The sequence below is a fragment of the Salvia hispanica genome, chromosome 1, assembly GCF_029641045.1.
Source record: "Salvia hispanica isolate PSC_SH4W2 chromosome 1, Shi_PSC_v1, whole genome shotgun sequence".
NCBI classification, from domain to species: Eukaryota; Viridiplantae; Streptophyta; class Magnoliopsida; order Lamiales; family Lamiaceae; genus Salvia; species Salvia hispanica.
This window is the reverse complement of record NC_142692.1, coordinates 7,532,229-7,637,929: the sequence shown is the minus strand read 5'-3', so window position 1 is coordinate 7,637,929 and position 105,701 is coordinate 7,532,229. Positions and strand designations below refer to the sequence as shown.

The window sequence follows — 105,701 nt, the reverse complement described above, 5'->3', positions numbered from 1 at the left end:
TTTTTGCAATTTTTTAAACATTATTTGAATATGTTTGAGTTTTATTAAATTTCATTTTTTCTAAGTATTTTGAAATACTATTATTTTCATTGTTTTTGTATTTAGAATTGTTTACAAAATAATGAGATTTTGGTATGTCGTACCGTAGTCCGATATACTGTAAAACTCTAGTATACCGCAAAATTACAGTATACCGAATTTAGGTATGACATACTGAAAGTAAGGTATGGTATCGATATTGAAATTTGTCATACCGAAAATAAGGTATACCGAAGTTCGGTATACCGAAAATTTTGGTAAGATAAAGGTATGATTTTTTCTCATACCGAATTTTAGGTAAGGTATATGATATGATAATTTCAGTAAGGTATACCGTACCTACCCACCCCTAATTGGGACATTCCAAAAGGGAATATGACTCAACTTAATTGGGACAAAAGAGTAATATTTTGCTCGTGGGATACACGAGGGAATAATTCTAATTTGTACCACAATGTGCGAGGGAATAATTTTAATTTGTACCACAATGTGCGAGGGAATAATTTTAATGTCGTACCACAATGTGCGATGGAATAATTTTAATATTTACCACAATGTGCGAGAGAACAATTTTAATTTGTACCACAATGTGTGGAGAGAGGATTAACTATAATATACAATTACTAAATGATTAAAATGCGTACACAATTTGTATACGATCATATCTACACTATTCATCATGACTTGCTTATATGAATTAATAGAGATCATAATAATATTAATGAGTAAAAATATAATAATATAATAACAATAAGATACAGCTGCATAAAATATAATCCATAATTCTGAAATATATGCAATATATTGGGCATGAAAAGAAACTGTGAAAGCTGATTGTGTTATATAGAGTATATAAATCGCACTAAAAGGAATCATTCTAAATTTCTAATAAATAAATTAAATTTCGATGATCGGTTTCAATTATTGGGAAAATTTTCAAGTAGCATTTTTCAAAAACCCATAAAAGATATAAAAATCATGTTTATTATAAATAATAAATATAATATCTAATTAATTAAGCATTACATAAGTTTGTTACTATTAATTATTTTATTATGTTACGTCGCATCACATATTTGCCCGATTGCGTCGGCAATGAGCAATTGGTCCAATAATGAGTAACTAAATGTCAAACCAATTTTTGGCTAAAATAAGAATAAGTTGCATGCCCTTAAAAAAGGACAACATATAATTTTCAAGATATTAATAAAAGACGACGAATAAATTGGACTTTGATTATCTCCAATCAGTGTCTGAACTTAGAAAATAATTTCGCTTCAAAATGAAAAACCAAATAAAACAAATTAAAGGCAACGTTACTTATTGAAAACGTCTTAATAACTTCGAAAGAGGAAAAGGAAGCGTCGTAGTAAGACGACACAAACAATAAATAATGCCAAATTATTATTTGTAAATATTGAGAATAATTTTCTTGTTTATACTCCATATATTTCCATTGCACAGATGTATTAAATAATCAATCGTAAAATCGTTTGTAGATAATTAATAGTATAATTTTAAATTTATACACACCTTTTTCTCTAACATGTGTATGAGATTGGGGAATTTGGGGTAGATCCTCGAATTAATTATTTTATGCCCAAACTTTAAACGAGAAATGTTAAAATTATGTAAAAGCATAAAATAATGCTCGTGCCAATCTTGGAATTTGAGAAAGGGAAAGAAAGAGACAAAGGAATGAGTTTTGGTAAGAAAGAATTGTTATGATATGTAATAAAATAATAAAGTATTTCATAGGAGTAATTAAATTATCTAATGTAAGGTTCATTTATTAGGTGTGAGGTTGGCTGATCCCCCTTACCCATAAAGTCTTTTATCCTTTTCCTAACTAATAACAAAAGCCCTCTTTATAAAAAAGAAATAGACATAACTTTTTATGTGATAATTTTAACTAAAGTATGGGGTAGTGGTGGGCGGATGCTTTCACATTCACTGGTGTTCATGACACATGAACAACTAACTGCAAGCGATCATTTAATGCACAATTTAAATAAAATTGAGTGGGTTGTACTTTATATTCTAATTCACATATTGTATTTGTACAGATTGTATAGTTGAAGAATATATCAAGTGCAAAAGAAACAAAAAAATGGAGAAGCAGAAAGCGTACATTGCAGTGATAGTATTGCAGTGTAGCTATGCAGGAATGATGGTGTTATCTAAGGCAGCCATGTCTTCTGGGATGAAGCCTTCCGTCTTCGTCGCCTATCGACAAGCCTTCGCCTTCTTCGCCCTGCTCCCCTTCGCCTTCTTCTTCGCCAGGTCAATTTCTCGTAAATTATAGTCCGGACACTTTTTTTTTTCTCTCATACTTTATTCACTCTCCTCTCAACTTAAATATAAAAAACACTACATAAAATCTCGTGACGAAAATAAAACGCTTCATTTTAACCAATACGTATTTGTGTTACCTCAATTTCTTGTTTTGTTGTTCCAATGATAATTTATTCGATCTGCAGCAAGGGGTCTCCTCCTCTTACATGGACAGGGTTATGCAAGATTTTCTTTGTCTCTTCGTATGGGTATGTATATCTATTAGGATGATTGTAATTTTAGTACGCGTTTTTATTGGGATAAAATATTTCTAAAAGAGATGTATAATTGCAGGTTGGCCTTGAGTTTCAATCTGAATTTAGCAGGATTGAAGTATATTTCAGCAACATTTGGTACGGCAATTCTCAGCATTGTTCCTGCATTGGTCTTTACCATGGCCGTTTGTTTAAGGTAAATTATTAAACAATTTCCAAAAATAAAAAAGTAAATCATTAAACCAAAATTAATTGATTTTAATTAGAATAAATAAGTATTATCTCAATTCTAAAGCTCACCCAACTAGCTAAGTAGTAGTACTAGTACTATTAAGAAATAGTGGATAGAATCAAAAGATAACCCTTCAACGGTTTCACCACAACTAGTTTTTATTTGTCTCTTTATCTGTCATGATCTTTTATAATCATTGAATTTTTAGTTTTAACCAAGAAATGACACTACAAGACTCTTGGACCTACCCTTTAATATATTGAGATCTCTTGTTTTATTGTGTTTCATGATTAACTTAGTGTCGATTTTAATAATGTGAAAAATATGATAAAAAATAAGTAAAATAGAAGTTCTATCTTTATATATTATTAGAGTATAATGGAATGTTTTGTTCACAATTTTAAAATGGACTATGTAAATAAGGCTTTGAACCGAAATGAAAACTGCGATTTTATATTGTAGATAGAAGATAGATATAAGGAGTACTAGACTATTAGTATATAACATCACTATATAAAATTCCGTGACGAATTAGAAATGTTCCACTTAGAGTGAGACATAGTACATATTAAAATTCTCCGTTATGGTCTACTATGGTTCAAAGTTTGAAAATATAACATGATCTAATAAAGTGTAGTCTTATACTCTAATATACTACCTCATTCACAAAAAAATAGACTATTTTTTATTTCTAATAAAATACTATAAGTGTAATTATTTATTTACCTAAAAAATAATAAATTAGATTTTTAATTATGGATAGATCCAAATGGCAGAGACATTTACGACGAAGATAACCAATGATATACTCTCTTTGTCCACGAAAAGTAGTTCTATTTTGCTTTTTCCGATGTCCACTAATTACAAATGGTCCAATTTCAAAAATAGAAACTTTCTTTCATATTTTATCCATTTTTTTTTCCAATTTCTCATTAAAATCCATGTTGTTTACAAATAAGACTATTTTTGGTCGACGGAAGAGAGTTATAAATTTGTTTTAAAATTAAAGTATTTACTACTACCAAGTCCAATTATGTTTCATTATTTCCCTAAAAAAAATGTAGGATTGAAAGCCTAGACATAAGAAAATGGCATGGAGTAGCGAAGGTAATCGGAACCATAATTGGGCTGTCCGGAGCCATGGCATTCACCTTCTATAAAGGCCCCTCCGTCTACCACGCTTCCTCAACCGCCCACCACTCATTCGACGAAAAGCCGCACTCAAAACACGAATGGATCAAGGGCGCTCTCCTCGCCATCGCCGGCCAACTCTTCTACGCCATGTGGATCACTATGCAGGCCCCACTCCTCACACAATATCCTGGCAAATTAAGGCTCACCATTCTCCAGTGCGGCCTCAGCTGCCTCTCGGCAACGGTGTACGCTGCCGCCGTAGAGAGGCGCGGATCGTCGTGGAAGCTTCGCTGGGATATCAATCTTTTATCCGTCGCCTATTGTGTACGTTGTTCTTCATCTCTTGTGATATCATCGATCTTCGATTGATTGATTGAATGTGAACTTTTGTAGGGTGTGATAGTGACGGGGATGAGTTATTGGTTGCAAGCTTGGGTCATAGAGAAGAAAGGGCCGGTTTTTACCGCCATTTTCGGGCCGTTGGCGCTCGTCATTGCGGCCGTCTTCTCTGCTTTTTTCCTTAACGAAACTCTTCACTGGGGAAGGTTAGTGCACTTTTCATAACGAAACTCTTCTACTATTAGTAGTCTTATTTTATCACGACAAAATTATCCATTTTGCTTATATTTTGAAGTGTCTAAAATAAAATATTTCATTCTATTTTTGAAAGTGGAATTCGTATAGGTCATTTCATTATAAAATTAATTAATTGTCTGGCGAAAATTATCACGAATAAGAATACATATTTTCATTTTGATTTAGATTTTTATTTTAAAATATTTTTATATGCATTGCAGTGTACTGGGCTGTGGATTACTGGTGATAGGGCTTTACTGTTTTTTGTGGGGTAGAAATAGAGAGGCCCATCTTAAATCCCAACAGGTTTTGGAGGAAGCCCATTTAGAGACTGCCACGCCAATATCACACGATGAAAAGAATCCATGAACCTTTTTCTTTTTATTTCATGATAGTTAATTTGTAATTTATAAAAATAACTGCTTCTGTTGTTCAATATTTAGCCAATTTTGTTTCGAACGAAGAAATAAACTCAATGTAAAACAAACAAGCAAGAATAAAAAACATGACGGCAAACCGATGTATATTCCTCAAGTTCTTTTTGAGGAGCTAGCTAGCTATTCCTCAATTTTAAAAATACTTACTAATAAAAGTTTCATTTTGCCATTTTAATTTTTCTAATTTAAAAATGATGAATGTCTCATTTTTGCCATTTTAATCTCATCCGTCAAAATAAACCTTATTTAACTTTTTTTTTTTCAACTTATATATTGTTAGACGAATGAAATATAAGAATTAAAATTTCTTGCCAGAGGTGAAACTCATAATATCTACTCACTCGTTCCTCATTATGTGCTTGTCTTTTCATTCTGAGATGTCCCTTGTTAAAATGTCACATACTATCATTCTGGGAGTATAAAAGTATAAAACTATATAAGGATATAATTCATGTATATTAACTTTTTTTTTTATCGTTCATTTTGTTAATACATTTTGTAGAATGTATGAGTCAAAATTGAGCACTTAATATGGGACAGAGAGTCGCAATCATTGGCAATTTGTGAACGGCAATAAAGGGAATTTTCTTATAAATTTCAACTAAGATGCAATGAATACATATAGGCCACTCATCCATTCAAGATATCTCAATTACTTTGACATTAAAATAGAATGCAAGAATGGGCCTATCATGGACGCTTTCAAACTAAGTGGACACTAGAGTGGGAAAATGAAATTTGAGCACGTAACTAGAGCCACCTAAACTCAGCTCCCTCCCATCACTATATATATTTAGCTCCATTATTACACTAACATAAACAAAATAAACTAAAAAAAAAATCTGGTCTAAAAATGGCATCTCCAAACACAGATGCAGAAAAGTATCGATCCTTCATGAACGAAGAAGATGTGAAGAACATAAACTGGAGGTATGGCTCCACTCCCAACTACGATGTGGTCGACAAGCTTTTCGAAGAAGGCAGAACTAAGGTCATTTTATTTTAAATCAACTCAATATATACGTATCTACAAACAGTCTATAAAAGATGGTCTGAATTAGTTGATGAATGTTGTTCGGATATATAGATATGGTCTCGTGGTTCGCTGGAAGAGAAGGTGCAGAGGCTCGTCAAGACATGGGAGATGGAGATGTTCCACAAAGTCGACAACCATGACTACAAAACTGTCGATGTTCAAAACTACAAATTCAGTCTCAATGGTACTAGTAATTAGCTAGGGTTAATTTTTCAATTATAATTTTTGTGAATTAATGTTAAAATACCCACTGGATATATAGTACTATATGTTAATGTAAGAAACACAATTTCAAGATCATTAATTTTGATATGTTTTTATTGGTGAATGATCAAAGGAAGAAAATTAATGTCTCTAGAAGAGAAGAGGAAGGATGGAGGAGGGTACATCTCATTGCTGAAAACATCCTTACCGGAGAAGTTTCGTTGCTTCAATCCAGAAACGGAGACGTTGGACTCGGCCCACCGAGCTTTCACGACCACTTTTCCACGTGGGTTTGCCCTCGAGATTTTGGAGGTCTTCTCCGGCCCACCAGTGATCGTCTACAAGTTCCGCCACTGGGGGTTCATGGAGGGCCCTTTCATAGGACACCCCCCAACCGGTGACATGGTTGAGTTCTTCGGTATGGCCATTTTCGAGGTACCTACGTCCACGTTCAATCCTTCGGGTTTTTATTCATTTATTCGTATTAAAACGAAATGATGGATAAAAAGTAAGATAAATAGAATCATGTACGATTTTGTCTCATAATTAATTGGATGTTAGAATTGAGAATTTGGGATGATTGGTTGTGGTTGTGTAGGTGAATGAGGATTCAAAGGTTGTGAGGGTTGAATTCTTTTATGATCGAGGAGAGTTGCTTGGAGGTCTTGTCAAAGGCTCAAATTCTGATGATGTTGAAGCTCATGTTTCTTCAAGCTGCCCGGTTTTGAGGAACACTGGTTAATTAGCTTAGAATTTTGTACTTGAATTATTTCCCTTCCAACATAAATACTTGTATCTAATTTGCATGAATTTTCTTCAATAATAATGTATACAGTGGTAGTTTTGATTTGGCAGTCCATTCCCTGTTTTTCTTCAATACTCATAAGTCATAACTCGAATCTCATATCAACAGATAAATCTTCCAATCAAGTCGTAGCTCACTGAAAGTAGGTAAAAACATGAATAATCAAAATAAAATAGGATCTGAACATTATTTATATAAATCAGATAAACATTGTATTCGACTACTTAATTTATAGCCCTCAAAGTTTGGGGATAGACAGATAAACTAGGATAACAAATATATATGAAAACAAGTTCAATCTGAACAAAAACTAAGATAAAATCTAGAAGGATGAATCTTGTCTTATTATATGAATCTCCATTGAATCCTCTAATCATGAACAAGTGGATGATGATAATGATTCACTCCATGAGCATATATAGTGTGTGTGCAGGAAATTAAGTGGGCTAGAGTTCGAAAACCCTAAATCGGAATTGGGCCGCAAAATCTGGCACTGGCACACGGTCCAGGCCTCTTAGCTTGTACAAACAAATTAAGGTTGACTGTTGAAGCCTGCATGCTCAAAAAGTTGAGGCGCATGCACTTGTCATGCGTGAATCGTTAAAGATCTTCTCCTCTTCTTTGTTTGGCTACATACGGTCCATGTAGCCTCTTCGGTGCATTTTTGGCTCTAAATTCTCATCTTTTCATCATATTGTCTGTATTAGACCATTTTATCCTTCGAAACTCAACAAACTCGTTATACTATCAAATTATTGACACAGATAAAAATAGACCGAATTTATCAACCTTAATTAGCCATTGCAAAAGGACATAAAATGGTAACACAAGTCAATTTATTTCTCTATCTCATGTCGTATTAGATGTACGAACAAGAACAACCATGAGACGAATAAAAAGAAGGCTCGTGACAGAGTTTTTGTGTAAAACAAACAGAAAGTTGTTAGCGAACCTCAAAAATAACCAAAAAAAAAGAGAAGAGATTAACTATTTTACATATTTCAACTGTACATTGGCCTAAAACAAGATGCATCATACTCATACACCAATCACCAAAATTTGAACATTCTTCTTCTTCACGTCGATTTCAGCTTATCCAATCCATACTCTCTCTGCAAAAGAATTTTAGTTAGTTTTTACCCAAAAAGGGTTACATATTTTCACACAATTAACTCATTGAGGCTTACCAAAATATCCTTGTTCTGCTCTAGCACTGGCATCAGCAGAGAGATCAGCTTTTGTATGTCTTTCTTGAGAACATCGTCGTCATCTTCTTCTTCTTCGCCTTTGACCTTAAGAACATCCACGAAAGTCCGGCTATCGGGCACCAGCTTCAGGGCGATCTAGACAATGGAACATGAAAACTTGAATATTCATGAAATATGTCATGCAATGCCGATGGTAAGTAATGTTATACTTCTTCGTCTACGAAAAACAGTCAAGTAGTAACATTATACTAGCAGACTATTTTTCGTGGACAGATGGAGTATAATTTGGGAATGCTATGTTATTTTACTTTATAGGCTGCTGCAGAGATCCATCCATGCCATGGTTTTAAGGTGGTGGTGTAAGATTCTTCAACCATTTCCTCCATATTTCTCCCAAAATCCTTCACTAGCAACTCTAACAATACCATAGCAAAATCTAGGGACCTGAACAGTGGAAATTATGATAACAAATTTATCTTAAAGGAATCATGTGTTTTGTCACATAATGTAACAAATGTTGAAACCTGTTGAGCCAAACAAAGGCTTTGCTGCATGTGGGCCCCTTTTTTGCGTTGCCTTCATTTACCTCTTTCTTCAAAATCTCAACCACGTCGCAATATATTGATGGATCAGAATCATGGAATTTCTCTAATCTCTGTGCAATGAAATATAAACTAATTTAAGATTGTAAGCATGGACTAAATAAAGGTTGTTCATTAATCCTGTTTTATACTCCTATTATCTCCGTCCATGAAAAACATTAACATAGTATTAGTAGTGGTCAATACCAGTTCAAATGCAAAACTGGTAACGTAAACGATATTGAGACAAAAAGTAGTTGAAGTATTGTTAGTGGAAATGAAACTTTTAGGACAAATAGTAGAGACAAATTTTGATGGACAATCCAAAATAGAAAAGAAGACTGTTATTCAATTGGGACAAGAACAACAGGACAAACTTCTCGGAAAAGAGAATGAGGAAAATGCCGGGACGGGCAAATGTAGTGTAGTGTGGCATGCATACATGGTTTTACAATGTTCTTGAAGGACATATAAGTCTTTAGACATGTGCGTGTGTTTTGCACACACTGAATGTGACATTATTTGGTTATTACCTCAATGTTGTGACGAATGTCTTGTCTCAACACAGCCATTGTTGGCCCTATCTTATCTGCAAAACAATTCTGTTCACGCAAATAAATCCACAGAACTCAAATAATCTAAATGTGTGTTTGTGAGAGAGAGAGAGAGAGAGAGAGAGAGAGTGACCTAGAACTTGAACGAGCAAATCGCAGAGAGAGAGAAACGGCTTGATCGGAATTTGGACACTCGTGTGAACCGGAGCAACAGAATCAGAAACCGGAAGCGGAACAGCATGATCAGATGCGGCAGTTTTGAGGTTGGCTACTAACAGCGAGACCTCATCAATTGCAGACCTAATCTCCGATGCTACCATCTCCACCTCTCTCCTTCGCTTCATTTGTGCTACTGCTACCATATATATATACTTACAAGAGAAAGAGATATGAGTATGTATGTATGTAAATGCTATAAAGAAGGCGAAGCTGTGGAGTGTGGAGATATATATTACTACGTCAACTCAGAAGCTCTTGTTTTCAGCTGTTAGAGGGAAAATTAAATGCGTTGAATTCCAGATTTTTGTAATGGAATTCTTTATTTCGAACTCGTCTATCCTTTGACAAATTCGTGCTTTGTTTATCCATAATTGAGTTTAATACTCTACCTCATTGCGTAAATTTGATTGCGACCTTTAATTTTGACCCCCACATTATCTCTTCTCTATCCAAAAATCATCAAGTTTAGTCAAATTCTGAGACTCACCTAAGTTGTGAAATCGGAGTTTGAGTAACCAACTTTCGACTTTTTATCAATTATATATCATACTATCTATCTGTATACAAAATGAATTAAAATTTCTAATTTAATATTTCGTTTTCAAATTTTATGGGACTGAATTGTAGGGAGCCAGCAGTCCATGCCTTGGATGTGTTGTGTTGTGCATTTTTAAATGCTACCTTAAGCTAGGAATTTATATTTGTTTCCTATGGGGAAAAAATTGGATACCAGATGCGTCGCAGTCGGTAATGCTGCAATTTTGATACGAATCTACAAATGTTCACACAAGTAAACTAATCTTAATTTTGACCGTACATGATTTTTATGTTCAAGCTTTCATTGTTGCCTCAATGTTTTCACTTTTCATACCAGATGTATACGAGTTTGAATAAATTTTTGTAAAGTGTTCGACAAAATAAACTTTCTAAATTTTTTAAATAATCATGCTATGAATCGCAATGAGTTAATATGACACTTCTTCACGTAAATGAAGAATCACTATTAATTTAAACATATAGGGGGAACTCGTCCTTTAACCAACTTGAAAGAGTTTGATTTTTTCACATAATAATATATTTTCTGTATCCCACTCAAAATGTCCACATTTCCTTCTCAATTTGTCACACTCAAAAAGCCCACTCTCTATTTTTAGAAATAAATCATTTTCTCTTCTCTCCTCATTACAATATTTAACTACTAGTACCTTTTTTATTTCACTTACTTCACCTAACAACTTATCCTAAAATTCCATGCCAAGAAAAAGCAATTTTATGTTATGGTTTCATATTATTGTCATATTTCTTTTTATTTTCTTTACATAAACAAGACTAATGTAAAAACTTGAAATATCATGATTCAATTCTGATTTCAAACTTTGAGTGCCTGGCCATAGTTTGACGAAACTTTATGATTTAAATTGCTATTAATACTTATAAATATATTTTTTTTGTATCGTTGAGTACTTTTAATCAATACTTAAGTACTAGTACGATGTAAGTTAAATGGGGTTGTAATTTTATTAAAATTGTACTTTATTTTTTAGCTACCAGGTAAAATAATCTGCTAACTTCCAGGAGAGGAACATGACCCCAAAATGCTGGCCAAATAAGTTACAAATTTAATTTATTTTAATATCTTAGGAAAGTAGAAGGGAAGTAAACCCAAACCTCATCCACAAATGATTCCTTGACAGCTCTTACTATAGAATCTTAAACATTTAACACTACTATTACATCACCTCCCCTTGAAAATAACCTCCCCTGAATATTTTCAGATTAACAGTAAATTACTACTACTAAATACTGCAGTCATGGGCACATGTCATGCCGGCTGCTTATCCATATTAATCATCTCCAAAATATTCCACTTGTTGGGAATTTTCACACCATTAGAAAATTTCTCCCGTTTTAATAGTATTTCATTTCCTCACCAATTTGATTCCACAGAATCGGGCCATCTTATTTAGATCAATATTGTAATAGCATTAATTAGGACGAGCTGTAGCAATGTAGAAAATTGTTCATATAATTTATTGATGCAATTTCAGTTAGACAACTGCAAAAATATCGAAAAAATGGCAATTGTATCGATCAGAATGACTTGAAAATCCTATTGATCAGCTTGTGAAACAGACTGATGAATCAAACCCATCGCTTTTAACATGATGTAAGATTAGATTTGGCCATTTGATATCGATTAAAGAGCGAAATCATCATTTCATTATTTTTAGGACTTTATTTTAAATTTCATAATTTCATTTTATTTTCTTTTGGGTTTCTAAGTTTTCTAAACTATACGAGTTTCATTACATTATATTCAGTTTTGATTATTATATTAATCAACGTCGATTTAAAAATACTGGAGTTTCTTTGGGAGTATCATATCATCAGTCATCCTTAATCTAGTTAAATGCACATAATTAATTGCAGTCATTTAATTGAAATGCGAAATTGTGGTCTTATATACTTTGACTTGGTGGTGAACGTACGGCGGTATATATCTTGTGATGACTTAATGATATCTTATAAATCACATTATATTTTCAATCTTGTCAAATTAAAAAAATTGAACATTAATTAGGTGATGCTCGATTAAGGATAAGATAATTAATCGAACCTAGATATGTGTATCTAGAACAACTCGTTAAATTTCATTTGACTTGTAAATTAAAATCCTATTTATGCCAATTATTAGCATTTTAAATTCTTCAAACGAATCGAAGGTTAGATCATATAGCTATGTCAACGGCATTTCAAAAAGAAATATATATAAATAAAGAAAATGAAATTGACATTTTGCAATAATAGCAATCAAATTCATCCATTTAATGTAGACATGTCCAAATCAATCAAGACCAGATGAAGATGTGTACAGTGTGAGCATATATGGAGATTCTAGTGAAGATTTGATTCAAATTAAATACTACTTAGGCGGGAATCTTATGAAATTAATAATGAACTTAAGAGAAACAAAACAAAACAAAAACTAAGGAGACTAATTAAATAAACTTATGATCGAAAGGTAGTGGCTTATAACAGCATCTTGACAAATGACGTCATGTCATGTCCTATTAATTAACTTTTTGAAATTATAAAAAAAAATTAAACTTTTTCTAAATATTCCGTTGATTGGAAATCAATCATTTCTAAAATTTAATTGATGAATGATCTACAATTAATTTACACTTAAAGAAGGGCTTGTGTTATTTTACGCATAAATTAAATTTTCAGTTATTAAAATATGTAATAAATTCTAATTATTGATTAATGAATCCTGAATTAAAATTTAATTAGGATGGATGTGACGACATTGAAAATAATCCACAACAATATTCATGGGTCTTAGTAATAGGGGGGAAGGTTTACCTTGTGTAATATATTACATTGTTTGAAGAACCCTAAATGTTAATAGAGTAAAGAATAGTCAACAAGGGAGTATATTATTCGTGGTTCCATGTAAATGGCTAGAAGCATGGAGACATTGAGTATATGAAATGTAGTGAAAACACCCTAAAATCATTAGGGTTTGGAAAATACCTAAATATAGACGAGCATAAACAACAAATTTTAGACGAATGATTTGAAGAGACATACAAATACTAACTACATGTATAGATCAACACTATGGATTCGATCTCATAATAGTACTCCATCCGTCCAAAAAATAGGGTTATTCCATTTTTATCTCTCATTCTGGAAAAATGATACTAGTAATAAATAGTTAAAGTGGAGTGAAATAAAAGTAAGAGAGTGAATAATATAGACAAGAGATTTCTCTATATTATTCTCTCTCTTACTTTTCTCTCTATCCACTTTAACTATTTATTACTTTGTCTATATTATTATATCTCTTACTTTTCCCTCTATCCACTTTAACTATTTATTACTATCATTGTTTCAAAACGAGAGATAAAAATAGAATAGTCCTATTTTTCGTGGACGGAGGGGTATCAAATTAGAAATAATAGTTTCGTTGGGAAATACTACTATAGTACTGTTATGGTCAAATCTCATATGCACGGATAACAATATAGAGACACAATTATTAACAAAAACTAGTACATCTCCAGTGCGACCCACACGGGGTCTCACGCGATGCGAATTACTACAAATTTATAATTTTATATAAGTACAAATTTATAATTATATAAGTACAATGATAAGTACAATGAGTTTTGAGCAATTACATTGGTAAAGTAATAGTCAACTGTGAAAAAATTGTAAAAGAAAACAAAAAGGGAATAACAAACAGAAATATGTTGTGTAAGTGATATCTAAAGTTAAAGGAGTACTACATCAATGATCCATATGGTCTATATATATTGTGTTATTGGAGTACTATATTTAGTAGTACTACTACTACTATTCAAGAATCAAGAGTGAAGGTATTAAACATATTTAATTAAAACTTCATATATTAGCAAAAATTAGAAAGTGCATATTTTTATGGGATATATTATAAAAAGAAAAGAGTAATATTCTTGTGGGAGGAGGAGGAAGTACTATACTAATTATTAATAATTTATGTTTTGATGTTTATAACATAACTTTTTCTTTTCTAGATCAAATAAGCGGCATAGAATAAACAATTAAATTTGACTATTAAGTAAACAGAATCTCCGACAATAATATATGATTGAAATATACAGTTGAAATAGTTTCTTCTAGAAATAGAGGTAGCAGTAGCCAGTAGCACACTTGACACTTATATGTGCTTTTGTATTGATTTTCTATACAAATAAATAATAAATAAATCTGTAACCAAGAATTTATAAAATTGAGTTTAATACATGACATAAGAGCACACATCATATACTGGAGTGGGAATATTTGTTTTGATAATTTGGAATTTTCATTTTATTTAAACATAGTAGGATTATTTGTTTTGAGCAAGTAAAAGAAGAAACAAAGAAAAACTGTGTACAAACAGTTGGTTGAGATACACTAGCAATGGCATCTAATCGAACATTTTCCGTCTCTTTGTATTTAAATGTGAGTACTTGAATTAATATACATAATAAATCTACATTACTGACAACGCCTACCAAGTGATTATTTTTTTTTGGATAATTTTATCGATTTTTTAAAATATTTTGTCGAAATTATTTTGTATTTCTGTCACAAAATTAATTCTAAACTTAATTTTCCTGTGCCAAAACAAATTTTGACCGTAAATGCAAACATGACCTATGATCTTACTTACTATATTAAATTACTCTACGTTGTCGATATGATCATCTCTCACAACTTCCGATGTTCCACAATTCTTTAATTGAATTTCAGTTTCTTATGTTACTATTATTTAGCTGTAAACATTTAAAATAATTTAAGGTAGATGAAGCCTTTTACATAACGTGTGTCAGAATCGAAATTAAAATGATAATGTTAAAATAAATAACTAATTACAGTAAGTCGGAGACCACGTTTGTTATTCATTGTACAGTAGCACACAACTTGTTTATATATGTATATACACACTTTGCTAATGCAACTTGTTCTCACATTCATGAACTATCCCTTATTCTATCAAGTTGATAAGTTCATTCGACACAATAACCTTCTAGAAGACTACAATTAAGATATGTATTTCAAATATATAGTGTGTGCGGTACACATAGATGGAGTACAATTTTTCTAAAAAAAAAATGCTAGCTAGTGGAAGAGTAATACTTATAGAACACAAGATTATGGAGTTTTTAAGTTTTGACTTAAGTAAATAATGAAAATTACTCCTTTTACATCCAAAGTTGTATCAATATTCATAAGAATAATCTTTTGACTTTTTATATACTGGGTGTCCAACGAATATACTCCTCCGGTTTTATAAGAACATACACATAAATTTTGGGCACAAATTTTAAGATATCTAATATTGTGTGTATGATTAGATGGAGAAATTATATTTTAAATTTGAGTGGAGATATGATTAGATATTAGATGTATTGTTTTGAAAATTATTGTAAATATATTGTGATAGTAAAAGTATTATTATAATATGTGGCGAGGTAATGTGAAGAAAAAAATAGCATGCATTTATGGTATAGGAAAAAACTATATGCATATTTTCATGAGACATACAAAATAGAATTTCTAAATTTAAATAATAAGATCCCAACAAATATCACAATCAATTAGTGAAATCAGAGAACAACAGTCAGTCGATACCCGGCCCAATATTCACTCAATAAGTGAGCCCATTTTAAAATATTAAGAGATCAACAGTCCAAATATCCGGCCCAACATTCATTCAATAAGTGAGCCATTTTATAATATGAAACGACAAATATACCCTTGTTTCTCTGATACTCCATCCGTTTCACTGTAGTTGAGTCATTTTATCATTTCGGAAAGTTTCTTCACAGTTGAGTCATTTCCTTATATGATAACTTTTTTCTTTTTCTTACTTACTCACTCTTACTTTATTCTCTCTACTTTATTCACTTTATACTTTATTTTCTCTACCTTTTCCTCTCTCTTACTTTTTTATCTATTTATTTAGCACACCCAATATTCATTTCTAAAACTCTGTGCTGAAAAGTTTAGCCTCAACTATGGCGAAATGGAGGGAGTTTTACAATTTCTGAATAGGGGCAAAAAATTTCAACGACTATGGCAAGTTGCTGATTGACATATTTCATGATGGATGCTTTATGTAAGGCATTTTTCTTCTCAAATTTAGCTGCCAGTTTCTTCTAAAGAACATCGACATTTTTCTCTAGAAAAATGATCGAAAAATACTGCACTCGATGAAGCACCAAATGTAACCAATTCTTTTTAATGTTCCATTATTTATCACTCAGACACTCACTATCTTCTAATTTTACATCATATTCATATAAGGGCAACTAGACATGTTGACAATCGATAGAATAAAAAGCCAAACATTCTTGGCTTCCAAATTGAATTGTTTGATCCATTCAATTTATAATATGCCACCAAGCTACAACAATCTTTTCATTTTTAATCTACTTGATAAACTAGTTAGAAGTGTGAGACCAAATCAAGAAAATAAATATAGTGCAATATACGTATAATTTATGTGAAAAATCAAACTAGTTTACGATGAAATCTAGAAATCGATCAGTCATCCAATAAAAAATCTAGTGCGAATGAAGAGGCGATACAATAAGCGGCTCAGACGACCTAGAAAAACTGGAACATTGAGCTGCTGCTTTCTCAGACTCCTCATTTTGGTGCCTGATCCCTTCCAGCAGCGTCACCACATCCCTCATCGTAGGCCTTTCATCGGGACAAGCGTTCACACACAGCAAAGCTATCCCTACCACTTGCACCATCTCTTCTGTTTGTGTGCTCGAATTCAGCAGCAGCTGCTCATCACCAATGGATGCAAAATCTCCGACTCTACTTCGGAGCTCTTCATAAACCCATGTCACAATGTGCCTCCCCTCCGGTATTCGGGCATCCATCGGCTCCATCCCCGTCACCACCTCTAGCAGCACAATGCCGTAGCTGTACACATCGCTCTTTTCTGTTATCTTCAAGCTGTATCCATATTCTGCACAAAAGTAAATAAACTAATGGATTCGTATTCACATGTTTTAATACAAAACTAATAAAACACGAGAGAAAAGGAAAAAAAGTACTTAATAGTTAAAGTTTGTTCGTGGATAGTGGGACCCACGAGAGTTAAATATTTCAAGTGGACTAATTTTAGGGACAACCAAAATGACTAGTATTATTTGAGGATGGAGGGAGTACTTACCGGGAGCTATGTAACCATAGGATCCTGCCACAACACCTGAATCTGTTGAAGAATCATCCACTAGCTTTGCTAGACCAAAATCTGCAAGAAAAGCCTCAAACATAGGACCTACCAAGATGTTGTTGGTCTTGATATCTCTGTGAACAATTGGAGGGCTACAATCATGGTGTAGATAAGCCAGCCCTTGTGCAGCTCCAATGATGATATTATACCTTGCATTCCAATTAAGAAATGTTTTATTCTCATGAAGCAATCCTGCCAAACTCCCATTACTAATGTAATCAAACAAGAGCAGTCTTGTTTTCCCATTGTCACAGCACCCTAGAAGCCTTACTATGTTCTTATGCCTTATTGATCCTAGCGCTGTGACTTCTGCAGAAAATGAGTCCCTTTGATGAATCTCATCTGCTGTCTTTGGCCACAGTCTCTTCACTGCAATCAGCTCCCTCGTGTGAGTCTCAACGCGGTAGACAATCCCCGAGCAGCCTTTTCCCACAATGTTTGCATCTCTGAGTTGTGTCACAACCTCTTCAACTGAGAAGCTGACCTTTTGGAAAGGGGTGAATTCCCATTGAAGTCCCTTTTCTTCGTCGTCATTAGAAGCTCGGGTTCTGTTGTAGTAATACATTGTTGCCATCATCAGAACTATGATGAAAATGGAGACACTGAGGATGGTCAGATTCCTAACATATCTCTTTGCGTGGCGGCTGTCTTTACTAGGAAAGCAGTTGGTCTTGACAAAACATAGGTTGTTGTTACCAGCAAATGAATCATAAGGAAGGTTCTGGAAGAATTTAGAATTTGGAACTTGACCTGAAAAGTTGTTGTATGAAACATTCAAGGAAACAAGATTGTCCATGTTGCTGAGGACTTGCAGGCTTCCTTCCAGCATGTTATGAGATATATCCATGTTGGCAAGCTTTGAAAAGTTCGAAAAGCTTTCCGGGATGGCTCCTCTTAGGGAGTTCATACTCAAATTCAAGAGTATGTCCATTTCCTGGAGATGACCAATCTCATCAGGGATGAAGCTACTAAGTCGGTTCCTGCTAAGATCAAGTAACTGCAAGCCCATACATAGGCCTAGCGAACGAGGAATAGAGCCCGAGATTTGGTTTCCACTCAGCACAAGTTTGTTCAACGATGAGAGGTTGCCTATGCTTGTAGGGATGTTTCCTGATATCTCATTCATGGAGAGATCCAAGACGTTCAGTTCATGAAGAGATACGAAAGACAGAGGGATCTCCCCTTGAAGCTTGTTTCCGTGGAGATCAAGCAGCTCCAGCTCTTTGCAGCTGCCTAAATCAGGAGGGATTTTCCCGGAAAACCTGTTTTCAGACAGCTCAAGGAACCTAAGACTCTCAAGCATCCTTATCTCCGAGGGTATGTCTCCTTCCAGCATGTTTGATCCGAGGCGTAGCCTGATTAGGCTGCTGCAGTTGCCAATATCAGCTGGGATTTTACCAGAAAGTTGATTTGAAATCAGCAGGAGCTTAGTTAGATTCTTGAGATTGAAAAGCTGTCTTGGAACTGTCCCAGTGAGGTGGTTATAAGACAGGTCTAGATCTTGAAGTTTCTTGCAATTCGATAGCTCTACCGGTATATCTCCTTTGAGATGATTCTGCCATGCAAAAAATAGAGTGAGTTCTCTCAGTTCACCAATGGTAGATGGAATCCCTCCAGAAATGTTGTTGTTGTCAACTTCAAGCTGTTTTAAGCTAGACAGATTGCCTATATAGTCTGGTATTGCACCGTTGAAGTGGTTATCCGACAAAAGCAGCCCCTCCAACTTGGCTAGTTTTTGAAGAGATGGAGGGATTCCTTCAGACAGAATATTCATTGAGAGATCAATCAGTGTCAAACATGAGCAGTTTCCAAGATCTTGAGGGATTTTTCCTATGAGATGATTCTCCCACAAAAGCAATCTCTTTAGATCCTTCAACCTCCCAATTTCTGTTGGGATTTCACCAGAAAGTTGGTTTTGATACACAAACAAGTTCTCAAGACTGGAGCAGTTACCCAACTCTGGTGGGATGGAGCCAGTCAGGTTTGCAGTGTATATCGAAAGCGTCTTGAGATCCATCAGCGCGCCTAAAGTAGCCGGGATCCGGCCAGTTATTGAGGTATCTGCAAGGCCTAAAAAGGTTAGCCTTGTGCAGTTTGATACCTGAGGTGGAATCTCTCCATCAATGAGGCTTCCACCTGCTCTAAAGACTTCAAGAACTGTCAACTGGCCTATTTCTTTTGGGATGTTGCCATAGAGCCGGTTGTCAAAGAGTTCAAGCTGCTGGAGATTGCTGCAGTTTCCTATCTCTTTTGGAATCTGTCCCTCTATGTAGTTGGAACTCAGAGATAGTTGCTGCAGAAATGCTAGTTTTCCTATCTCTTGTGGTATACTCTTTGTGAGGCTATTGAAACTGAGGTCTAAAGTGATGAGGGAGGAGCAGTTTCCCACAGAAGAAGGGATTACACCAGTTAGATTTGTGTTTGAGAGGACAAGAACACGAAGGAACGCAAAGGAGAACACGAAAGTAGGGAATGTGGTGGGGAGATGGATGGATGTGATAGTGATTTCTGAGACAAATTCATGATCTGTGCATTTGATGAACTCCCAGCTGCATGGAGTCTGATCAGTGTGTTTCCACGAAGAGAAGAAGCCGGCTGAGGACGAGGAGTTGAAAGTCGAAAGCCATGTTAGAAGAGACAGGCCTTCTTGGTTCAAAGCTGAAATGGTTGGAAATGTTACAAGTATCAGTTGGAATAAGGTGAATGCTTTGCTTGGCATGGTGATGTTTCTTGAGCTTCTTCTAGCAAAAATGCAATCTTGGAATGATTTTCCATTCATTGCTAAAAGGTGGTTCCATATTTGATGTTTTTTTTCTGAGATATACTAATATTCTTGCATGTTATGTTAGCCATTTTGAGATAAGATCTTATGGTATTGAAAAAAAAATCCTTTCTTGTCCACAAACACATTGTCCCTACTACCTTATACTTTTTGATTGAATATTATTGAATATTTGTGTCACATAATCCAGTGTAAATTCTAAGTTTAATCCAATGGAACATAACAAGTTGCTTAAAGAATATGAGTATATATCCCTCTAAATAATGAGGAGCTATAATATTATTGATCTTCAAATATTTTAATTTCTTTTATTATGATAAAAGTTAAGCTATTAAATGAAGACTTCTCTCTTTTCGTGATTCATGAACCTTCCCAAGAAACCTTTTTTTGACACCATGCAATAATTGGTCTGGCTAAGGTTATAGTATTAAAGAATTTATGTCTAAATAATTATGTGCAGAAAATCTTTGTTTGATTTTTTGGCATCAGTCTTTTTTAAGAGCCCCTCACCATGTGTGCTGACATCCAACTTTTATTTGCTGCCATGTTTCCATTTGTATTTTATCTCATGATATCGACTATTCATTCTTCTTTACAGCAGCTCAAAAGGGACACTCGATGTATCATACTCTCCGGTTCGAGCCTATCATGACATGATCCTAACTTTTAACGCCGAATTTATTTTAAATCTCACCGACACATGTAAAATGTGAAATGGATAAGTTAATTGTATGTTTGACTTTTCAAATTCAATGGAAAATTAGAGCTTTAAGAAAAGAAGACACCAATTCAGATACTAGCATAAAAAGTACATTTTGCTAATAATAATAAGCATTAACCAAGAGAAAATTATTATGGTGATGGCCAAAGTAAGAGTTTGGGCTGTTGTACCTTTGATAAGACACAGTATTGGGCTACAGATGTAGTGGGCCGTGATTACCCAACGATTATTACTTCTAAGCTTATGAAATGTAGAATTTTGATCATTGATATCATAAATTCAAACCTCTAAAAGATTTTAAGATAGTGCATTGGTTGGCCCTATCTTTAAGTATTTTGTATTGATAAAAGCATTTTATATGTACTTCGCTTTCTTGAGCCCTATAGCTAGCAAGAGTGAGAATGAACTGAGAGTTTTACGAGAGATAATCTAAAATCAAATAAAAATTAATTTAAATGTATATTATGAAAATAACAAACATAACAGGGTTATTTTTGTAAATTAGTTTTGTTATCATGAATAAATTAAATAGGTTGCCAAATATTCACTCGGAATTTGTTTACCAGATCATACATATAAGTCATTTTAAAATTATTATAAACTTAGTCAAACACAGTCTATCTTGATTAATTTGCATTTCATAATCTCCTAATAACTTAAACTTAAATCATAAATCTCCATGTGTAAACATTTTGAGTTTTAAAAGTGAGTCTCGTGTATATCTCATATAGCACAATTATTTCAATCGTATTCAGCTATTAAGTTCATATAAAATATCATTACTAATAGCTAAGAGTCGGCTGCCATTTACTATTTGAGGAGTTAATTATAACATTTTAAATTATATAATTAGGTGTTCAGTTACTATTTAATTGAATCATAACTACCTAGCTACAACTTGCAAGAATCCAATTATGCAATAAGTTTACCCCAACCTAATATAGTTCTAAGAATGGTCCCTTATTCTCCCTGTTACGTTTCTACATCCACCTCTTTCTTTTTAGAAATAAATACTTATAATAAAATTATAAAATATCAATTTCTATGAGATTGTGCCTAATTTAATCATAAATTATCAAATGAGCAAACTTTTAGTCTCATCGATCAAAGTGTTATTCTTCATTAGATCCATCAATCTAGATTATATATATAGCATGAGCTTCAATTTTTGGCTAGATTCCTACATTCCGACCCGACAAAGTAGTGAAAGAGCAAATTATGTAAATCTCAACATGTTTCTCAAAGAAACGATCTCTTACCAATCACACATACACTGCTGACAAATTTAAACTTAAGACATTATACATAACTACCTCCTTTAAGAATAGCTGCGGTGTCCGAACTTGTTGATATTGGACTATATATATATATATAAAGAAATTAATTGATTGTTTATTTAAATTCTTAATTATTGTACTTTATTCTTGACATGAGTACCAATTTATGTAACTGCCTACCCAGTTTATATTGCGTCCTCGGTTCCCTCACCTAATTAAAGAGGCATGTTAATTCGGATTTGCACCATCTAATCACGTCCATTTTGAGCTATAAATGCCGAGAAAAAAAATTGATATTGTGAAAGATGTCTTCATCAATAGTCATTATCATATAAAGGCTAAATATAATCAATATATATATTGCATAAAACTATTCGTTTTTAATTTATCATGAACTACAGCTTGTAATTAACTACGTGTCTAAAGATTAAGATTAACTTTTACACACATGTATATATTTCCATGTAACTTTGGATACCAAATTGTTAATCTGGCGAAATATTTAGTTAATTTTTATTTATTAGTCAAAATATAATATTCGTGATGCAATTATAACACTGATGTTTATAACCAACTAGTCATGAATTATTTTATAACTCATCAATTAAGTTGACTAGTCGAATTAGCAACTGACACACATATGAGACATGTATATCAGGAACCAGTTTTTAAAACTAAGAATCAATATTTCACTTTTTGATGTTAGAATCTACTAAGATTCTAATTATGACATGTGATCATTTCTGCTAACTAATTCAAATTAAAATAACATTTACGTAATTCGTACTCCATCATTTTATGTCATTTTATTTACTATTCCTTATTTAGTTAATCCAATTCTTTTATATATTATGATAATTATCACATTATATTGTATAACGTATGTTTTTTTTTTAATATTTACATATTTACTGTCATGATAGTATGCTCAATGATGATATTATGTTGTGTATTAGAATGATGCATGTATTGCTATATAATGATATTCCCTTAATTAGATATGTGATGAGGTTTCATTTAATTCAATGACGGACGCAGAAAATAAAGCTCGTGGGGTCGGATAATATACATAATTAATAATAATAATAATAATAATAATAATATTTAAATGATTATTTTAAAAATTAATTTAATTAATTATAAATATAGTAAATAATTATTTTAAAAAAATATTTCATATTGTGTAGTCATATCTTTTGTTATGAATGATATATATGTTTCCTAGGAATATCTATATTTAACAAAATCTACTTAAAAATTTCTTTGATCATTTTGTAATAGTATTAATTGAATGTTTTTTGCTCGATATGTATTAAGACAACCTCCCAACATATTTTTGCAGCTTATTCAAAAGAATTCAGAAAATACATTTTCGGTCGAATATTATAAACTCCCTTAAAAGTTACTATATTTCAATATTATAAAAGTAATAATCGCTTGATAATTTATAATTAACTTCAAAAATCCAATAAATGAAATAAAAATAGCTTGAAATTATGGTTAATAACATATATATTCTGTAATGATCATGGTGACTTACTACATAAGCCATCTATATGTTGATGTTAAAAGGGATCGACTAATTTTAGTATTTTAAAAATAGGCCGTGTGTGATGCCCTTTCATTTAATTAATTATTAAAATAATTGGAAATAAAAGAAGTGGAATCGTTTCCTTTATTACAGACTATATCTATTCTTTTTTATAGTCTCTCTCCTCAAATCCCCAATCTTCCTTATTACTCCAACTGATTCGTCCTCTCTGTTACTCCGACGAAGGCCAAACCATGGGGTGGAGCTCTGCCGTGTGGGGTCGGAGATGCTGCTGCATAGGGTCGGAGGTCAAAAAACTGAAGTTTCTTGACAGCCTCAATGAACGGCGGTGGGGTCGGTCGACCCCACCCGACCCCACCTACATCCGTCGTTGATTTAATTGAAAGTTTGAAACTCACAACAATATCTATCAATCACATTATTTGTTCTATGTCATTGCACTACTTAAACAGTGTCAGTACAAATGAAACGGTTTTGATGAGCAGACGGATGTGGTTTAATCTTATAATGATATTGAACAATATGTATAATGATATCACAAATATTAGATGTAAACCTTTTTTAAGATCTAATGAATCAAAATGTACTACTTCGATTATTAAGACCATTCATACTTTAGTGTGATATACTATGTAAATATACATGTCATTTGCTCAACAAGACGATCTAGGCGATCTACTTCTATTAGTATCACAACATCGAATAATTATATTTTCTATCGCCAATCAAATATTATAAGGATTTCCGTAGTTCATTGCACGGATACCAAACAAATCACAAAATATTAGTAAAATAGTGATTTGTGAATTTCATATAAACTAGTATAATATGTACTATATGTGATATACACGCAATCACAAATGCGCAATCAACATCATATATGTGCATCACAATCCACCTACTAACATAAATTGCAATTAGTAACTCCATGTGCCATAATTATTTGACGTGTGAGAAAAGAGTAGCAAAACCACCCCCACACCATCAACACAAGTGAAGAAATAGGACAAAATTTCATTATTCTCTCATAAAGTATAATATAATATTTTATAGACATCATTATATTTTGCCACTAGTCCCCTTCATGGAATTGTGACATTTAACTTCCAAGAATCAAGAGAGAAAAAAAAGGATTTGAAAAGGGAAAGAAAAATTAGGAATTAAAATAATTAATAATCCTTCCCATTTAATAAATCAAGGGTGGAGTAAAAATCATAGGAGGCGAGATCAAAAGCGCCCCAATCATCCGGTGTTAACAGCCCACAGTCTTCCACCTGCACCATCGGCTGCTGCTGGTACGCGAAGCTCGGCAGAGTTGTACCTTCCTCCCACAAAATATCCTCCTGCTGCATCTCAAACCCATAAAACTCCTGGCTACTAACATCCTGACACGTGGACATCTTAGGCATCACCTGCTGCTGCAGCTGATCATCTCCAATCAAACCAAACGGCGTCGTAACGTCGTCGGAGGACGATCCGGTGCTGGCGGCGGCGGGGCTGAGCGACGACTCGGCGCTGCCGTGGGTGACGTAGTTGGCGAAGACGGCGGCCATGTCAATGCAGGGGGCGGCGGGGGCGGGGGCGGCGTAGGGGGTGGAGGCGGAGGAGGAGTGGCGGCGGGCGCGGCGGGATTTGCGGCAGCCGCCGCCGACGGGGACGTTGCGGAGGGAGCCGCCCTTGGTCCAGTAGCGGCGGCAGGCCTTGCAGAAGTAGCGGGGCTGGGAGAGGCTGTAGTTGTTGTAGTAGCAGAATTTGGTGTTGGAGGAGGCGCAGCGGGGGCAGCTGGGGGCGATCTCCGCCGTCGTGTACTTCCATTTGCCGTCCATCGCTATCATGCTCATTGGATTTTATTTATGGCTTTTGAATTTAGAGAGAGAGTGTTAAGCATTAGATCCAAAAAAATGAGAGAGGGAGTGATATGATGAGGTGAGGAGGCCTTTATATAGAAACTTTATTACTAGTTCAAATAAAATTAAAATATTAGTACTATTATCTATACAATTAAAGCATCAAGTATAAACACTACTCTAGTGTAATGCATATTCAATGTTGTCTTTTTCATTTTATATTTAGTTTAATATTATTACATTATTAACATTTGCAATTTTTAATAAAACTTATTAAACAAAAATTTGATTGATTTATATTTTCTATAATTTAAATAAATGAATAAACTAGTAAATTGATAATTGACTTTCATAAAAAAAAATATCAATAACAATGTTCAATACGTATATTAGTATATAGGGGTGCGTTATATTGCTAACTCATCAATGTTGTGTATTAAAAATGTCAACACGATGACATTAAAATGTCAACACATAATATCAACACATTATATTGAAGTTCAACAAAATTATGTGTTGACATTTTAATGTCATCGTATTAATATTTTTAATACAATGCGTTAATGAGTTAGCAAGTTAGCAACTTAAGAAAGTTAATAATTGATCACATTCCTTAATATATAAAACTAAAATATAAATGTTAAATATGCATTAAATGAAAGTGGTGCCGTTGATATGTAATATGAACATTTAACTAGTACTAAAATATCAGTCATACTTGATTTGCACACATCTTGGATGCAAGCTAATAGATTGTAATTTTATAGGCTCAATTCGAACTTTTAAAAAATTAGTGGATTATTCGATTAGTTCATCGGTTTCAGAAGACTGTTACAATATACCTAACTATAAGTCACACGTGTCTAAACGACAGATTTAGGTATAAGAGGGGTCGACGGGACCTCACTGTTAGCCTACTAAGGTTGAAAATTTTCATTAAATAAGGCATTTGAAAGTACTGCCGACTCCATGGCAAGACACTTCTAAGTCATTCTTCGTTCGTCATCCATTCTTTTCGTCATCCATTCTTAGGGACAGCCGCCTCGCCGCATCTATCTTTTGACGATGGGACGACCTTCGTAACTGTGTCCCATCTCACGGCCACCAACGCTCTTTCATCGTAATATTTTAGTTCCATTCATATGTAAACATGCTACTTTTTTTCTCTCTCTCGGAAGAGGTGACTATTGGACGGTTAGCGAGCCGTTAGGAGTAAGGAAGTATAGACATGTGAGGAGGAAAATGGGATATTAAGACATAAGCATGTTTAATTGAGGCAAAGAGGTTACGTTTGGGTAATGTGGCATTTCCCCATTGGTTGTTGATGACCGCGATTGATGCCTATTGGTCAATGCCATCCCTCCTCAAATTTTCCATTTTGGTTGATTTTTTTCTCTATTTCATTTTTGCATCACATAGTTTGTTGAATTTTAGACAACGAGTTTCTTAACAACCATCTTGTTTCATTTGAGTAATATTTCCACTTTTATATTGCCTACAAATTCTATATTTCAGTATTATGTATTTTGTTCTACATTTGAATCGCTTGTTTTGGATTTGAACGTCTTGCAAACAATATGATGGATTATGTCTAAATATATTGAATTGATATTTTCAAAATTATAGAGCGAAGTTAGTTTTACAAAATATTTGCTTTCGTTATTATATTTTTTTGAAGGTAAGTAGTTTCTAAAGAAGCATAACTACGGTAGCAGTAAAAAATAATACTCCATCCGTCTATAAAAAATAATCTTGCTTTTATAATTTTGGGATATCGACAAAAAATAGTCTAATTTCTAAAAATGTAAAGTTTCTCTCTCATATATTATCCATTTTTTTCGCTCTCCTTCATCCTTTTTTTCTCTCCTTTCCTCGCTAGTATTTACCAATCTCTCACTAAAACTCGTGCAATCAACATATAGAATATTTTTCTTTGACGGAAAGAGTAGTATATTCAAAGATGTTTGTTGGAAAAATATTAGGAACTTACGAGATTTTCACCTAACTTTTATCACCCTTTCTTCTATTTCTCAGAGCTTGTGTGATTGCTCGTTTAACTTGGTCAAATCCTGATTCATTTTGCAACTTTAAAAATCAGTCTTGAAAAATAACAATGTTTTGAGTTGTTTGTAATTATCAAATGGTGAACTTTTTTTAAAAATAAATTGTGTACATATATGATATGCCGGTCGAGAAATCATACATCACATAGTGAGTTAAACCTATTAATACAAAATACGGTGGCGTTTCACTGAAAAACATCAATATTGTATTAAACATAAGTAACCAAATTTTTCCTTGTGGGAAAATTGCGAACAAGTCCAATTCACGATTTTCCTTTGGAGTTTTAAAGTTGTAGAACATGTAGAAAAATTGACAAAATATCATGATTTTTCCGACAACTTATTCTTATTTTTTAGAGTGAACTACACAACTAATCCCTGATCTTGTCATAAAATATACCAATGGTTCCTAAAAAATTTTATAGCATTTTTGGTACCTGACAGTCTTTTATACCCTTCTGCATTTGAAAAATCTCCTAAATGCCATGGAGGGCATTTTCGGTATCTGAAAATTACAATTTTGGTACCTCTTCGATCATGCAATTATTTTGAACATACATAAAAGCACCTTTTACAACAAAAATATTTTCTTTTGAATTAATTCACTTGAATTTTTTAAATAATTACTTCAATAATGTATAGATTAGGCTTTATAATAAATTTTTTTTTACTATAGTTCACTTTAATATTTTTATTAAAAAAATGTGTTACTTGCAAGAGTTCGCTTTAATTTATGTTAGATATAATTCACTTAAATTTTAATAATTACATTTAAAAAATATTCTTCATTATACTATACTTTAATTAACGTAATTAAATATCTATTTTTCACTTAATTATAGTAACATTTAAATATTTAAGTAACATTTTTTAAATAAAAAATTGCTATAATTCACTATAATATTTTTTCTTCTTAAATTTTAAAAAAATTTAGTAAAATTTTAAGTAAAAATAATTCCCACAAAGAATTTTCTATAATTCACTTTAATATTTATATTTAAAAATATTACTATTAAATATAATATTTTCTTCGCAAATACATATATTAATATGTATAAAAAATAATTTTTAATTTTAAAAATAAATAAAGCATAATTAAAACATATGGTTTCTTATTTAAAATTTTGAAATCATAAAGCATCAAATATTATTTAAATGAAAGTATAATTGAGTTTATAAAAGAAAATGGTGATGGAAGAAAAAGTGGAAAAAATTAAAAGGGCAATAGAAAGGTCTAAAATGCCCCTGAACTTAAAATTTCACACTAGTGGTGCCTAGGGTTACTTTAGTCTTATCGTACCAAAAATGATATAAAAAAAATTTAGGCATCATTGGTGCATTTTTCGACAAGATCAGGGACTATCAGTGTAGTTCACTCTAAAAATACTCCCTCCGTCCCAAGTTACTTGAGTTGTATTCCATTTTGGGTTGTCCCAAGTTACTTGAGTCCTTTCTTTTTCTGGCTAAAAACAATACATCTAATGTCACATTCTTTATTCTTTCTTTTACTTTACTCTCTCTTCTTTCTCTTACTTTATTCTCCCATCTACTTTATTTAACTCACTAAATACAATTTTCTTAAATCTCGTGCCGAAAAGAAACGCTTCAACTAACGCGGGACGGAGGGAGTACCATCTATCAAATCTTCAATTATTTTCGGGAAATTCGTGTGTTAACTGTTAAACGTTATACTTTTGGGAATGGGGATGGGCGTGTGGTGCATTTTCCTAGAAAGAAGTTATTATTTCTTGACTCAAAACAAACAAAATCTCAAAAGTTCAACTCACTCGAAGTTGATTACAAAAATCAAATAATTCGGTGATTTCATATTCATAGCCATTTCAATACATGCAATTCATGAATCTTTATAATTATTGTTTTATATAACTGGAACCCTTTCCAAAATATTTTCACCACATTTCGTCGGCAAGCCTTTGGACAAATACATCGAACTTAATTCACTCACCTAGGGATCGGTAAAGAATTAATGTAATAGCTAGAAGATAATTATAATAATTAATTGTATTAGTTAATTCACGTCAAATGGTGCACTCCACATGCCCATGTGCCTACGTGGCAAGATTTGGTGAAGTTTGATTTCTTAAACTCCACTAAATCATGTTGGTAAATCGTTTTAAAAGTGACTAAATCATTAAATAAAGGCCCAAATATTATATCTTAGTACTTCCTCGAATTCAGTCATTCCCCCTGATTCAGTTCCTCAATTAACTGTGCGTTCATTTCAAAGTCAACCATTTCATAATACAAAATTAAATTATAATCATTAAAAAGGTCAAAACTTCGTGGAGGGTTAATGTCCTTTTGCTCATAGATTTTAGTCAAATGATCGATCACATAATTAATTCAACTCACTTGAAAGATTTTCTGATTTTTCCTTCTGCTCAAGCAATGTATATATAGCATAAGAATATTTAATTCGAGGTTTGATTTTTAATATCGATGTATGAATGATGGTAAAGAATATGAGCCAAGGGACCGGATACTAGATATTTCCTTTCAAAATTTTAAAATAAAATTATGATTTTTTTTGTCTTTACCCTTATTTAATGAAGTACTAGTATTTATAATTTAGTACTCCCTCTGTTCCATAGTAATGGAGGCAAAACTTTTCGGCACGGAGATTGAGAAAAATTGTGTTAGGTGGTTAAGTAAAGAGAGAATAAAGTGGAAAATGAAAAAGGTAGAGAGATGAAGATAGAAAAAAGTAAGAGAGAGTAAAGTAGGTGTGAAAAAATTTGTTGACTTTTACTAAAAAGGAAAATGACTCTATTACTATGGAACAGACGAAAATGGAAAAACGCCCCTATTACTATGGAACGGAGGGAGTAGTAATTAGTTCTATAGATTCATTTATTAAGGTTATTAGTAAAAATATAGAGGTTAAATTTATGCAAGTATTTTTAATTTGCTACAAAATGAAAGCAAAAATTCATTATATTTATCATCATTGATCTTGATTTGTTTTTACTATTTATATTACTCCATTAAATTCTTCACACTTCAATCATTTAAATGAAATTAAATTCAACACTAAATTCATTGTAGCTGCAATCCAAAGGATATAAAAGAAAGTAAAAATGTAAAATTGAAAGGTATGGTCAAATATTTATTAGTACTAGCTAGTTGCAAAAGTCTCAAGGAAATTCATGTGGGTGTTTTGGGTCATTTTCGTGTATGAGTTGTGCAACGAGACACAAGAAAGATATTAAAACTCAATTCCTTACACGGATCTAATAATTACTATAGTTTTCTTGGAAATAAGCCTTCTCCATACCTCATTTTTCTAACTATATTTACAAACAAGCGTAAAATAGGTAGTACTTCATTTCATTGTAAATTAGTGTTCGTATTTTTTCCGGATGTCACATCGATAGTTGTTTATTCTAAAGAAATATTGATCTTTAAACATAAAAGACTGTTCAAAGCTAGTGGGTCATAGAGTACTATTATAAACACAAAAGACGAAATGAGATATAATCATAGTGAACTTCGGGAGGCATAGGGACGTCTGCAATAGAACCCCTATTATAAGTTTTGTACTAATATTCATTTCTAAAGATTACGAATAAGTGCAAAATATTATAGGCGAGTCATATTTATTTCTTGGGTTGTCCAAATGGTAATCACTCGTTATAATGATCGGAACTTGGGAAGGTGTAGGGATGTGCAAAGAAAGTCATGATATATGTTTGAATTGAGTTTGATGGAATAAAGATTTAGAAATCGTTTGCATGTGGGTGATGTTGGTCTAATTTGGGTGTGTGAGGGGTCCCTAATTCCTCAGGTGCTCTTTCTAGCTAGCTACAACAACTATATGTTTGCAATTAGGTCATGTGGTATAACAAGTTGGAATGTTGGATGATATTGTAAAATTTTGAACCGTCCTAGAAAATTTTGTCACTTCCATTTATAATAATAAAGCCTACACAACTCATCACACATTGTAATATAGCAAATTAAAGGTTGCATTAAGATATATATAGTTCATAAGTTACGGTTGGAATTTGATCTTAGTTTTGAATTAAGAAATTAGTCATATTTGACTACATTTACACCGATGCATATATTGGTTCTTAGTCACACAAAAATTGTTACACTTCACTCGATCAAAATCAGTTTTTGGACTATATTCAAATTCAGCATAAGTGAGGAATACTTGTCCTATTATTATCTTGGTTCCATTCATATTTTATCTGACGAGTAATTACAGCTTACACCATACTTTTTCATAGAATTTACATATTTTGATAGTAAGATTACGAAATTAAAATGGAGAATTCTATTGTTATATTTCCTCAATAAATGGGCCGAAATTCGGGCTTTCTTTAACCCATTCAAATAGCTCAAATTTACGCTTTCTGTAAATAGGCCAAAATCAATCCACCTTGGGCCGGCCGCGTTTAAATAGATTTTATCATTTTCATGTTTGTACAATCAAAAGGAAAGATAAAGTATAATAATTTTGTTTGTTGGTTTAGTGGCAGAGTGATAAATGTGAGACCAAACTATAAATTCACTGTGATTGAATGACATAATACGAGCACATTTATATTATTAAATTGACAAAAAAAAGGGATACAAATCAAGTCATTAATTTAATAAGGTAATTCTTTAAATACGGAGTACTATAGAGAGACAAAACTTCATTGTTATTCCTCTCAGTCTTCGTTTTTTCTTCGATTTAGAACTTAAAGTCTCCATCCATTTGAATACTAGTATGATTTTATATATTATATAATATAATGTGTAATAAAATGGTCAAAGTCCATTACGATAATATCACTAGAATACATATATATTTGAACTTTCACTAAATCAACTTCTTCTTTTTTTTTTCTAGAATCATATATTCCCTTTTTCCTAGGTAACCTTGAAGTTGACATTCAAGTTCTTGTTTATGTGAACTAAAATCGGAGCTCAATATCTAAGATTTCTATTTTAAATGGTCTAGCTAAGTTTGACTCAATAATAATAATTTAATTTTGTTCTTATTTATTTTGTTGAATAACTAAAGGTGCATTTTTGTTCGTTAAAACGCCAACAATATCCTTTCATTTCTAGTCACTATATATGAGAATATAGTATCTTATGATTTTTTTTTCCCATCAAATGTCTAAATTCAATAATTTTGGCATATTCTATAATCTTTGAGTCTATAACCAACTAGACAAACACACCTCAGATAAACAAATGAAACTTTACTTTTTTTTATTAAACGAAGGTTTATTTCTTCTAGAGTTTCTTCATTATAAATATTTGAAATAATTAAAGTGTAGGGTGCGAAGAAAAATGAAAAGTTTACGATCCAGCACAAAAAGACAAATTGTTGACCCAACTAATCTTGCAATAAACTTCCAAAAGCTACTTTTGGCCAATAATATTTTGTAAGAAATGTGAACATGTATACAACACACGTTATATGTACATTATTTATATGCTATCCCTCTTAAAAGTTGAAATTTAAAAATAATACTCTCTCTGTAGTAGAGGCATTTCTTTTCGGCACGGGATTTAAGAAAAATTGTTTTAAATGAGTTAAGTAAAAGGAAATAAAGTAGAAATGAAAAAAGTAGAGAGATGAAGAGAGAGTAAAATACTTTTTGCCATAAAAGGAAATGACTCAACTACGGAGGGACAATCCGAAAAGGAATACGACCCAGCTACAGAGGGACGGAGGGAGTATCTTCTAATTAATTAGGCTTGTATATAGTAATTAAATTAAATTACTGAATACTGACCTCAAATATGTACACCTAGCTAGCTCGAAAACCGATGCATCACAAAATTCTCGTTATCAAAAGTTCTTGAATACAAATTCTATATGCCTATTATATATTCCCTCCATCCCTCTGTAGTGCATTATGCATTTGTACACAAATACACTAAATAGATTAATAGAGTCATGTGCAACAAAATGAAGAAAAAGTGAGGGACAAAAATTGAGGCCATATGTCGTTAGAGGATTATAAATAAACGGTTAGTGAGTTGAGTTCGATTTTAGTTTTAAGAATAATATCAAGAAGCTACGATAAAAATGATGCAACTTTGTTAAATTTCAATAAACTAGGTTTAATTTTAATTTTAATTTTGATTTCAAAAGAAAGAGAACTCTCATGAAATGTCTTTTAGGCTCAACATTACATGTCTGGCTCTGATGCGGCTGTGACCCTTTCAATGCTTTGTTAGATATAAGATGAAGATCAATTGAAATTAATTATCTTTCTTCACCTTACTTAGGTCATTTTTAGACAAAGTGAACAACTTTGACTACATCAATTATATATTGTGCTAGCAAATTCGCCTTAGTATTTGACAAAGAATGGATCGTTTCCTAATTGTACTACGGTAAAAATTATCTAGTTATTTAAGAATTATGTGTAGATTTGTTTTTAGAAGATTTAATACTGTCCCATCAAAATAGTGTTCTTGCATTTTTCAGTTAAGAAAAACATTCAATGTTGTTCGGAGTATATCTTATTTGCAATAGTTTTATCTTTGCTCTTATTTATTGCTGAGGAAATAATTTCATAAACATTAAATAAATTTAGTTTTGTAATGACGTACTATCTTTTAAATTTCTACTACAAGATATACATTTATCGTACTAACCAATTTTGTTCTAATTTATTAAAACTAGCATGGAAGTGTTCAATCGAATAGATTACAAAGTCTATAAAAACTCTCGTAGGGCATTAAAATAATTAAAAAAGGACATGTATTTATCCACTAACCATAATTTAGACACCGGAGCACGGCTCATTGTCATTGATTAGGTAATAATTGGAGTAGTAGCAGCCAATCAAGAATCTGTATCAAAGTGTATTATTCATCATTAAATGGCTTATTTTTAACATACTAAAATGATCGTCATTACATATTTTTAGTAATTAGTAATTTTCTAACACAGTATAAAATTAATACTTCATTTTCATCTGTCTCAATTAAAAGATAATTGAAACATTCTTTTGACACATGATTTAAGAAAGTGATGGTAAACAAGTTGAAATAGAGAGAATAAAGAAGGATAATAAAATATAAGAGAGAAAAAGAAAATGAAGTATGAGAAAGAATAATTTTTTGTCAAAAAATGAAATGACTCAACTATACCTGAAAATAATTCAAAATAAATTACTAGTTCAACTCAACAAACTTGGAATTGAGGAAGCATACAAAAGTATGATTCAAATTCCAAAAATACAAAAAAGTGGCATTTACTGATGAAAATTACCTCTAGTACTCACTGACAGATTGTTTGTTAATAAATTTTTTACACCTAATTACTAGTGGATTTCCGACAAAAATATGCATTTTTTAAATTTTGGAAACTCTTCTCTCTAGTGAGGTGGAACCCATTCTTCATGAACAATACTTTAATTATTTTTTCTCTCTACCTTTTTTTTACGTTACTAATTTTGCATTAATCATAGTGTTGAGAGCTCAAAGTACATATATTTTTCTAGGATGAAGGCCGTATTAGTTTTAAATGAGACAATTAATAACAGACGGATAGAATATATTACAAGGCAACGGAAAGAAAACACTACTTCTTGCCTCTTCAAATCTTTTGACAAATTCAAACTCAGATCCTCAAACCCCAGAACAATACAAATTATACAATACACAACTGGCCAATAACTCTAAAATACTCCTAATATTATATTTGAATTCACACATATATATAATACCCTTGCTCCATTGACAAACATAGCTTACATATTCGCCATTGCCAAAAAACAAAGCAAACAAACCAACATTTACCACTCATGGACACGCCCGATTTCTTTTCCGGCCGGTCTCCGTCTCCGAGGAGGGAGCTCCAAGGCCCCCGCCCCGCCCCCCTCAAAGTCCGCAAAGAGTCCCACAAAATCCGGAAAGCACCCGCCGCCCACCCCCAGGCGCCGCCGCTGCCGGTGATAATCTACACCGTTTCCCCCAAAATCATCCATGCAAACCCTAACGACTTCATGTCTCTAGTCCAACGCTTGACCGGCCCCAACGCCACGTCACCCTCCATCGAGCGAACCAAGTCGCCCGACGTGAGAAAAACGGCCCAGGCCGATGGGGTCGAGATAGATTCCATTATTCGAAAAACCGGCCAATTTCCCGGGATTTTATCGCCAAATCCAAATGCACTTCCTCAAATCCATCCGAATTTGTTCAATATCTCGTCGGATAATAATAATTATTTCCATGATTTGAGCCCAGTTTTATATAGCAGTAGGAATTATTCAGAAAACAATCTCATATCGCCAAACACTTTGGATCTCTTCCACAGCTTATTTGAGGTGCAATCGCAGGAGGAGCTGCAGGGAAGGTAACCGTAGGGATTGAATGGGATTCTGGTTTCAGACAAAAGGGGAATTTGCTACGTTATTCCTTAATTCAATGGCCATGAATTATGAATCAATGTGAGGTTCATGGCTGTCTTTAGCAAGTGGGCGCTATTTAATTCATATTCATTATTATTTCTATACATCTCTTTTGCAATTGAAAAATTAGTTTTGTGGGCCTTTTTAGGTTTTAGGCTCAAATAGTTGGTTTTTGGTTTACGTTCGTTGATTGTATTTGTAGACTTGTAGTAATCATCTTAATTAGTTTATGATAGTGATTCATTTTTTTGTCACATTTAGACTGGACGACTGATTTTGCCGTCCTTGTAGTTGTAGCCTTATACTCATTCAAATACAATTTGTGTGTGTGAAATCAACAATCAATATTAATGTTCAATCAAATCTTACGTTAAGTTCTGGTCATTTCCGACTTCCGAGACTTTGAAAATCAGCGGAAATATAATGAAATTTGGCTTTGTATACAGTCATCCCACAATCAATAAAATGGTGAAATAATGCTAGCACTAAAAAACAATAGGTGTATGTAATTGGAGGTTGTTAAACAATGTTTGTCTATTCATAAAGAAAAAGATATTATTTCGCTCAAAAACATCCATATAGGTAAATTAAATGTAATTGATCTGACTTTTTGTTGGGTAATTGAGAACAAATTTAAAGTTCATGATTTTTTTCAACCAATTTTTTAGATTGTGAGACAGCTCTGAATTTAACAAAACTTCATGGGTTTTTTTCCAGCAATTGTTCATTCTTATTATTAAAAAAATATGTGGATTTTGTGTATACAGTTTTTGCAGAAGAGCCCCTATATCGAATCACGCGTATATTTTGTAATTGACTTATGAAAAAATCAAATTCAAAAATGAAAAAAAATAAAAAATACGTATGATTCTGACTCATTAAATTGTAAACATCACTTCGTTGTTCGTTCGGAACGCATGCCTTTTATTTACGATGTAAATAAAATTCAGGTTAGAGATTAGATAATTAAAGAGATAGTAAACTTAGCTAGTAGCACCACCTTCTGCGTTCTTAACTGTTGTGAAGCGTCTTGATGTTTGTTCATTATAATCAAAATGTCGTATGATAAATTAGTAATATAGGCCTGCATTTGACCAGTGCAATATTTGTAGCAACTGGACCTATGTTCACATGGAGTATATTGTAATGACATAGCACATATTATTCCTTGAAGTATATAATTCAGATGGCTTTAATTATGAAGAAAAAATAAAGTAACGTGCGTGGAATGCTTATAAATTTGAAAAAATATTGTTGTTTTGGTTAAAAAGGAAAAAAACTGAAGTGATTAATTGAAAGGTAAAGGTAGATGATGGTGCAAAGATTAAAATATAATTTAGGCCATTATCCGTCCACCTAATACACGGAGACGTGTATAATTAGTTAAAAATTAATGGATTAATTAAATTCGACGGCCATCTTAATTTTTTATTCCTTTTTTATTTTACTAATTATTCTTTTGCCGATGAATACATATGGCAAATTAATCCTCGCTTGTGGAATATATTTTCCATTTTTTTGTTCATTTTTACTTTTCCTTCCTATTCGATTATGTATGCAACTACAAGAACGGAAAATTGATAGTGGTATGGAGTATTAAATTTGATATGTTCTCATTTAACACAGAAGAAAATTAGCATTTGATATTTTCTCATTTAACACAGAAGAAAATTACTCCATAATCTATTGAGTTACATTATTAAATTTCCTTTATAACTTACAAGAAATTAGATTTGGAAACTAATCTTACTTCCGTCTCACCTATCAAATAAGAAATTAAAGTCAATTGCGAAAAATGAAAAGAAACAGAAAAATATCAGCTACTTGAACAAGTGGGGAAGCATGATCACATTTTCATCTTTATTTTCATCATCTTTTTTATAATTTGACGGCAACGAATATATTAAATTGGCCCCATCTTTGAATAATTAGCCCAAATTTTATCTCTTATGGAGTATAATGAAATTATTAAATCTACAACGTAAAAAGTTTGCGAATAGTATCAGTGCAAAGCTATGCAAATAAAGCATTTTCCCAAAAGTCTATGATAAACAGTAGTAATTTTTTTAAAAATAGCCAATGTGCCATTTTAGGAAATGAAGTACAAACAATTGCAATATCAAAAGAAATCACATTTCAATATATATGGCCTGCAGCCTCTTAATGTATAACTGCACCATCAATTAACTTATAACCTATATAAGATTAATTTTCACTATGTGTAGCATTTTTTGATGTTCTTTTACCTTCAGCTTTTTGATGGGGGTAGAAATCTGATCAAGACAAAAACCATGGGAAAATCAGTCATCAAATGCTTCAGTTTCTCACCTTCGGAAAAACAGCCACGTACGATTTTCATGGCCAGCACTTGACATACAAGCCTAGGATGCACCTAAATCACTAGTAGAAGAATCAATCTGTGGACTGGGTAGGGCTCCGGTCATCACATTTTTTTCTTGTCCAGGGAAGCTAAGCAACTTATCCTATACATGAAGGATGATTCGATGGGGCAGCTGGTTTTTCTCTAAATACACCCCACAGATAATATTTGTTTTGAAATCCTGCAGAATGATCATCCAAGAGTTTTGGTTGCGTAAGGATTAAAATGCGAAAAAGCAATAGTATTACATGACATCAAGGAACAATAACTTACTCCAGTAGCGCAGAGGCAATTCTGTCGAAGTAAAAATCAATAGCTCGGCATTCTGCACAAGCCCTTTAAAAGCAAGTTCTTTATGAATCATTTCCTGAACCAATTGCGCAAACACTTGGTTGCTTTCATGAAAAAGTATGAAAGGATTAAGTCAATGCAAAGGAAAAAAAGTACTATAATAGACATTGTATGGGGTGAAAATTTATTTGAATTGATACCGTATCTTGGATGGAAAGAAATAGAGTGCGATGCTATCGCTATTTGGTTCTGAAGTCTGAAAACTTTTTGGCCATATGTCGGATTTTGGAAGCATTTCAAGATGGAGGATTGGCTGAAATTGAGAGGCTTCTGCATATACCATATGGCATGCTTTGTTCGAAATGTGAGCAACAAGCTCATCAATACTGTCATGCTTAGAATTCCGAACGTTGAAACTTCCCCTGTCATTTTTACAAGTTAATTGCTGTTGAGCATGCCTATAAAAAAAAGTGTAACTAGGTAATATGCAACCATATTGTGGAGTTTCTTACCTCCAAACTGGCATGGCGATTGGTTGAGCAACTGAGTAATCTACATATTTGTCTTTGCTCTGTTGACTTGTAGAAATCTGCTCCACTTTGTCCTCTGGTCCTCTGCTTTTAATACGGCCATCGCTTGAACCTAAATCCTTTTCTTCAGGGCTCAAGTCAGCAAGCTCCTTTGCATGAAGAGGTTGAGCAAAACCGGTTCGAAGCACTTTCTTCTTTTCACTTAAACTCTTTGAAGCCCCATCACTTAAAATGACAGGATGATCAGTAATTGACTTGAAAGGTTTAGTCTGATCTTTCTGCTCACAGCTTTCATTTTCTTTCATGCTCGAGGGTAATGTTGAATCAATCCCCGGTCCAATGCCCTCATTGATGTCTACCTTTATATGTTCATCGTAAGTTGTTGTATGAAGTCTATGTTGGACTTTGGCAATGGTGGATCCCATTTTATTTTGTGTTCTCTGTCTCTGTCTCACCTTCGTTTTCCTGTTCTTGATCTTTTTTTTCTCTTGATCATCACCTGCAAAGATGAGATGATCTGCATCGGCACCTACGATGCCAAGATCAGTATTTGATTCAAAAGTTTTAGTTATGCATGTCTGACCTCTCTGCTCACAGCCTTCATTTACTTTCACCTTCGGTGGTAATGTTGAATCATTCCCCTGTCTTATGCCGCCCTCATTGATGTCTACCTTCGTATGTTCATTGTAAGTTGTTGTAGCAAGTCTATGTTGCTCTTTCTCAGCCATGGCTTGTGTTCTCTTTCTCTGTCTCTGTCTCACCTTCGTTTTCTTGTACTTAATCTTTTTTTTCTCTTTCTCTTGATCTTTTTGCTCAGAACATCCATTTTCTTTCACACATTCATCATAAGGTGTGTTACCAAGTCTATGTTGGTCTTTCTCGGTCATTAATTCCATAATGTTTTTCTTTCTCGGTCTCTTCCTCTTCTTCTTACTCTCGATCATCTTTTCCTCTTGATCTTTCTGCTCAGAGCATCCATTTTCTTTCACTATACAAGGTATTGTCGAATCACTCGCCGAATTTGTGCACTCATCGGTGCCTACTTTCACACATTCATCATAAGATGTTGTAGCAATTCTACATTCTAAATTTCCTTCAACATTTTCACTTGCACCTCCTAGTAAAAGGGTAGCATTTGCGTCATGTTTTCCATCCAATTCATCCTTACGAACATGCTCGTTTTCATCTATCACCCGACTATTTTTCTCCTTTTCATCTCTAGAAGATCTTTTAATATTTTTTGAAACTTTATGATGTCTTGTCTGGCATGGGATGGCATCATGCTCGAAGACAGCGGATTGATTTCCCACTTTTACTTTACAGTCATCACAAAACCAACATACGAATTCATCAAAAGTGTCTGGTATATTATCAAGGCAGTAGCTGAAACAACAGAAAATAAAGTCAAGCAACACAACCCATTATTTGTTAATCACTAAACAAAATGAACACGCCAAGAGTCTGTCGGAACAATCTTTATTCTTCACCAAACTCTCTAAATCCAAGCACAACCTAAACAATAGCTTTCTTCTAATTTTATATAGGGCGTTACAAGAATAAAGTTCAAACATAGAGAGTTCTATAATTTGCAGGCAAATACAAAGAAACTCGAGATAGATTTAGAAAGACAAAATTTCCTCATTTGCGCTAGACTAGACCAGAAAGATATAAATAGCGCAATTTGACACAAGCCAGACCACAAGCAATATAACGGTTGCTTCTTTAACAACTATATATATGATCCTAAAAATGTGATTAGTGTAAAAGATCATGAGATGGTTATTAATTTCCCGAATTTAATTTCTGGGTCAGTCCATTACTGATAAGGAAAGCAAGAGAGGAAGGGCTGAATGAGACAGCATACACCATCAATTATATCCAGCTTACCGATGCACGGCAAATTTCAGACATCTGACGCAGTGGACCAATGCATTCTCAAATCCTTTGTCGCCACACTGAAGACATATCGTTCCCTCGATCTGCATGATGATTTTATTCAGACAACCATACCATTAACTAGTTAAAGAAAGAACTCTCCTTGGTTATTTCGTCAAGTTTGTCTCAGATAATCGTTAAAGTTTCGTTGATTAAAAGAAACCTAGAAGAACGAGTTCTTGAATACCTACCATACCGTAAATTGGTAACAGAAATCATCCAACATATAACCATCAATACGAAGTCTTACACCATTTTAATTAACACAACCTTCCTAGTCAAACATATTGCACAAGGACATTTTATAGCTAACAGAACAATTCGAGTCAAACATAAATCATATTCATACAGCTAAAATACTCTTCTTCACCACAAGGAGAAATCAAGATGCTTATGAATTTTCAGTCTCCATAAAGATTACTAAAACAAATACACCAGTTTTCAAGCAGAAAGCCCTTGATTCTTTCTTGAAGATCATTAATACATTTCATATGAATCTTTAATCCTTAGAGGCCAGATATACATCAAAGGGCAATAACAAGTGAATGTGAATTTCTTCAGCATTTCCTTCTCTTTCATTTTTTAGGCTGAAAATCAAGATTTGCAACTTACATGAACAAAAAAAAGGGAATGCCCATTACAGAAAAAATATAAAAAGACAGCAATTTTCCTCAATATACGTACATGCAGAAACAGATTCACAATTCCCACACATTAATCCCTACGATTAAAAATTACCAACTTTTTCAAAAAAAAAATAAAAATTGGGGGAGCTGTACCATTGATGCAGTAATTTTTCTTCCTCCTTTGCTTCGCTCCTTCTTTTTATTCTTCTTTTCCTTAATTGCACACTAAAAGCTCATATAAGAGGACTGGAGAATCATTATCACTTCATTAAGTTTGAATTTTTCACATGATTCAGAAAAGGGTTTATTTTTCAACAGCAAACCCTAAGCCCTCTGTTGATTCTTGGGAAAAGGGAAGAATAAGAATTGCCAAATCAAGTTTTACATTTATTACTAAGGATTAATTGCAAAGAAATCGTAGCATGGTAATTTTGTACTGAATCAATTGCAAATTTATAACATCGATTATGCAATTACAACATTTATTCCAACAAATATTTATCCAATGTTCATTGTATTTTCAATCTTAATCACATGTAGACTATGTCACGTATCTGTCCATAATATGCAATTGAATTTTTCAAAATACTATTTATTCTAATAATCGGTTGATTTATTTTGACATTATTTGATAATTTTATTCTTCAAATAATCAAAATTTTATTTTATCAATTTATCATGCCATACGTAAACAAATACTGTAATCTTTAAAATACATTAATGACGATTTTTAATCTTGAACTCAAAAAAAATGTACTACTAATATTAATGATATAACGAATTTATTAGAGATAATATATAGAAATGATGAATAAATACTAAATACTCATTTTGATAAGATTGGCATGCTTACATTATGAATCTTGTAATTAAAGGGATATACCAATATTTTGTGCATCTATTAAAAGTACATTTTATTACTTAAAACCAATCTTGTGATGCATGGGTTAGGCTAAAAAATAGTAGGAGTACTACTTTAGTTGATGCCCATAAATTTATCATTTAAACTTAATTGTGGAGTAATAAAGAAACTAACTTTACTAAGAAATCTCCTCAAAACAAGTATGCCTAGTTTTTAAGACATTATTTTTACTCCAAGAATATATAGGGAGTACTTATCTAATAAGTAGTAGTACCACTTTGTGAGCTCTATATTTAAGTACATATCTTAATTTTTATTACAAAAAATGGCAAAAAGGCAGTGCTCGAATATTATCCAAGAAGCCCATATTTAGAAGCCAACATAAATTTAATGTTAGTATTTTAGAGTAGTAGGGTTGGAAAAGGAATTTTTGAATACATTTGATGCTTTGAATTTGTCATTTATATAGAAAAAGATGAATATGTTTGTGGTTATATTACCTATTTTTTTGTCCCTTTAATTCTTTTAATTTAATTAACACCACATTCTTTTCATCTTTCATAATTCACGCAATTTTCATATTTGAGTCGATTATCCAACAAGTCGGGTCTAAACACAATCGATCTCAAGTAATTACGAGACTTTTGAACCTATTTAATTTGCATCTATTACAAAGTGTATTAAACAAAAAATATCCACGTGTTCAAACTTATAATTATCATCCTTATTTTTTATAATAATAATAATAATCAAATATGAGTAATATCTGTCACATGTAGCCTGTCACATATATGTCCATAATTAATACGCTATTGAATTTATAAAGAAATTTTTAAAATTCTATACTAAGTATTTATTCTAATAATAGAGTGATTAAATTTAACGTTATTTGATAATTTTATTCTTCAAATCGTCAAAATTATACTACGCACATAAAAAGAGAAGAGACAATATTCTCATATTCAGGTAGTAACCAATCTTGTGATGAATGGGTTAGGCTAAAAAATGACCTCTTTAGTTGAGGCCCATAAAGATACGCTTAACTTTACAAAGAAATGTGTGCCCCATGTTTAAAGCACATATCTTAATTTAATTTTTTTATTACAAAAATGGCCAAAAGTCTCATTTAACAAACCCATTTTTAGAAGCCTAAATAAAATTAATATTTTAGAGTAGTAATTTGGTTTGGAAAAGGAATTTTCGAATACATTTGATGCTTTAAATTCGTGATTTATATTAAAATAGATTTGAATTTGTGATTTATATGAAAAAAGATTAATATTTTTTGTGGTTATGAATGTTACCTATTTATTGATCCTTTGATTCTTTTAACGTAATCAACACTATGTAACTATGTTCTATGCATCTTTTATAATTGACGAGATTTTCATAATTTCAAAATATAATTTCAAAAGTGTATTAAACAAAATAGTCACGAGTTCAAGATTTTTTATTATTCTACTAAAGTTGTTCTGGGTGGTCACAATATGAATCCAACTTCATGCACACACAAAACAACACAATTGAAATCTAATTTTAAATAATTTAAATTTTTGGGTTTCATTAAATTTAATTTAGTGCTCCACCTTATCAATATATACTATACATGACATGACTAGTCGACCCCCGTTAATTTGTGTCCACCTCTTTATATCCATCTACCTATAATCACTTAGAGCATCCACAGTGAGGGAGCCGCGGCTCTCGGCCCGGGCTTGGGCAACCCGCGGCCCCCCACTACTGAGGCGAGCCATGCCCGCGGCTCGGGGGGGTGGACGAGAGAGAGCCGAGCGCTCGGCCAGGCCGAGGCTCTTGGGCAGGCGGCTCGGCCCGCCACTGCAAGTGCCGAGAGCCGCGGCCCTGCCCACCGAAATTAATTTTTTTTTTTTTTCAAAATTTTTAATATATTCATCCATTCTCCCCCAATTTTTTTACCCCAAACCAAACTCTACACTTTCCACTTGATTTCAATTTAAGATTCAAAACATGGATTCCGACGATGAAAATTTTCAGCGCTTGGTCGATGAGGAGTTCGAAGAACTCGTTGCAGCGGTGCAAGATGAAGCCGACGAGGAGGAGGCGGCTTTGGTGGCGGCGGCGGCCATCCCTCGGCCGAGATACCGTCGCCGGTTTATCAACCGTGACCATGTCGGAGCCGACCAGCGGTTGATGGAAGACTACTTCGGCGACAACCCCCGTTATCCGCCGGAGATTTTTCGTCGGCGATTCAGAATGTCGCAACGACTCTTCAACCACATTGCGGATTGTTTGTCTCGGCGATACAGGTGCTTCACCTTGCGGAGTGATGCCACCGGTCGACCCGGATTGTCGACATATCAGAAGTGCACGACCGCAATTAGGCAGCTTGCCTATGCCGGGCCTGCTGACATGTTCGACGAATATCTACAGATGGGCGAAACGACTGCCCTCAAGACGCTGAGGCAGTTTTGCAAGGGTATCAAAGAACTCTTCAAAGGGGAGTACCTACGGAAACCGACGGCCGAGGAATGCCAGAGACTGATAAATATGCACGGGACAGTGCATCATTTTCCGGGCATGATGGGCAGCATCGATTGCATGCACTGGGAGTGGAAGAACTGCCCGGTGGCTTGGAAGGGGCAGTTCACTTCTGGTTTCAAAGGGCGACATCCCACGATGATTCTTGAAGCCGTTGCTAACTACCGCTTGCGAATCTGGCATGCGTATTTTGGTGTCGCTGGGTCGAACAACGACATCAACGTTCTACAATCATCGCATCTCTTCAATGACGAGTCCCGGGGTGAGGGTCCGCAGATCAGCTTCGTGGCCAATGGCACGCAGTACAACAGGGCATACTATTTGGCCGATGGAATATACCCACACTGGCCCGTGTTTGTCAAGACGATCCGACAACCTGTTGGGCCGAAACAGACCTATTTTGCAAAAAAACAAGAGGGTGCTAGGAAGGATGTTGAGCGGGCTTTCGGAGTCCTCCAATCGCGATGGGCCATTTTACGGTGTCCGGTTCGACAATGGCACGAAAATGATGTCGCGGACATCATGACTGCGTGTATCATACTGCACAATATGATAATAGAAGACGAAGGCTTTAGTGCAGAGCGTTGGGCACCGGAAGATGGTGCTAGCACAAGTCACGGTATTGCAACCCCTCCTCTGCAGATGGGTGTACCACGCAGTAATGAATACTTGATTCAGCGCTTCACCAATATGCGGAGTGAAATATCACATTCAACACTGCAGGCTGATTTGGTTGAAGAGGTCTGGAACCGTAGAGGAGGGGGCGCAGCGTGATAGGGGTTCTCTTTATTGTTCGCGTTGTATCGAAAATTTTCGTTGTGTAATTTTCCCTTTTATTATAATACAACGAAAAGTTTGTTATAATTTTGTTTAGTTTAATTATTTCTATGATTATATGCAAATAATTTTTATTCTAGCTAAATTAAAATATATCAAAAAAGTTAAGAAAATAATTTTAATTGGTGGCCCGGAGGGCCACCATTGTGGTGGCCAAGTTTTGAGGGCAAGGGCCAAGTTTGTTGGGCATGCCCAAGAAATGGTGGCTCGGGCATGCCCAAGAGAGCCACTATCGTGGATGCCCTTAGTTATGTCTATTTATTTTCTCAAATAATGACAATAAATAGTCAATTATGGTAAATACTAGTCACTACTCAAGCCCTTTTCATGCACACCATAATAAAAATTTTAAATTATTAAAAAAAAAGATTAAAGTGGAGAGTGTGGGCAATTGAAACTAAAAAAATTTATTACATCTATCCCACGTCGGTGTACAAAGTGAACTGAAATAACTATATAAGTCTCATAGCCCCTACTCCTATCACCAACTGATTTTAGGATGTAATCCATAGATTTTTATGAGAGAGAGCATGATGAAGATATAATTAAGAAAAAAAATCGATTACTACTTTACTTAATTTAGTTGTAGATTCCACTAATTTGTAGAGTGCTAAATCCCATATGCAGCAACATTTATTTAAATTTGTGGGATCAAGGCAAGCAGAAAAGCTTAAATCTGAGGTCATAGTGTGGCTGCCCTTATATTAATTATTCAAATAATATATATTATACTGCATATTATATGTACATAGGAGACTGGTCCTGACTTGCCATCATTCTCAATCTTTAGCCTTACATTGTGACATTATTTTGTCTGTTTTAGTATGGATCAGCAAACTATTTGCATATATACTACTCAATTATGCACTGCATATTATGAAGAAGGTTTCATGTTGAGTGAATACAGTTGATCAATCTCTCCAACAAAGTGCTCACTCCTCAGTATCTGTCATTGCCATGCTGACGTCTCTCCTCCACCTACTTCACTTGTTTCTGCAGAAGTGGGATTGCTGAATTAAGGTTTGTTGTCATGAATAGTTATGATATGTTCTTGTTATTTTAATGGTAAAATAAGAATTTGTTATCATGTTTGTTCTTTCAACTGGTTTCAGACATTAAGAATCTGGAGCTGTGTTTTTTTTTCTTTGGTGATCACAAGTTTCTTAACATCTAATGACCAAGTTTAGGAAAATAGGTTGTGTTTGTCTTCTTTTCTTGCAACCACTCTGTAATCAAGAATCAAAGATTTGACTTTTGTGTGACTAATGGAATGTTAGTTTTGTTTTTAATTTTAATACACAAAGCTTCAAGTAGTCCTAAGAGCACTCCCAATGGTGCCGGCTAAAAGTCGGCGTTTTTTCGCCGTCTATCGCCGAGTTATCGCCGACCAGGGAAAATTAAAAAAAAAAAACAAAAAATATATTTATCGCCGAATTATCGCCCACAGTGTGGGCGATAATTCGGCGATAATCCGGTGATAATCCGGCGATTTTTCGCCGCTTGGCGATAAAACGGGAGGAAAAATCGCCGAATTATCGCCGACCAATGGGAGAGGTCGGCGATAATTCGGCGATTTTTCCTCCCGTTTTATCGCCAAGCGGCGAAAAATCGCCGGAATATCACCGGATTATCGCCGAATTATCGCCCACACTGTGGGCGATAATTCGGCGATAAATATATTTTTTGTTTTTTTTTTTTAATTTTCCCCCTATAAATACACACCTTCTCTTCATTCTCTCCCCATCCTCATCCCTTTTCTCTCTTCATTCTCTCCTCATCCTCATCCCTTTTCTCTCTTCATTTATTTTCTCTCTCTCCATCTATATTCAATGAATTCTGAATCGTCTTCTCATTCTCGGTCCGACGAGGAGATATCTCATTCTTCTTCCGAAGAGGAGGTACCTCCCGCTCCCACCGGATGGGATGTCGCGGGTTTCGTCGTTGTAATGTTTACCCGTGTTTAATATAACGAACTTTATTACTATTATTTGTTTTGTCTTATAAATTAAATTAGCTAGCTTTATTATATACAAAAATAAAACAATTAAATTAGTGATGATGTAAAAATGAAATGTTGAGTTAGGGAGAAATAAGGGATAAACCATTGGAGCAGTTGGCTAAAAGTTGGCTAAAAACTGGGGATAAATTATGGTGCTGATGTGACACTGATGTGGCAGGAGTTAGGGAGAAATAAGGGAGGTTTTAGGGAAACTGTTGGGAATGCTCTAAAGAGATAATGATGATCAGAGTTGTTAATTTAAGAGCACTATGGCTTAATAATAAGACAAACTGTATTACAATTAGAGACAACAGAATCTTACTTCATATATAATGAGAAAAGGCCTAACTCACAAATCTTCTGCGGCTGATGCTACTATTCACATGCCAATTTCGTGTCGAAACTGCTTAAACATATGGCGAAGGCTTGAAATGCAGACAAAGGATATCGGTAATCCATTGTGAACATATCTTTACCAACCTTACCGAACTGCAGTATGATCTTGTCATGATCCGACAGGTTTGGTTGGGAAGGCGTCGGGGCGGCGGCGGCGGCGGCGGCCCCTCCCTGAGTTGCGGCGATGAGCTGGAAATTCTTGACCGATGCAACCGTTACCCTTCCTCTGAAGTTGAGGCACCAACACTGCAACTGTTCGTGCCACCTCGGAGCCTTATTTTTCAGAACTAAAGGCCTATCCTTTCCACCATCTTCTCCCTCGTGTGGGACGGCCATGTCTGAAAATCTGGCGCTGCTGAACTCTGTTGAGCTAGCTATCGATTTAGATAAGGAGATACTCCTGAAAGAGTCTTCGAGAGACCGGGGAAGCAGCTCGGGTTGACCAGGGACAGAACCACCTGGCTCTAGTGAAGAAATGGGGATTGTGTGCATGGCGCAGTGCATCCTACGAGGACCCCTTGTGCCAAGCACATTAAGCTCATACGATACCTGTGCAATGCTGTAACTTCCACTGGGGACTTTTGGCGAAACTTTTTTCGAGTAGAACCTGCGGCTGGTACGACCAGGTGGGGAGAAGTTGGAGTTGTTGTGTGGAGGCTGAGTGTCATAAATTATGAACTTGGTTCCAAGAAAATTGGACCTGATCAAAGCAAGATGGCAAATTATATTAGTCAATCCGTTACCAATTATGAGATGAATAGTAACAGACAGAAATCAGAAATCAGAAATCAGAATTCAGAATGAACTATGAAGTAAGATTCACTGTATCACAACTCCCTTCACAAACCCATATACAAAATCGAATAACCAAGTGGTTTCAGCTTCTTCAGTAAAAGTGGTTATCAATAATGACCAATTGAATAGTGCAGGTCTCATGATGAATAAACAAATATATATTGATGCTTCTTTTCCAGATATCATCTAGGTAACTTCTCCGGACTTTGCCTTGGATGTCGTAAGGAAGCAAGAATAAGGATCCTGGAGATGTTATTCGGAAACCTTGTTGAATCTTACTATGGGACGTAACAAAATTCTTAACTGTCTATCCATTACGTAAATCCCTTCTCAAACAATGTGGCTTTTGGATGACCAGAACGTGGCAAAGCTCAGAGGAAAGTGTGGCTTAAGAAAGTATACTAACCTCACTTTGCCAATATAACTGCTGCTCGACCTTGATATGCTATCAGCATCAATTGAGATCACATACTCCGTACAAGTAGTTCGGCGAACCCGTTTTGCCGAAAGAAGAAATTTACCATTCTCGACAAGCAAAGCTGCAAATACATAACAAGTTAGATGAATAGATTTAAAAAATCAAATAGGTATAGGAAAACAGCAACTTCACTTAAAGTTTTAAACACCGAAATCCTAGCCACTGAGCATGCATTCATCCTACAGGATTCTTTATAGTGTAACCTTAATTCCTTTTACAATTTTCACAGAAGGGAAGGTTTCCACAACCAATTATTAATATCATAGTCTCCAACTTTTAGAGAATACAGCTGTATCAAAACAGAAACAGGAACTCGATTAAAAGATGAGCTAGTATTACTATTATGATACATGACTATAATTCTATTTAGCCTTCAAAATTATAGCCAAAACAGAACAAATCACAAGCATTTCACTTAACTCTAAAAGTCAGAGTGAGACTATGCATAACCTGAGATGCTGTAATGGATTACCATTTTACTTATATCACCAGAAGATAATGTAACTGGCATCTTAATAGAACACCTCTGAAATTTAATATCCAGCTTTGCAAAACAGTTAATATGAATCTCAATTATTAACTTACATTGAATTGAAGCAAATGCCAAATGACAAATAACTCAAGCATCTAATTTACTATGATCATGTGGTCACAAACACAACATGAATCTAAACCGATTCTAGGATCCTCTAGCAATGAATACTAATAAAATCAATCAAAACAGAAGCCGGGTTGAACTTAAACTTCAAGATTTATACAGTCGATATCAAACACGTACCAGGACTAAGGGATAGAAATAGTTGGTAAGTCAACTTAGACTTGTCTCTCTTAATGAAACACTGAATGCTTCCATCTCGAAACCCTGGCTGCATAAAAAGAAACACAGCACAGCATGCTTTCAGCAAAACATTGATCAACATGAAACCAATCAGCTAGCATTTGCTTGATGAGCGAAAGCCAATATCCACAATCAATGAAAACTAAAGAAACACTAACCTGCTTGAGGGATATTGGAAAGGTTAATTTTCCACAAAATTCAGGGCATTGAACAATTTCTTTGCACATCTCCCTCCATGACTGGCAAACAGCTCCACATGCCACCATGTGTTTTCGGGCAGGCCATGTACTCTCACTCTCTTCCAATCTTTTGATCACATCACGGAGTAATTCAGGTGGAAGACCAGCCCAACAACTGGTCTGAATAACTTCAGGCTGGTCGTGCAATTCATGGACAGCACCATGAGACTTTCCACGGTGGTGAGCGTGCAGCCTCAAATCAAAACTTCGTTTCGACAAGCTTCCTATACTGTCCCTTAAGTCACGAGCTAGGCTACGGAACGACATCAACTGAAGCAGCACTATCCACTAGTATTTAATAACTCACTTCTTATCCTGCTCTTCCAAGCTCTTGTGCATTTGGATCACAGGAACTATCAGCCACGGAGGTTAAATTCAAATCATTAGCATCTTTCTCACAGAAGCTTGAGCAGTTTACCAAATGTCTTTAACAAACCAACTTTTTTATAGCTTAACAGCAAAGGAAATGAAGAAGAACGAGGAAAAGCTCAAAGCAAGAAAAGAAGATTCCCCAAAAGAAAAAGCTCACATGGAGGAAAAAGCAGATTAAACGCTGTATTTAAATCAGCAACCAGTTTCCCGCTTATTTAACATTTTCTGAAACAAAAAGGTTGTAAACCTATCAACGGAAAGAGGTAATTTTGAAAAAAGGAAAAATAGAATCCAGAAAAGTGTAAGTTCGAACAATACCTCCAAAATCGAAAAAAGGAAAAAGGAATATATTGAATTTCAGTTTACGCACACCACCTCAAACGCAAATTGTCAAACAAATTTCCTAAACAGAGTCTCATTACTCAAAACCCGGGAATGCATATATACACTTACAAGATTACTTCTCCGATTTAACTCTAATTAACTAAGCTACAGTACAAATCCGAAGCAAACACTACACACATCCAACTAAAATTGAAAATTGAAACCGACAACACACATTTTTGAGTAAATTGGCGCAGCCATTGAAACGCAGATAGCTTGAATTGGTAGCCAAAAGAGGAAATGGCGAGAAGATATACCTGGTCCGTGGATAGCGTCGGTAGGTGTTGTAATTGTATAAATGCGGCCGTATTGTATTTGTTCGTGGAGATTGAAAAAGATGGCAGTTTTGGGTTTTTGGATGTGTCTGCCGAAGCGCGTTTCTCTCTCTACAAAACTGCTTCTGCGTGTCGGAGTTGAATCCGTTTCACGGGCGAGCAATGCCTTTTATATTGCGAATAAATTAAAAACAAAAATACAAATTCCAGCTCTTATTATATTCAGTTGAATTTTTGTTTTCGGCTAAAAAACAACTATTTTTATTTTTTTTTTCTAATTCGTCTAGAAATTCTTATTTTGTAGTAGTATATCAATTTTCAATTTCCTTCTTAAATATGGTACTGATTTGATCTGCTTTTACAACCAAAATCAAGTACTATCCTATAATGAGACATCAGTTTGGCTTCTAGTAGTAGTACTTATCTGATATATATAGTCTCGTAGATAAGATATAGTTTTTTTTTTCTTAGGTTACTTTTTTATTTAAAAAAACAGAGCTCTTTGATGGAAGAAATTATTTTTTGGCTCAAGATGGACTATTGAGAATGACTTCAGCTTTTAATAAAACAAATTGGTAGATGTGTGAAATTGTTTAAAGGAGATGTAAGGCGATTGTCTCAAAATAGCACCTTATAGATAGAGATATATAGGAGTAGTAGAAGTTTCTTTTGAATTCGGAAAAGCCAATTCCTCAAGCACTAGTTCTTCTGACGTCAATGCATTAGATAACTAATGCCATTAATCAACAACAAACTATGTCTCACCTTCATCTACAATAAAAATATTACTACTATGGGGTTGCATTTGACAAGATAATAGTAAAATATATATAAGATAAATCACAATAAGAATTGTCTATAATTAGTCTTATGGGGATAAATGTGTCATGCTTAATCATGAGTGATGAGATACAGTACAATCTAATATTGATATTCTAGCGGTGAGCCAACATATATTGTCAAGAAACATAGAGAAATGAAAGAGTGGGTGCAGTGATATGATCTAAATAGTTTGAGGAAATCAGAGGTATGGGTGAGCATCGTGTTGGGAGACAAAGAGGCTTTGTTTAGGTTTTTCAAGTTTTTAAATGGTAGTACTAGTATGGAATGAATGTATCAATACTTCATTTTTGTTTAAACTCACTAAATTTTCTATTTAAGAAGTGTATCACCTTCAATAAAATAATTTATAAAGAAAAAAGTATACAGTATTATTTTGAATAATGAATATATAAAAGTGATACTTAGATTTCATTAATTTTTTTAACTCATAAGTATTCGATAATATTTTTTAAATGCATGTCGAAATTAAATGAAATTTTTTCATGGACAGAGGGAGTTTGTATTTAGTATTCTTACAACTCACACGTGGTCCTTCATTGGTCACCCTGAATGCATATCTTATGAATATGTTGTCTTATAGGATTGATCGTGGTGGATTGTCTTTGGAAAAATATCTACTACTACTTTTTCGGTGCTAAGAAAAAAATATCTATTTTGAAAATGCACAACGAGTGTTATTATTAGTGTTGGCGAAATTGTTTCCAGTACAATTTTTTTAATCAAATAGTGAAATTCCATATACTCGTTGTGTTCTCTATAGTTTAGTAATACGAGTATATCACTTAAATTAGTCTCATTTTTCTATTTCATCCGTTAATCAAAATTAGTTTAATAATATTACTAAAAATGAAAAGTTACTCCCAATTTAATTAGTAAAAATACTTACTTTTTATCATTCTCTCTTATACTTTATCCACATTTTTTCTTTATCTTTCATACTTCATCATGTCTTTTTCTCAAACATTATCAATTTTGCATTAAGGGAATAGTTTTATGGGAGTAAACTTATACTACTATGAGTCTATGACCTAATCACCCTATTGTAAAGAGTGTTTTATAGTTTATTCTAGTCAACCGAATTTTGATACGGGCATACTAAATAGCAGTATGGTGGAAACAACATGTACATTTGAAAAAGCAAAATGTCAAGAATTGATTCAATATTTCAATGTACATAAGCTAAATAGATTTCTAATTTAATTAAATAAATAAAATAATTGACCTTATCACTTTTTCAGTCAATACACAAAGTGTAATAATGATAGAGTGGATATTGCCTGTGAAGTGTGAAATAACAAAATTGCGCATTAAAATAGAAAAATAGTACAAATACGGAGTAAGAGTTTGAAAGCTACTTTTGTTTTAAAAAAACTCTTAGAGATAAGGGGAAAATTATCATATGCTTCAGTCCACTATCACAATAACTGTTTACATTTGACTTGTGAATAGAAATCAGCACTAGCATAAATAATGAGTTTGATCAATATGCATGTTTATTGATGGTATCTCTCCCTTTTCCTTCCAAGGAAAGTTATAGGGCATACACAAGATCCAATAGATTCAGTACAAAATTGGTTTAGATCACTATAAAGGAGACACAAAGCAACATCGGGATTAAATGCGAGCAAGCGCGCAACCTACAGGCTACAACCGTCCCCCCGAAACTGCGGAAAGGGCATAATTTTCCCTTAGGGTTGTCGTTCTACTAATGTTGTTTCTTCTTTTTTGACAAAGTGTATTTGATTATAGCCGTTAATATTCTTCAGCTAGGACTAAAATCCCAAAGATATGTTAAACTCGTAGAGGTTTCCAGATGATCAACTTATGCATTCAAGATGGGCTTGAATTGTCAATTTATCCCACAAGAAGCTACATCATGTCCAGTTTTATGTGTTTTGCTTTTGGCAATGCTATAATATACATCCAGCTTCTTGAATTATATTTATTGTAGAGTTTAGTAACCGAATTAGTCCTAATTATTTCCAGCACTAAACAATATAAACCCCTAATGAGGAAATCATATTTCTCGAATAATTTGATCATAGAAATTTATTTTCAAGGCACTATGAAAAAGTGACGAAAATGCACTAGTAGGTATAGGTTGATCTGTTTTGTGCCTATTCGTGGGGTTTGACACGGGCCGGGCTCTCAAATGGGCTTCTTCAATTTGATTATACTAAACTTCTCGGGTAAAACTTTAAAAATAAAAATAATAAATCAAGATTTTTCATTAAATTTGTAAAAATGACCTGAATTTTAAGCATTTAAATAGAAAATTCTTTCCATGAAATTTGTAAAAGTAGCCCCACATTTATCAAAGACAAAATAAAATAGCTATTGAAACTAGTTTGATAATTGGGAAAAATCATTGAATAGACGAAAACCTCACTTTTTTTAGCTATAGTGGCCATAGTCTTTTGAGATTGGTGGTTTGTTAATAGAGGTTTGATAATATCTATATCTATATATATTATTTTTAAATTAAAGTAAATAATTAAATTATCGGATGTCAAATTTTTGAATACACAATAATGGTTCATCATTTATCCCGTGAACGTGATGATTCTAACTCTCGATCAACGGGATCTTCATATTATTTTTTCAATTACAGGAAAGTATTTGGAAACGTGTTGCGTTGTTGCTGGGCTTTGCATTGGGTTTCCGCGTTTTACTCAACAAGAGCCCACCAGAGACCTAATTGTTTCATAATTGAGTTTAATTAGCTTCTTTATTAGGGACCACCAAAATGTAATAAAAATCTCAATTAATCTACTAATTCAGAATATTTGTCTTTAAAAAATGATATGTGAATTGCTACTTAGTTCGTACCCGTACCCGTACCCGTACCAGACATAATTTATTCCAGTCACTACTACTACGCCTTGCAACATTTTTTTATAAATTATTTTTAATTTTTAATTTCACTCTTTCATAACATCAATGCAAGTTGCAGTTTCATTATAAAATACTATAAATATGTCTGGTCAATAATAATTGGTAATTGAAAAAGTGAAAAAAGTAAAATTGTTGGAATAGAGGAATTGTGCATTGTATAAAAATTGAGGGAATGATGATGGTAAATGGGAAGTATAAGTTGAGGTACAGGGTGAGATATGGGTTACCAATAGTGTTATAAAATATTTTTAATATCATAGGTTTTAATTTCCTTAATTAATCTAGCTCACATTCAATAATCAATTTTAAAATAAAATAGGATTCATCCGTAAAACAAATACGGAGTACTATATTTAGCTAAAATTAATTTAGATTGATGAGTTTTAATTAGCTGATTTAATCACTTTGCCAAGTCATACCTAAAATAAGTAAAAAGATCAATATTTTTCATCATTATTCAGAAAGACGGAATTCCCACCTATTTCTGTTTTTCTTCGTCAGTTCATTACATTAACTCCAATGCACGTGCATAGAAATGGACTTTACCTCTTGGACCATCAACATTTTAACAAAAGTTTTGATGCCACTAATTATTATGTACCCTACCACAAAATCATGCCCTCCACTCCACTATCAAAAATCGATTGATATAAAGAGTCGGTTCTAATAAATTTTATCTTGCCATTCAACAAAAGTCTTATTTTTACTTAAATTTTATTATAAAATTAATACGTGACTTTGACGGCAGACATACAGACAAGCTCCATCGGCGGCAACAAGAGTACTAAAACTTTGACGAGAACTTGCATTTGAAGAACAAATGCTCTATCAATTCCGATTCCTCTCTACACAATGTACATCTATCATCTTGCACTCCTCCAAAACCTAATCTGAAAAGTCTTTCTTTTGTATTAAGACATCCTTGAAAGATAAACCACACTCAAAGTTGTGCTCAAGGCGGGCCAACTTTCTTCCAAGTCATTCTTCCAAGGTTCTACAGTGCATTCTTCTTTTTCATCTGTTGGGTAACCTGCAAAACAAAAATTAGAAACAAAAAAGGAGGAAGACTTATCAGAATGCCAAATCCTCACGGCTCTCGTGTTTGCACTCAGAGCTACATGATCCATGACTAGAATGAGATCCCCAAGTAAATCCTCTTCTCACGCAAAGAGTTTCCTCCTCCACTGGAATTTCCATCTCCAACCATTCTCGCCCCATTTCCCCATCTTTTGGATAACATCTTCCCTTTGCATCGACACCATAAAGAGTCTAGGGAATAAATCTTTAAGACACTTATCACTCATTCAAAGATCGAGCCTAAATCTTGTTTAACTCCATTACCCACCCTCATACGGATGCCTTCACTGCCACCTCTTAAATTTCTTTATTAAAATTGCTGAAATTTGTAATCTGCCCCCATAAGCTGGTTTCACTCTTTTTGTTGGCCTTATGAAACTGTTCAATATGCTTCCCACCGTGGATGGAGCTGACAATTTCCTTCCATAATGGCTTATCATCACTATAAAATCTCCACCATCATTTGAAGAGTAAGAAGGCGTTCCTGATGAATATATCACCTACTCCGAGCCTGCTTTGATCAATTGGTTTTATGAAACAAGCAAAAATAGAATAACAAGATTAGTGGTTATGAACAGGTGAAATACTAAATAAAAATGGGACACATATTTAATTAACTATAAATTCACAAATTTTAAACTTAGTGTCTGAAAATGTAAAATGACGAATAATAGATAAGTCGTGTTCAATAAAATTGTCTAGTAGTTATACACATTTTTTTTATTAGACCAAGGATATCCACCGGCGGATCCAGTGACTATTCCTCATGCTGATTTGTAGACACCTCAAAGGATAAGACAGTTGACCCAAATAAAGTTACTCCATATCCAAAGACATGAATCAATCCTCTGGTAATTTGATTAAAGGTGGACGAATCACATGCCACTTGTCCACACCCCTTGGATTTGCAGTAATATGTTCATTTTAGTGACACTTAGAAGAGTGTTTAAAATGGAGTATTATGTTTCATTATAAGTGTAACAAAATTTAGTTGGTTACATGCATATGTACTGCATATTATATAAATTAATTTGTTACACATAATTATATAAAAATGTAAATAAAATTTTTCGCATGCAATAATGTAACAAATTAGTCACATCTTCAAATCAATGACACTAAATCATTTGAAATAATTTTATTTTCGTGATAATTTAATTTATAGTGTTTAAATCATTAGTTACTCTCACTTTCTAATTTTATTTTTTTTGACAACAGGTGTACCAAACTCGTCTTTGGCAGGTCCGACTAATCCTGCTCGATCAGGACTGCAGATTAAGGCCGGAATCCTCGGAGCTGCGTGTGGCGGTGTTTGAACCCTCGACCTCAAAGTCACCACAGCTCCGCACTGCCAACTGCACTACAACCCGTTGATAGTTACTCTCTTCTTTTTTATTGGACAATAAATATAAAAAAAAAAAAACTAAATGGAGAGAATCAACGTAAACATATACTCCATCCGTCCCTGGAAATTTGTCATTTATTTCTATTTTCATCCATCCTTAAAAATTTGTTACCTTTCACTTTTACCATTTTTAGTAGTGGACCCTCATTCCACTAACTCATTCTCACTTATTACATTTTATTATATAAAACTATTATATAAAAGTATGACTCAGATACCACTAATTTTTTCAACTCACGCTCTATTATGGAGTATTTCTTAAAACCCATGCCGAGTCAAATAGTGACAAATTATAAGGGACGGAGGGGAGAGAGTATTACTGTATTAGTATACACTAATGTTATTACCATCTAATTTGAAGATTTAATCATTCCCTTTTAAAAAGCTGTATGACAACACAGTAAAAGCAAAAAATGAAATTAATAATTAAAGAAAAAATTTTGTAGCTAAAAATTGACAATACATCACATGTACCCAGTACGATTCTGCAACTGAAAATATGACTGTATACCGTTATATTCATGTCTTAAAAGTATCGTCACCCAAAAAATAACAAAAATTCAATGAAACTTTCGTTTTAGTTATGTACTTTTATGCTATTTTTACATTTTACCGATCAGTAAATAATCATACGTACCCATGTTTAAAAAAAAATTATACCATGTGAAATATCGACTTCTTTATTTCATTTTCATTTTTTCAAAGGTGTGGACTACACTAGTTAATAAAATTATTAAAGGGCCGCATTTATCAGTCTCCAATAAAATTGAATAAATAATTGGTCTTCCTAGCTAATTAAAGTTGATTGATGTGGACTAATTATGGAGAAAAATACAAGTAAATTAGTTACTACGATCTACTCGAAATGGCAAGATTCACGACATATAAAATGTCTTCTCATGTCATGTTGAAATTATATAAGTTGTGAGGAAGATTTGAAAAGACATTAGAGTAAGATTTAATTTTAATTTGATAATCAAAATTCATTACTATATTTTATAATAATATTTTTTAGTCCCATTTGACCTGACTTGCAGTATTTATTTTCATATTGTCCTAGCTAGTTATGATAGTCTGTTACTATTTTCTTGACTCCATAGTTATCTTGTTACTCCCTCAATAACAGAGCGTCGAGACATAAATATTGTCAATGATTATTCCACATGCTTTGAATTTCTCCCTTCTCTCTCTTCTTTTTTTTTCCATGTACATTTATCCTTAAATACTACTCTCTCCATCTCAAATTTACTTCGTTTTACTGCTGAAATAATCCAATTTCACTAGGCACTGAGTTTATGACAATATTAACACACTTTTATTAAAAATTACCCCAATTCCCAGAAAGCTAATGAATAAAGTTTAATACGAGTAGGAAACTTTATGTTTTATAAATATAATTAAAATAAATAAATCAAATAATATAAAATATTGATTTATCTACCAATAATTTCGATTAAACTATATCGACAAAAGATATGCATATGGACATGTGGGCACATCGCATGGTACAAATTGAAGTATTACAATTACTATCTACATAACCAGCAAGTACATATTTCGACACATCACATGGGAAATTACATTTGTTGTATCATACACATTTTTTTAATGTGACTGCAATACAAATATATAGATATGCAAAATGTAATACAAACTCATAGTAGTAATTTTATTAGCATCCTAGAGTTTTTTAAATTGTCTTACTAATAGTATAACTAATTAATTAGAATAAACAAATGTACGGTATATAGTTTTATTATAGTTGATATATTTATTTCTTTATTGTAAATTGAGATTTAATGTGCATTATGAATTTGTAGTTTATAGAAAATTAAGATTCGACTTTTTTTAGTACTATTATATATACTTTTTACTTCGAATGTTTTTAGATATTATTGACTGTTTGTTAACTAAATTATTTGTTAACGGTTTAACTTTTTTTTTTTTTGTTGTTGAAAGATATATAACCTTCGAATGGTATTAGCTATTAGTGATTGTTTGTTAACTAAATTAATTTTTTCTTAAATTTATAGATAGTTAATTTAAAACTTTAATATTTTCCTAAATTGTTACGAAATGATTAGCATGTAATTTATTTTCAGTTAATTCATATTAAAAAAAAATCATTCTAAAATATTCAAAATATTCAATTATGTATGTAGGAGTATAATTTATGTACATTTATCACTACCCATGTATTATATGGAAAATTGATTTTGTTATAAACTAGTAGTATTTCTTATGTTTCCTCATTAAGAAAATTCTTGACCTATCTCTTAAGAAATTATTGTAAAATATTTATAGTCTTTTATTGTTGCTGATAAAACTATTACATGGCATCTAATAAATATAAAAAATACTAGATGATATAGATATAATTTGATCTGTTAAAATTCCCTATAATGACAATAATATGCCTTGCAATGTAGATTGACACATGCATCTCTAAAATAGTCGTCTTCAATGTCAAAGCCACTCTCTCACGTTGGGTTATTTTTCATTAATAAAACCCTTGTATATTCAGACATGCTTTTTATTTTCCATTTCAAAATGACATGATAATTTAGTAATTAAGCATGTCTCACCACTAGAAATTAATCCAGAGTAGAAATGTCATAATCTTGTAACTAGTATACATGACTAATCAGTGAATAATTATATTATATAAATATCATTCTTAGATTAAAACAAATGTATCCTTATTAAATTTATTAATCGAATCTCAATATGCTGCCATATAATTAAAAATATAGGTAGCTAGTACTCCGTTCTCAATTCTCAAAGGACTGCCAATTGTAAGGACAATTAGCTATGAACTCAATATAATTAAAAAGCCGTCTATCACACAATTAACTAGTAGTAGTAATTCCTATATGTCCGAATATCGATCACATGCATATTAGTACAGATTGTTTCAAAATTACTACTCCATCATACAAATGGAGTAAATTCACCAGAAAGAAAATGAAAAATCCAATAGCATTTAAAATTTACAGTCTAGGATGAAAAATAAATGAATAAAAGAAAAAAGAACAAAATTCCAAATCCGTTTGATGAATTTAATCTGTCCCTCAGTTTATTTAATTTATAAAAACAAACATATAGGAAAAAATAAAATAAAAAAGGTAATTAACCTCTCTTCTCCAACAAAGCAGTACTGTATTTTTAACTGTGAAAATATAATTTGTTTTCACCACCATTCATCTCAAAATGAAAATGCCAACCCATTTTCTGACTCCTTTCCTTATCTCCTCCGCCCACATCTGACACCCCCACTTGCCTTCATCTTTACTCCCCTCTCTCTCTCTCTCTCTCTCTCTCTAGCCTCCTTCCACTGCGTTCGTCACCGAAGGCGGCTGCTTCGTCGCCACCATTTCGTAATCGCCTGCTTCGTCTTCCTCGTCTTCACCTTCATTTTCATCTTCACCGTTGTTGCCGTTATGTCGTTCGCTCTCATGCATTTGCTGCTGAGGCCATTGCTGTTCGGGCTGGGCCATTATGGGCCCGAGGTTGAATGAGGGGACGAGGCTCTTGGCCCGCTCCTTGTACATGGCGTCGAGCTGGTTGAAATAAGGGCATGTTTTGGAGTCCTCGGGGCGCTTCTTGTTGCTCTCTTTTACCTTTTTGAAGTATTTGTTGATATTCTCCCATTTCTCCTTGCATCGCTTCGAGCTTCGGTTGTACCCTATGTTGCTCATCGCCTTCGAAATCTCCTCCCAGAGCGGGCCCTTCGGCCCGCTCTCTTGGTACTTCACTTCTAGATCCTTCCGCAGCTTGATCAGCGCCTCCACCTCCGCCTTCGGCCACCGCGACGAGCTGGCGGAGATGTAATCATCTCCGCCGTTGTTGTCTCTGTGCAGCGTGATGTCTAACGTTGGCTGGGGCTGCGGCGGCGGAGTGGTGGGGATCTGGAGATCGGCTTGGCCGGAGACTTTCTTCAGGAAGGAGATGACGGCGGCGTCTTTGGCGGCGGCGGCGGATCTCTCCTGGATGAGGAGATCGCGCTCGCGATTCAGCCTCGCCATTTCCTGGACGCGCCATGCCTCCTCGCGAGCAATGCGGTCGCGCTCTCTTTTCTCGAGAGCTTCTAGAAACTTCTTCTGCAGATCCTCCTGCTTCTGCACTACCTCCGCCATCATCTTCTCTAGGTAGTCCTTCCACTTCCTCTTCCGCCCCCTCCGCTGCTGTATGTCCTCGTCCGAGGAAGTCGACGACGACATCGAATTATTCCACATCGGGAGTTGAAATTGAGAAGAATTGATCGGATTCGCGATGGATATGTTCTGCGGAGGCACCACGCTTAGCGGCGTCGGACTCGCCGATGGAACAGTAAGCATTGCGGCGGAGGGAGGCGGCGGTGGATTGCTGAAATGGTGGTTATTCGGAGAGGTGTTTTCGAGAGCTTCTAATTGGTCGAAGAATCGATACGCCTTTGCGTCTTGTTTGGATGCTCGCCCATCTTTGGTCCTTTTGTGGTATTTGAAGACGTTTTCGAATTTCTCTTTGCATTTTTTAGCGCTTCGTTGAAACCCAAGCTCCGCCATTTTCCTGAACAAACAAACACCTCCTTATTCCATCCATGATTCTAAATTAACACATAAAATCAAGAGATAATTGGAAACAGCTCATTTTCCAGAATTAATGGTCCCAGAATCTGTTCACTCATTTCTACAGAATTAGTGGTGGAAATTATAAAAAAGGAAGAATTCACAGATTTTAAGAGAAAAAGAAGATGCCTTCCTTGAATCAGCTCATGCTTTTGCTAAAATTAGCAAAAACTGCCAAAAACAAACCGAAATCTGAAAGGGTGAAAGTGTGGAAACATCAGCTTCCTTGAAAGCTGCAGAATTATTGTTTATAGTGAAACGGAAAGACGAAAACCCCTTTTTGATGATTAAAAAAAGCAGCAAATTGAATGAAAATCATGATCTGAAAGATTCCTCATACACAAAATTCAACAATTCTCGAATTCGGTGAAACGACGATTCATTAAATGATAACGAAAAACAATTAAAGTTTGGAACTCAATTATTATATCCTCACCTGGAAACTTCCTCCCATAATGGCCCTTTAAGGCTTGCATCGCGAAAGCTAACATCCATGTCAGATCGAATTTTCAGCAGCGCCACCGTCTCCTGCCTCGGCCACCGGTTTCCGCCGCCAATTCTCTCATTTTCATCCACTCCGCCTCCTGCGCCGACCTCGCTGCTGCCTCCGCTGCCTCCGCCGCTCTCCTGATTATTCTCTGCCTTGGATCCGTCGACTGCGGCGGCGGCGGCGGTGGTGGCGGCTCCGATGATGCCTGAAACCCCAAGCATCGTGTGAAAAGGAGTTTTCTTCTCCAGCTAGCTGCTGTAGCCTTCCAATTACTGAATTATAAAATAAAAAAATTAAATAAATATACTATATATATCTCATATGATGGTGAATTCTGTGGGTTTTTATGAAGATAGAGAGAGTGGTGAATTTATTTAATTTATTTCGGTGGGATCTGCCTGTCAATCTCACTCTATTTTAAATGGGATAGAAAATTAGAGAAAAAGGGAAAAAGAGTTTTTATTTTATTTCCTTTTCAGCTCAGGAATCTTTAGTAACCCTAATATTCCATCTATCTAATTCTAAGTGAAATAGTAAAAAAAAATTCAGACACAAAATTGAATGTAGTATTGTATTATGGGTTAAGTGGAGAGAATAAAATAAAAGATAGAAAAAAATAGAGAGAATGATATTTCTATTTTTAGAAATGTGGTATGTAGAGTGAGAAATTCCAAAAAAAAAAATGTGTCAATTAAAGTGTGACGGAGGGAGTATATTCTTTATAGAGGCATTACCTGTAATTAGGGTTACTAATATAGCATCGGAATAGCCCGGGATACCGAGCCCGGCACGTGTCAATTTTACGGTCGACTGCAACATCTTTCTGAATCTGAACTCAACGGTAATCTCATATAATATTGATGCAACCTAATTAATATTCATTCGGTATGTACTATGGCTGTATGTATAATTTAGTTTCTACATTTGATAAAATTGCCGATGCTGATGAATCAGACTGTTTAGTTTATGTATAGCTAGTAATGTTACATGCTTAATTAAAATTTAGTGGTAAATTGTGTATATAGTATTTGATAGTGAAGCTCAATATAACATTGGAATACATAAGTTCATTTTTGCACAAGTAAATTCTGCATTTGAGAGCACCCTCGAAACTGATGAGATAGTTTAATTTATGTATGTGCACTTATATTATGTACTACTTCTATTTTAAAAAATAGACAAAATTGTAGACGACACGTATTATATGTATTTTAATATGCAATTTGTAAAAGGGAGTGAAAGAAAAGTTGGTGTAGGTGGTGTCAGTGAATTGTAGAGTATACATTAGTAGTGTTGTTAGTACTAGTATTTAAAACTTTATATTTTAAAATTGGTCTAATTTTGATAGATGATCAAAATAATAAAACTAATCTATTTTTTTTAGACATGTTCGTATAATTTTGTGGTAGATTCCATATTCGCTCGTAAAACTCGATATACCGTTGTAATACATAAATTGATTTTTGCATGTTGTTTATAGAGAGTAATATTTAGTGATAAATTCTACCTTAGGCAATAAATTCGAGATAATATTTAGTGATAAATTCTACCTTTGGTAATAAATTGGAGATAACAGAAGGGTGTCCAGTTAATGTAGGTCAGCTTTGCTTTTGGGGCATTTTGGATTTCAGTGGCTATTTTGGGTTAAACAGGTGGGTATCTTTATAAAATGTCCGAATTGCCCCTCACATGTATAGCATTGACCTTTTTATATCATTTCCCCTTTTATATTTCACTACTTTTTTTATCCAATCATAATAAGAGATTTATTTCGTAAACGGGATTATTCTCCCCATTATTTATACTGACTAAATTGCCCTTTCACGCCAACTAGTTGATAAATTTAATAATCATGGGATGGGGTTAAAAACTTTGAAAAATAATTGTTAGTACTTGTGGTGCCACGTTGTACAAGGGCCCCACATGAAATTTTCATGAAATTGAGTTTGACAAATACGGAGTATTTGTGTACTACTATTATTTTTATAGTACTGGATAATTGGCCAAAAAAAAATTATTTTTTTCAAATTCTGATTTGTCCAAAAGTTTAAATAATTTTATCTCTTCATATATAATGAAACAATATTCTTTGGATGAAAAGATAAACAATATATTGCATGCATGAGATCATATTTTTTTACCATGAAATAATTAAGAACAAATCTAAACATTCTGATTTTTCTAACTATTTTTAAAATACAAGATACCGGAACAGAATTCGAACAAACTTCGTAATTTTTATTTTTTTTAACCTTTTATATATTCTTTATTTTAAAATTTTAGTAGCAAAGAGAGGTCATTTTAAGGGTGGGATCCATGGGGTTGAATTAAACTAATTAATTATGTGTGGGCCATGTTATTTGGCAAAGTCATTTATGAGTAGAAGTAAATAGTGGCCAAATTCTGTTAGGTTGCAACCTACCGTAATAAATGGATTGGAATTTTCATCCTATGTATGATTGAACATTAGAAAATAAAATCTCATACATTAATCTAGCTGTGATACCCCACTAATCATACAATTACTGATACACACACACACATAAGCTATATAGGTATACACGAAACTCGAATTTGTCCAGAAAGAAATTATAAATTTAATGATAAATATACATGCTTGGTGTCGGAAATGATATTTTTGGTACCAAAAATTTCATATTTGAATTTTATCGATACTTCTATATATTTGAATTTATCATAGTACATAATTTTTCAGAAGTGTAGTTTATCCGTATATGTGTGGTTTATAATCCATTATATAAGAATTCGAGTAAGAAACAAATGAAAATAAAGGTTTTTACGATAGTAAAAAACTACTCTTTATTATACTATGGATACCTCTTAATTTGTTGTAAATGTAAGTTTTAAGCTAAAATTTCTTGCGTGTGTGCCAAAACGAAAATTAAATCTAATTTATAAATTTAATTCACGACATAAGTTTTTAGGTTCAAATTTTGTTTGTTAATTGTTGGCCGGTACTTCAATATACATATAATAATTTAGAGTATCCATTCAGCCTGCAGCCAGCCAATCACAAATATATATTCTTTAACAATGGGTATTAATAATAGTTAAATTTAATTTACAATATTGATTAATTTCAGGTGACAGTTTGGCTACAGTAATGCTGCCAGTGTTATGACTTAATTACAGCAATTTTAGTATTTAATTTTAGCTGCAGTTTACTTTCTCATCATTGATAGTAGTGGGTAAGCATTCAAAATTTTAAACACTACAAATAATCAGCATTTATTTTGTCCATATTCGCTGGTTAGAATATATATTCGGTACAAAGTTAGGTAAATTTAAAAAGTATATACAGTTTTTATGCTAAATAATTTTATATTCATCGGCTGATATCATTTTAATCGAAACCAATAATCTCCAAAAATTAGCTTCTAATATCCATGTTTTTTAGGATTAAGTCAAAAATATCAACCAAATAAATTAAATATACCATCGATAGACAAGCCATGTTTTTGTTTTGTAGTAGTAGTATTTTAAATATCGAAAACTACCAATAAAAACTGGACCATGAGGCAAATAAATGAAAATTAGTGGACCCATCAATAAATAGGCCATTAATTGCAGAAATATGACTATATAAGTGAAAAACTGAAAATCATACTTAATCTCTCCGTCCATAAAAATATGCACTTTGATTGAGCACATATTTTAATACATAATTGGTAAAGTATAAGAGACATAAAAAAAAGTTATTTAAATATTATTAGTAGAGAATGGGTCATACCTCATTAGTGAGAAAAAAAAGTTTCTAAAATTAGAAATTGCACATTTTTGTGAGACCGACTAAAAATAAAAGAGTTTATATTCTTGTGTAACAGAGGCCAGAGGGAGTAGTACTATTTATTACTTGTACACTTGATTAGAAAATTAAATACTCCCTCCGTCCCCGATTAATTGTCACTCTTTTCTATTTCTATTCGTCCCTCAATAATTGTCACACTTCATTTTTACCATAAATAGCTAGTAGGTCTCACATTCCACTAACTCACTTCACTCACATTTTATTATAAAACCAAAATAAAAAAGTGGGTCTCATATTCCACTAACTTTTTCAACCAACTTTTCTTTACATTTCTTAAAACCCATGCTTGGTCAAAGAGTGATAATTAATCAGAGACGGATGGAGTATTTGATTAGAGATATAATGGTCATAAGGGGTTGAAATTTACAAGATTTGTCACATTTATTTTCTTTCTAGTGTGGAACCGTTTACACAACTAATAATTTACCAACACCCTCAATGTCAACTGTATACTATAAGAAAAATAGTATTTAACACCTACATGGCTACATTGTTGAAATTTTCATAATTATGTTTCAATAAAATTAAAAAATTAAATATTGTGTTAAAAATGGTCATTCTCCTATTCAAAAGGTTTATAAAAGAAGAAAGTTATATAGTGTGTCCTACTTATTTACTTTATTTCTAGTTTTTTATTTGAGAAAAAAATGATGAGACTTAATTCTACATCTCACTATTTTCCAATAATTTTGTTTGAAGTAATATTAGAAAGTGTTAATAATAGTAATTTAAATTATAAAGTTGATCAAATTTTTATTAGTCCCATGAAGTTTTAGATTTTTTCAATTGTGTCATCTATGCAAAAGTGTTGTCCTTTGATTAGAAATGGGATGGTACGGTATACCATACTCAAAGTGTCATATTGTGTACCATACCAAAAATATTGGTATGAGAAAGTATCATACTGCACCGTACTGAACTTTTCGTTGTACCAAATTTCGGTATATATAGAATGATTCGAATACCGTTATCGTACTGGTTTTACGGTATTTCGTACATGTATACCAAATTTTGGTACGCTATACCATTCTACCATAACGTTTCTTATACATGTAAACCGAAAATAACATTTGAAAATCATTATATATCGTATATATTATAGATTCGATACGTATTGATAGGTGTGTGATCAAATACTAACTAATTTACAGTAATAACTAATATAACTAATATCAATGTTGTATGTTAAAAATATCAACACAGAGACATAAATTTATCAATCTTCTTGTGCTGATAAACTTATGTTTTTGTGTTGATATTTAAATTTTACATGTTGTATTGATATAATTATGTCTTTATGTTGATATTTTTAAAACACATAATTGAGAGTTATTAGTTATTACTGTAAATTAGTTAGCGCACTAGCGCAACCCCGTATTGATATCAGTAAATACTGTGGTATACCGATAATAAACATAACGGTATACCGAATGTATCATCATACCAAAAATATCAGTATATACCGTATTTTCGGTATATTTCGGTATAATGTTTAAAATTACATGTTTTAATAAATAAGTGGAGTATTTTTTTTCTTTTATTTTTTTTATTTATTTTTTCTTATTTTACTGAAACAATTTTATTTTTAATATCGCCAAAAAAACATTGATTTGTATATAAATGGAATTATTAAGAAAATTTGCAACTTTATAATTTAATATTTTAATTTTAAAAATTACGAAACTAATAACAATTTGATCATTGCTTCAAAAGTGTTGTTCTTCTAAGATTTATTATCCCCATAAACAAATTATTTACAACTACTATTAACCTAGTATGGCTGCAAAATTTTATAATGTGGTCATATCATATAGCCTAGATATGCATTGAGAACATCAAAATAAAAGACTAGTTCTAGAATATAGCTATTGCTTTTGTAATTTTTAGGTGACAGTTCGATGAAAGCTGAATATACTCCCTCCAGGCTCCATCCATAATTAATGGCAAAAAATACAACAAAATTAGATTGTGGTTGAAATAGAAAACAAATCGCAAAAACCCAATAAACAATCATTAATGGCGCAAAATACAATAAATAAATAAATAACAATAAAAATAATTATTACCCCGACGTGGTTCATGCAATTCATGTTATTATAGGTTGGAATACGATTATAAACATCAACATCAAATTTTTTTACAACAATAAGGATATGTTATATTGAAATTTCCTTTCATATGAAGGATAGGATAATATTCTATTCTTCGCTTCGGCCATCGGGTTGTAATAATCTCGTTACTTTATTATTACCCTTTGTATGTAATTTATTGCGGCAGTTACCTACCAAAAATAAAAAATTAAATTATATAGGTTGCAATAACGTATATTTATTGCAGACTGAGTTTGTACTTTTCTTGTTATCAATTATTATGTGCATACGACCCCAAGAAGCTACAGCCCTAGGTAGGCAAAGAACATTTGAGTGTTTATTTATATTATCAATAATGATTGGTATAATATTTATAATAAAGACACATTTGTGTTTCTTCTATTTATTGACTATAATCATTTAGTAGTACTTATTTAATAATTAATAAATTAATGGTATAAATATTTCACGAAAACATTTTAACCGGTAGAGGGTAAAATTTCATAATTTATTTTGTTTATTCACATTATATGTATATATTAGAATTATAATTAATGGTAAATTTTGGGAAAAAACACCAAGTTTGATAAACTTTTGGTCATCCCGCAACTTTAAAAAATCACAGATTGTATATGTTGACATTTGTCACAATTATCGACCCATGATGAAATTTTGGCGTGGCATGTATATGTATACAATTAAAAACTTAACTGAAGTTGCTAAATATTTTGTCCACATCAAACACAATTTTGCTCAAATTCAAAATTATAAGCTAGGTGAAATAAAGGTCAAAACTATAATGTAATTGTCTTTTTAAAAAGTTACAATATTAACCAAAAATTGATTAAATTGAATAATTTTTTCGATGGTTAATTTACCCACCACTTCCACTTATAAGTATGCAATAAAAATGAGATGAACATAACATTAAAAAAGAAAACTTACAATACTACCCCGGTTGAGTTTTGTAAAGTAAACCTTAGTGTATAAGGCCATCCGCAGCGCGCCTGACCGGACCACAACTAGGGGTCCGGGTTGGGCATGCAAGCATTGGAGGTGGGGGAGGCTGGGTCTGGGACACGCCTGAGGCCGTGCCCCGTTGCAGTCCGGCCTGACGATGCGAGCTCACGGGCCGCACCCGTTTGCGGCCAGTCCTAGCGTTGCGGGCGCTCGAGCCGGACCCGGTCCCCATTTTTATATATTTTTTTGGCCTATTTAAACTCCACCATATTTTCATTCCTTCTAAATTATTCCTATGAATTTTCTGAAATATAATTGTTCAAAAAAGTTTCCAATTTTTAGGAATTGTAATTTTAAAATTTTTAGGACCTATAACCTTTAATTTATAGGGTTTGTAATTTTGTTTTTAATTTCTAGGGTTTGTTATAATTTCCGAATGATTTATTTAATTAAAATTGTTCAACGTTTTCAATTTTAAAAGTAAAATAGTTTAGAGTTATGAATAGTGTAATTTAATGTTTGGGGCTTACATGGGACCTGAAGGGTTGTGGGAATTATTGCCTAGCACAGAAAATGAGGAAAATAATGACGTGGAGGGGACTTACAACTTGGTTCCGGGACGGGGTTGTGGATGCCCTAAGAGCATCCCCAACGGGGCGCATCTCGGGAGCGCGCAATGTCGGGCCGGGATGCAACTAGGCGCGGCCCCCGGGCCTCTCCACCGTCCCCAGGCGTGGCCTGAGCTGTGTCTCCCTCCCCTCCAATGCGCCAGGCCACAGGCCGGGACACAAGCCCGCAGTGTTGGGGATGCTCTAAGAAACCTCTAGAATCAGAATTTGTTCACTCAAAATATTACCTCATACTGTAATTAATTTAATTTCCAATTCTTGTCCCCTTATCTAAGTATGTTTTTATTTCATTGTGCATTTGAATATAATTGTTTGTAGTCGTATATTAGTAGTACTATTATATAATAACTAACATATTATAACAAAAAATTAAGAAAAAGTGTATTAGTTAAAATCAAATATGTGGTGACATATTTTATAGTATCTTCAATTGAATTGCACGATTCAAATGCGGTCCAGGTCGGGTCGGAGAACACCTGCTATAACACGATTTTTTATAATTTAAAAAATATCATTACTTCATTCGTTCATTTTCGATTTATCCATAAAAACTTGCATGTGTTTCATTCACAGTAAACAAATCCACAAAACTCATCTATCAATCATCTTACTCAACCTCTATCATCTACCATATGTATATGCTAATTTTTTTGTGAGAGAATGAAATACTCCACCTAACATTTATTCAATACAATCACTACTTTTGGAACTATATATCACGTTTTATTCATATTATACTACTATCATATTTACTCATAATCACAGTTGCTTAGACAGAAGTCATTTTTATATCAACAATGTAATTTTTAACACAATCAATTTTACCCTAGAATATCCGAGTTCATGATATAAAAATGACTTTGATTTGTTGGCATTATTTGAATTTAATATGAACAGTGCAGATGAATTTAGAACTTATTAAATTATCATTTAAATCATTAAAATAGGTTGATCAATAATTATTCTATTTATATTCTTATTTAGTGACTCGAAACAGAAACTTTTTTTCCAACAAAGTCGGGTTTAATCGTCTCAAAAAAAATACAAGCCTCATTTCAATCATTCTTCCAAATCTATCTCACAAAACCCAAACCTTTAAAAAAAACACTAAATAAAAAAACCTTTACAGCAAATAAATGCTACTCCACTTTACAAATACAACAGATCCCCAATTTGCTAAAAGGGGGTTTCTCTTTTGAAAATTCATTTTCCCTCCCAATATTCCCACTAAATATAGCCACTATAAAACACCCCACATGCGAATGTATCAATTAGGGAGTAGCATAAAGATTAACTGCTACATCTAGCACACAAAAATACCTCTAAATATATATATATATATACAGGTGCAATACTTACACGTGTAAAGATTTTAATTAGATATTTTTTTTAAATTTATAATATGGTTAATAAATACTAATTGAATCAAATCTCCAACAACTAAGCTAAGTATTTAGGGAGAGTGAGAGGGACCATATGAGTTGTCTGATAACTAAATGGGGGCACGTTGAAAAGTTACATGTACACAAAGGATTAATTGAACATGCCTGGCATGTGAAATATAGACATAAATCATGTGTCATCCATGTGGATTTTAACCCTTTTCTATTTTTATCTGTCAGCTAATTAACAACCCACCACTTTATTTTTATGTATTTAGCTTTTTATTCAAGAATCCAGATGAATAAGCAAACAAAGGTATCGAAAATAGTAGTGCTATTTGGTCTAATGGCTCTAACATTGTGCACAAATGATGTGGAATATATATTTTAGGAACAAACATATTCTAAGATTAAATATTATTCCTTATAATTGTCCCATGATTTTTCACCAACAGTACATTTGCTCTTACGCATGTATATAACTGCAAAAGAATACGCAAAATTTTAGAAAATTCGTGTTTATGCCTAGAAAATATTTGAGCATCCTGATGGTTACGTGGCACTGAAATTCATACGTCGCAATTTATATATGACGTGATTAAACAATAAAATGTGTGATTTGAAAAAAATTGTTTCTGCTTGATAGTCCAATATATATACATTGATTCTCACAATTTTTCACTCTCTGCTTAGTTATCTCTTAACACTAACAACCTTATCCCTTATCCATCCTCTCTCTTTAACAATTTATGGTACCGTCTCTTATTTTTTATCCATTTTTATTTTTATATATATGATAGCAATTACATGGAGTAATTTTTTATTTAAATTAAATATTATAAAATTCATGCATAATAAATTCAGTTAAACTCAATGGGAAATATACTGTGAAGTCATGGAAATTCAGAAATATATGGATAAACTAAATGAATTTACACCAATCACAAAATTAATGATAAAGTGTAAGTTGAATAGTAAGATGTTTCTCCGATCCTATATCTCATAATTCGGAGAGTCGAATCATTTCATGAGTAGATGGTAAAATCGTTATAAATCTATCTCAAAAAAAAGACAAACTATTAATTTGATCTAAAATTAGATGAAAATAACAGGGACTTTAGAGCATCCGCAATGGTTAATAGGCCAGCCATAGACCAGCCATAGACCAGCCATTCCCTCCTCTGCCACGTCAGCAACACTAAAAAAACCACCTGCCACGTCAGATTTAGGCCAGCCATAGGCCAGCCGCAATAAAAACAATTCAAAATATACTACATTTACGGAATTAAAATTGCGATATACGGAATTAAATTTACGACACATATACGGGAAAAATAATCCATTCCATTAAAAAAAAGTACAAAGATTTTAAAAAAAAAAGTACATGATTTTTTTTTTAAAAAAAAGGGCTTCAACACCCGAGCCCCGCCACTTTCTACTCCTCATCGCCGTCGCCGTCGCCGTCGCCGCCGTCGCCGCCGCCGCTGCCGCCACCCGTGGTATCTGAGCCCACGTCGGAACCCCCCAGCCGTGACCTCGCGATCTCTAAATCAGCACGCATGCTCTCGAGCATCTCGAAAAGAATCCTCTTCTCCGTGGGGTCAGTGGCGTTCTTCCACTCTCGGAAGACCTGTAACATCTGAGCCCGCGTTTGGTTACGCGAATGGAGAGTGTACTCGAGTGGGGCGGCTGGGAGGGCGGAGGACTGGACCTCGCGGGGCGATAGGGGGGATCCGCCCCTCGCAGCCCGCTGCGCCCGCTTCTGTCCAACCGGGCGGGGGCGACCAGTAAATGAAGGAGGGGATGGAAACTCCTCAGCATCCGGGGGGAGGTCGTGGGATCCGCCGCTGCTGACGCTGTAGTCGCCGCTATAGTTAAGTCGCTGCTTCTTCGGCCACCCAGCGTCGCACCCCGCCCGGAACTTCTCCGAGTCCTTCAGCAACAAGAAGCACTCCCAGAAGGTGAACTCCTTATACTTCCCCTCCAAGGGGAACTGACTCGCGGCTATCCTCCGGGCGTCGTCCTCAGTCTGCCCACTTTTGAGCTGACGGAGGGCGTTGGCGTACAAATTCGCAAAACGGCCCACTGCGGCCCTGGTGCGCTCCCACCCCTTCCGGACCTCCTCGTTGCTGAAGTCCTTCCCGTGCGGGCAGTGCCTCTTATAGGCAGCACTGATCTTCGCCCACATGTTGACGACCCGCTGGTTGTTCGCAACCAGTGGATCGTCGCACACCTCCAACCACCCCTTGGCCACCGCGGTGTACTCATCCTCCGTCCACTTCCTCCGGCCGGTGGCAGTGGGCTGCGATGACTCGCTGACCGCCTTCCCCTTCCCCTTCCCCCTCGTCTTCTTCCTCGGCGCGGCCGGCGTCGCTCGAACGGGAGTATCATCGTCCCCGAGATCGATCCCCATATCATGCAATGACAGAAGGTCATCGCCAGAGAACTGCGTCTCCACCGGGGTCGACGTGTGAGACGAAGCCGTCAAAAAATCAAGCGAGGGCCGATATACCGCGTCCCCTCCCGGTGACCCCTGCACCCCCCCCGGCATCCCGGGATACATGCCGTGCAGCATCCCCCCGGCATTCCCCCCTGCCACATCATCCCCATCATCTGCTGCAGCATCATCTGCTGCTGCATCTGGGGCATACCCCCCCACCCGGGCGCTGACTGTCCGCCGCTCCCCTGCCCGCCGCCCGGCATCCCCCACGGCATACCCCCCGGCATACCCCCCTGGTTCCCCCCCATCGCCCCCCCCGGCGCACCAGCCATCATCCCCGTCATCTGATTCCAAGGGATGTTAAATCCCGGGCCCATCTGCCCCCATCCAGATCCCACGGGTACTGTGGGAGTCTGAGAGCCGCTCGTCGCCGGACTGGACTCGTTGTTGTGATCCATCACTGCGATGATGCTCTTGAACAGAAAGTTAGAGAGAGAGAAAACTCGTTAAAACAAGTGGTGCAAATGAAAATGAAACGAAAATCGCGTTTATATATGATTTAAAAAAAAAAAAAATTCAAAAATCGGCGCTGGCCGATCGGGCCTCCACAATGGCGGCTAGCCGATCGGCTAGCGTTTCGGCCAGCGACGAGCGATCGGCGAGCCCACGCCGATCGGCTCGCCGATTTTGCGCTGGCCGATTGCAATGGTTCGGCTAGCCGATCGGCCAGCGCGACGAATCGGCTAGCCGGTCGCTAGCCGACCATTGCGGATGCTCTTATAAAGACGGAGAAAAAAGAAGAGAAAAATAGTAAAAATAATCCGTAGATGAGTAGTTCTATCTATTTGCTGTTTTAAGACATATGTGTGCATGACTAAATTTAGAAAGTCGCAATCTCATATCCGGACAAGTCCAAACTCATAGTAGTATTATTTTTATTATTCAGATTATATTCTAAAAATATTACTCTGAAATATTCAAATAACTCTTGATTACTTGTAAGGCCAACTTGCCGATGAAAATCGACTTAAAAAAGAGGAGAAAGAATTTGCTATGGAATATGATCCGTATAATATATACTTATATTATAATGGTGGAGGTCCCCATCCCAACTTGTAACGTCGACTTTTCAGTGAAAAACAAACTTCCAATTTATGGTCCAAATATATTAATCAGTGTATTTTATAATTCGAATATTCATATCGGTAGTTACATAGTATCACAACCACTAAAAACGCTCATTAAGCTTGTCAACTATAGTTCAAGAATATTGGTGATCATTTTTATGATTTTTTTTTTCTTTTCTAAATCATACTTTTAACATACAAGTTGCTTTTTGGGAGTGCAATTCATCCATCGTTTCTATGGACTAATGCATAAATAGGTTTGTTGTCAAATTAATTTTGCATTAAAAATTTCTTTCAAAAAAAATGTTTTGCATTGTAGTAGTAGTTTGTGCTGAAATAGTTCATCATAAAATCAACAAGAAAAAACAATGGAATTAACATATAAGAAAAAGTAAATGTTTAATCCACAACTTATATCCATTATAGAAGAAAAGCAATGGACAAATACAAGAAAACACAAGTAAATACGCACTACATATCTTAACGTTATCTACCCGTGATAATTGGTCTTACATCAGCTCCAATCCAAATAATAATCACAAAATACACAATAAAGAACACGCAAACCAAGCGAACTAAAAGAAAGAAAGAAAATTTATCACACAATAAAAAAGCAAAACACAGCAAAGCTATATAAATTTCAATCTCTAATTCTTCAGTCCCCAGCTCAATAAATAAACAACAGTTATTATAATCAAACTTCATTCTGTCCAAGACTCCAATTAAATCTCAGTATTTATTTTGATCATGTTAACATTAATATATGCACTCTTATAAACAACCAACATATTGGCCCAAATAAAAAAGTACTCCTATATATTTTTTAAAATTAAAATTCCAAAGATGTTAGTAGTTGTTTATAAGCCCATATTGCTAATCATGCAGTATTATTTAAGCCCAGCAACATTATATGTTTGGCCCACTCCATAAATTAAAATTCAACGACTTGAATGAAATAAAATAATTAATTAATTAATTTATTTATTTCTCCTTGTCCATGTCTCAGTCTCTCTCCATCCCCCTCTCCCACTATCTGATTTCAGTGAAATCGAACACTACTGCGTTGAGAGCTGGTTGATTTCAATCACCATTTCCGTTGTTTTGATTCGAAATTCCAACTCCTTTGTGGTCGTCAGCTGAATGCATATTATATGTTCGATGAAATGCTAAGCAATTGCCGGCGTGCTATAAGCAATATACAGGCGGTGAGTCAAGTTCAACCTTTTACAATAGATTGTTTTAGCTATATGAATTTCATTAATGATATGCTTTCCCTGTATTTTCAACAGCTTTTCGTTTATGTGGAGTTCTGATTGTAGTTTTTATAGTGTTTGAGTTCAATTTTTTTGTTGTTGGAGCATATTAGGTTTTGGAGCTTCACAGATTTGAGTTAATTGGAATAGAAGCAAAAGAAGTATATCTGTTTTTGAAAATATGATGCTTCTCACAGGCAGAAATTGCAAAATTAGTCAACATTTGAATATCTATAAGAGGCAGAGCGTTGCCTTGTTTTGTTCCTCAATTGAGATGGGCACAGAGATTGAAAGAGTTGTTAGAATGATCAGTGACCATCCTTTTCCCGATCAACCGCTTCGTCCCACCTTACAGCGCCAAATTCCCCCAACTGCCTTGTCAACCCCGTTTGTTGAACACGTGCTAGGTAGCTTGTTTGGTGCGCATACGAATGGCCTGAAAGCATATGAATTTTTCAAATATTGCCTTGATTGTAAGCTCTACGTTCCTAGTTCCGGTGCATTTGACAAAACATTGCATATTCTTGCACGTATGCGCTACCTTCACAAAGCGTGGGAGTTATTAGAGAGTATCAGGCGGAGCCACCCTTCCCTGCTCACGCTCAAGTCAATGAGCATAATGTTGTCCAGAATAGCGAAATCCCAGTCCTATGAAGTCACCATAGAAGCATTTGAGAAGATGGAGAAGGATATATTTCGAGGAAAGAAATTTGGCACAAATGAGTTTAATGTGCTTCTTCGAGCATTCTGCACCCAGCGTCAAATGAAAGAAGCGCGATCTGTTTTCCACAAGATGCATCCTCGGTTTCCTCCCAACACCAAGACCATGAATATTTTGCTGCTGGGATTTAAAGAATCCGGTGATATTACTGCAGTGGAATTGTTCCATCATGAGATGATCCGGAGGGGTTTTAAGCCAAACAGTGTTACGTATAATATCAGAATTGATGCGTACTGCAAGAAAGGGTGTTTTGGCGATGCTCTAAGACTTCTTGAAGAAATGGAACGTGCAGGTTTCTCTCCCTCGTTAGAAACAATAACCACGTTAATTCATGGAGCTGGGGTGGCTCGTAATATCTCAAAGGCTAAGCACTTATTTGAGGAAATTCTTAGAAGATCTCTACAGCCAGACACTGGGGCTTATAATGCTTTGTTGAGTTCTCTCGTCAGAACAAGGGATGTGCACGCCGCAGCACAATTAATGGAAGAGATGGAGACGAGAAACATTGAGCATGACAATGTCACTTATCATAACATGTTTTTGGGATTAATGAGATCAGATGGTATTGATGGTGTTTCTGCACTTTATACAAAGATGGTTAAGAAGAATTTCGTGCCAAAGACCCGGACAGTTGTTATGCTGATGAAGTTTTTCTGCCAGAGTAGCCAGGTTGACCTGGGATTGGACTTGTGGAATTACTTGGTTGAGAAAGGGCACTGTCCTCACAGCCATTCACTAGACCTCCTGGTTACAGCTCTTTGCGCCCGAGGGAGAGTGGAAGAATCCGTTGCTTGCTCTAAGCAGATGCTAGAAAGAGGTAGACTTGTGAGCGAGCGAGTGTTTCAAATGTTGGAGAGGTTTTTGGTGGAGATGGGGGAGTCAGAGAAATTAGAGGAATTGGAGTGTTTGATACAGAAGTTGAAGCAGTTGTTACCTTCAAGTCCTGCAGATAATATGAATGATCGAATATGATCAAGTTCGAACTTTGTCTGGAAGAACCTACTATTTTTCCAGAATTTTAGAAAGCAGAGGTAGCCATTCCCTCCAAAAGAACCGCCTCAGTTAACCCGGGATGGAGGCTTGCAGAACGTTCGAAAGAACAGGTAACCATTCCCCCCCAACAGAAGCACCTCAGTTAACCCGGGACGGAGGGAGTATCTGGGGAATAATGTGCAGTGATTAGTAGCTAGTTCTTTGTGACATATTAATGAGTAGAAGGGGTTGGGACATTAGACCCCATTGCTTATGATATGCTTGGTCTCAACAATTTGGAAAACACTTAATATACATGTGTTTAAGTGACCCCATTGCTTATGACATGTATCTTTGTATTGGCAATGTTCAGTTAATGATCCTCGATATATATATTTCGACAATTTTGGAATTCTTTTCACATGTCACAGTGATGGAAAAACATTCCAATGAATCCATTTTTCTTTTTTTCTTTTTTCTCTCTCTCAAAATCACAATAATATTAGTAGTAGTACTACTTAGTAAAATAATATTCTAGAAAATAAAAAATTGTAAAAATAGAGACACCTAAATAGTTGAATCGAACAAAGTCAACTTGGAGGGGTGTTCGGTTGGCAAGACTAAATCTCACGATTAAATATGTATTATGTTTAGTTCATAAGATTAGTGGGCAACTGTACTTAACTATTTGTAATATGATTTTGTTGGCATAAATACAGTACTAGCTTGATATAAAACATAAAAAATTAACATACTCCTACTACTAATACAGAAAACGGCGTGGTTTAACAATATGTCATCAATCATATCGTCAGTTGTGAGTCGAGACACAATATTAATAGAGAAAAAGTCATGAATTCAATGGAATATGGGATTGTGAATAATTGGGATGATGTATACGGCACATACCATGTTCCCTCCCACAGTGGATCCATCAAAAACACCATAACCGCCGATGAGTGATCTGATCACCCTCTGATATTTTGTTGATGGAGACAGAAATCATTTATGACGAGAATAAAGAGAGATTGAATGTTGATGGTTTGATCAAATGGTAGAATCGCTCGCTCCACGGCCACGTGTCACCTTAGAAGCTCCATGAGATAGCCCTCAATTTTCCCTCCACTGCTGCCTCATCCTCATCCCATCCCTATCCACACACACTAATACTATTGCGTGTTTTCTGTGTCACCTTTTTCCAGTCTTCCTCGAATCGCGGTCCAACTATACCAGATAATATTGGGGGACGTGTGGATATTTTAAAATAGGAGGGGGGCGTTGAGTAGGGGAGTGGACTAATTCAGAGATTGAGAGATACGTATAGATTGGTTGTGCTGCGATGGATCACGAGGCGGATGCTTACCGGACGGATTTGATGACCATAACGCGCTATGTTTTGAACGAGCAGTCCAAGCACCCGGAATCGCGCGGAGACTTCACCATCTTGCTCAGTCATATTGTTCTCGGCTGCAAGTTCGTTTGCACTGCCGTTAACAAGGTCTCATCTCCATTTCTCTTCTTTCCTTTCCTTAATTCAGATTTGGGGATATTCGCTGAAATTGGGTAGTGAATTCAGGTGATGATGAATTTGTGTACAGATATTCGGTTTTTTTTATGACCATGAGATCCATTCTCATAGAAGATTTGTGTTCATCTTCACCTAGCTGTTCTGTTTCAGCATTGTACTTTCTTAGTGTTATAGCAATTTTTGTTCACGTATTTCACAGATAGTGAATCTGATTTTGACTAGAGTCACGTTAAAGATGAACATACGTGTTTGTGAAATCTGTTTTACATGATGATGATCGGTTTGAAACCTTCTGAATTTCATTTTATCCAGAGAACAGCAAAGATGCTTAATTGATTGTTATTTGGAAAAATATATCCTCTGTTTGAATGGGAACCAGGAAATAATGTAATGCCTCATTACATCTAAACTATTGATATTGTGGTTTACAGGCTGGTTTGGCCAAGCTCATAGGACTTGCAGGAGAGACCAATGTGCAGGTAAATTTTGGCAGCAATCCTCTCGATGTGTATTACTTATAAGCTTGGTATACTTTAGTCGTGTTACAACTTGTTATAAGATGAGTTGAGCTTGTCGTTTTTGTTCACAAAGGGTGAAGAACAGAAGAAACTGGATGTGCTCTCGAATGAAGTCTTTATCAAGGCGTTAGTCAGCAGTGGCCGAACTGTATGTTACTGTTGAATGTTTTTCAGTCTTTAAATATTCATGTAATTGTTTATGCTTATAAATGTGTGAATCACTGGCAGTGCATCCTTGTCTCCGAAGAGGATGAAGAGGCAACATTTGTGGAACCAGCCCTGCGTGGAAAGTGCGTACCTACACTCTAACTAAAAGATACTCCTTGTCTGTTACCATACATTGTGGTGATGTTCACTTTGAAAATGCAGGTACTGTGTTGTGTTTGACCCATTGGATGGATCATCCAACATCGACTGTGGTGTTTCTATTGGAACTGTATGATCTTGGCTACTAGTCTTGGAGAATTGTGTGTAGTATACATGATATTTTGTTAATTGTTATGGTGATGCTCTTATAGATCTTTGGGATTTATGCAATCAAAGACGGAGTTGACCCAAAGATAGAAGATGTCTTGCAGCCTGGGAAGAATATGGTAGCTGCGGGATACTGCATGTATGGAAGCTCTTGCACGGTATACATGTTATATGTTTGATATGTAAACGAAGATAGAGAGACTATTGTTTTGCATGATGAATTCTTAGCCACACCCTTGCTCTTAATGTACAGCTTGTTCTTAGTACTGGAAAGGGAGTTAATGGGTTCACACTCGATCCATCTCTTGGAGAATTCATATTGACTCACCCAGATATTAAGGTCAACATCTCCCCATGTTTGCTCAGTTTTAAGCAGTTTTGCACTTCTCATATGCTTATCTTCTTGCACGAGCACCATTAACATACTCCGTTCTAAAATTTTACTAGTACTTTGTATGGTTAACTCATTTTTGTGTCTGACTTCCATACAATACTTAGGGATGAATTTGCATTTTTAATGTTTCACAACTTTCATTTCTTCGGCAATTAACTTGATGCAGATTCCCAAGAAAGGAAAAATTTATTCTGTCAACGAAGGAAATGCCAAGAACTGGGATGGAGCAACAGCAAAGTATGTATGATTTTAGGTGTTAATTTCCTGTTGTATTCGATATATGTATCGTTCTATTTTGTGAACTCCAGGTATGTGGAAAAATGCAAATATCCCCAAGATGGATCGCCAGCAAAATCTCTGAGATACATTGGAAGGTAAATGAAAACTTAAGTCTGCTGATGATGTAAGGAAACAACTTATGTTCGTGTTTGAATATTCATCGCGTATTCTGGTTTTCAGCATGGTAGCTGATGTCCACCGCACTTTGCTCTATGGAGGCATCTTTTTGTACCCAGCTGATAAGAAAAGCCCAAATGGGAAACTACGGTATAAAGCTTGTTTAAAATGTAATCACTGATCAAAAAAGCATAAACTTATCTGGACAATTGTGTGAAACAGGGTACTCTACGAAGTCTTCCCTATGTCATATCTGATGGAACAAGCCGGTGGACAGGCATTTACAGGGAAACAACGGGTAAGATGTCTGCGTTTTCTTCATGGATCAAATCTCATATTCAGCGTCATACTTGTAATTTTGGTTTTGGTTATGTTTGGATTCGGGGTATGGTTTGTGACTTGCAGTAGAGAACAGACAGTTTGAAACAAGATTTCCTCTGAGCATCGATGTGTTTATTACAGGCTCTCGACTTGCTTCCTACGAAGATACACGAACGTTCACCCATATTCCTAGGTAGCTATGACGATGTTGAGGAGATCAAAGCATTGTACGCTGCTGAAGGGCAAAAATAATGAAGTTGTAATATCCTTGTCAATTAATGAGTATGAAGATAACTCATATATGTAGTGATACATAATATTCTTTAAAATATACTACTACTAATTTCATTTGGCTCCTTTATACACAATGCCATGCAGCTCGTGTTTCAATATATTGTGTACTACTCCCTCCGTTCCATAGTAACGGAGGCAAAACTTTTCGGCACAAAGATTAAGAAAAATTGTGTTAGGTGAGTTAAGTAAAGAGAGAATATAGTGGAAAATGAAAAAGGTAGAGAGATGAAAATAGAAAAAAGTAAGAGAGAGTAAAGTAAGTGTGGAAAAATGTGTTGACTTTTACTAAAAAGGGAAATGACTCTATTACTATGGAACATACGGAAATGGAAAAACGCCCCTATTACTATGAAACGGAGGAAGTATAAGTTATTGCTATATGATAGTCATAAAGAGATGTCAATACAATCCAGAACCGTGAGCAATCCGAATAATATGCTAATTTTAGAATTTGAAAATTTCTAATACGATCAGATTTCACTTAGATTAGCCTGCAATTCAAGTAAAACTGACAAACACTTATTTTTACAACGGGTTCTTGGCTACACAAATTTCAAGTACTATTAAAAGAAGTGAGTGGAAAAAATTAATGAAATATCAGTCTCACTTGTATATTATTAGTTTTAAATAAAGTGTGAATGGAATGGAGATCCTATTATATTTATAGTAAAATTGAATTGGGACTCTTATTCGCAAACGTAGAGAGTTTATGTAAAAATCATTTAATAACTCAAGATTAATCAATTTGTCTTAAATTTTTTCCCATTTATTCCTTCTATTTTCCCCTTTATTTCCAATTTCCCTTTTCTCTTTTAATGAACAGACAAAAAAAAAGGCAATAGAGATAAATTAAATATTTAATAAAAGAGAGAGAATAAATAGACTAAAATGTTTTTTATGGACTTGAGGGTATTTTTATCAAAAAAAATTTAAAATTTTAATAAATTAGCTCAAATAATATAATATCAAAGTTAATAAATTTTAAAAAATATTTTTAAATATTACGGGCCAAAAGCAAAATTTACCGACTAAAAAAAATGTTCCTCTAATAATTAATATCCTATCCCATCTTATATTTTACTCCCTCCATCTCAAAATAATTTTCACTCTTTTTCATTTCGATCCGCTCTACCATAATTGTCACACTTCATTTATACTATGAATGATAAGTAGGTCTCACATTCCACTATCTCACTTCACTCACATTTTATCATAAAATTAATAAAAAAGTGAATCTCATATTCCACGAGCTTTTTCAACTAAATTTTTTTTATATTTTTTAAAATTGTGCTAATAAGAGTGAAATTCAATTATCTAACTATCGCCAATCATGATTGGTACAAAAAGGACAAAAAATGTTGTTTATTTTTTTTCTTTTTTGATGACAAAAGATATCTTTATTCGTGTAAATCTTTCCACATGTCGAGAAAATAGGGCCCGCTTTAATATATCCTATATCTACAGCGGGCCGAGCCCAATCTCTCCAACACCGACCCGCCAACTGCCACATGCTCCGCCGCTAACCGCTAATGTGGGGTCCTCCAGCCCCCCAACTTAGTGAAATTCTCAATTCGACCCCTTCTTCTCCATTCCCAAACCCCCAAATCCTTCAAAACTTTTCGCTCCTCTCTCTCTCTCTCACTCCAATCCAAAATGATGGACGTCGACCCCAAATTCGGAAATTCCGCCTACAATCCGGGTCGGGCCGACCTGGACCAGATTTCCGACGCCCCGACCCGGGCGCCCTTCCACCGCCGCGCCCACTCCGAGACCTTCTTCCGCTTCCCCGACCTCGACGACATCCTCGTCGACGGCGTCCTCGCCGACCTCAACCTCGAAACGCCGCCGTCTATGCAGGCGCCGCAGCAGCAGCAGAAGAGGAACGACGGGCTGGCTCATCTGCGGAGCCTCTCGGTGGACGCGGATTTCTTCGAGGGGCTTGTGCTGGACGGTCCGCCGTCGGCTGAGGCGGCGCCGCCTGGGCCGCGGCACAGGCATAGCAACTCCATGGACGACTACTCCAGTGCGACGTCGTCGTGCGAGGTCGATTCGAACGCGAAGAAGTCTATTGCTGCGGATAGGCTGGCGGAGCTCGCCCTGATTGACCCTAAGAGAGCCAAAAGGTTTTATTTTGACCCGATTTTTGCAAGCGTTGACTCGATTTTGGTGATGATTTATCTTAATCGATTGTTTGTCCCCCCCTATTTAGGGTTATGTTTCTGCTTTGCCTTGTGGTGTTGATGGTTTTAGATTTTGTGTTGAGAACTATGTTACTGTGATAGTATGTGGTTTGTGTGAATTGTGTATATACTCTCTCTTGTTGGAGGTGTATTGGAGTATTGATTTAGAGGGCTGCTGTATGTGCAGGATATTGGCGAATAGACAATCTGCTGCGCGATCGAAAGAGAGAAAAACGCGCTACACGGGTGAGCTGGAAAGGAAAGTTCAAACCCTGCAAAGTGAGGCCACCACGCTCTCAGCTAAGATCACATTGTTGCAGGTATGTGGATTGCTGTATTTTCGTGTGACAACTTGGAAATGATTCTGCTCACGAGCTATATATGTCATGTGGTTTAAAAATTTTAGCTTAAAAAACCTGTGAATTACTGTGAAATGTGAATTATGGTGATACTCCATTTGACTAGAGAGTTGACTGAAAATGGCATTGTGCTGCTGAAATGAAGGATAGAACTAAAAGGTTTGACACTGCTAGTTTTCTATGTTCAATGATTAGTTGCTAGCAAAAATATGACTAAGAAATAAGTAGGTTGTAAAATCTTCAAGAGCAGGGGGAATTGGCACTTCTCCGAGTGTCTTAACGTGAGGCTTCTTGTGAGAATGATGAGCTTTCTTTCCTTACTATCCTTCAACCACTAGTAGATAGGGGACATAAGATGTGAAAATGCACAAGAGGATTATAGGGAGATAGATACCTACGAATATGGGCTTCTTGAGACCGTTTGGTTAGTGATTTTGATAAGATTAAACTTTTCGGTGCAATTAGTCCCTTGTATGTGAAGGACTATAGAGCATATTGGTGCATGGTCTGTAATTCTCCTATATTTTTAGGACCTTTACTTTTTTGCATTAAATGTTCTAAATAGTACTCCCTCCTTCCCACTTAGGAGTCCCAGTCTACCACTTTTGGATGTCCCACTTATAATAGGCCCTACATTTTACCAACTTTTTTCTTCTCACATTCATTATAAACTAATATATAAAAGTAGGACTCACATTCAACTATCTTTTTTCACTAACTTTCCTTTATATTTCTTAAAACCCGTGCTGAACTCAAATGAGACTCTTAAAGTGGTACGGGGGGAGTAGTATATGATATATTTCTAATGATTCATTTCATGCTATTGTTAGGATGAGAAGTGCTTCATTAATTGTTTTGTCAAATTAATAAGTTGTTATCCTTTGTTTAATATATTTGGGACATTGGCACCTAATATCATGAAACTTTCAAAAAGTTGGGTTTTTTCCACGAACTTTAAAATTGACAAATAATATCACTAACTTTTACCCCGAGTTTGTTATTTCCCATCAATGAAAAAATTCCGGCAAAATAATATCATGATATGCATTTTTTTGTAATTTCTCGACAACAACTTCGAGAGTTTCAATCTTTGAGAATAGTTATTCTTGAAGCACACCCTCCAAATTTGTTCTTCAATCTATTAATATTGCCGGAATTTTTTCATTGGTGGGAAATAACAAACTCGGATTAAAGTTCGTGATATTATTTGTCAATTTCAAAGTTCGTGGGAAAAAACCCAACTTTTTGAAAGTTCCATGATATTAGGTGCCAATATCCCAATATATTTAAAGGCATCATAGCAAGGAACTTTGGCTGGGGCTGTTATGGTGAAACAAACTATTGTTGTGACTTCAGTTTCAGTTTTCTACAATGCTTTCGAATTATTTAGTCATATGCAACTGCAGTGTGTTGGGAAATGCACTCTAGTGTGTGTAAGACCTTAACCAAGAAATGAATAAGTTGGTTGAACAATACAACAGCTGTCGCTTTACTAAGAATGTAATTGGTACGATGCAGAGGGACACAAGTGCGTTGACAGCTGAGAACAAGGAACTGAAACTGAAGCTGCAGGCCATGGAACAGCAAGCACACCTCAGAGATGGTAAGCGCTTTTATCACTTGTTACCTCGTCTCACGATTCTTTATCTGATTTAAGCATGTTTTCTGTGTGCATCGATTCTAGCTCTGAATGAAGCCTTGAGGAATGAACTGCAGTGGCTCAAGATTGCAGCCGGCCAAATGCATGGCTCCAATGGGAGCAGCAGAGGGGCATCCTCCCCATTTTCACCACCCCAGCCTCCAACGCAAAATTATTATGCGCAGCAGCAGCAGCACACAAGCCCCAACAACGCGAAACGGGAGGGTTGATGATGCCTCTGAGGCATAGTCATTTGTCAAAGAGAAGTATATTATCCGTTGTATATAAACATCTGTGTAAATGTAGTATCTACATACATGCTATTGAATGGCTATCATGTGTCATATGACCACTTACGAAATGTTCTTTGCCAGAATATGTAGCTCGTATACATAAAAAATATCCACATTACACATTATTTGAAATAAATTTAGTCTCATTCAGCTGGGATGTTAATTGGGTTGAACTCGTTTGATTTCGGATTAGTAGTCTTATCAGGCTTAGGTTAATTTTTCATTAAGGAAAACAAAGTCAGAAATTTTCGATTCTAATCAAGAGTTGATCCCTTAACTATTTTACTAGTGTAACATCACTGCCATACAATAACATATATTGTCGCTGCATATTGGAAATTCTATAACAACCACTTCAAATACTTCTGCTCAAAAACACAATCTTCTTCATTCTTATTACAAACATGACGTGATACATATTTCTAAAGAGAAGAGTTTCGACACAGAAATCAACTAAATCCTCTCAACTACAGATACATCACTTGTGAAGATCGCAACAACAGTTGTAGGTCCCAATATCTGTTGCTAGACAAGGCGGGCGAACTTTTTCGTCTTTATACCAAATCGATCGCCCTTGAATTAATTCATTCAGGAAGTAATCCAGCTTCTCAATGGTCACATTTGGCATCACAACAATATGTGCCATGTTCCTCTCACAGGCAAGTTGCCAACGGCGAACAAATTCTTCATCTCGAGGCCGTTCAAACACTACAGTACTGCTCAGCTCGTTGAGCATGGCACTGATCCCTGCATCCCTGAGTCGGTCTTTCAAATAGTGAGCGTTTCTGAGGCACTTTTGGACTTCTTTTTGGAATCCTTTGTAGCCTTTTCTGTTTAGAGTGTACCACAAGAAGATTGGAGCATGACCATTCCGGCTTCCCATGATTGTTGCATCTCTAGATGCAAGATATTCTACATTGCTTGAGAGAGCATTTATGTGTTTCAGCCGCGTTATTTGCACTCCACAGGGCATTGGGCATCCCACAAACTTGTGGCCTGAAACACTAACACTTCCAATTGGCTTCTTGAATGAAACTTTCGGTGCCTGAACAAGAATAGACTACTTAGTAAGAGCATTTCTAGAGAAAATGCTTACACCTAATATCAACCCAATCATAAAACTATAGCATGATATGAAGAAACGGAAGCATAAAGAAATAGAAGCAAGGAGCTACAGTCAGTTCACACTTAAAATTGATTGGATTCAATTATTTCACTTCTTATGGATAGGAAAAATATACAGAATGAACAGGAACAGCAGAGTTGGCAAACCTTTTTAACAAATGGCATCATTAGACCAAACAAAGCACCATCGCAATGAATGTAGAATCTATCATGTGAAAATCCACATTCTTCAAGGGTTTTTATAACAAGATCGAGGTCATCAACAGCCCCTTTAACTGTGGTTCCTGCAATTTGGATTGTAAGGCAGAAAACATGAGACTATGCTGCTGAATATGTCGATAGCTTATGGTACATAAGCATGTGCTAACTTCCAGTTTAACGATAGAGAAGAAAGTTACCTATATTCACATTAATGATCGCTGGCTTATTCTTGTTCTGAAGCAGCTGTTCTTTAAAATCTGCACAGTCAATCTCTCCAGTGACCAAAGTCGCAACTTTTACGCACTCCATTCTGTACATTCTTGCTGCTTTGAAGACGGAGTAATGGGACTCCTTTGATCCGTACAAAACTCCATCAGGGAAAACTTCTCTTCTGTTTAATGTATCAATCAACTAATGTTAGAATATGTTCATTCCTACCAAAGAAACCCCTATGAATAAAATGATAGACTCGAAGAGAAAAGCAAAGAACATACCCAACAAGGATCCCGTGAAGATTACCCTCAGTTCCACAGTTTGTGATGTATCCCCAGTAGTCATCCTTCTCAATTTCCCACAGGCGGGCAAACCAATCTAAAACACCCACTTCAAACTGTCTAGAGTGCACACCGTAATTGCTCTCAATGAAGGGATCTCCAAGATTGTTAATAGAGAAATGCTGCAGCTGACCAAGAGCACCATAATCAAAGTCCAGATTGTATGGATATCCTGTGTAAAAAGAAACAAATTGGGGAAGCATTCAGACCAGCAGAATTAACATACTAACACAGGTAACTTATCCAGCTTATAATTTGCCAATTCTATGTACCAGTCCTGTTGAACTTCTTCTAGAAAGTTCAAATGAACACAAAACAGAGTTAACCAGAATCAAAACATAAAAGGATTAAAAAATATAGCAACTGAAAATCAGTAACTATTTCAAGAAGCAGCACCACCAAAGAACACTAATTTGAACCGTCCATTTCAATAAACAAGTGAAACAAGAAATTTAGACGACAAATACAAACACTAATTAGAACGATTCACCTTTCAATAAAATAGTGTACGAAATTGACGGTAAATAAACATACTAGCATAAATCATTATATTTCAAAGTTAACAGCACCAAAAGCAGATCAGAGATCGAGCAATCATACCTAAATGGTGCTTAGTCCTTTCCACGAGCGTCTTGCGGTACCTCGCCAACACACTGGCCATGTACGCATCCTTATCGCCGGTAGATTCGTCGTCGGCGTCGGGCTCCGTCACCTCAAAGCACGTGGTGTGCACGTTCTTCCCCAAAACGATCTCTCTCGTGATCTCCAGATCTACACCGTCCGACGGCACCGGCTCGGGATCAAAGGCTAGCTCTCCTGCCGCCGTCATCCGATCCGAAGCCTTTCCGTTAACCAAAGATCCGTTGGACGCCATCGCTGCCTCCAGTCCAACGCTGCTCCCAACCATGCTGCTCGAGGTAGGAAAAATGCTCCGAAAATTAAGGAAAAATTTAGAAATATATGGAACCAAAATTAGAGAAAATGCGGTAATAATTGAATACCTGAAATGCAGAAATGCGAGCAAATGCTTGGAAACAGCGCGAAAAGCGGGCAAAAGAGGCGGCGGAAATTGAGAGGAGAAGGAAGGTGAAGAAGAGTTAGCTTTGCAGGCTTGGATACTATATATAGCCAGCGCTGTTTAGGTAAGATGTGCCAACAAAAAAATCTGGTTCATAATTTTATTATAAATTATTGTTAAAATTAGTTAATTGCGACTCAAAATCTGATACTCGTATTTATTGTTGAATATTGAATTAAACATATATTGGGCTTGTAGTAAGAGTACCTAATTTTTATCAATTATTCATACCAAGCACACATATGAACACTAGTTAAAAAAATGTTGTATCTAATTTTGGCCTAATCTCATTTATCAAACACACATCCATATGTACTAGATAGGAAGAGTTAATTTGATAGTATAGTATTTTTCTAATTTTCTAATCCGAAAGTAACGCTTAATTTGATAGTAATGAATATTAATTAAATCAAACACAATAATTTCTCCCATCCCACGTGTATATCATGTGTTAGATATTTGAATAGAGACCCCTTGAGGTTACCAATGGCCATTTCCCTATTCACTCACGTCTCATTCCGTTAATTGCCTTAAAACTTGTAAATTTTCGGTTTAATTTCAAATAATTCCCATAATTTTGTAATCTAAATACCATGTTTGAATTACCTGTAACCGCCTAAATTATAATGATAATTTTCTAAAAAGGAAAATTATACTACAAAAAATAAAATAAAACAATACGAGCACCATGTATCCATCAGCAACACAAGAGTCCACGTCATAGACACACGATTTTTGGTTGATGATAAGGAAGACAGGAAAATATCAGACAGATCATGAAGGTAAGATTTGCGATTTAACGATTCCAAAAAAGAATTTAATGTGGTCGTTTAAAATTTTAAATAAAGATTATATTTAGGAGTAGTAGTAGACTAGTAGTAGTAGTATATCATTTGAGAGGCAATTATTGGGCGCATCACGTGGTTGGGTCCATGTTGGATTTGAATATTCCAGAAGATCCACGTGGCGGATACCTTCAGATTCAAGTGGGCCCCAATTGAATCACGAGCGGATACTCTATTCTCTGCATCCCAACACTTGGCCTTTTTTTTTATTACAGCTGGATGGGGACGAAAATATACTCTACCGAAAACAAAATTGTTTGAAAAATGATAAAATCTCTGACAATCGGAATGGGCCGCTTTAGCACAACACATTTCCCATTAGCCCATTAGAATATTGGCCCAGTTGGCCTACTGTGCTTTTGTTTTCCAGTTATTTAAATGTTGCACTCAGACTATTTTTTTTAATTAAAGTGGTACTATAAAAGTTCCAACTTTTGTAAAAGTTGATCTCTTCTTTGATTCTTATCGTAACTCGTAAACATGTTCTTTATTCTATCTTTAAGTTGATTTGATAATGCTTACCAGTGTTTTTCAGTAATTTTATTATTTTTTAGACTTGCTATTTTGATCTATATTATTGAAAATGGTGTTACCAACGACTCAAATGTTGTAATCAAGATTCAAACGATGTGAGAATTTACGTGGTTTGATCTAGAAACAGTCTATATCCACGGACGAAAGCGAAAGTGATTTATTTAGAATACAAACTAGCTATATAATCAACAGCGGCAAGCTCTCAAGCTCAGCTACTCAATCGAAGATCTGAGCTTGATTTTTGTAAATCACTCTCTTAGCTAGCTAGCATGGATTGTGTGTGTATCACTCTAAACCTCCCTTTTCCTCAAAGTGTTCTTAAAACATTTCATAAACAAGAAAGAGGGAAACCGGCTGAAGATTGATGGGCTGATCACTTAAGAGGACTTGAGTTAAATGGGCCTTTTACAGACTGGGCTTTGATTGATTCAGCCACACATTCCCAACAACTCCTTTCGTCCATAAAAGATTACTAAATTTATCATATTTAGATTCCATAGATAATTAACCAAAATATCTTTCATTTACACTAGTAGTGCATATGTTATCACATGATTTGACGATGGAAAATATCTTAAACATGTTGTATCTCTTAACGATGATAAAAATCGGCAACTATTTAAAAAAAAAAAAAATTCGTTGTGTAATTGGATTGATGTGCATGACCTGTTAGGCTATTACCAAGTGCCAACAACCACTGACCTTTCAATATATATTATAAATAATTAAATAAAGTATTTGGTTCTGAAGTTTGAATATTAAATATTTAAGCTCCATTTGCATTATTAAATGTCTCAACAGAATTAAATGCAATGAATCATAAAATAAACAAGGCAACAAAATACATACGACAATTTAGTTTGACTAAAAATTAGCCCAATTGTCGACCAATTCCACGACGCCCAAATCAAAGCGAGTGAATTGGTCTCTCTCCGCCGCGACGAAAGATTCTGCTGCTTCTGCTTCCGCCGCCGATCCGCCATGGATTCCTCCCCATTCAACAATCTACCCCAAGACACCCTCCACCAGATCTTCTGCCACCTCCCCCTCCGCCAAATCGCCGCCGCCAAGTGCGTCTGCAAAGCCCTCCGCGCCGCTCTCTCCTCCGCCTCCTTCCACCACCTCCTCCACACCCAATCCCGCTCCCTCCCCCTCCTCGCCCTCAAGACCTCCCACCGCCACGTCTCCCCCCTCCTCACCCTCCACTCCTTCGACCCCGCCGCCAATCACTGGCTCAAATTCTCCCTCTCCTTCCTCCCCTTCGCCGCCCTCCACCCCATCACCTCCTCCAACGGCCTCCTCTACCTCTGGGCCTCCTCCCCCCAAAATCCCCAAAAAGCCCTCGTCGTATGCAACCCCCTCACCGCCCGCTTCAAAACCCTCCCCCAGCTCGGCTCCGCCTGGTCCCGCCACGGCGCCGTCCTTGCCGGCTCCCTCAGCGCCGTCCTCGTCCTCACCGAGCTCGCCGTTCTCTACTACTCCGAAAATGGAAACCCTAATTTCACCCCCAATTGGCTCAAATTCTCCTCCAATTTACCCTCCAAACCCCGCAGCCCTGTCTTGGTCTCCGATTTCATCCTAACCCTATGCGACGTGGGGTCTCCGTGGAGGTCGCAGTGGGCGATGTTCAAGGGAAGGATTGTGGATACGGACAAGGCAATGCAGTGGGTGAGGCTGGAGAGGCGCGAGTGGGGGGACATTTTCGACATTTTGAAGCGGCCGCGGCTCGTCAAGGCCGGGAGCGATCGCAAGGTCTACATGGTGGGAGGGCTGAAGAGCTCCTACGCGCTGCAGAGCGCGTGCACGACCATCTTGGTACTGAGGCTGGACTTGGACACCTTGGAGTGGGAGGAGGCGGGGCGAATGCCGTTGGAGATGTATAGGTGTTTCGTGGAGAGTAGTAAGTTCAAGGTGTTTGGTGGGGGCAATAGGGTGTGTTTCTCGGCTAAGAGGGTCGGGAGGTTGGCGCTCTGGGAGGAGTTTGGGGATGGCAAAAACGCCTGGCGTTGGGTGGATGGCGTGCCTGGGAGCGGAGATGTCCTCTCCCGTGGATTCGTGTTTGAGGCCAGGCTTGATGCTGTTTTGTAGGTCAGAAAGATTTTCACTTTCTTTCTAATCTTGCTATGCTATACATGATTATGATGATTTGGAATATTGAATGTCTTGAATACAATGTGTTGTAGTATTACCAATGTTATTGTTTATGATCATGTTTATTTTATTTATGGGATATGCTAGGGGCTTGAATTTCTTGTGTTGAATGTTGGCTGTTGAGGGTTGGAACTACAAATGTGTTTTTGCTTAGTGCTTGTGTATGGGATTCAGATTTTAGCTGTAAGTTTGGTAAAACGACAGTTATTATTGTTGAGGAAGCGGTTGGTTTGTTTTTTGCTCGGAGATGGATATGTCAAGCTTATTTTTATGTTCTTTTTCCCTATAGATGGTTCATAATTCTAGGCACGAATTTCGTTGATACCTGTCTAGTACTTATGGATCCATTTGGATTTTATGTTCGTTTTCCCTGTAAATGGTTTAGAGTTATAGGAACGGAACTGGTTGGCTCTGTCTAGATAATTATCTGTGTAGAACTAATGGATCCATTTGATGATTTTATGTTCTTTTTCCCTATAAATAGTTATAGAGTTCTAGGAATGAAACTGGTTGGCTTTGTCTATATGATTATCTGTCTAGAACTTATGGATCATTTGATTGTTTTATGTTCGTTTTCCCTATAGATGGTTAAGAACTATAGGAACGAATATGGTTGGTTCTGTCTAGATGATTTTCTGTTTTGAACTTATGGATCCATCCGGATGATTTTGATCGACTCAGTCAAGGTCATACGATCATGCTTTTATAACTAATGGAACCATTCTTAAGATACATCAAGAGTCGAGCCCTTTTGAGTTACTAATAGCATAGTGTTTGGTTCCAATTCTCACTGAAGTGGCATTGGTTTCTTGTTGCACGAAATGTGCATTCCGTGCTATAATGGTTATGGGTTCGTCTTGTGTTTTGTTTTCTCACTTGAATAATGGAGTTCTAAACTGTGTGCTTTTGATTATGTACATTGTAATTGTCCCTTTATTTTCCTCATAAAAATCACTCCACAGTCCCTAGAAATTGCATAAGTAAAAGAAATAGAATAGGGAGATAGAAAATGAGTAACTTATGGTACCTCGGCCTCTTTAGACCTCTCTATAGAATCTACCTATTTTGTTTCAAAAGCTTGTATATTTAGTACTAGTATACTACTAGTAGTTCATAGAATTGGAGAAACTACTACAAGGGTATCTAAGTTTGGCTATTCAATAGTTATGAGTTACTATGATATAAAAAAATTGTCCAAAATGGGCTCGGGTGAAGCTCGCCATCATGTTATATATAGGAAAGATAAAAGTATATAGCATAACATTTTCTACGAGTCTTGAACAAAAGCTTATGGCAACACAAATTAAATTCTAAGTGCATGTTTGGTAGGCATGTTAAATTAGCACAAGATAAATTAGGATGAGCTTTAAGATAAGGATATGCTATCTCACTCTTTTGGGCTGATAAATAATCCATCCTTTTGAACTTATTCGCTTTGAGCCTCAGCGGGCCGATATGGGCTTTGATGGCCTAACATGGACCTTATTTTATCTACCAAACAACCAAATAACCCATATCTCATACTCCCCTCGTCCCATAGAAATAAGCCATATTTCCTTTTTCGTCTGTCTCATACAAATAGTCTATATTCATTTATGGCAACTATTTTCTCCTTCTCTTTTACTTTACTATTTGTGGGCACCACTATTCACTACATAATTTTAAGTATTTTTTCTCTTTTTCTCTTATTTTTCCAATTACATATTAAAACTTGTGTCAATCCCAAATGGCCTATTTCTATGGAACTGAGGAAGTATATATTGGCCTTATCTATGCTACTCCCTCCGTCCCATGTTAATAGAGTCATTTTTTCTATTTTGGGAAGTTCCAAGTTAAATGAGTCATTTCTATTTTTGGGAAAAAGTAATTTTCCATCTCTCTTACATTATTCTTTCTACATCTCTTACTTTATTCTCTCTTACTTTTTTCACCATCCATTTAATACACTATTCTTAAACTCCGTGTCAAAAAGAAATGTCTCTACTAACAAGGAACGAAGGGAGTACTAAACAAGGACCAAGTATATTGGTCCAACCCCATATCAATGGCACATCAGTATTTGTCATGTCAACTTTAATTTATTGTTTAAATATCCCAAATTAACTTATCGATCAAAGTAATTTAGATATAGAACACTATTTATTACGCTCTGATACCAGACTGCTGGATATGTGGGCCGCAACAAGTTAGGGCCCAATCCAAAACAGCATAAGCCAACACATTAGTGACACATTGGTAACTGTCTCGGTTCCAATATTATTTTGTATATTTATATCCTATTTTTATTGCATCATTTCACATTATATTTATCATACCTGAAAGTGAGGTTATTATTTTTAATATTATTATTATTGATAAAAAAAAATACTAATAGTATACTATTACTTTCTTGAATTAAAGTATTTTCTTTTAGGAAAGGCACAATTCTCTTTTAAGTGCACACGACCTAGAGTTGGATCCTACTCACGTGGATAAAAATAATTCTCCAATCAAATAGTTAGATCAAGTCTTCTTTGAACAATACTCCGTATTATATTTAGGCGTGACAATTGGTGTATCGGTATAATACTAGTATTATTTTGACTTATTGTGTTAGAGCTATAACTTTATTGTGATGGCGTGATTAAGGACACCAACTATTGTGTCACTGATATGAGAATAATATTATTAATCTCTCATTCGATTGCTTTGGTAATTTGTGGCATGATATAATCCAGGACAAGTAAACATTGAATAATGACAAAGAGAAAATTGTTTGGTTGGAAAGATAATTTTTTAAATAAATATGAGCATATAATTACAAATTTATTCTAATACTTTTATTTTTTCTTTTTCCTTGATTTGAAGCTAAGATTATTTTTGTTAGAGGGGTGGCTATGACTTCTTATCTGTGAGTTTTAATCTCATGAATTGAATATAATACATGTTTTATCATGAACTCAGATCATCCAAATCAAACGGCTCCTATGGGAAAATTGTCTGAGATTTATCACATTTTTTGAAAGATGATCAATAATGGTTTCTTGTATACCTTCTAAATGACTTGAACCATCAACCAATTAAATTGATGAAAAGTGTTTTATCAACTAAATTGCACTTCATTGTTGAGATTTATCATCATAAGACTAGATCATATTTTGAATTCAAATTCAAATCTTGAACACATGTTTATAATTACAAGGACAAATAGCATAATTGTAAGTATAAAATCTGTTTCATCCAAGTATAAAAAATATGGAATTACATCTACAACTTTCTTTTGCAAGAAAATGATACGTCACTTAGTTATGCAAGAAAATGACACGGAAAATACCCAATATTAATTAATTTATAGGTAGGATATTCAAAATCTGTAAATAAAATACATAAAACTTTAACAGATATATCATTTTCTCCCAATAATGTAACCGAATATATTCTCAGTCCTCTCACATTCTATATTAGCTTATTGACAATGTTTATTTCCTAACAAATGCTTTTATAAAGAAATTATACCTTTCTAAATATAAATGTACTTACTTATTCTTCGTATTTAATACCCATTTCCCGAAGTCACTTTTACTACTGTGAATCTGTGATAAAGAAGTAATGATGAAACAATTTTTATTTGATTTTCAATACATGGCATATTATTATTATTATTATTATTATTATTATTATTATTATTATTATTATTATTATTATTATTATATGAGTAAAGTAAAGAGTAAATGGAAATTTGACGAGGATTCATGAATCCAAATTTGAATAATGATATGACTTAAGGTAGCCTTTTACTATAGGAATGACGATCAAATATGTAAATAAAACTTTTTTCCATCACTATCAACCTATGTCACCTTAGCCTAATTTCAAATCCACTAGATGTAGAATCTTCATAGGACCCATATTTAGCACAACAAATTTGGGCATTTCCCTCTTTTTCTAATTTTTAATCCAATCAATGTCACATTGGAAGTGGACTCTATCCAATTGCCATTATTTTATTTAATTAATGATGGGAGAATACAATTCATCCGTAAAATTTGTTTCTCCAAATTCTGACTCAATTACTCTATTGACAGCATGAGAGAATAAACCTCAACTAAAAAAGTTTTCAATTAAGCTTGAATATCAACATTGAATAATTGTCTTAGTTTCGACTCCAAATTTTTCCAAAACATTATAGAATAGATGTAATTATTACACATTTATGTGTCATAGTGTACCCGAAACCGAAATATTTCCCCTCGAATATTAACCACTCTACCGCTAGATTAACACACTAAAAATTTTAAGTTTGAATTTCATTGATATTCTAAGAGTTGAAATTGTATATCTTTTTACATAGTTTGTGAATTAGTATTGCATATAAACATGGATTTACTTAGCTAATGTTAAAAATTGTTGCAAATTCATATGAAAAAATAGAATAATGTATCATATTTTCTTTATACTTTTATACTCTCTCTGCCATAAAAAAAAAATAGACAAATTTTATCATTTTGAATTGTCCACCAAAATTAGGCTAATTCTAAAAATGGAAAACTTTAAACCAACACTAACAATACACATCATTCTAAATGTGACCCTTATGGTCCATAACACTACTTACACTATATTTTTTCTTTCTTATCTCTTTCACTTTATCAATTATGTATTAAAACTCGTGCAATTTGCAATTTTATCTACTTTTTGCAAACAAAGGAAGTACTAATATATAGATGATGTCATGGTGGGGCAATATTTAACTTTTAATTTGGATAGAAAGAAATGATGCCCTAGCACGATTATTAGTCGCCAATATATTAAGTTTAACGCAACAAAAAGTGTCGAGACTTGTTTCGACGTCATATTTCAACTTGAAAGCTACATGCACTTGCACTAGACAACAATAAATATTACTACCAGTAACAAATTTAATCATAGCCTTTTATTATTAAAAAAACATGATAATGTTATAATTAAGAAACAAAAACATGATCACCACGTTAACTAATGAAACCATCGGAAGATAAAAGAGTGAGATAAAATAAATTTATTTAACTAGTTGGGTTACAAACCATCCTACACCGGACTATAAGATTGTCCAATTTTAATTAGTCTGTCTGAAGTCTTTTGAGGTGATCCAAAAATAAATCTGTGTGGATAGGCTCCAACCTAAAGCTAACAATATCAAATTAATGTCGACCTATCCTTGAGTCGGGCCCATGATGACTCAAGTTTGAGTTGGATATGACCTGCTTACTTTGGTGTGACAGATTTTGTTCAAACAATGACATCAACGTCTTGAACCAGTTGCCTCACTTCAACGAAGTATGTCGTGGTAGAGGCTCGACCATCGAATTCACTGCCAATGGTCGACCTTATCATAAGTGGTACTAATTGGTTGATGGCATACCTGAGGTGGTATGTATTTTTGAATCATTCACTTGTCCAACGAATGCGAGGTTAGCTTTATTTGCTCAAAGGCAAGAGGTTGCGCTGAATGATGTCAAGTGGACATTGGTGTGCTGCGCGATATGCGATCGCGCTGGGCAATAGTGAAAGTCCCGACACATTTCTTCTTCAAATCTTGTATCACTGATATCATGTATGTCATCATTATCATGCATAACATGATAGTCGAGGATGAAGGTGAAGGAGTCACCAATTGGGACGATGAGGACGTTGGACCTAGCTCCTGTGTAGCCCAAGAGCCCCCAAATCGGGGTTTACCGCCCCAATTCAATGAGGTTCTTCGTGTACAGACTACAATGCGTGAGGAACAAGCCCATGGACAACTCCAGCTCGATATGGTCGTAGAAATTTGGTTCCATAATCGTTGAAGCTTGTTTATGCCTTTTTTAAAAAAATTTGTTTCTCGTGGCACTTTTTCGGTATCATGCATATTTTTAATATTGTGTGTTTGAATCTATATTATTTTGCTATTTTTATTTATTTTATAACCCAAAAATTAACAAAAAAACAGATAAAAATGGTGAAATATATTTGTAGTGTTCGGCATCACACATCCAAACTCCACATTATTATGATATTGTATGTTTTGGACAAAACGTTCATGATTTTGCTCTAGGGATACTTTTCAAAAGATCATATACTAATAAAGTTGGATAATCTATATATATGCATGCATCTGTTACTCTTTTTCTAACGTGGTACTATATTTTTGCATCCCCACAATGTTAGTTAGGGCAAATTTTGGAACTAACTTTAATTCAGATATTAGGACTGAAATTTGAAATGTGACGCAATAAGGAAAAAATGGAGAGACGAATTTACAGGTGCGGTGAGAAAGGAAAAATAGAGATTTTGTGATGAAACGATCTTATACACGTGTCGTTGGTGTGTATATATATTAGCAAGTATTTACTACTCCCTTGTTACATATCCATAAGCCTATCCACTCTCATACCCATTTTCTCCCAAACCCCACCCCTCTCCTCTCTTTCTCTCTCACACACAAACACACACTGTGGTCAGTCTTCTCACCAGTCTTTGTCCATAAAACCAAAACTGACATTCCTCAAACTTGAAGCCAAAAACCTTGGAAAATCGTAGAACAGTAATCATCCGACAAATCCTGTCTCTGCTACAGTAATGGCTCATCAATTTACCCAAATTCACCCAATCCCTACCTCTTCTTTTTAGATTCTACCAACCCAACCGTTGGGAATAAAAGATACCGTTTCCGATGGAATTCGCGGAGGAAGTAGGGGAGAGCTCCTCCCCGCCTCGGAGCTACTACGTCACCGCAAACAACGATGTCATCAGGAATGATGTTTACAATCGCCTGATTCACAATGGAAATGAGGAGGCGATTAGTAATCCTCATTTCTTCCACCTCTTGGAAGCTCACTTCAATCGCCTTCCTACAAGGTTTCTTCTTAATGTAGTATGTATAATACCATCAGATTTCTTAAAACTATCTTCTTCTCTTTATGCATTCAATCATAATTTGAGTTCGAATAATTCATTTACAGTTTTGGCGGTTTAGGGATTTCAGTTGTATATGGGAGTGTCATTCTTCTAGACTTTGATGTTCTTTTCCATTTTGGGTTGTATACATATTGTTTATATTGAGCTTCACACTTTCCAGATGCTTGGCTATGTGAATTGAGAGCCATGCTTTCACATTTAGGGCGGAAGGGAGATAGAAATTTCAGTTTGTGTGATTCTTCTATAGTTTGATGCTCTGTTCCATTTTTTGGGATTTATATTTAAGGTCGGGATTTTGTAGTTTATCTCGGGTTTAACATATACCTGCTTAGTTTGATTGTATGATATGTTCTCTTAGTTGCTGTTATGTCCAATCTGGTGCTGTGACTTTGATGATTTGATATTATTATGTGTTTCAGTTATGGACTGGATATCAATATGGAAAAAGTTGAAGATGTGTTGTTACATCAGAAGCTTCTTGCTAGTGCCGAGGATCCTGACAATCAACCTGTTTTCCACATTCGTTTTCTAGAGGTACATTTGGCATTCTTTATTACTCACTTCCATTCAAGAGTATTTGTAAGTGTTTGTGCATCCTCAGGAGTGTAACATTAATGGCTCTAGGTTTTGATGTTATTAGAAGCTTATGGATGCTGATTTTTAAATTGATTGACACAGAAAGAAGGGAATGGTGGGGGGCAAGGAAACTATTAGTGATTATGCAGAAAAATCTCATAAAAAAGTCAGAATGAATTTTGCGTTTGCATTCTTGATATTTTATGTTTTTCCAGTGACTTATTATTTTTTAAGTTGAGAACTAAAGACAGTATTGATATTTTGCTTGCTTTCCCTAACCGAGCATGAAAACTTTGAAAATGATGGGAATTGTATCTGGTACTATTTGTTATACCAGATACAAGATTACTTTATCATTGTTGTTCCTCAGAAAGGGGAGTTATCTGCGTTTCGTATTTGTCTGATAACTAGTCTGCAGAGTGTTCAAGGATAGTACTTTTGCTTTCGCAACTACTGCTTTATTGCCAATATCTTTATCATTCATGAGGACATTGGTCCACATCTCTCAAATTTGAGCCGTTTATCTGCACTAATTTAGTAATTTGTCAGCATTTTCACTTCATGATATGTATCTAATGTATAATCATTTTTTACACTGAATAGAATTTTTGCACTAGAGATGATGATTTTGAGGGAGAACAGATTTCAAGTGCTCTCCCTGCCTCATTTCAAGATGATAGTGTCAATAATGGCGTCCTCCTGTCAAATGATAGGTAAGTGAGATTTTGGGTCCGTTGGTAATGATTTGATTATAGATTCTTTTTTTCCCGGTAAAGGCATGATCTTCCAGTATAATTTGTTTGGGAACAGGAATTCTGGGGGTGACAACGAGACTTTTTCTAAGCTTGAGGATCTGAATCTGGATGTTAGGAAGAATTCCAATGATGTAAACAAGGAAATTTCTCTTGAAGATTTTGCACTAAGGTAGTTTTGCAATCCCATTCATGATTTTTTCACTTCCACTTTTAGACTCTCAAAGAGATGAAACTTGCATTAGCATTTGGGATATCGTAGGAGTTAATGTAGACTTCCACCCATTGCTCGGTTATTTGATGGAGGGACAAATTGATCTAGATTGGAAACTTATGTTAAATGCATGGAGCTCGGCTTTTAAGAATTACGAGTGGTCAAACATAAATAGGGCTCGTTTTTGTTCAGCTGAATCTAGAATTCACTTGAAAACCATGACCTGGATCCAACTCAAGATCATATGAGATGGTTTAGGACCAATAGTTCGTGAGTTACTATTATCATTAATATACCAGGAAGATATGTAAAATAGATTCTTTCTTTTCCATCACTTTGATGAGCATTTCCTTCAAGTCAACTAAGTGGTAATAGGATGAATCCATGTGCATTGCAGGGAGGAAGCATCACTCTTACCAATTCATGAGATAATATTTTCAACTCTTGACAAGCCAAAACTTCTCAGTCAGGTAAAATTACAGGGTTATTGCTAAATATTCTTTAATTTTACCCCAACTATTTATTTTCTTGTGCCCAGCTATCTGCTTTGCTCTCTGATGCTGGACTAAATATCCGCGAAGCTCATGTTTTTTCAACAACAGATGGCTACTCCTTAGACGTATTTGTGTTCGATGGATGGCATTCTGAGGTATCTTGCTTAAGAGCTTGTGAGATGTGGCATATTTTATGTTGTAGGTTTTTTTAACTTCTGCAATACTATGATTAGGATACAGAAGGTTTATACAACATGATGAGAAAAGCAATTGCTGAGAGTGAGGTAATTATTATATTGTTTTCCCATAACAACACTTTGAAAGTTGATATGTTTAAATTCAGTGCCATTCTTCAGTATGTTATCATGCATTGGCTCTTACGGTTTACTCTTCATATGGTCATCTAATTATTATACAAGAATAGCATTATTGTTAATGGCTAGTGGTAAATGTTGCCTCACAAATCCCCTGCTTTCAATTATGAAGGGATCGTGGTCTGGTTCTTCGCGATCTCAGTCAATTTTGGAGGAAGCTATTGCTGCACAGAGAAATTCGGAGGATTGGGAAATCGATTGGAGATTGCTGAAGATAGGGGAGAAAATTGCAGCTGGATCTTGTGGAGATCTGTTAGTTCAATGCTGCTGCTCATTAGAATTTGTTGATTTATGTTAGCCCATTTTTTTCCTAGTGCTTATGTCTCTAGTATTCTCATTGACAAGTTATCGTGGAGTATACCTTTGCGAAGCCGTTGCTGTGAAGGTCCTAAAATCTGAGCATTTGAATAACTCCCTGCAGGCAGAGTTTGAGCAGGAAGTTGCTATTCTAAGGTGGTTCTAGTGTGTTTTTACAAAACCAGGGATCTTTATCCTAAATCTGCATTTAAATCCCTTTTATTGGAATGCAGACAGGTACAGCATGACAACGTTGTGCGTTTCATTGGTGCTTGCACAAAGCTGCCACATTTATACATAGTGACAGGTAAAGTGCTTTCAAGAAGAGTAGAGTGGCATACTTTAACTAGCTAGCTTCGCTCAATATTTTCGTTTCTATAACCATACTCTTCAGGGAGTTGAGTTTGCTAAATGGCTTCTTAACATATCTTGTTAAATTTACTTGGCATTCTTGTATTGATGGCTGAGTTTCCCTAAGATTTATTTGTCTCAATATCATTTCTAGAGTACATGCCCGGAGGGAGCCTTTACGAGTATTTGCATGAGAATCATTCTGCATTTAAGCTCCCGCAGTTGCTGAAGTTCGCAATTGACATCTGCAAAGGAATGGAGTACCTACATCATAAGAATGTTATTCACAGGGATCTGAAGACTGCAAATTTGCTTATGGATACTTCCAATGTGAGTTATTCATAAGAAATTAAAACTTTCAACCTTTTGTTTTTAAGCCCTTTTCCTATCTCTAGAGCCATGATTTGTTGATCTGTGCGATAATTTGTTTCAAGGTTGTTAAAGTGGCAGATTTTGGAGTTGCGCGGTTCCAGAACAATGGTGGGGTTATGACAGCAGAGACCGGAACATACCGATGGATGGCCCCAGAGGTACAAGAAAACACATACATGTGGCTTGACTTGGGTATTTATTTTATGTCTCTTTGATTTTCTCTTTCATTATATAGGTGATAAACCATCAACCATATGACCAAAAAGCAGATGTGTTCAGTTTTGCCATTGTTCTTTGGGAGCTTGTTACAGCCAAGGTGATGTTAAATTGTTGTTTGTATAAGCTTTCTAACTACTTGTGAAGAATTTTCAATAAACAAGTTCAAGGGCAAGGCTTTATTCATCCTTGCTTCCTTTTCTTTCCGTTACAGGTACCTTATGATAACATGACTCCTCTACAAGCTGCCTTGGGAGTGAGACAGGTCCGTTTCTGTGACATGCTATTGAATTGATCGAACATAGGAATATTGAATTCTCATTCAACAATGGCCTAATCCTTAGGCTTTGATTCTAATGTGCGTAGTTCAGTACTGACTTGGTGTTTCTTATACACTTGCTAGGGTCTTCGACCAGAACTCCCGATAAATGCACACCCCAAAATACTAAGCCTGATGCAGAGATGCTGGGAAGCCATTCCTAGCAAACGCCCTTCGTTCAGTGAGATCAGAAGTGAGATGGAGGCGCTCCAGCAAGAAGTAAATGTATGCGCTTATAAATTCATTCAACAAAACGACCTCATTGGTGAATAACGTGTTGCCAAATTTGCAGGATGCTCGAGATGCTGCACCTAATGGCCCCTGACATCTATCTACAATTGACACGGTTTGATACTATCTAAAGAGTAAGTGCTTCTTTAATTTTCCACATACTAAGGTAAATGCCCCTGATATATATTTATACATGGAACTGACACTCTTTGGGAACTTTGGGATAAGCATAAGTATATTTGTAATATAAATCAAGTAGTTGGTATGATGCAGTTTTGGATAGGAAGCTAACACCAATTTCACTACCTGTAAACAAAGTGAGTGTTTTCCACTGTTTGAGGAATGCAAATCTCTCACAATATAGATTTCACAAACACTATTCATATCTATATTTGTTTTATTTTACTATTGAATATGGTTTATGTCCAATTTGAATGATGGATGAAACACCCCATATGAATCTGTGGTGATGGATGTGTGTAGTAATTTTTTCTACTACTATAGAAAGAAAATAGCAAATTCAATCTAATTTTGAATGTTGAATTAGATCCAATCTTCAAAGTACTATTTAATAACGTTTTAATTTTCCATTTGTTGCACAAGTTTAGATATATATTTAACATAAAAATTTAAAAATAATTTGAGAGCTTTCGAACATATTGTTTGAGTTGTCCGTGTATTGTCAATTTCAGCGTCAGATGTCTATTGCAATTTTTTACTTGTCACAACAAAAGATCAATATTTGGGATTTAAAGTGCAACTATCTTTTATGGCAGAGCTTTTATGCTCAAAATTTTAAATATTTACTATGTTTACACTATTGATTTAGTACACACGTAAAATGATTTTTTATGGCGTGCACGCATGCAATGATAAATTCTCTTGGATTTTTAAATTGAGCTACACACTATTATAATTTCACCAATCACGTACAATCGCACGTTACGTTCGCTAGTACAAAAAAAATTACTATAGGAATGCAACATCAACTTTATCCTTTTCAAGTAGTCAAACTTTCCTAATTTCCCAAATAGTGAAGGCTTTTACTCTTCAATGAAATGACACGAAATCAAGAATTCATAATTCTAGTTTGGGTAAAAAATAGTAATCTATATAAGGCCCACATGGAATTTAAGGCAATTGGAAAATGTTTTGGAATTTCAAAATGTAAGGGTTGTCTTTGGATAGTAACAATTTAACCATACGTCTTTGGTTGCAAATAGACGAATAGGAAATT

The 105,701-nt window shown here is 34.8% G+C and overlaps 16 protein-coding genes and 1 long non-coding RNA gene across 24 annotated transcripts; 9 read left to right on the top strand and 8 right to left on the bottom strand.

Annotated features, from left to right (window-relative positions):
• Window positions 1–1,928: 1,928 nt before the first annotated feature.
• LOC125223619 (WAT1-related protein At1g43650-like) lies at window positions 1,929–4,966 on the top strand. Its single transcript, XM_048126836.2, has 6 exons — window positions 1,929–2,322; window positions 2,520–2,582; window positions 2,668–2,784; window positions 3,885–4,278; window positions 4,348–4,499; window positions 4,752–4,966. The coding sequence occupies exons 1-6, from the start codon at window positions 2,150–2,152 to the stop codon at window positions 4,897–4,899; spliced, it is 1,047 nt and encodes a 348-aa protein (XP_047982793.2). The 5' UTR covers window positions 1,929–2,149; the 3' UTR covers window positions 4,900–4,966.
• On the bottom strand, window positions 2,052–2,706 carry LOC148933186 (uncharacterized). Its single transcript, XR_016134502.1, has 2 exons — window positions 2,472–2,706; window positions 2,052–2,392 (listed from the first exon to the last, which is right to left on the bottom strand). It is a non-coding gene; the product is annotated as an uncharacterized LOC148933186 (long non-coding RNA).
• Window positions 4,967–5,779: 813 nt separating the features above from the next.
• Window positions 5,780–7,061, top strand: LOC125220090 (pathogen-related protein-like). Its single transcript, XM_048122226.2, has 4 exons — window positions 5,780–5,958; window positions 6,055–6,187; window positions 6,341–6,642; window positions 6,806–7,061. Exons 1-4 carry the CDS (start codon window positions 5,821–5,823, stop codon window positions 6,947–6,949), a joined length of 717 nt encoding a protein of 238 aa, XP_047978183.2. The 5' UTR covers window positions 5,780–5,820; the 3' UTR covers window positions 6,950–7,061.
• A 765-nt stretch (window positions 7,062–7,826) lies between these two features.
• LOC125224297 (glycolipid transfer protein 3-like) lies at window positions 7,827–9,987 on the bottom strand. The gene is made up of 6 exons (XM_048127680.2): window positions 9,489–9,987; window positions 9,335–9,390; window positions 8,745–8,875; window positions 8,529–8,664; window positions 8,200–8,355; window positions 7,827–8,124 (listed from the first exon to the last, which is right to left on the bottom strand). Exons 1-6 carry the CDS (start codon window positions 9,715–9,717, stop codon window positions 8,089–8,091), a joined length of 744 nt encoding a protein of 247 aa, XP_047983637.1. The 5' UTR covers window positions 9,718–9,987; the 3' UTR covers window positions 7,827–8,088.
• A 6,590-nt stretch (window positions 9,988–16,577) lies between these two features.
• LOC125219520 (uncharacterized) lies at window positions 16,578–20,198 on the bottom strand. Its single transcript, XM_048121518.2, has 2 exons — window positions 17,298–20,198; window positions 16,578–17,090 (listed from the first exon to the last, which is right to left on the bottom strand). The coding sequence occupies exons 1-2, from the start codon at window positions 20,137–20,139 to the stop codon at window positions 16,675–16,677; spliced, it is 3,258 nt and encodes a 1,085-aa protein (XP_047977475.1). The 5' UTR covers window positions 20,140–20,198; the 3' UTR covers window positions 16,578–16,674.
• A 4,488-nt stretch (window positions 20,199–24,686) lies between these two features.
• LOC125223879 (uncharacterized) lies at window positions 24,687–25,611 on the bottom strand. Its single transcript, XM_048127192.2, has one exon. It carries the CDS (start codon window positions 25,531–25,533, stop codon window positions 24,862–24,864), a length of 672 nt encoding a protein of 223 aa, XP_047983149.1. The 5' UTR covers window positions 25,534–25,611; the 3' UTR covers window positions 24,687–24,861.
• Window positions 25,612–35,225: 9,614 nt separating this feature from the next.
• On the top strand, window positions 35,226–36,246 carry LOC125224288 (protein MKS1-like). Its single transcript, XM_048127666.2, has one exon. The coding sequence runs from the start codon at window positions 35,387–35,389 to the stop codon at window positions 35,939–35,941; it is 555 nt and encodes a 184-aa protein (XP_047983623.1). The 5' UTR covers window positions 35,226–35,386; the 3' UTR covers window positions 35,942–36,246.
• A 1,791-nt stretch (window positions 36,247–38,037) lies between these two features.
• Window positions 38,038–42,153, bottom strand: LOC125218855 (uncharacterized). 3 transcript variants are annotated; one of them, XM_048120634.2, is made up of 7 exons: window positions 41,908–42,153; window positions 41,081–41,172; window positions 39,777–40,576; window positions 39,176–39,692; window positions 38,864–39,085; window positions 38,646–38,767; window positions 38,038–38,553 (listed from the first exon to the last, which is right to left on the bottom strand). In XM_048120634.2, exons 1-7 carry the CDS (start codon window positions 41,908–41,910, stop codon window positions 38,471–38,473), a joined length of 1,839 nt encoding a protein of 612 aa, XP_047976591.2. In that variant the 5' UTR covers window positions 41,911–42,153; the 3' UTR covers window positions 38,038–38,470. The 3 variants fall into 3 exon arrangements, 2 of the variants coding, with proteins under 2 accessions (XP_047976591.2, XP_047976590.2); XM_048120633.2 differs by having other exon boundaries at window positions 39,176–40,576; window positions 41,908–42,152; XR_007176037.2 differs by having other exon boundaries at window positions 38,520–38,553; window positions 38,646–38,739; window positions 39,176–40,576.
• A 2,449-nt stretch (window positions 42,154–44,602) lies between these two features.
• Window positions 44,603–45,907, top strand: LOC125187576 (uncharacterized). The gene is made up of 3 exons (XM_089059429.1): window positions 44,603–44,968; window positions 45,026–45,154; window positions 45,410–45,907. The coding sequence occupies exons 1-3, from the start codon at window positions 44,603–44,605 to the stop codon at window positions 45,905–45,907; spliced, it is 993 nt and encodes a 330-aa protein (XP_088915555.1).
• A 2,289-nt stretch (window positions 45,908–48,196) lies between these two features.
• LOC125222300 (tubby-like F-box protein 8) lies at window positions 48,197–51,896 on the bottom strand. 3 transcript variants are annotated; one of them, XM_048124824.2, is made up of 5 exons: window positions 51,729–51,896; window positions 50,635–51,068; window positions 50,417–50,504; window positions 49,567–49,699; window positions 48,197–49,065 (listed from the first exon to the last, which is right to left on the bottom strand). In XM_048124824.2, exons 2-5 carry the CDS (start codon window positions 50,980–50,982, stop codon window positions 48,345–48,347), a joined length of 1,290 nt encoding a protein of 429 aa, XP_047980781.1. In that variant the 5' UTR covers window positions 50,983–51,068; window positions 51,729–51,896; the 3' UTR covers window positions 48,197–48,344. The 3 variants fall into 3 exon arrangements, with proteins under 3 accessions (XP_047980781.1, XP_047980783.1, XP_047980782.1); XM_048124826.2 differs by lacking the exon at window positions 51,729–51,896 and adding an exon at window positions 51,647–51,727; XM_048124825.2 differs by lacking the exon at window positions 51,729–51,896 and adding an exon at window positions 51,245–51,638.
• A 9,030-nt stretch (window positions 51,897–60,926) lies between these two features.
• LOC125222508 (trihelix transcription factor DF1-like) lies at window positions 60,927–63,422 on the bottom strand. The gene is made up of 2 exons (XM_048125161.2): window positions 63,010–63,422; window positions 60,927–62,514 (listed from the first exon to the last, which is right to left on the bottom strand). Exons 1-2 carry the CDS (start codon window positions 63,282–63,284, stop codon window positions 61,287–61,289), a joined length of 1,503 nt encoding a protein of 500 aa, XP_047981118.2. The 5' UTR covers window positions 63,285–63,422; the 3' UTR covers window positions 60,927–61,286.
• A 13,083-nt stretch (window positions 63,423–76,505) lies between these two features.
• On the top strand, window positions 76,506–78,882 carry LOC125198735 (Tetratricopeptide repeat (TPR)-like superfamily protein). The gene is made up of 2 exons (XM_048097024.2): window positions 76,506–76,725; window positions 76,887–78,882. The coding sequence occupies exon 2, from the start codon at window positions 76,955–76,957 to the stop codon at window positions 78,464–78,466; it is 1,512 nt and encodes a 503-aa protein (XP_047952981.2). The 5' UTR covers window positions 76,506–76,725; window positions 76,887–76,954; the 3' UTR covers window positions 78,467–78,882.
• A 783-nt stretch (window positions 78,883–79,665) lies between these two features.
• Window positions 79,666–82,445, top strand: LOC125198736 (fructose-1,6-bisphosphatase, cytosolic-like). The gene is made up of 12 exons (XM_048097025.2): window positions 79,666–79,964; window positions 80,426–80,473; window positions 80,586–80,660; window positions 80,741–80,802; window positions 80,882–80,948; window positions 81,031–81,144; window positions 81,240–81,326; window positions 81,547–81,617; window positions 81,689–81,754; window positions 81,840–81,926; window positions 81,999–82,074; window positions 82,239–82,445. The coding sequence occupies exons 1-12, from the start codon at window positions 79,806–79,808 to the stop codon at window positions 82,347–82,349; spliced, it is 1,023 nt and encodes a 340-aa protein (XP_047952982.1). The 5' UTR covers window positions 79,666–79,805; the 3' UTR covers window positions 82,350–82,445.
• Window positions 82,446–83,974: 1,529 nt separating this feature from the next.
• Window positions 83,975–87,035, top strand: VIP1 (VIRE2-interacting protein 1). The gene is made up of 4 exons (XM_089063256.1): window positions 83,975–84,514; window positions 84,759–84,891; window positions 86,449–86,533; window positions 86,615–87,035. The coding sequence occupies exons 1-4, from the start codon at window positions 84,045–84,047 to the stop codon at window positions 86,797–86,799; spliced, it is 873 nt and encodes a 290-aa protein (XP_088919382.1). The 5' UTR covers window positions 83,975–84,044; the 3' UTR covers window positions 86,800–87,035.
• A 166-nt stretch (window positions 87,036–87,201) lies between these two features.
• On the bottom strand, window positions 87,202–89,902 carry LOC125219437 (serine decarboxylase 1-like). Of its 2 annotated transcripts, none has more exons than XM_048121413.2 (6): window positions 89,744–89,902; window positions 89,343–89,650; window positions 88,683–88,914; window positions 88,386–88,579; window positions 88,135–88,271; window positions 87,202–87,907 (listed from the first exon to the last, which is right to left on the bottom strand). In XM_048121413.2, the coding sequence occupies exons 2-6, from the start codon at window positions 89,647–89,649 to the stop codon at window positions 87,341–87,343; spliced, it is 1,437 nt and encodes a 478-aa protein (XP_047977370.1). In that variant the 5' UTR covers window position 89,650; window positions 89,744–89,902; the 3' UTR covers window positions 87,202–87,340. The 2 variants fall into 2 exon arrangements, with proteins under 2 accessions (XP_047977370.1, XP_047977371.1); XM_048121414.2 differs by having other exon boundaries at window positions 89,343–89,671; window positions 89,744–89,868.
• A 2,117-nt stretch (window positions 89,903–92,019) lies between these two features.
• Window positions 92,020–93,460, top strand: LOC125217955 (F-box family protein). The gene has a single exon (XM_048119535.2). The coding sequence runs from the start codon at window positions 92,181–92,183 to the stop codon at window positions 93,285–93,287; it is 1,107 nt and encodes a 368-aa protein (XP_047975492.1). The 5' UTR covers window positions 92,020–92,180; the 3' UTR covers window positions 93,288–93,460.
• Window positions 93,461–99,727: 6,267 nt separating this feature from the next.
• LOC125217872 (serine/threonine-protein kinase STY46-like) lies at window positions 99,728–104,872 on the top strand. 3 transcript variants are annotated; one of them, XM_048119443.2, is made up of 16 exons: window positions 99,728–100,208; window positions 100,688–100,802; window positions 101,448–101,557; window positions 101,655–101,768; window positions 102,208–102,280; window positions 102,349–102,459; window positions 102,538–102,588; window positions 102,791–102,930; window positions 103,024–103,131; window positions 103,209–103,282; window positions 103,481–103,656; window positions 103,761–103,856; window positions 103,934–104,014; window positions 104,129–104,179; window positions 104,318–104,452; window positions 104,526–104,872. In XM_048119443.2, the coding sequence occupies exons 1-16, from the start codon at window positions 100,024–100,026 to the stop codon at window positions 104,556–104,558; spliced, it is 1,653 nt and encodes a 550-aa protein (XP_047975400.2). In that variant the 5' UTR covers window positions 99,728–100,023; the 3' UTR covers window positions 104,559–104,872. The 3 variants fall into 3 exon arrangements, with proteins under 3 accessions (XP_047975400.2, XP_047975398.2, XP_047975401.2); XM_048119441.2 differs by having other exon boundaries at window positions 99,729–100,208; window positions 104,318–104,458; XM_048119444.2 differs by having other exon boundaries at window positions 99,729–100,224; window positions 104,318–104,458.
• The last annotated feature ends 829 nt before the right edge of the window (window positions 104,873–105,701 follow it).

What these genes read in the sequence shown, in the direction of transcription:
- LOC125223619 (XM_048126836.2), top strand. Translation starts at nt 2,150, where the DNA reads ATGGAGAAGCAGAAAGCGTACATTGCAGTGATAGTATTGCAGTGTAGC. An exon ending in TTCTTTGTCTCTTCGTATGG is followed by an intron (nt 2,583 to 2,667) that starts GTATGTATATCT and finishes GTATAATTGCAG; the next exon opens with GTTGGCCTTGAGTTTCAATC. An exon ending in TTTTATCCGTCGCCTATTGT is followed by an intron (nt 4,279 to 4,347) that starts GTACGTTGTTCT and finishes GAACTTTTGTAG; the next exon opens with GGTGTGATAGTGACGGGGAT.
- LOC125220090 (XM_048122226.2), top strand. Translation starts at nt 5,821, where the DNA reads ATGGCATCTCCAAACACAGATGCAGAAAAGTATCGATCCTTCATGAAC. An exon ending in TCGAAGAAGGCAGAACTAAG is followed by an intron (nt 5,959 to 6,054) that starts GTCATTTTATTT and finishes TCGGATATATAG; the next exon opens with ATATGGTCTCGTGGTTCGCT. An exon ending in CTACAAATTCAGTCTCAATG is followed by an intron (nt 6,188 to 6,340) that starts GTACTAGTAATT and finishes GAATGATCAAAG; the next exon opens with GAAGAAAATTAATGTCTCTA.
- LOC125224297 (XM_048127680.2), bottom strand. Translation starts at nt 9,717, where the DNA reads ATGGTAGCAGTAGCACAAATGAAGCGAAGGAGAGAGGTGGAGATGGTA. An exon ending in ACATTCGTCACAACATTGAG is followed by an intron (nt 8,876 to 9,334) that starts GTAATAACCAAA and finishes TTCATTGCACAG; the next exon opens with AGATTAGAGAAATTCCATGA. An exon ending in TCTCTGCAGCAGCCTATAAA is followed by an intron (nt 8,356 to 8,528) that starts GTAAAATAACAT and finishes TCCATTGTCTAG; the next exon opens with ATCGCCCTGAAGCTGGTGCC.
- LOC125219520 (XM_048121518.2), bottom strand. Translation starts at nt 20,139, where the DNA reads ATGAATGGAAAATCATTCCAAGATTGCATTTTTGCTAGAAGAAGCTCA. An exon ending in CTATGGTTACATAGCTCCCG is followed by an intron (nt 17,091 to 17,297) that starts GTAAGTACTCCC and finishes ACTTTTGTGCAG; the next exon opens with AATATGGATACAGCTTGAAG.
- LOC125223879 (XM_048127192.2), bottom strand. Translation starts at nt 25,533, where the DNA reads ATGAGCATGATAGCGATGGACGGCAAATGGAAGTACACGACGGCGGAG.
- LOC125224288 (XM_048127666.2), top strand. Translation starts at nt 35,387, where the DNA reads ATGGACACGCCCGATTTCTTTTCCGGCCGGTCTCCGTCTCCGAGGAGG.
- LOC125218855 (XM_048120633.2), bottom strand. An exon ending in ATCGCCATGCCAGTTTGGAG is followed by an intron (nt 39,086 to 39,175) that starts GTAAGAAACTCC and finishes TAAAAATGACAG; the next exon opens with GGGAAGTTTCAACGTTCGGA. An exon ending in ATTGCCTCTGCGCTACTGGA is followed by an intron (nt 38,554 to 38,645) that starts GTAAGTTATTGT and finishes ATCATTCTGCAG; the next exon opens with GATTTCAAAACAAATATTAT.
- LOC125187576 (XM_089059429.1), top strand. Translation starts at nt 44,603, where the DNA reads ATGGATTCCGACGATGAAAATTTTCAGCGCTTGGTCGATGAGGAGTTC. An exon ending in CATATCAGAAGTGCACGACC is followed by an intron (nt 44,969 to 45,025) that starts GCAATTAGGCAG and finishes GAATATCTACAG; the next exon opens with ATGGGCGAAACGACTGCCCT. An exon ending in TGATAAATATGCACGGGACA is followed by an intron (nt 45,155 to 45,409) that starts GTGCATCATTTT and finishes GAGGGTCCGCAG; the next exon opens with ATCAGCTTCGTGGCCAATGG.
- LOC125222300 (XM_048124824.2), bottom strand. Translation starts at nt 50,982, where the DNA reads ATGTCGTTCCGTAGCCTAGCTCGTGACTTAAGGGACAGTATAGGAAGC. An exon ending in TTCCAATATCCCTCAAGCAG is followed by an intron (nt 50,505 to 50,634) that starts GTTAGTGTTTCT and finishes CTTTTTATGCAG; the next exon opens with CCAGGGTTTCGAGATGGAAG. An exon ending in ATTTCTATCCCTTAGTCCTG is followed by an intron (nt 49,700 to 50,416) that starts GTACGTGTTTGA and finishes ATGTATTTGCAG; the next exon opens with CTTTGCTTGTCGAGAATGGT.
- LOC125222508 (XM_048125161.2), bottom strand. Translation starts at nt 63,284, where the DNA reads ATGCTTGGGGTTTCAGGCATCATCGGAGCCGCCACCACCGCCGCCGCC. An exon ending in TTATGGGAGGAAGTTTCCAG is followed by an intron (nt 62,515 to 63,009) that starts GTGAGGATATAA and finishes TTGTTTGTTCAG; the next exon opens with GAAAATGGCGGAGCTTGGGT.
- LOC125198735 (XM_048097024.2), top strand. Translation starts at nt 76,955, where the DNA reads ATGATGCTTCTCACAGGCAGAAATTGCAAAATTAGTCAACATTTGAAT.
- LOC125198736 (XM_048097025.2), top strand. Translation starts at nt 79,806, where the DNA reads ATGGATCACGAGGCGGATGCTTACCGGACGGATTTGATGACCATAACG. An exon ending in TTTGCACTGCCGTTAACAAG is followed by an intron (nt 79,965 to 80,425) that starts GTCTCATCTCCA and finishes TGTGGTTTACAG; the next exon opens with GCTGGTTTGGCCAAGCTCAT. An exon ending in CATTTACAGGGAAACAACGG is followed by an intron (nt 82,075 to 82,238) that starts GTAAGATGTCTG and finishes TGTTTATTACAG; the next exon opens with GCTCTCGACTTGCTTCCTAC.
- VIP1 (XM_089063256.1), top strand. Translation starts at nt 84,045, where the DNA reads ATGATGGACGTCGACCCCAAATTCGGAAATTCCGCCTACAATCCGGGT. An exon ending in GACCCTAAGAGAGCCAAAAG is followed by an intron (nt 84,515 to 84,758) that starts GTTTTATTTTGA and finishes CTGTATGTGCAG; the next exon opens with GATATTGGCGAATAGACAAT. An exon ending in CTAAGATCACATTGTTGCAG is followed by an intron (nt 84,892 to 86,448) that starts GTATGTGGATTG and finishes GGTACGATGCAG; the next exon opens with AGGGACACAAGTGCGTTGAC.
- LOC125219437 (XM_048121413.2), bottom strand. Translation starts at nt 89,649, where the DNA reads ATGGTTGGGAGCAGCGTTGGACTGGAGGCAGCGATGGCGTCCAACGGA. An exon ending in GATCATTAATGTGAATATAG is followed by an intron (nt 88,272 to 88,385) that starts GTAACTTTCTTC and finishes TCCAAATTGCAG; the next exon opens with GAACCACAGTTAAAGGGGCT. An exon ending in TGATGCCATTTGTTAAAAAG is followed by an intron (nt 87,908 to 88,134) that starts GTTTGCCAACTC and finishes ATTCTTGTTCAG; the next exon opens with GCACCGAAAGTTTCATTCAA.
- LOC125217955 (XM_048119535.2), top strand. Translation starts at nt 92,181, where the DNA reads ATGGATTCCTCCCCATTCAACAATCTACCCCAAGACACCCTCCACCAG.
- LOC125217872 (XM_048119441.2), top strand. Translation starts at nt 100,024, where the DNA reads ATGGAATTCGCGGAGGAAGTAGGGGAGAGCTCCTCCCCGCCTCGGAGC. An exon ending in TTCAATCGCCTTCCTACAAG is followed by an intron (nt 100,209 to 100,687) that starts GTTTCTTCTTAA and finishes TATGTGTTTCAG; the next exon opens with TTATGGACTGGATATCAATA. An exon ending in CAGGAAGTTGCTATTCTAAG is followed by an intron (nt 103,132 to 103,208) that starts GTGGTTCTAGTG and finishes ATTGGAATGCAG; the next exon opens with ACAGGTACAGCATGACAACG.